Source organism: Cornus florida, unplaced genomic scaffold (genome assembly GCF_030987335.1).
Source record: "Cornus florida cultivar Cherokee Brave unplaced genomic scaffold, ASM3098733v1 CherokeeBrave_3.0.0_Hap2_Chr05, whole genome shotgun sequence".
NCBI lineage: Eukaryota > Viridiplantae > Streptophyta > Magnoliopsida > Cornales > Cornaceae > Cornus > Cornus florida.
In genome coordinates this window covers 79,288,022-79,430,082 of record NW_026775575.1, presented here as the reverse complement: position 1 = coordinate 79,430,082, position 142,061 = coordinate 79,288,022, and the positions used below count along the sequence as shown (strand labels likewise).

Genomic DNA, 142,061 nt, shown 5'->3' with positions numbered 1-142,061 from the left:
GAAACTTTCTACCCGTACAAATATCAATTCCACACCATATGGTTCAGTGCTTAGTGGAAAACAAAATAGAAAACAGAGGACGGGAAAGGTATTGAATATACACAAAGAAAATGAAAAGATAATCTTGTTCAATTTGTTGTCTACCCCTGAAAAATATTTTACTTACCCCAAAAAAATAAAAATAAACAAATAACTGTTGAAAATTATTTTAGATTACTGAACCAAACGTGCCTCTCTGGCCTTAAACAAAGCATACAAAGAAGTCTTCGTTTCAGCTCTAAAACACTAAGGGTGTGTTTGGTAGGGTTGATTTGGAGGGATAGGGAGAGAAAAGAAAAGATAGGATAGTGTAAGTTTGTGTTTGGGTAACTTAAGTGGAGGGATAGGGAGGGATAAGGAGAGATAGGGAGGGATAGCTATCCCTCCTTATCTCTTATTTGCTTTCTCCTCAAAATTGAGAAGATAGGGAGAGATAGTGAGAGAAAGGATAGTGATTTTAGTGGTATTTTGATAATACCAAAATTAGCCTCCACAAATCAATACACAGATTTATTATTCCATCCAAGTCCTATGGTTATGAAAGGGTAAAAAAGTAATTTGTCTATTATCCTTTCTTTTCTTTTCTCTTCTCTATTTTATCCAAACAAAAATAACTATCACTTCTTTTCTTTTCTCCCCTGTCTATCCAAACACAAATAAAAATTATTACTATTCTTTCTTTTCTTTTCTTTTCTTTTCTTACTAATACTATCCTTTCTTTTCTTTTCTTTTCTCTCGTAACTAATACTATCCAAACACACCCTAACTCCTAAACAGAAGTCCGTTCGCAAACCCTAACTCTAAAACACACACACACACACTCTCTCTCACACAGAGATGGGTTTCTTCGACCTGAACATACCCTACCTGGAATCAGATAAACTCATCACCGACAAAGAAAAATCCACCAGAAAAACGACCCGATTGAAGCTCATAGTGAAGGCAATGGAGCTAGGTTACACTGGAGTTGCCTACAACCGTACGATCAAGGGCGTGATGTCAGAATCGGACCGTTGCTCAATCTCTCTCTTCCCTCTCTCCTCTATACTCAAACTCGCTCCTTCCCTCTCTACCTCCGTGAAGTTCCACCGTGACCTCCTCAATGTCCCCATCTCTACCCCCTTCCGTCAGTACACGCGCTTGACTGTCAACGTCGATGGTCCTTCTCAAGCTTCGTCCCTCAATTCCGGCAATCCCATTCTCAAGAGTTATGATATCGTCGCGGTTCGGCCTCTGAATCAGAATGCATTCGAACAGGCGTGTCAGGCTTCTGAGGTCTGTTGTGGGTTTTGAATTTTGATAAAAATGGGTTATTTCTTTAAAGTTATTTGGTGTATTGTGATATTTATATTGCTTCTCAGGTGTGTTGTTTGAGCATTCTTCTGAGAAGTTATTTGGTGTTTATGGATTTTTTTCTTTTTCTTTTTTTTTTTTTTTTTTTTTGAATGTGTAGGTGGATTTGATTTCTATTGATTTTTCTGAGAAGTTGCCGTTTCGGTTGAAGCAACCCATGGTTAAAGCTGCAATTGGGGTTTGTTCCTTTACTGTTTTGTCTGTTTGCTTTTATGAATTTCCACACATTGGGACATTGATTTCGGTTGTTTTGGATTAATTCTGGAAAATTTGAGAAGTGATGTCTTAGCAAAGATGCCTTGATAGTGTATGAAATTTTTGTAGATATTGATGAAAATAGCTGGATATCATGAAACACAGCAGTTGATATGCCTATACTCAACAAAATGGTTCAGTAAAATTGAAATTTGGGTTGATCATTCTAATTGTATATCACCTTAAAAACCATGATTTGTCTGTGTGCTGGTGTTATGGCACTATTTTTTGAGGCTTTATTTAATTTCCAATATGTTTGTTAGTAACTTTTGATAACAATTCAAATGGGGGTTAATTTATAATACTTGATATTTGGTGTTGGTTTTATTTTAAAACCATGTACTCTATTCTAATTTTGCTGAATGTGAACTGATTTATAGTTTTTGATGTGCAGCGCGGTGTTTATTTTGAAATTATGTACTCCAGTCTTATGATGGATGCTCAAGTAAGGAGGCAAATGATATCCAATGCCAAGGTGAGGATTGAGAATTTTTTTTTGACTACTAGATGTAAGTAATGTTTTATTTTGCAATTTTGACCATCCTCAGCGGTTGCATTTTAAAATCCTCTCCAATGGGTTTTTTAAATACTTAATGTATTTGAATCAATTACTTCCAATCTTACTAATAATATGGAAAGTTTATACTAGGTTTTCATGCAAGTTTAACTACAATATCACATGAATTACTCAAGCTGATATCAGGTGTCAAATTTGAGATGTAAACTTGCTACGCTGATTGTCAGTGAATTGGATTTTCAAATATAATACAAGGTTTTGTAGTGTCTGTTGTCACTTGACAATGAAAGCAGATGTGATATATACAAGAGTAGATAAATATAATAAGACTACATAAATTTCTAATATGTAATTAACATAAAGCTTTAAGATATAAACTGAGCTTAATGCTATCATTTCAAGTCCTAAAATAAGGATACATGAAGGGAAATAAAACCCTTGAAATTGTATTCCAGGAAAAAAAAGATAATTCATTATGAATTGGGGGAAATCAGGACGTTTCAGTTAAAGTATGTAATCTTGTATGGAGTTTTGGTAATGGTAATATACTTGAGCTGTAAAGCATGAGGGCATAGGATTGAGTCTTGGAGTGCCCACTTTGTGCGAATATAAGCTTAGGTCTATATTTAGTTTTCCCTTATTAGCATCATGCATTGACAGGATCAACAGGGTAGCCTTTTAGTTGAAGGTGTAAAGAGGATGGAAAGGTAGAACTAGATGTTACAAATTCTCACGTTACTGCTCTTGATAGGCTGAAATGTTGAAGTGAACTTCATTTCTTAGACATCATGTTGAATGATACTGAAATAAATATACGACCTCCGTCTCAAAATACTTGTCCATCTTTCTATTTTGGGACGTCTCAAAATGCATGTCCCATTCCTAAAATGGATGTACTACTTTTTATAACATTCCTAAACTACCCTTTTAACATTTACTTTATTAAATAAGTGCACTGATTTCGGAGTATCTTTTGTCTTTTAGCAAGGATAAATTTGAAAATTCACTCTTATCAATATAATTAAAAAATATTAAAAGTCCACCATCATAAAAAGTTAGATTCCCCAAAACACCCAAGAATTTTGGGATGAGGGAGTAGTGTTTTTCTTCACCAATTTTTATGGGTTGTGACAATTTTAGTTGCCCATGTTTTTTTTTTTCTTCTCCCTTTCCTATTGGTGTTAGTCCTCAGGTGGGTCAATGCCTAAATATTAATTAATCAGTGCTGGATATAGCTTCTTGGAATATATTGACAGCACATTTTTTATGTAGTCCTTAATCGAAGTTTTTGATCACATCTCATTCAAATGAATCAGCAGGCAGATTAATATGATTGATAGACACAGACCGACCCAAAAACAAACCAAAAGACTCGACCAACTGGAACACATGTTCTGATTATAGAAATTGCCAACACAGTGACACTTTATCATAACATTTTCATTTCAGCTTTCCTTGATTTAATGTGAAATTCAGTTTGATGCTAGTCAGGTCTCATTTCTATTGTGTGTGTATGTATAAATATTTACACACACACAAACAGAATACACTCCATTTTAATGAATTAGCACAATCATTGAAATGTTATTGTATATTTATAAATACAGAAATGTATATATACAATTCTGTATGTATAAATATATATCCATTTCAATGCTAAGCAGAAATAATCATCTCTTAAAAGGTGGTATCACTCATGTCTAAAATGCTAATTATTTGATATCTTTTGTGGGGTAGGTATTTTCCTATTTTCTCAAAGTGTGCATTATGTGTCAAATAATCCTCTCACTGACAAAGTGCTAATCTTCAGTTACTGGTTGATTGGACTCGAGGAAAAAATATTATCTTCTCCAGTGCTGCTCCTTCTGTAACTGAACTTAGAGGGCCATATGATGTTGCAAATTTGTCTTTGCTGCTTGGGCTTCCTATGGAACGTGCTAAAGCAGCTATTTCCAAAAATTGTAGGTATGCCAACTTGCAAATATGTGAGGTGATTTAGGAGAATGTGCTGATGTTTAATGTGCTTGAAATGTTTGTTCTGATGTCATGCAGATCTCTTTTAGCTAATTCTCTAAGGAAAAAGCAGTGTTACAAGGAGGCCATTAAAGTTGAAGTAATATCATCAAGCGAAAGGGTTGACTCTGAGGAACATTGGTCTCATGACTGGCTTAAATGGGATCCTATCTCCAGTGGTGAAGGTGATTTGCTATTAGATGATATGGCAAAGTCTTTTTCCACCTCTAATAAAACATCCAAAACTGTGAAACCCATTGATTTTGCTTCTGTTGTGGATAGCTTGCCATCACATGGTTTGCAAGTTAAGGATTTCATATCTATCACGAAGGCTGCGTCACAGCCACTGGACATTCGTAAACACTTGTCTATTGCTGAGGAAATGGGGGTAGCAGCTGCGATTAATGGAATAACGAAACAGCCCGACAGGCCTAATCTTTTTGCGAAGGAAGATCGGACTTCATTGTGTAATTCTCAATTAAAATGTCAGAGCTCAATTACTGAAGATTCCAGAATGACATTTTCACCAACTGACACCCTTAAAAATTTCACTAATACTGAGGAAATTGTAACCGATACCACCACTACTGAGGAAGAACCTAAAAGTTCAAATGGGTTGGAGGCATATCTTGCCCCTACTGGAATCGGAATGCACGATTTGCAGTCACAAAGTTGCAAAGCTAGTTGCCAAACCCATGTTATGTTAGCTGACCATAACATGTTTCAAAGTTTGGTGAAAGACACTGATATCTCAACTGTTAATGCTGTTGCTGGTGCACAAATTTTCAATCCATCGAAGGATATTGAATGTTCTGCTTTTCAGAGTGAAGAGTCTGAGAGGTCAAATGGTGTAGATGCAGTTATGGCTTCACCAAATGTTACGTTGGATGAAGTCTCAATTGAAACAGATGTAAGAAGTGAAGATCCATTTTTGTCCTCACAAGACATGTCTTCTTTGGAAAGAGAACAGTTTAGGGAAACAATAGATGATTCGATTAGCCTTGCTGATGGATTGCCAGTACTGGAGCCTTATGATGGGATGAAAGATGAACATAATTATAAAGATTCGATTAGCCTTGCTGATGGATTGCCAGTACTGGAGCCTTACGATGGGATGAAAGATGAACATAATTATAAAGCTGCAAATAATGAGCAAGTGGGGGAGGTGGTGATGGAAGAGCAAAAGCAAACAGAAGATCATGTTGCAATTAATTATGCAACCTTGGATGAATCTGTGTTAGGTACTGTGCCTATTATTTCTGTGAGCACAATGGACATAATGGAATTCTATAATTATATACAAATTTTCAGATTTCATTTAAGAATTCCTTAATTCTATCATAATTTGATCTTTTGACTTTATTAACTTAAAGCTTGGGGTATTAACTTTTCCTCTTCCTCCATTGAATAAAATGCATTTAGTCATGCAAAATGTTTCTCCTGCCCGTGTTCATAATTTTCTTGCGTAAAAATTATGGGCAATTGTATCCTAGGTTGTGCCTTAGTTCTCTTTTCATTGAAACTTTGCTATTGTTCAAGTTTTTCTTCTTTCCTCTTGTTTTGCAGAATCTGATAAACAAATGCACTTGATTTTGATATTCAAACTTCAGGATGAATTCTCTCAAATTATCAACACTAGTGTTTTTTTTTTGAATCTCTCAAGATACTATTTCTGAGATCCATTCCATCTATCAAAAGTTGTATTTAGCAGTTATAGCTTATTGAAGTTTAGTTCTGTAAGGAACTACTGTAATACACAATCTCTTATTGATCCCTTGTCTTATTGAATGCAGGGAAAGGCAGAGTGAAACAGAAGATGACGCATCAACCTCTTTTATTACCTTTCAATCGTGTGTTGCATCCTAGGCTTTTCAAGAAGAAACCTCGAAATTCAAATAAGAAGTTCTAGATCCTTTAACTTGTAAGCATTCCCTCTTAAATTATTATTGTTGATGGACATCTTTATGATTGCTTAGATGTTCTCACCATTTTCTAATTGTTTTATTTCTTATTATTTAGGTTAAAAAGTTGTAAATTTATATCAATCCTTATTAAAATTTGTGTTCTTTCATTTTGGCTATGACATAAATTTTGTCTTGATCGAAGAGGATAAATTCTTCACCCTTTTGTCAAGAATTGGCAGTTTATTACGAAAATAAGTTAAATTTGCAGTACGGCTCTCACTATTAGATGGTATAAAACTGTTGTACGCAATTAGAGTAGAAGAAACCATGCAAGAAATTGAATTGTTCCTTGCTTAATATTACAATATATATACTAATCAACGCAATAATGACAACATATTAAATGTTTTTTTGGCTTGTATGTTTCGTGCATGGGGAATTCTTGTTACATGCAAATAGATTTACTATGTAGAAATAAATGTTCACATTGAGTCTATTAAAGTTCTACCAATGGGCCATTTGGTATAACCTCCCTACCCTTAAACAGGAGAGAGGTTCGAGCCCCAGCGTGGGAAACGTGTGTGTGAGTACTTGATAAAAAAAAAGTTCTGGTCTTATTAGATCTGACAGGAGAATGAAAAATCTTTCTAATTTAATTATTTGTTTAGCAGGTAGAAAACAGAGCATTTTGTGGGCTGGTATGTTGGGAAATGTTGACAGATCATTTTATTGGTTACTAAGAAAGTAAGAAGCCAGTTGCTGAAAAGGCTTAAAAAAATAGAAGGGAAAAAAGCTACTATGGGATGTTTTCACCCTCAACCCCATTATGTACTTAAAAAGAAAGTAAGAAAAAGGAAAGGAAAAGATTCTGGAGTAGTGGGTAATTACATTTGTAGAACATAGAAGATAACTGAAGGAAAAAAAAAAAAAAAATGGAAAAGAAATGAGACATAAGAACCTTGTATCTAGAGATGGGATAGGAGACCCTTAAATTTATCTGTGACTCGTTTAAAATTGAATAACGCTTTATTCGGTTTCTATTTATATATATATATATATATATATATATATATATATATATATATATATGCATGTGTCTGAGAGAGAGAGAGAGAGAGAGAGTTATAACCACTTGAAATTTTAAATTCTATTTTATTTTCCTCTAGTTTCTTAGTGGGTAGAAGGGGGAAGAGACTCAGGGAGCTTCTAACAAGTTCCTACTATTAGTTGACCAGTACCACTCTAATAATGGTTTTCATGTGCTCAAGTATTTTTATTTTATTTTATCCCTAAATGGAAAGCTTTGTGTTAATAAGTCAAACTAGCATTATGATGGAGACAAGTAATTGCAGTCGGGAGAAATTATTAGCAGTCGGTTATTCTTTAGCATAACTAGCCATGCCTTTTCCGAGCTACTAGGGGTTGCAGATGATCTAGCTTTCTGTCAAGACACAAAATCAACTATCTTATAGCGAAATGGGGTAGGCAACTAAAAACAACCAAAAGAAGAGAAGAAAAAGTCCCATATAGTGTTTTAAATTTGTTTGGCAGCTGAGGAAGAAGACATGGAAAGTAAAACTAAGATGAGGTCTATTGATTTTTTAAAGAATAGAGCATTAGTGTATGCATGTATAAAATATGCATATAAGCCTATGTTTCCCTAACATTTTAGTTTAATTTAGTTTGATTTGATTTTATCGTATAAAACTATTGATAAACTCAGTGGGTCGTCCACCGCCGGCAGACAAGAATCAACAAGGCCGTCGTCCCCACCTCTAGGGGCTGGCCTGAAAGCAGTAGACTTTAGCTAAAAAAATGTTGGGTTCAGATTCTATTTCTGATATTACCCGCAAATCATTTCCCCATTATTTTAAGCTACAACTCATAATTCACTAACATGGGCGACCTAATGATTAGTGTGAACATATATTAAGATATATTTATTACCTTTGGATTAGAAAAACACTGGTATGGCTTGTAAAGCCAAAGATACACTTTATAAAGAGCCTTGAAGGTGAGGGGCTTGATATGCTAGTTTGTGTCTTTGTAGTACATGCCCTGCACTGTAATGCTATTGCTTTCATGTTGGTGGGCTGTGTATGAGCTTAGTATTAAAATTGCAAAAGGCTATATAGATTAGGTGGATTTAATGGCAAGAAAGTTGCAGCAATACATGTAAAAACAAGAGGAACCTATTGAAAAAGATCAGCCTGTTTGATATAATTATCATATATATATATATATATAGTGAAAACCATTTGTGTTTTTGAAAGTGGTAGAAATGAGAACATGGAAAAACATGTTTCTTTGAGATGCTGTTCTAAGATGATCTCCTTAAAAATATAGGTTGTTTTCAGGCATTTTTAAAAAAATTAGAATGAAACAATAAGAAAGCCAGAAGTTTTCAAGATTTTTCTAAGAAATAAAAGATGGAATCAGAAAATGAAAATGGTACGACAGTAATCTTTGCAAATTTTGGCTTGTATTTGGAAGGCGAGGAAGTATTACTAGACTACAATGATTTGTCAAATTGAAATTAGTTTAATTATCTAGTTTATGCTTGAGGAGACATTAGGAGATATTAGTTTTAATTATCCAAGAATTGAATCCAGTTCTCTACAACTAGATAAGTGGTTTTTCTCAGCAAAAGTTGTGAATCAAATTACCCAATTTGGAAACTTACATTTGCTGAAGAACATCAAACTCAACAAAATGCATCACTGATTATATAGATTGCATACGAATCTTTCCTTTGCAAAATGCAGTTGGAACAACCACAAACCCCTTCAACCATTATGAATTAAGCTTAGTTTTTCTGGAGATAAGAGCTACACACACACACACAGTATTCAGTAAAGCCTTGCTTCCACCCCTTAATAACTAAAATAATCAACTGCTGATTTGCTAATTGGTTTTTAAGATGTTTAGTGCTTACACCTTACTCAACATCTGGTAGAAAGCTTATATTATTTATAACAATTTGGGTAAAGCTTGTGGTAGTGAAAAGAAAAAGAGAAAAGAAAAAGGACTTGCTAAAAAAAGGAAAAAGAAAAAAACAGAGCATAAGAAGTGTTACCTAGGAATAATTGCATTGTCACAATGACCTTCTAGCTCTTTCTTTGTCCTTTTTCAAACATTAACAAAATGAAGACATCCATCCTTTTCAGGTCTTTGCATAATTAATTATCAATGAACACTTAGCATATATATATATATATATAGAAATGAAGACAACCAAAATTAAATATGTCAATTCCTTGGTTCATTTAACCCCAAGGGGTGGCTCAAGTGGGTAAGTGTAAGGTGCTGGTGTTTCGTGATCCGATTCAAAAGCTTAATTTATTAGCTGGGTTAACACCCAACTCATATTAATCATTCACTTTGCATAATTAATTATCAATGAACACTTAGCATATATATATATATATATATATAGAAATGAAGACAACCAAAATTAAATATGTCAATTCCTTGGTTCATTTAACCCCAAGGGGTGGCTCAAGTGGGTAAGTGTAAGGTGCTGGTGTTTCGTGATCTGATTCAAAAGCTTAATTTATTAGCTGGGTTAACACCCAACTCATATTAATCATTCACTTATTCTCTATTCGGATCCGATGTGGGCCTTCTTATAACATTCTCTCCTAACTGAACTTGTAACGATCTCGTTGCAAGGTCGGACTATCCTGCCTACCTGGGCTGTTGAGTCGGACCTCTCTAGTGCTTGGCGTGACACTAGATTAAGGAATGTGTTTGACTCTGATACCAACTATAACGGGTCGGGTGCTTTGCTATTAGATGGGACTAACGCCCAACCTACAACCATCATTCTGTGCATATAAATTCAGAAGGTCGGGTCATTGTCAACTGTCCCTTCTAGCTCGGTTGAGCCATAAACCTATGATTAAGCTCAGGATCAATAACAAGCTAAATGTCCCACATGTTAGGGCATGTCCATAACTCATATTCTCTCTCTCTCTCTCTCTATATATATATATATGTACACACATTTATATAAGACTTGAAAGATGGCTATGCCTGAATAATTAAACATTTTTGATGATCAAAAACTGACTAAAGCCATGCTAAAACATTTACACATGACTTGGAAGATAGCCTGAAATAATTAAGCATTTTTGATGATCAGAAACTGCCTAAAGCCAGTTAGTAAACATCTTCTAGCAATTAAGAACTCTCTCTTTAGACTTTTGAGTGAGCTCCAAATGGTCATACAATCAAAACCATATTTACATTACCTAACTTAAAAAAGCTTAATTAATAGCTTTTAAAATGCATCATCATAATAAGAAACCAGCAACTTAGAACTGCCACACTATCTGTTAAACCATTCAACGCAGAACTAATCTGCGATTAAGGAACCAAATTAGCCGTGAAAGCATCGAGTAAATTGATCCAATTCTCATCGTCCTCATCGTCTTCTTCCCCGCCTATATGACTCCATTGATTCTGAGGGCTCTTCTCAATTTCATCATTCCTTGCAAACCGTCCTCTGATTCGTGGTCGGCTATCTGCTAATGTCTTCCTACACGCATACTGTTTCATAAAAAAAAAATGAAAAAAACATGTGAAGTTCAGAATAAATGAGTTTAATTTTCTAAAATCGATAGATTTATAAGCATTTCTTAGTGATATAAGTGTGTAATTAATGGTAAAAAAAAAAAAATTAGAATGAGACCTTGATTTTCTTGTTGAAGTTTCTGAGATTTCTCTTGCTTCTGTATCTCTCAATTCTTTCTTTCTTCTCTTCTGGGCTGTAACGACAAGCTTTGTTCATTCCCTCAATGATACTAATCTCATTGGATAATGTGCTATCTGATCGATGGCAATGTTGCATCATATTAATCCTCTGCTAAATTATACCAAAAGAAAAACCAAAAATTTTTAGTAACAAGCAATAATTGATCAATTACACAGCAAAATTACTATAAAGTACAGGCAAAAGGCAATTACAACCACAATAAGCCTTCACAATAAGCCATATAAGGGCTATAAAATAAATGGCGTTTATGGATTTGGGAAATTTTGGGGAGAATGGAATGAGTCAAACCTGAGCTCCCACGAGTCATGGGAATGCCTCTACGAACTAGACTATTCAGTTCACTCCGTTTATGAATATGGCATTTGCGCATGTCCATAAGGCATCCATGCGCCTACTTTATGAAGTCAATTTTGAAATTCTCTCTCTTCCACAGGGCTAAAAAATTATTTGAGGGGTTGGTGATAAAGAAATTTCAAACTAATCACCAAAATTGTAGCCTAATTATACTTCTTCACATTTTAAAAATTTGAGGGTTTAAATTCTCATAAGTAGAGTCAAAGTCTATTCTTGCCGAGGTGAAAAAATAAAATAAAAAATCATACTATCATAATAAACAAAAGAATTTTAATATTAAGAATTTTATCAAAAAAATTAGTGAGGGTGGTATATATATATATATATATATACACACACCAAAATTTCGTGGAAATATTACTAAAATATTAACACAGTTATAACTATAAGATATAAATACAAAAATTTAGGGTGAGCATCACTATCTCATTACTAAGGACTTGTTCGGTTAACTTTTTAATTTAAAACAGTTTTTTTTACCACTTTAAAATTAAAAATAATTTTGAGACAGTTTTTAGAGAACAATTTATTACAAAAATAATTTTTTTTAAAACTTTTTTTTCTTTTACCAAGAGTAAAACCATGCACTAAAACCGGGTCTATTCCGATCATTTTGGAAGCTCACATGCAAATCGCCGGTGCTGAACACCCTCCGGACGAGACTACTCTCCGACTCAACAAACTCCGTGGGCGACGAGACGAGTTGGCTGCAAACCCCATTCTTCCGAAGCGAGTGACTGCTCACACTCCTCTGTATCAAACTCGTACTCTGAGTCGTGGAGCAACTCATGAGCGAACTCGGCGAGCTGTAGCTGCTGCAACTGCTACTGCTGTGGCAGACCTCCAAATTCAGCGCGGCCGACATTGAGTCGTACTCGTTGCCGGGAATGATCAGAGGCGGAGGAGGAGGAGGAGGAGGAGGTGCTACCAAGGAAGCACAAGGTGGTGGAAAATGGCTGAAGAAGTCGGTGGAGTCGTCGTTGAAGGTGGCGGTGGTGGCAGTGGTGAGGCCGTACATGGTGGTTGTTTTTGGGTGCAGAGAGAGAAGAGAGAGAGAGAGAGTTGAATGAATGAGGAGTGTGGGGAAGCATTGGAGCTACTTATGTGGAAAGGGAATGGGGTAGGGAAGTTGAGCGGAGCTGGAGGTGACGTGGAGGCTGACGTCACTGGTTCGAGGTAAAAGCGTTGACTCGGCTTTCTTCAAATCGGACGACATGTTGGCCTACCCGCACTATGCCCGCAAACACTCAGACTGAGTGAAAAGACTTGGTATTAGTAACAGTTGTGTTTGGTATAATGGAGGAAAGAAAAGAAAAGAAAAGAAAAGAGAAGAGGAGAACGAGAAGGGAAAGTGCAAGAAAGTCCTTCTAGTTTAGTTTGGTACTAATAATCAGACGGGATTCGAAGAGGAAGGTGATTTTGTGCGCGTCTTGTGCACCGAAATGAGTAAAATGCAGATTCGTGTAAAATGAGTAAAATGCAGATTCGTGTTGCGGATAAAATCAAACCTCACTAGGAACCCAACGTCCTTGCTGGGTGGATTCGCTTGAGCTTGTAGACACACTCCCATTTTCGATTAGGACTCAACCACCACATAGATATATTATTTGCTTTACACACTCTTCTCTTCTTGTTTACGATTTTCACTTATATGGGTTGATGTTTCCTAACTGTGTAAATGCGTTTTAAAAACTGTGAACACAAATAGTGTGCAAAGCGGGCAATATTTATACAAATAAGACGACTCGTGACAGATGGTATTAAATTCAATCCCAAACCGAAAATGAAAGAGTGTGCAAAAGCACATGATAGTCACGCTAGCGAGGACTCCGAGTCTCAATAAAGAGTGATTGTAACGTTCCACATCGTCTAGGAGAAGAGGTTGTTGGCATTTATATGTGTGGACGCCTCTTAACTATGTAGACGTGTTTTAAAAACCGTACTTATTTAGAATGTGAAAAACGGATAATATGAGTTGAGCTCTAGATTGTATCTGCTCCTGTGCTTTGCACCAACGTCCCACATCGTCTAGGAGAAGAGGTTGTTGGTATTTATATGTGTGGACACCTCCTAACTGTGTAGACATGTTTTAAAAACTGTAATTACTCGGAATGTGAAAAATGAATAATATAAGATGAGCTCTAGATTGAATCCGCCCCTGTGCTTTGCACCATTTGGTGTGTCAAAATGCTTAATTAATTATGAAAAAACGTCAACTATAGTTTAAAGGGAAAAACTCGGACCTCTTCCTGTTATCTCTTACCTCTACGGTGAGGTCTTCACTGTGTGTAAAATTGGATATTACAAATTTAAGACCCTCACTCTCAATTCTGTACGAATTTCAGTCTCTCTCACGCACTCACTCTAAACCCTAAACGCCCTTATACATTGGTGTAACAATCCTCACCCTAGTTAGACACAATATTGCTTGCATTTGACTCCCCTGGACCAGAAACTGCCCAGGGGGTCACTCATCCTGGTACTACTCCAAGTTAAAGCACGCTTAACTCCATAGTTCTAGTGGGTTCACGACTTTAAAACGCTTTGTGTCATAGAAGGGCGTTGAATCTACATATAACACTTGTCCCATCCACACCCAGGCAATGCTACTCCAAGTTAAGTATGCTTAACGCCATAGTTCTGGTGGGTTCACTGCTTTAAAATACTTTGTGTCATAGAAGGATATTGAATCTACATATAGCACTTCCCCCATCCACACCTAGGCGATGTGGAATTGTACACTTGTAGCTCACCCAGTGTGGTAGCCTACAGGTGCCACCTGCACACGCTCAAACACACGCCATAATCACCTCCCCTTTGGGGCCCAACGTCCTCGTTGGCTACACTTCCGGCTGGGTCAGACTCTGATACCATTTGTAACAACCCTCACCCTAGCCACACACAATATTATCTGTTTTTGGCTCCCCCGAACCAGAAACTTCGTAGGGGGTTGCCCATCTTAGTACTACTTCAGGTTAAGCACGCTTTGGTGGGTTCACGGCCATCACGGCTTTAAAACTTATTGTGTCATAGAAGGGTGTTGAATCTACATATAACACTTGTCCCATCCACATCCAGGCGATGTGGGGTACACATATAACTCGCTCAGTGTGATAATCTACTAGTGTCACCTGCACATGCTTATACACACTCGCTCATAAAGTCACCACAATTAAATTACAGGAGAATAATAATTAGAGTCCACAACTCACTACCCGAATTTTACATTGAGACATGCAAGATTGCATTAATTTCATTTGGGTCGTTGCAGCTTCCTAACCTCAACTAGGTTGTTGCCTTTAGAGGTTAATCCTCCCATTTAAAGGCATAAAAGCAATGTGCTCTGAAAGATACTCTAAAGATGGGGACAAGGCCTCACAAAATATGATTAGTAAAATGTGATTATCATTATGAGCCGGAATTAATTTATGTCACTTGGACATCAGTCAAAACAATGTATCTCTAATCAAGTGCACTTTTTAATGTGGTCCTCTGTATCTTTCTCTGTGAAGCTATGCTCAAATTTCGCCTTGGGCTCAGACATCGATGCGCACCCAACTTGCATTTGGCATCAAATGGATACAACCCCACCACTTAGTTGTGTGTTTGTGTGTGTGTGTGTGTGTGAGAGAGAGAGAGAGAGAGAGAGAGAGAGAGAGAATGCATAATATAATACATCCCATGTGAGGAGCATGTAATTCCAATTTAACCAAAAAAAAGAAAAGAAAAGAAAAGAAAAGAAAAGAAAGCATGTAATTCCAATCATTAGGATTAGGTTAGGCATGTTTATGATTAGTGTAATCAACATTAGCATGACCTAAGATGGGTAAAGCTACAAAATTGGATGTATATAAAACCTCACAAACTTATAGTAGCAAATGACTACTTTAATACCAAAATTTCAAAACCCCTTTATCAAAGTAATTTGTAACTTTTGATAAAATTAAGATTTTTTGTTGAAAAAAAAAAAGGGAGAAAAATAGTAAAGGGTCTTTTTGCAACTCTTTTCAGTACATGCATTTTAATGTAATTTGGCCTTTTATTATTTTCATTTGACAAACATTTTTACGAGAAAAGGATTATCATGAGCTACTATTGGTGATTTTGGAAGTACCATAGTCAGAGAACACAGTCTCGAAGGTAAATCAACAATTATGGTTTCCAAAGACTCCAATTGAAATTAATGGTTTATAGAGAATAATTTTGAATATACTGAAACTCGTTGTACTCTTACAAAACCATCGAATTCTCTGGATGATTCTATAAAATGAAAAGTAGGACTTTCCTGTAATTCTCCCAACAGTACATGAATTCACTCAAAAATCTTATATGACCATGATGATGAGAATTTTGAAAAAATTCCCAAAAACCCAAAAAAACAAACAATGAAAAGAAAGAGAGACCCCCAATGGCATCTTCTTCTATATACATAGGTCCACAAGAATCATCTATATCACTTCACTTCAATAGGGGTATCTATGCGTGTGTGTGTGTGTGAGAAACTGATGATGATGATGATCAATCAATCACAAAAATGATGGTAACGTGGACTTTATACAAGTTGGTGCACAATGTAACCGAAAGTACTCGACGTTTCGTTCCTCTGATGGTCGATTGGTAAGTGGATGAGTGAGAAACCAATGGGAACCAAATGTTTTATGCATGGGCTCTTTGGAGCAACATCAACAAGCAATTTCCCACTCATAAATGCACTTACTCTCACCTATATCATCATCTACTGCGCATCATATGGACGCAGTATATATGTTACAGACGACTTGCACGCACTGCTCTTCCTATCAACTTGTTGCAGCATATGTCCTTGGAAATTCACTGTCTTGTCTTATCTCTTTTGTTACTGTTACTCCAAGATTAATGTATAGTAGCATAGGACGTGGTGGGCATTGGTGTAATGGTAAAAGTTATTCCAATCAGAACGTCTCTCAATGTGAAGATAAGAGTATATATATCTAACCTCCACAAATTTTGCAATAACCAAAATTAGAAGATTAATGAATAGTAGCATAGTACACTGTGGGCGGCATAAAGGTAAAGTTATTCCAATCGGAATGTCTCTCAATGTAAAGATAAGAGTGCGTACATCTAACCTCTACAAATTCTGCGATGACCAAAATTAGGCTAGTCCTTCAATCGTAATTTCATATGCTTTATCTATATATATATATATATATATATATATGTATGTATGTATGTATGTATGTATAAATTTATTTTATAGTTTATCAGGTTATCTCTTGATGAATATTTTCATTAATTACAGAAGGAAATTGAGGTTTTTTATTTTTTTATTTTTTTTATTACTCCCTCTATCATGAGAAAAACTTTATTGTGCCTATTGTGCAAGGGTTGCCGTTCCAAAATTCTTGAGTATTTTGGGGAATTCAACTTTTTATGGTGGTAGGTTTTTAATATTTTTTGAGGCGATATCCGCACTTCACTTTTCAACGTTTGCACTACAATCTTAAATGAAATGACAATTCTAGCCTTAACTTTACAAGTAAATAATTATTACTTTTTAAATGACAAAATTGTCCGTTTAGATTTCTTTTTCTATCTCTAATTTTTATTATTTTAGATCTCTTTTGAAAAGACAAAAAAATAAATTAAATAATTTTTTTTTACAAGAACAAGAAATAAAAATTTATGTTGAATAAATTGACTCTTTTGACCGGACCAAAAAAATAAAAAGTAACTGTTAAAAAAATTATCTCTTTTGACATGAAAAAAAAACCTTGAAAAAAATATTTATTGAAGAAATTATATATTTTTTTTCAACATCCACACACAAAAAAAAAAGAAGTATGAAAAGAAGAGGATTATATATAGATTGTTATCTAAATTGAATAAATTATTTCTTTTGATAATACTCAAAAAAAGAAGAAGTTATTTTTATCTAATAAATTATTTCTTTTGACAGAACTTATAAAAAATTATCAAAATAAAAAAGTAACATCTTTTGACGGAAAAAAAGTTATACTTTGTTGAATAACATTCCTTTCAATTGTACCCAAAAAAAAAAAAAAAAAAAAAAAAAGAAGTCGTCATTATGGAATAAATTATTTCTTTTGACCTTAAAAAATTAAATTATTAATATGGAATAAATTATTTTCTTTGAGAGAACCTTTGAAAAAACAAATAGAAAGGAAAAAAAAATAATAAAGAAAGTAAAGAAAGTAAAAAAATGTTAAAGTTGTAGAAAGAGTAATTATGACATTATAAATTAAAAAATAGTGCATTAATGAATTCAATGACCTTTTTGTCATTATCTTTAAAAGAAAAAAAAAGATAAATATAGTGTAATTGGAGAAAAGTGGAATATGAATATCGCCTCTCTTTTTTTATTATATTAATAAAAGTGAATTTTTAAATTTATACTTACTAAAAGACAAAATAAAAAAAACTCCGAAATTAGTGCACTTATTTAATTAACTAAATGTTAAAAAGGTAGCTCAGAAATATTATAAAAAATCCCAAAAACGAAAGTGGATAAAAATTTTAACACATTAGGAAGTATTATTTTAAAAAAATTGAGAATTCGGTAATCGACTTTGTTTAGGAATACGGTCAACTATGAGCCATATTGGTCTAACGGATTGAAATTAGATGGAATGAACTTAGAGAGGATGAAAGAGGCAATGGTATGTTTTAAAAGTGAAATTTCTTTCTTTTTTTAATTTTATCAATTGTTTGGTTGAGTTATGAGAAAAGAAATGAGTATTGAATGATTTGATTTAGAAAATATTCAAAAGTAACACACACACATATATATTTACTTCACGAAGGTATAAATAACTTCAAGAGGATAGTTCAAGTGGATAAAAATTTGTAGGGACGAACTTAGAAAATAAGGAAAGGAAAGTAATGATGAATTTTTAAATAATTTTAGGAGCAATAATAATAATATTTTATGAGTGTAAATTAAAAAAAACTAAACTACATCTCCACAAATCATATCTCCTCTCTCTCTAAATAATCATATACACACAAGCATATACAATTCTTAAAGTAATAACTGATCCATTACTGAAATTAAATTCACAGAGTGATGATCTCAAATTTTTTCTCTATATTATGTACATAAGGACATGAACCACTACACATCTGCTGAAAATGGTTTTTGAGGCGCTATGGTAAAAAGCTGAAGCTTGAGTCTGGGATCATCAGGAGGAACGAAGGTTAGACTGCTGCCGCCGTCCACCGCTCCTCAGAAATGGCCTCCGGTCAAATCAACGGCAGATGAGGCTCTCGTCGAACATGCAATGGCCACAAAGTCTGTCGTCGTTGCTTGATCTTGAAGAAAACAAGGAGATTTGAGATGAATCCGATGATAATACAGAGAAAATGAGGAGAGGATGATATGTGATTTTGTGATATTGGTTTTTACGCTGAAGAACCAAATCGATGTCTCTGTTGAGAAGCACATCATCAATGGCACAAAGGTAAGATTGATATGATAACGGTAATCAAATCCCCCAAAAGTGGCAAACAACATACACCTAAAATTGAAGATGCCAAGAACAGTGCCTCATTTTTCATCTATGTCGAATCAATGATCATGTGTATATATATATATATATATATATATATATATATAGGTTGATTTTACAAATAGGTATATATGACCGTGTATATGTATAGTATTACACACACAAAGTCATTCTCTGCCAAAAGGTGCTCGTGTTCATCAGAGAACCACTTAGCTGTACTGGTCAATACTCAAATCACCAATTTAGTTCACTGAAGTGCAAATAATATTGATCAATTTTTTGCTATTGTGATTCGACCCAGTACATTGATACCCATATAAGATTAATGCTCAAATCACCACCTATGGGCATAGATTGACCATTGTATTGGTGGTGGTGGTGGTAGTGGTAGGAGGAGGATCAGGAGGTTGAGAGGAGAGAGAGAACGAGAAAAAGGAAAGATTAAAGAATAAATTTTAATGATTTGAAAAAAGTGTCAATTCACACTGCTAATTTATTTATGCCATAATAACAGATCAAAGGATTTCATATGTAATGTTCTTATATATAATATATACACCCACATATGTACAAGGGGATATTTCAGTCATTTGTTATAGTATTTAAAATGTATTTTAATAGATAGGTTCCTTAGTTCCCTATCACTAATAGGAGAAATTTGTGTAAATTAATTTCATATTTAGAAAACATTAGAATAATTTCTTAAATTATAGAAGAGATTTACACTTTAATAATCGTATATAAAGTAAATCATAAATATTGTTTTTTATTTTTATTTTTTATCCCTTTTGATTTTTTGATTATTTTTTAAAATAAAGGAAAAAGTAGCCTAGGTATACCTAGGGCTTCCACATAATGCATGCCTATAAATCCTACTAGGCAATAATGATGCTCTGTTTCTCGTGAGAACGTGAAAAACATAAGGTGGGCTTTCTTCTAGACGGAAAAAATAAAGCTAATTGAAATTTTGGTGTGGTCCCGTATAAAGTATTCACCATCATAGGCTTGTGGTTTGTCAAAATGGGGTCAACACGCAAAAACAGTCTCTCCACTAGAAAATTAAGTGATCAAAATGACCATGTTAATGTGTTATCAACTTCTCTGGCCTGTACATGCGAAGTGACATTCATTCACTCAAAATTTATAAAAATACCAAATAATATATGTATATATAAATCTCCGTCGTATTGTTCGATACGCGATTCTTTTTCAAATTCGATACGTGATTTGCATCGATTAATTTAAAATGACTTTGTCCGAATTCATTACACCGCGACCGTGACCAATATTACGAATCATTATATATACACGTGTGTGTCTATATGTGTTAGTGTGACTTTGCTACAACTAGTATAACATTGAGACTTTGATATGCCATGATATTCCCTTTTTTTGGATAAGTCAATGGAAGATCTACTGATTGTTGTGATGGGTTAGCACAAATCTACTAAGGTGTAGTCAATTGGGGAAGGAACCCTTTCGGTTCAAAGATAAAGACCTACCATTTTTCCTTTTGCATTGATGTTTTCTTTTTGTCTAATGGGACTGAATTCATCTACATACATGTATGCATATATATATACACACACACATATACATACATTTGTAATTTTTTTATCCCGTTAAATAAATACTCACACACACTTAAAAATGTTCATTGTGTATACCAGTTGAACTAGTGGTCAAGTGATTATAATTGTGTAACAAGACTATTAAGTCTGAATAATATTGTCCTCCTTTTAATCTCATTGGGTCGTGTTGCATTGCATTCCGTTATGGAACGTTAGTGCGTCTGCCAAGTGTTTTTCAGTTCTTTCTCCCTACCATATAACAACTTCCCAGTTCTTTCTCCCTACCATATAACAACTTCCTTGAATTGAAACTATCTTCTTTGGCCTTTTGCGCTCTCTCTCTTTGCTTTTGTGTATGTGCTCTTGTGGATGTGCTTTTTGTGTGTGAAAGAGATTGCAAATGGCACACTCAAGTGAAAATAAAAGTCCTTTAGAATTTACAGAACAATCTAGTAAGTGGTGGTTGAAATTGCAAGTAAATGAGGGATGATAGGACCCTCAATGGGTCCAAATGAATATTAGTCCTAGCTACTCAATAAACTGATTTATTTGGGGGTGTCATGAAGAGACTAGCAAGTGGTTCCTATTTTGTTTTTATATATGAACGATAGTTAGTGGTCACCTATCTGCTTTGGGTTTTTGACCTATTAAAATGCCCCAAGACCTCTAAGCAGGACATTACATCTTGACACCTTTAAAGTTTCCCACTTCAATGGTCATTTTCGAGTAAGAGGTCTCAATTTCAGTTTCATCTCATCTCTTAGACTGTAGGATTTGGTGCAAAGTTGAATATAATGACACGGAAAGGAGTGGGAAAGGCCCTTTAAGAAAAGGCATTTCAAGCACTATAGTCCCTTTCGTATGTGTATTTTTCATGTAAAAGATGAAAAAAAGCAACCATTTGTCCCTAAATAATCGGCTTTAATTTCAGGTGAAAATCAAGAACTATGTGCTCAAATTTGGAAGAGTCCAACTGTTGGCACCAAAACTTGGCAGCCATCTCAGCGATGACGTGAACCAATAAGGAGCTAATAGGTATTTTTAACATGACGTCATAAAAATCAGCCATTTGAAAATATCAGGGGCAAAAAAGGAAACGACTCGTGTAATTATATTGAATATATTAATTAGCTGCCAAGCTTACACGGAAGTTGCTAAATTTTAGCAACTAATGGTTGACTATTTCAAATTGGGCTACTGACGTAAAAGAAGAAGGGCTAGAGTTTGGTTGAAAGACAACAACTAAATTCGTATTTTATAGGAATTTTAGTTGTGATATAAAAGGGAAGCTCCAGCATAACATGCGAAAATTCAAATATGCTACAAGTTTTGACTTAGTTTGAATTTGAAGAGAGAAAATCAAGGAAGAAGGGATTTTCTAACAAAAAATTAGGGGAATAAGTTGATTAAGACTTTTATAAATAGAAGTATTGTAATTCATTCTAATTTGTTCAGCGCCACCCACAAAATATAAATTTCTTATTCAATTGACTCTAAGTCATTTATCAATTTCTTTATTTCTTTTGTCCAAATGACAATTTTCATTCAAAGAAACTAAGTTCCAGTAACTTACTCTTCTTTTTGCAATGTTTTAATTATGCTATTTACATTATCAATCATTTCTTTAATGCAAATGGATTCAATGGCTAATCTATGATCAGATTTGCATCATGTTAATTCGGTCAGTTTATTTCATTTCTTAACTTTCCATGCAATTTCCATTCTGCCAGTTTTAATTATGCTATTACAATTCAAAATATTTTCAATTCAATGGCAATTGATTAAATTCTTGTTATTCCTTTTATTGGCAATTGATTAAATTCTGGTCACTGCATTTTGCTTTACTCTATTTCTTTCCATGCAATTTTCATTCTACCAGTTTTAATTATGCACATTTTAATTCAATGGCAATCGATTAAATTCTTGTCATTCCTTTTACTGGCAATTGATTAAATTCTTGTCACTGCATTTCACTTTACTCCATTTCTTTCCATGCAATTTCCATTTTGTTAGTTTTAATTATGCATATTTTAATTCAAAATGTTTGTTTTCTTAAGTTAAATTGAATGGCAATCGATTAACTTCTTGTCATTCATTTCATTGGCAATTGATTAAATTCTTGTCATCCATTTCAATGACAATCGATTAAATTCTTGTCATCCATTTCAATTTAACCGTTTACTTTTCAGTCAATTTTTATTCAGCCGTCTTTCTTTGAAGTCAATTTAAAATCAGCTTGTTCATTCAAATTTCTTTAGTAATTACATTTTTATTTCTTTTAACACTAATATAAAAAGTCCTTGCAAACAAGGTAGAAAAAGAACCTTGTTGGGAGTTCTTCTATTCTCTTTCCCACACATTCGCTTAAAGTCAACCACGGAAAAGGAATAGGCTGGTGTTCAATTCATAATTTTGAGTATTTTATACAAATACTCTGGCACGCCCGCAAGAGTCCATCGACCGGCGTAAAACCAAAAAACCGAGCGAACATAACTCCAATTTTGATATTTATATAGTTAGTTAGGTTTCTAGCCACCGGTAAGTAATGAGGTTATCGAGAAACTCGATTGTCACATCATTAAAGAACCATATGCTAGAACTGGGCACACATATAAATGTCATTTCCTTCCATTTGAGGGGAGACAAAGATATCACTAGACCAAAACCTTTAATACACAGAGGAAATGAGTTTGTAAAATAATAACTTAGGAATAGACATTTACGAGTGATTAAGTGCATTTACATATGCCAACAACTTAGCAAGTGCGCATTAGTATTATTCTTAATCTGTCAAAACAATTGTTAATGTCCTTAACAACTCCATGGTATTTTGAAAGATCATCATAACAAAATTTGTGATTAAAAAAAAATGTCACAGAATTATGCATTCATAAAGATACCGATATGCCTAACCAATTAAAATGCACGACTCAATTTGGTTGAAAACAACTTTTATGAGTACGAGATATTGGTATACCAGGCACACCCTGTACCTACTCATGTGAGAGGGGTTAGTGGGCCCACAAAAATTGTGGAACTCAAAATTTCAGAGTTTTAGATTCCAAACCATTTTCCGTGCACCATGTAAGGGCTCCTAATTGTGCAGTCATGTAAAACAATGGTTAGGTAACACACACTTTGGAACCATAGATCGCCGTATCGGCCAATACGCGACCATTTTCCAAGTCCGATACGCGATTCGTATAAGCCAGTTTATACTGACTTTGTCCAAATCCGTTACACCGCGGCTGATATTGCGACCGTGACTGATAATGCGAACCATGTATGGAACTAAAGAAACTTAGGTTGGGAAAAAAAATGCTAAAATGGTATCAACTCTTTGACAAGGATTGCTACCAACTGAATCACAACACACGAAGGACTCTTGTGATTGATTTTTATTGAAAATTTAAAGGAGGAATCACTGGAGGGAAATCTTTCAGTAATTGATGTTGTTTCCTATTATTGAAGATTTGGTGTTAATAGAGAAATCAGTGGAAAAAAATCATCATTGTTTCCTATTTTCTAATTCTTTCCATTCTCATAATTTCTTCTCCTATATAAAGGAGCCTCCACCATTGTATTATATATGAATTGAGAGAGTATTATAAAAGTGATGTAGCCTTTTGGACTCTTTGTGTCGTGGATGTAGGCATTAGTGGCTGAACTACGTAATATATGTATGTGCTCTACTTGTTTTACTTATCTGTTTGCTTCCTATTTATGCTTTACAATATGGTATCAGAGTCTAATTTTTCTTCTTAGGTTTGGGCCCTTATTTTAGGGTATTCCCTTAGCATCTGAAATGTTGCTAAGGGTTTGTCGATACTATTTGTGACTTGTCTGGGCTGCCAGTTTGTTCGGCAGTAATGTTCTTTACCTTAGCCGTGTCTCCAACAGTTTTTATTGACTTGTTTAGGTCACTGGTGTGTTCGATAGCATTGTCCTCGCCTTTACCGTGTTTCCAACAGTTTTTGTTGACTTGTTTGGGCTGCTGGTGTGTTCAGTAGCATTGTCTTCGTCTTTGTCATGTCTCCAACAATTTTTATCGACTTGTTTGGGCAGCCGGTGTGTTTGGTAGCATTGTCATCGCCTTTGCCGTATCTTCGGCAGTTTTTTGTTGACTTGTTTGGGCTACCGATGAGTTTGGTAGCATTGTCTTCGTCTTTGCCGTATCTCCGGCAGTTTTTATCAACTTGTTTGGGTTGCCAGTGTGTTCAGTAGCATTGTTCTTGCCTTTGCCGTGTCTCCGGCAGTTTTTTGTTGACTTGTTTGGGCTATTGGTGTGTTTAGTAGCATTGTTCTTCGTTTTATCTCTTCTCTCTTCATCATTCACACTTGTTGTTACTCATTATCTCAATGGCAAGTTGGACATTCATACTCTAACTTGAGGGGGAGTATTGAAGATTTAATGGAGGAATCAGTGGAGGAAAATCTTTCAGTAATTGATGTTGTTTCCTATTATTGAAGATTTGGTGTTACTAGAGGAATCAGTGGAGAAAAATCCTCTTTGTTTCCTATTTTCTAATTCTTTTCATTCTCATAATTTTCTCTCCTATATAAATGAGTCTCCATCATTCTATTGTATATAAATTGAGATAATATTATAAAAGTGATATATCCCTTTGCACTCTTTGTGCCGTGGATGTAGGCCCCAGTGACTGAACTACGTAATATATATATATATATATATATATATATATATATGTTTTAATTGTTTTATTTATCTCTTCGCTTTCGTTTTATACTTTACAACAATTTTCAACAAATCATAATAAATGTTGTATTTCACCTATGTGATTGATTTATTTCACATATGTTGTTATGATTGAAAACCAATCACAAGACTCCTCTTTTGACAATATACACAAACACAGATCACAAAACAATCCACAAACTGGGCCTAACAACCAAATTCTACCCATAGAGTAACTGAATTGCATATGCATGATCATGATGCAAAAACATTGTAGCATATGTGGAATAAATTACAGACTCGATCACTTGGCCCATTTCACAGATTGAAAGGGCCGTAGTCTTCGGTTTAAATTCTTTGCGACTTATAACGGGTCTCAATTTGGTTTTCTATATAGTGCGTGAATAAATTGTGGTGACTGAATAGGGACTTTTGCACTAATGAGATAACATTGAGCCACAAGTATATTAAAAATAAGGTAAACCATTGTGAATTACTAAAACATTGATGTAATGAAACACACTTTCTTTTTTTTTATTTTTATTTTTTATTTTTATGGCAAAAAATATACTTGCACACCCCACTTACTTGCACACCCCACTTGTCTCCCGGGACAACCTAAAGTAGGCACCCCGCTAAAATTTTTTTATTTATATTTTTTATCTATGATTTTGATTAAATTATAATTATGTACCCACAATGTATTTGTTAAAATTCATTATATTTAAACTTGCCCCGCCAAGTTTTGGGTGTTCAAACTCATCCCGTTTGATCACTCTCACGACTTTGCACTCTTTTTTGGGTTGTCAAATCCACTATATTTGGCCAACCGACAAACTTTCTCCTGTGGAGATAGTAATTGTTGGCAACATAACTCTAGTACTCTACTCTATACTTTTTTTTAAAAAAATGTTCCTGGAAGTTATTTATATTTTTGTTTTTTCTTAGGGAGTTTTAGTTTGCTTTTGTTATTATGATCGCCCCCTCAAATAATTTTCTGAGTAAAGACTTAAACCGTGGACTTTTTACTTGGGAAGACGAGGAAGCATCATTAGGTTATAATCTTTAATGGTCATAGATAATGGGGTAAAGTGCAAAAAAATCTCTGAACTATGTTTAAATTTGTAAATAACCTCTCTGAACTATATTTTGTGTATGATACCTCCTGAACTATCACATTTTGTTGCAAAATGTCCCAATGCCTAGATTATATTTCATTAAATGACCATAATACCACTTCTTATTGAATTATACTTAATTTACTTTTCTTATTTGAAATAAATTATGAATTTTTTTATACTAATTTAATGAAATATTCTCCATTAAATTTGCCTTTAATTTTTGAAATTAATTGTTTAAATAAAAATCTTAAGTAGATAATTTTAAAATAATTTAATTAATATTTTACTTTTTCATGAATATATTACATGAAAAAGAAGGTATTTTTTTATTTAAGTAGTTTGTTAATTTTCTTCAATATATTGTATGAAAAAAAGGGTAATTTTATACGATAAAAAAGTTTAAACTGGGTATAATAAGTTTTATTATTAATAATAAATCTATAATAGTGAGTTAATCATTTTAGATAAGAGAAAATATAATAAAAATAATCTAATAAGAAATGAAAAATTTAATGAGAGTGGTAAAATAGTCTTTTATTATGAGTTTGTCCTTAATTGCAACAAATTAATAATTTAGGAAATAATTTTTGCAAGAAGGCAATAGATAGGTTATTTGCAAGAAGGCAATAGTTCATCGACGTTTTTTTGCACTTTACACTAGATAATGAAACACATAAGTGATGCAAAAGATTATAATTTGTGAAATTACAAGTCAAGAGGAGTGCACAAAGCAAAAAGTGGGGTTCCAAATTTCCAATAGTGTGATATTCATACAAATCAAATAAATTGAGGCAGTGATGTTTAGAGAGACTACTCTGTATCATATAATCATTGAGAATCGAAAACAACAAATGTTGTGATGAGCACTGAAAAGTGCGCATTTAAACCCGTTAAGCTTAAGCATTCTAGTACCTTTATCTATCTTACTTTGCCGTTTTAGACTTATTACATGTTATTTATATTTTCAGGCACTAATCCCAAAATTGAGCTAACTCAGCCAAATAAGAGCTTAATTGAAGCAATCCTGAGATAAACCAAAGGAGGGAGCAAAGTGGAGAAAGAAAGGAGCAAAAAGGAATTAAAGTTGTGCAGCTGAAAAGTTCGATCGATCCAACTTAGAGTTCGATCGATCGAACATCTATGATCGATCACAGTACTTCTCGATAGATCCAACCTTGGCCTTTGCTGAAATTCCAAGTTCGATCGATCCAACATCACCTTCGATCGATCGAACCCTATTTTGTCCTATTCAAATGATTGATCTTATCCACAGCTGTACGCCTACCAATCACTTTTGTCCTTTTCCCCATAAATATCTTCGAAATATCTCAGCCTTGTCCTTATCCGGAGGAGTCAGACCACTTCGATCGATCCAAGATGCAGTTCGATCGATCGAACCCATCTTCGATCGATCCAAGTTAAGGTTCGATCGATCGAACTTCCTCCAGCGAGAAAAAGTTAAAGTCCAGCTCATTTATTCCGTCCTTCACCCAATCATTGGAGAATATGCCTTGCACGACCACAGCTCATCATAGGGTGTATTTGACCTACCTATATAAGGAATAGGATACACTTTTTGGTGAGGAGTCTAGAGTCTCTTGTCACACATTGAAAATCATCTTGGAGGCTATTCTTGGAGAGGAAGAAGGGAGGAAGCTAGAGCAACCATTGGAGGAGATCTTCATCTACAAGGAGCAGCCATGGAGTTAGCCCTTGAGGGTTGGATCATCACTACCATGAGTGGCTAGACATCTTCTTGGGGCTAGAGTTAGCCCTAAGCATGCTTTCTATACTCTAATCTTGTGTATTATTGAGGGATTAGTGTTGTATGATACATCTTGATATTCATGTATATATAAATCTTGATTATTTCATGGTTTGTATGGTTTAATGCTTCCAATTGACTATTATATTCTACTCATATGTCTATGTATGCTAGAGTAGGATATTCATGTGCTTATCTCTAGATTTAGTGTTTTTGATGCATGTCTATGTGTATTGATGCTATAGATCTAGAGATTATCAAGATGATATGCTTAATGAATGCTATTTTGGTTCATTTGATGGTTTATGCCTATTCTTGATGGTTTGTGCCTCTCCCCCAGTCTAGATAGCTTTATTTTCATGCTAGTAGTGTAGATTTAGTGTAATGGTAGTATAATGTTAGATGGGAGGACAATCTACTCTTGATGTTTGATGTTCCATGCTTCTGAGTCCAAATGGTATATTCCTCTAATATTGTGTTGCATATGGATTGTGAGCTTAATGAAGGATTAATGACTTGTTTTGATCTATTGTGCTATCCCCATGTTGTCTAGATAATATATGCTCTATTGCTTAGATATATTGTGCTCTTCACATGATGTTTAGACAATACTTGCTTGATTTGTCATCCTTGCCAATTGAATCAACCTAATGCACACACACCCTTATCATATTGCAACACATCCATTACCCTCAATTGATCACTTGTTAGTAGTATAGAAAAGTATTGCTTGGTGGTGATCTCTACACCCCAAGACCTCTCTCTCTTGTTTACCTCATATTATTTTATTTAGTTGAATTCAATTTAGCTTAATCAACCAACCAACCAATTGTGTGATCACTTGACCTACTAACCCTAATTACCATAGTTTCACAATTCGATACACCATCAAATCCCTTGGGACGATCCCTACTCGCCCTATCTATATTTTATATAGAGAAAGGTAGTAATGGCTTTTTATAAATATAAAACTTGGCCACCTCCTAAACACACACAACTCTCAAGCTTGACTTGGTATCGCGACCCTTGTAAAGGACCGGTCATGTTATAATTTGTGAAATTACAAGTCTAGAGGAATGCACAAAGCAAAAAGTGGGGTTCTAATAGTGTGATATTCATAGTTTCATACAAATCAAATCAATTGAGGCAGTGATGTCTAGAGAAATCACTCTGTATCATATTATCATTGAGAATTGAAAACAACAAATGTTGTGGAAGACGATAAATTTCAAAGTAATAAGAGATGCATGTAAGGTCTCCAGTGATGGACTTAATTGTTGGAGTGCTCTTTGCAAATACTATATCAATGCCGTCAAGATTATCTATTTTGTTGCAGGAAAACTGTGTCGTTCCGAAATCTAACTTCAACAAATATAAATTGTAACTTCAATCACAATTTTCCTTATAGGCTATTTACACTACTTGTCAAGAGTTCTAGTCTTACATCTTAATCCTAAACACTATGAATCGCTACAATGGCAAATAATTTCAATTAAAAAAACATTCATCTCTCGCATATAATTTTTAAGTTATCTCTAGATTGAAATTTTAAATGAGACAGACTATTCCTTATTTCATATAAAGCAAATAACAAACTTACATATAGAGATTCGATTACAAAACAGCACACATAATGCAAATAAAACAAACACAATGTGATTAAACCCAGATCCGACTACAATTAGGAAGAAAATAGATTATACATGGAGAGTAGGGATTATACAAACACAATATAATAAGTGTAGAAGTAGAGGACAGTCACTCATTTCCAGGAGCGGAGTTAGGATTGCAAAGTGGGGGCTAAAGATAAGAAATTTTTTCATCTTGATGGTGGAAAATTCCTACCTTGTAGTGCTTCAACAAACAAAAATAAAGGGCATGCCTAATTGCCCATCACCTATAGAGCTGATAGCAGGAAAAAGAAAAAGAAAAAGAAATAGTGTTATTCATGCTCTAAGTGTGTATATATACATATATATATATATATTTTAAAATCTATTGGATTAAATGACTTGTTTGGTGTTTTGTGTATTTTCAAGGTCAGATTTTATTTTGTTTCCTCTACTTTGTTTGTTATGTGATTTGTAATTTTATATTTTATTTATGTTCGTATTCACAACACACTTTTATTTCACATCTACAAAACTCAATTTTCTCATATTGGGGAAAAATTAACCTGCAAGGATCAAACCCAGAGTGCTGCAAATTGTAGAAATACATTGTTTATCCAAGAAAATTAAACAAAATATCACTAACCCCAATTACCTACAAAATTAAACAAAATAAAATGAAAATCCTATGTATCACTCCTACAAGAAGAAAAATAAATACTCCATAAATAACAATTCAGAACTCATGATGTCATACTATATCAAAATTGGTGTAGAAAAAATGGACAATGTCATCAATTGGAAGAGAGAAGAGTGAACGGGAGAAATTTTACCTTGAGAAGATCGATGAAACAGGCCTATTGTCTTCTGCTTTATTAGGATAAGTTGAATTGTTGATGGCGACACTACCTCCGATTGAGAGAAAACCTTAGTGCCGGCGATAAAGCCTCCTCTAAGTTCTAACCATGGCGAAGATTGCAAAAGACGATTTATCACTCAAGCTGCAAGATGCAGACGATGATGAGCAGCTTACTACACCCAAATAGTTAGGTGTTCTTCAATCTTCCAGTTCCGTAGACTAATTTGTTTGTAGGCTTGTAGCTTTGGTTTGCTGTGCTGGGCCATTTATCATTTATGTTTTATTATGAATTTGGCAACTTGGGCTGGGTTATGACTAATTTATTTGGACTTGGACTATAGTCTAAGGGCGCGAATCCTCTCTATGGCACCTCTCACTGGAGGGTGTCCATGGCAGATCCAATGGCTCTGATGGAGCCATGTCACCCAGAGTTGCTTTGTCATTGCCCAATAAGCACTAACTCAGCATGTGAATAAAAAAATTTCTAAACTTAATTTTGTTTTACCATGTACAAATACCGTATACAAAAGTTATATACAAAAATATTTTATTCAGTTATAGATGGGACCCAATTCAGTAAAAACCCAATTAACTTTTACTTCTTCTCTTTTGTTCGTCTTCTTCATGCTTCTGTTCTCTTCTTCTTCTTTCATCCTCCTTTGATTTTTCACCAACACCAAATACCTTCATCCTCATGTAGGTAATGGAATTAACTAGGTAAAATAATGGAATTGATTTCAATTGATTTTATGTTTCCTCCTATTCCCATAAATATATATATATATACACACTTTAAAGTGGAATTGATTTGTCAGATAAAGGATGGCGACCACAAAAAACCCATGGTTTCTTCTTCGCACAGTTGGAGAGAGGGAGATAAACGAGTGAACCAGATTTGCGGAAGAAAGATAGGGGAGAGAGAACCGGGTTTGGATCGTTAAGGCAATGTTTGCCTTGGCATTATTTCCCTATTTTTTTCATTTAACTGAAAAATGATTTCCTTTTTTTAATTGGCGTGGCCCAATTTTGACCACTAGATCAATCAGCGATAATGATGTATACTCACCATGAGAGATGATTCTGGTTTGGTAATTAATGGATAATGATCTTGAATTTAAAGATGGTGATCAAAATTTGGGAGGAAATATGAGATAAAAACTTATTTCTTGAAAAATAGGTCTAAATAGTATGTTAATATTTTTTCACTTTTTGCTACTTATTTAAAAGTTGTCATTACCAAAGGAAATTTTGTGTATATGCATTATATATCTCAATCTTTTGACAAATTAAAATTTTGTGTAATTACATTCAAAAAAAAAAAATTGTGCAATATTTCTATTTACAAAACAACAGATTAAGAATCACAACAAATTTATCTATCCATTATGCATCTCAAAACATATTTGAGATGCATAATTGATAAGTAAATTTAGAATTTTAGATTACAATAAATAACAATCACAAGTTCTTACAACATGTATCATATATGAATTGAATATTGTATCAGAATATTTTCATAACACATATCAAAAATATACTTCACAAAGTATAGTCTTCCCTTCGGTTGTTGATTAATAAAATTTAATTTTGAAAAAAAAAAAAACTATTTTGCCAACAATGAAGTAAAATAGCAATTTTAAATCAAGATATGTATTGGTAAGTATTCATTATGTTTTAGACATTAATTTATATAATAAGTGATACGTGTTACAAGTAATTTGTGATACTAGATATAATTTACATTTGAAACATGTTAAACTTAAGTTGTGTAACATGTTTTTACTTTTGACAATGGGACAATCTTGCACTCATAAAAGAAAGTTGATGGATTTATTTTATCCCATTCATTTTTATATTATTGTTGTATTATAAAGTTCATAAATAATATATGTTACAATTAAGTTGAGATGTATCATATAATTAATTTTTGAAACATTAAACTTTAAAGTTGTGATATTTTCAAGATATGTTTGTTTAATATTACGTAGTTTAATGTTTGTTCAAGATATGTTTGTTTAGCATGTTATTATTTTTTTCTTTTTTTCAACTTATTTAAAAGCTATCATTACCAAAGGAAATTTTGTGTATATGCATTATATATCTCAATCTTTGACAAATTAAAATTTTGTGTAATTACATTTCTAAAAAAAACAAATTTTTGCTACTTATTTAAAAGCTGTCATTACCAAAGGAAATTTTTGTGCATATGCATTATATTATATCTCAATCTTTTGACAAATTAAAATTTTGTGTAATTACATTACCAAAAAAAATAATTTTTTTGCATTCATTCTATATACAAAACAACATAGCCTCACAACATTCACTCTCCCAAATCTTGCCTCAATTAGTTGGTATCAACAATTCAACCAAAAAAAAAATAAAATAAAAAATAAGTAAATAATTTTAAATCCACAAGCCACCCTCCCCCATATCTACAATATCAGCATCAAACTACCGACCAAAAAAAAAAAAAAATTCAAATCAAATAATAGCATTCACAATCAACACCGATTTCTGTTCGGTGACCCAGAAACTTGATTCAAGTTTCAGTGATCAAATCACAAGCTCTTTTCTGCAGTTTCAGTCCGTCAACGAGCCTCCCAACATCAGTGAGTAAAACCAACCAAACTAGACCCAGTAACCTCCATTGTTTTAGGTAAGCTTCATTCACATTATTAATGTCCGGTGAAGTTAATGATGGTGCTCCATTGTTTCCGGCCAAGCTCCATTGACTTCGATTTTAGAGGGAGAAACACCTGAACGAAGCTTGGTCATTCGCCGGATAGACAGACAAAGGGAGAAAGACCATTTCAGAAGCTTCGTCTTTGGCCGAATTCTTGATCAGTCGCCGGATTCTTGGTCAGTGACCGGATTCTTCATGACTTCAATTTTAGAGGGGGAGAGAGCTGAATTTCAGAGGCAAATAATGATACAAAAGTTGAGGATAAACATTTTAGATTCGAGAGAAATAAGATCTCACCTTTTAGGAGAAATAAGAAATCAGTTTTAGGAGGAAATTTAAGATCGTATGTATATAAAAGTATATAAAACTTTTGTACAAATACATAAATAGTATTATATACATAAGAAGTAAATTTTATATTTACTAGGGTAAAGTGCAAATAACCCCCCTGATCTTTTAGTCAATTTCACAAAACCCCCCTGAACTAATAATTGCCCCCTAAACTATCAAAAAATTTCACTTTAAGGACAAAATCAAATATCAGGGTCACCGGAGGTCATCCAAAATGTTAGATTACTAGACTACCCTTTAGTGGAACGCTGCCGTTTAATTGTTTTAGCACCTGATGTTGTTGACGTGGCAAATGCAATTTGAACATCCAATACTATTAGGACAACACATCACCTTATCACCAATAACCCTTAACACAACTGCCAAACACGTCCTTAGAGTACTTATTTTAGCCCCAAACACGGTCTCTCTACAGAACTCTCTCTCTCTTTCTCTCTTTCTCTGCGCTCTGTCTCTTTCTCTACACTCTGTGTTACGTTTTCCTTCTCCGTTGCCGACGATATTGCCTACCAATTGCAACCTTCGGCAGCCGACGAGCTGGTTCTTCAATAGATTTCAACGGGGTTATTGTGATTGCGTCGTAGATTCTTAAAGCTTTTCGCCGGTGGTCATGAAGTTTGATGTTGGGCTCTCACCCGTTTTAATGGAAGTCATTATGCTCTTGGTAGCCTAAAATTGTTGGGTATTTATTTTTATTTTTTTTCCAAATTATTGATTTAGCGTTTGTTTGTTTCTTTCCGTGGCTTGGCCCTAAAATTTGTGTGTGTTCGGCAATTTCCACCATCGTCGGCGCCTCCCCACACCACCACTCAACAATCATCTTAATACTTTATCTCCCTCGTCTCTGCATCAATTTAATTTTTTTTTTAATAGATCCCTCTGTCATCAATATTTTCCTCCCTCTTAAAAACCTATTGCACAAGGGAACTTTCTATTGCAACCCTCAATATCACAATATATATATATATAATTGAACAGAGGCCTGTTAGATGTTAGATCAGGGATCTTGTATACCATATTGATTTGTCCGATCCAATAAAACGAGGGTAAGGAATAGCCAATTCAACACGTACTTGGTTTTTTGGAAAACAAAGAGAACCCACAAATGTTAAAAGGGTTCTTACAGTGTTAATGGTGGAGGAAGAATAGTTCATATTGGGGTTTGAACGTGGAACATGCAGTTGGAGTTATTTAGTTTTGAGTGGATTGCAGAGTGTGACCATGGTGAGACTTCCACAGAGAGGTGATGATTTATGAACGAAAATTAGGGTTAACAAATGGATAATTTGTGTTTTTATTCTTTAATTATTGAAACAGTAATAAGGGTAGCACTGTCATTTTGAAAATATAGCCCAGGTCACATGATAATTGGATGACGGAACAGTGTAGCCTGGTTTTTTTTTGCAAAAAATTAGATAGTTTAAGGGGTTTATTTTTAAAATAGAAGTTTAGGGAAGTTTTTTGGGAGAGAGAGTAAAGATAAAGGGGGTTATTTGCACTTTACCCTGTTTACTAAGCTACCATGTCACTAAGTTACTGAAACAGTCACGTCAGCAATGGACACCTTCCAATGAGAGGGTAGCAGGAGACCATTTTTTCCCATTGTCTAGTTAGCCGGCTAGCATTCAATGCACACTTCAGACACTAGAATTTTCTACCATATATATATATATATATATATATTATTTGGACTTGGGCTATAGTCTAGTTAGCCGGCTAGCATTTAATGCACAACGTACAGCACCTATATATATAACAACGTACAGCACCTATATATATATATATATATTTTTTTTTTTTTTTTTTGAATTTTTGATGCACAAGTGGGTGGAAAAAATCCCAACAGTTGGGCATATTTTCAGTACCCCTTCTGCGTGACCCAACTTCAATCCCAGATTCCTGCTCAATTCATATATTACAAGAAAAAAAATATAAGTTTTCCAATTTTTGTTACTAGCTGACGTGACCATCATCGAATTTAAAACCCTAATAAGAGAAACTATATTCTTATTTAGTGTTTGATAGACACTGGTTATTGGAATTGCACAAAAAATATCAATCATATTTGTAGCATTACACATATTGAAAGCACAAGAAGTTCACATTAGCCACAAACAACTAATAAATATATATTAAGGTACATTATTCTTACAAACAGAACACAATCTGAAAGATAAACATTACAGTAATACAGGCGTTTCACAATCTATTCAAGTACAATGGTTTTTTGTCAATACAATTATTAAAAGCTTCAAAGCCATTGCAAATTCTAGTGGGATGCCAACAAAGCTTGTGATTGCTTCTCATAGCGAAATCCATTGGACTTAGAGTCATCTGCAGACCAAATAAAGATTCCATGGAGTTGGTTCTGACTCTTGAGCCTATTGCAGGCAGTAAAGAAGCCATTTTGTGGCGACAAACCACCACTCCCGTCGCTTATAAAGCTCGCCAACACCTTTCCACCATTATAGTTCGAGCTCTGGCTCTTGAAGTAACTCAAAAACTGAGACACACTAGTCCCCTCATCGTACGCATAAAATTGGAAGTCAACATAGTCGATGAGATGGCCATAGCTCTTCCACAGAGCCAAGTAATGGCTCTGGACTTGATCATCATCGAATGGAGCAATGGAAGCAAATTTAATAACACCATTTTTCTTTAGTGTTGTGATAAGCCTTCCAATGCATTCGGAGAAAGTGTTGGGATCAGCATGGAAGTGCTCATAGTCAATGTCAATGCCATCCAAATTGTACTGTTTGATGATGCTTGTGAGCGATGAAACGGCATTGGACACCCACGAGTCGACTGAGGATGGGGCGAAGTAGGCGAAGCCATTGCTCACGCTGTCCCCTCCGAGGCTGAGAGCTACTTTGACATTGGAATGCTTACTCTTGATGGAAGAGACTTGGGAGGGGCTGAGATTATCGGAGTCCCAGAACACGTTGAACTTCCCGTTGGTGGGGGAGGCTGAAGAGGAGGTGGTGTAGTCTATGGCAAAGGAGAGAATGAAGTGGAATTCGACATTTGCGTTAATTGGGACATCTGTGAATTTGACATTGTTGAACTCGGCTCCAATGTATTCGCGGAAGAGGTTTGATGGGGCGGCTTTGATGGACAGAGGGGAGAGAACAAGAGCTTGAAGAACGAAAAGGGCCAGGAAAAGATGAGGGAATGCCATTGCAATTTGATTTGAAGAATGTGTTTGTGATTGTGTGTTGTAGGTTATGAGAGAAATGGGACACTTTGATCAAATTTATATAACTGTGATGGCCACAAACGTGAGCTATGAGGCAAGAGAAACAGACAATTTAAATTGGTTATTTGCCGTTCATGGAGTTTGTTTTTGCTTTCTCAAATTGGGGATAGAGAAATATCAGACAGGATGTTGGACTTTTTGGCACTCCTAGGAAGATTATTGTGGCCACAATTATTCGTTGTAAACATGGTTACAAATATATGTAGTTTGTTTGGCGGTGGGAGGATAGTAACTGGAATGCCGAGGCACTCCTGTAAAAGTCATTAATCAACCCTTCTGTAAAAATTTGGCTCGAATTTTGTTTCGATACAAGTCACTTTGTGATCTAGTTAAAAGTCATTAATCAATCCGTCTGTAAAATAGTGACTTGAATTTTGTTTGGTTCCAAGTCATATTGTGATTTTTATAAAAATATGTTTTTTGAAATTTTTCTCTCTTTCAAAATCACACTAACACAAAATATGACAGAAAAAAAAAAAAAAAAAAAAGAAAAAAGAAGAAGAAGAAGAAGAAGAAGGAAACTTAAATACAAAGGACATTCAAGTATATAAAAGACAATCTCCAAAATAAAATTCTCGTTTGACCTGTCTTAAACCCTCCGACTCACCGAGGAGCTCGACCTCGGACTGTGGTTTGTGAAGTGACAGATTCAAGCCCCATAACCTCAACAAATCCTATCCCTCCGGCTCCACCTTTTTAGTATACTGTTCATTTCAGTTAGTATTTTATTCTTCATCTTCTTTCTTGTATTATCTTATTATTTAGATGTACCCTGTGGTAAAATTATATATGTCTAACTCTCCTCAAATTCCATACATTAGGCCGACCCTTAACCCTAACATAGAAAAAATGGAGTCGTTACAACTAAACAACATGACAAGGAAATCCTTAACCTTCCCTTGTTTAGTTGTGTTTGGTTTCTCTTTGACCAACAAATTCTTTGATTAAAAGTATATATATATGAATAGTGAACCTCTCCAATTCTCAATGGGTTCTAAATTTTTAATTAATCAAATCTTTATTAATTGAAAGGTGATTTGTTTTTTTTTTTTTCTTGGCACAGTAGGACCAGAAGTGTGTCGAAATTCGAAAGAGCCAAATTAATCCAGGATGTAATCTGCAATTATTAAAAACAGTGAAAAGGATGGTAACGTGGATGCAAAGGAAATTTTTGATTATTTATTTATGTATATATTGCGGATAATTGTTTTGTGTTTTTTTGACCCACCTACCCCATTCGATGGTTTCTGTGTCACCTTTGTATCAATCGTGACCGAATTATATGTTGGATGTGTAGACATCATAGGATGCCTCTAATACAATTTACATTATCTGCCCGATGATTCAAGAAGTTTATATAATATATATATATATATATATATATATATATATATATATTTTCCTAACCACTTAAGGTGTGAATATCTGTTTTTTGATTGTTATGTATTTTCTTCTCTAGTTTTGGTACTTTAATTGAGTGCAACGTTTCATGTCAACGTAGAAGAGAAGAGATGTTGTTGACATTATAAAAACAATACCTTCTTACATTTTAAGACGTGTTTTGGAAATTATGAGTGATGCAAGACAAGTAATAAAATTTTAATTTATGCATATATAAAACAAAGGACTTGACAATGTATATCCAAAAGAAAATTGGAATAGACAGGCAATAAGTTACAATATGTCAAAGTAAAAAACAAGGGACTTGACAATGTAGAGCCAAAATGAATGGACTGGCAATAAGTTGTGGGGATAATGCTCAGGGCATTAAGGGTGAAGATAAAAGAATGATAGAGACATGGAGGCATGATTAGGGTGTTGTCCTCAATGCTAAAAGTCTTGATAATCTCGATACTTATAGTGGCCTATACCTAAATTAAAATGTGTTGAACACTTTTCACTAGAACACTTTTATCTGTTTACTAGTTGTGACTGGTGACCACTACCCAAAACTATGATCCCTGCATCATTTGACTCTGGCCCAGGGGCATGATAGAGACCTATATATTTTGAATTAACTATGTGTTTTTATTTATTTTATTTTTTATGTAAATTTAATTTGAGGAGTCCTTTTTCTTTGAAAAAAAAGTGGATTAGATAGGGCCAAACCTTGACCACCTTCCAGAATAAAACTTGCTAAAAAAGAATTCAGAGAAATTAAAATTATTTTTAGAGAATTATAAAAGACAGTTCTATGAAAACATGCTTTTTTATAACTGAGTTTTCATAAAACAGTTCTCAAAAAACTTAACCTAGCAGAGTTTTTTATACAATTTTTCAAAAAATTATTCTCAAAGTTACAAACCAAGCAGACTCTTAGTTTAAACTTTATAATATAATCAATAAGTTTTTTAATTGGTAGATGGAGGGTAGGAGTTTTTATTTTGCATAAGAGGTTTCGGGTTCAAGTCATGCACATATGAACAACATATATATATCGATATACTTGTTTAGAATATAATTTTTGTAAATTATATTTTATTTTGGAGAATGATTGTACGAAAATGAATGCATGGAATTTTCTTAAATTATATTTTATTTACTACGAATGATTGGACGGAGAGGAATACATGGTACATAGTGTCACTACATACAATAATTAAATCTAGCTTAGTTGATCCCGAAGATACTGATACCATTTGATATTTCGATTGCACCTAGAAGAGATTTCAAATATCTTCAAGAAGCGATTACGCGCTTCTAAGGTCACTTTTTAATCTAGCCGAAAAAGATGACGTCTTCTATGACTAGGAGCTTAATTTCAATCAAATAGCAAACAATTCATTTGTATTGCAATTTAGTCAAAGATCAAATGTTATCATTATTGAATTTTGTGATTAATAGCTATAGATGTTCTTACTAATGGGTTCGATCCTTAGCTCCTTTGAAACAGAGGATAGATTATACCAGTTGACCTAATGGCTCAATGGTATTGTGACTTACACAAGATAAGTTTATTACATTCTTATTTTCCAAGAATCGTATAATATACCTGGCCCTAGCCATTTGTTGGAGCATTTATTGCCAAAGGTGAAAAGTTGATTTCAATTTGCATAAGGTTAGTTAGATTGCCAACAACAATTTCTTTAGAGGTTTATAAGATTGAGATAAACAAACTTTTCTCTAATTTCAAGTTTAAGGCGTCAAATTCGTACTTTCAAACCTAACATAAATGAATTTAATATTATTGTGTGTTTTTACTCTTATGAAAATAGTTTTATAAATTTGCTTGGAAATTTTATACTTTCAATTTACTTATAGATGTTACAGTGCCGGAGGGTGAAAAAAAAAAAAAAAAAACAACAACAATGGCCGTTTTTGTAATGTTTCCGATTTTTTCCCATTTTTCATTTTCTGGGATATTTTTTTCAATTTTTCGGAGTTATTTCCATTTTGTCTCGTTTTGCATGCCGAACATAGTGAGGTGTGCCGGATGTATTCAGAGTGTTGGTTGGGGTATTTCCTCGAGTTCAGGACTCTTGGAAATGCATTGGTTGTTATTTCGGTATTTTTTAATTTTTCGGGCCGAGAGATTCCAAGTGGGACCTGCTACCGGGATTGTGGTGTACAAGAATTGTATTTTGGTCCATTGCATTTCATGCATTGTTATTTGGTGTACAATTATGTGGATGCATATTTATTTGTGGTTGTAAAGCGCGTGTCTATATTGTTAAAGGTTGATTTATTAAGTCGTGGGACTCACTAGTAAAATGGATCATTATAATGAACTTAAGGTCATTACAAGACCTCATTCTTCTTCTCCACTTGCACCAGTATCTCTTTTTTTTTTTTTTTTTTTTTTTCAATAAATTTCAAGCTTAGATCCCTCTTTACCCTTTTAGATTTAGACTTTGCCACTGAAGGCAAAGTCGACGAGCGCTTCGTTTTGATCGGAGCAAATTTTAGTTTGAAGCACCTTGCCATTTTCGAATTTTGGGGAAATTGGGCTGAAAATTGGGGCTTTGCTTGGTTGTTCTCCATTTGAGGTAGGAATCTTCTTAACACCTCAAACTTTGTCTTTATTGAGCAATTCTATATATATATTTTTTCTTTTAAAGTTTTGAGATTTGTATATATGAAATGATATTGTTGCCTTGTTGGTGTTAATAACATGTTTAAGTGTTAAAGTATGATTAAATTGAAATTTTGTGAAAAAGATATGCATGACTTTGTTATGTGGAAATTATATTGATGTGTAAGTAGATAAAATGCTATTGTGTTGTTGTGGTTACTTGATGAGCATGCCATGATTATAATTGAAAAATTATATTAAAATACGTTTATGTCTATGGAATTGTAAATGCCATGTTGATATTATTAATATTGCTGTGATGACTTTGCGGTTAAAGTATGAAAAATGTTGCCTCTCATGGCATGGCAAAAAAAAAAAGGGTTTTGAAATGGTTTTGGAAAGGAAAGTTTTGCGAAAAAAAGTTTTTACTTGGAAATGGGAAGTTTTTTTTTTTTTTTTTTTTAAAATGAACCAGATATCACGAGTCCGGGGCTAGCTTGACCTAGAGGGAGCGCAGCCCGGTGTAGGGCGTGAAAAATTGATACTAGGCCCGAAACAGTTGCCGTATTTGGAATCGGGGATAGCTATCAATTTCGCCTTGTTAAAGTTAGTTAGCGATTTTTGAAAATCGGAAGTTAGGTCGATAGAGACCAAGTACGGGAAGGGGTGCATTGCATTTCATATATCATACATGGTATATTGTTGAAATGTATTGTGTTGTTAGAATAAATGCTTGTTCGAAATGCAAATATTATTTTATGGACTCCCAATGCATGTTCCCAATTTCTTTTCTCCCTTTATGTGTTACGTGACTCAAGGGAGTTCAAAGATGACGCCTTAGGCAACTTCTATTGAGCCATTGTGCTCACCCCTTATTTGTATCATTTTCAGGACACATAAAGGAAGTGACAGATGACATTTCACCATAGGTCTAGTTTGGATTAGAAGATCATTTTGCTATTTTTGTATCTAAGTCCCATTATTTTGTAAAACCTTAGCTTGTTGTATTCGGTATTGTGACTGATGGACTCTTGTCATTGTAATTATGCCTCATGAACTGTAATTTGCTATAATTAATGTACAATTCTTGTATATGAGCATGGGACTATGTATAAGATATGCATTTCTATGTTTTGAATGAATCGGATGTTACCTTGGACCATGATGGAGCTTGTACGTGACGTAGTTATGACGTATTGTGTAAATAATGCCTTAACATTAGAAAGGATGATAATGCCCTTAAACAACCTCGGGTTCGGGTAAAGACTTGGTTAGCGATTCGAACTCCTGGGTTCAGGTCGTTACATTTTTACATCTCAAATAGGCTCTCATAGAAGTCCTGTTATTTACTTCTCTTTTGTTGTTTTAAGTTTTCAGAAGATATGTATAAACACATTCTTGTTACTTGTCTCATGCGAAAATGTAGTGATCATTGAGATCAGTCTAAAATGTGATGGGGTTTGAAATAAATATGGGGCTGAAATAAGGATAAATTCAATCATACATGATACAATTGATATAAATTAATATAATCCAGTTTCCTCTTGAATATAGATATAGGCAGAAAAAAGTTCACGCATAACAGAAATTCTCTACTAAGGAACTCGAACCCCTCTCCCGGGAGGAGAGGTTATATCATTAGGCAAATCGTTCATTATTAAGCACAAAGAACTTGGGGTGTGTTCGGTTGCATGAAATTGGGAGTTTTGGAATTAGAATTGTGAAATTTGAGAAAAACGATTTAGAAAATTGAACCAATTTTTTTTCAAATTCCACCAATTCTAATTCAAATGCTCCAATTCCATGCGGCACACACCCTTAATTCATTGAAGTAGCTTAGAAGCAAACATTCATAAAATTGGAATTTGAACTAGTCAATGACATGGCCATATATCTTCCATAAAGCCAAATAATGGCTCAGGATAGAACCCAATGTCATATAAAACCAATAGGGATTATAGGAGATTGAGATTTGAGATCAAGAAAGTGTCTGTCCTTGGGCTGCTCATCAATGAGTCAATGGGCTTGCAAAGTGTGCTTATCTGTCTCTCCAGAGTCCAGTGTCCAGACTTTAAAAAAAAAAAAAAAATTGATTAGGCTAGAGGCCCCTTTAATAAAAATAAATAAATAAAGACAATCAAAAAAATAAGTCCAGACCCTTCATTGCTCCCTAAAATCCATTTGGACGAGGTGTTAGTTAACATTTAGGCATATTATGAGACTGCCTCTACTATTTGCTTAATTTGTTTTGGTTTTTCCATTTGTTGTAAAGTTTCTTGGCAAAACCAACATGGATAATAAATAAACTCGGCTGATATTAGACACAAGTTGGAGGTGTTTTTTCCTTTTTTTGGGTACAGGCACACTCTATTCGACGAGGACTTGAATACTTAACTTTTTATTTTTAACAGTTGAGAGAGATATCATTGGACTACGACTCTTAGTGACAAGCTAGTGGGATAACTAGTTAGGCAAAATAAGTCGGTTGCTTGGAACATGCGCTAGTGCAATAGTCGATTCCAATTAGCCTGGTTGTTTTAGGGTCGTCGTTGTTTTCACAAGTACTCAAGGCAAATGCTTCCACTAGGCCATTAGTTGAGGCGGTATAACCTCTCCTTTCTAAAGAGAAGGTTGGGGATTCAAGCCCTATGATGCAAGTCTTTATCTAACAAAACAAAAAAATAAAGGCAAATGCAATTTAACTGATATTATATATGATCATCTCCCAGTGGGGCAGTTGAGAAATGCCACCACAACCGGGCCTGATCTTTGGGTGCACCATGGGTTTTTTCAGGGCCCAGTAACCTGCCCAGAAAATGGATACATCTGCTAGAGCTTGGGCCTTAAGCATTTGCATGGTCACAGTAGGGTTCATGTAACATAAAGGCCCAGTGAACTTGGAAGTTGGGGCTAGCTTCCATTCACAATAAATAAATCATCATAATTATATTCTATGTTTGGTCTGATGGAAAAGAAATAAAATGACAACATTATTAGTTAGGAGAGAAAAGAAAAGAAAGAAAATAAAAAGAGAGGATAATGGTAACCATATATCGTGTTTGGTTGATTAATGAAGAAAAAAGAAAAGGAATGACAGTAATCAAGTTTGCGAAAAGAAAGAAAATAATACTATTTAATAAATTTATTGTCGTACCATTTTTCTACATGTTTTCTATTTTATAAAAATAGCAAGAATAAGTGGAACAAAATGGTTTTGTTCCCTCTTATTCCCATGATTCAAAACAAAACTGTCACATTCTCGAAAATTCCTCCAATTCTTCTTCTTCTTTTTCTTTTTGTTTTTTTTTTTTTTTTTTCCTGACTAACAGAAAAACACACTAACAAACATCAGGACACTTCACAAACTCTAGCACCTCCTCTGGTAGTCGAAATAGGACAATATCAACATGCAAGCAAGATGAAGAGAGCGACGCGAGGGCATGTGCTGCTCTATTACCTTGCCACCACACACTGGAAATCTCACCCACGAGAAGAGTCCTATATCAGTGTTAATATAAAAAATACAGGAGAAGATGACAGAAGGGCACCGAATATGTCTATCTTCATAACACATTTTTCTAATTTGTATTTATGATGACTTATAGTAATAATGACATTCAACTTCAACTCTCACCATGTTTGCTTCATTTTAACAATGGAACCTACAATTACAAACATGATAGAAGAAAAGAGGTGGTGAATGTGAAGCGATTTGCATAATTATGTTGGATATAATGGTCCTTCAACTTTATATCTTTTCTTCTTTATGTCATTTGACAGAAAATGATGCTCATCGTGAACTTTTTTTTTTTTTTTTTTTTTTTTTTAACAAAACCAATCGAAATTTGGTGCCGGACTCTTTGTTAATCCAAAAATTCCAATTGGTATGATAAGACTATCATGATTTTATTTAGTTATTTATTTATTTTATATTTTATTTTGTGATGTCTAACATTACTCCAATACCGATAAATGTTACTGAAATCTTTTTATTGATACGAAATGATTTCCTTCATTATTGAATGCAACAAAAGTATTATATAAAATAATTATACAAAATATATATATATATATATATATATATATAGGCCTACTAGTTAGGTTTATTTGTGAAAGTGAAATAGTTACTTCTTTCACAAATGTGTCTCTTATCATATTTTATCCAAATTTTGAGAGGTAGAAAGAGAAATTTTTACATGGTCCGATACTATATATTCCCGATCAATCACAAAGACACATGCAAACAAATGTATCAACTTTATTTATTTATATTTGTTTGTCTCTTATAATTGACCGAAACCATGTAATAATTTCTCTAGATGGTGGTGGACCCTACAAAGCTGTCGACTCCACCACCCCCTCCATATTACTTTCCGACTCTTCGGATTCCGAGCGTGTCATGATTCTGCTGTACGTGTTTAGTGAGACCAGGCCATTCCCTTTCACAATTGGTTCACAATGTTTTCTTCTACTTGAAGAATAAATTGGAAGTCAGTATCTTGATGACTAAAGTGAGAGCTAGCTAGGGCACAGGGTAACATGGGATATCATCATAGCATGCATTGCTGTCCAAAAGCTTTTTCATATGGAAACCTATATTTTTGGACATATATATATTTTTGGACATATATATATATATATCTTTTTCCTTCCAAGCAACTACCACCAAGCATGCTTCATACTGAATTTGTTTCCGTAAAAGCAAAAACTAACACTAGTCCACTTTTTTTCTTTCTTGTTACGATTTTAATTCTAAATTAAAATCCAACAAATTAAGTACCATCCCTCAGATTGATTCGAGCCCATGTGACCCTTTCCATTTACTCACATATACACGCATCCAATTTTTTTAAGCCTATAAGCCAAACTCTTCTTAAAAAGGCAATTATTAATTTTTTTTTTTTTTTTTAAATTTAAATTTTGCATAACATTTCTTAGTTTATATATAACAATTCAACAAAATTAATAGAACTGTATAATTACTTTACAACAATGCAAAATAGTTCACCATGGCCGGAAAGCTTAGCTACCATTCATCGAGTCAAGGGAAGCACATGCACATAAATTTCCAATTTTAGTAATAGAATGACACATATTTTTTGTATATTTTTTAAAATTTTAAAAAATTCTCGTCATTTTTGTGTGACTGTGGCATATCAGCGGTGAGGAGACATATAATGTACACAATTCAGTTTGGGTAGCACAACCGAGTATGCATGAGGCTAGGAAAGATACATATATATATATATATATATATATGGCGAATATATACCATACAATTCATAAAGAATTAATTACAGAGATGGACAATACCCAACACTGTAGTCTGTAGTACTTGAATTCCCAACAATATCAAATGTCACACTCATATATAGTGACATGTCTTGGTGACTCAATAATTTAGTGTATGTGAGATGGGGCATTGCCAACAAATGACCTAAAAATGAGATTTGAGAGAGCAGCTTTGTGGGGTGTGATAGGAACAACATTGCCCAGCAAGGGACTTTTGGCAATTAAAGAGGCATGTTGAGAAGTTGGGGAGTTGCAGAAAAAGAATGGTTTTGCAGCAAATAATATATACTAGTATATATATCAATACCTCTTTCGAATTTGTGTCGGTGAAAGGGGCCAATTGTAGCAAAAGAAGTGAAGTAAAGCATACGCAGCATGCATATATATGTATATGTACTTGTAGAGTATGACCCAAGTAACAGTTTCACCTGACTCAGTGACTCACCCAGAGAAGCTCCTAGATTTTTACATGCTCGAGCCACAGGCTTTTTTCTTCTTCCGATAATCGGAATGTTTGGGACTTTGCCCGACAAATCTACGGACTCGTCCAAAGCCGACTCTCACCCCCACATGGGATATTTGGCTACAATGTGACTTGGACTTAAATGCATGTTGAAAAGTGGTTTTTTATTTTTTGTTTTATTTTTAATTTTTTATGGCTTATATTCTTATTTATTTTTCTTTGGTAAATACCCGTACTCCTTCACATACAAATGTTTATTATTGGTGCAGCCTTTTTCAAGAATAAATTATACCAGTTGAACTAATAGACCAATTATTCATCGCTTAAATTGTTAAGGACAAATTCTTAAGCTATTTGCTTACTAAACTAAGGGCAAAGGCCAGCGAAAATTATTATTATTATTTATTATTTTTACTTCATCAATTAGAATAAAATCCCATAAAATCAAAGGGCCTTTGGTCTAATGGTATAACCTCTCCATCTTCAAAGAAAAAGGGAGGGGTTCAAGCCCTGACGTGAGCAAAAAAATACGTGTATATTCGCTTTACCATCAAAAAAAAAAAAAAAAAATCCCATAAAAATGAACATCAATGAGATGATAAAGCCAATGAGGCCACAACTCCCATTATACATTACTTTCCTTCCATGTCAAAGCCAATTGGCTATATAGCTCATTGCATTAATGACATTTTTAATTGTACAAGGCCAGCCTCATTGCATTCATGAAACTGTGTTTGTGTGTGTGTGTGTGAGAGAGAGAGAGAGGGGTAATGGTACTCCTTGTACAATTAAACATGTTCCCTTTGGGGAAGCTTTTCAATGTACGTGCATGGAGGCTGGTTATGAAGTCAAGGTAGAATTACAAATATGCACAAGCAAAAACATATACGTTATTAATTTCATGATCTAGACCTATGTAACACAATCTTTCGTAACGGATGTCACTCTCACGCTTCAAGTACTCACTATTTGTGATTTAATTTTATCATTTTTATACTCCCGTTCTCAAATTCGTTCTTCCTCCTACTCTCAATGTGACTTAGATCAGAAAAACTTAAAAGCCACTTACATAAGAATCAGAAAAGACGATGTAAAATTAAGTTCAAGAGCGAGGCCATCATGGGACACTCTCAAGGTGAGAATGCTCGGCCATCTTAATCAATTTGCATTAATTAATAATACTATTAATGTAGAAGAATTTCATATATAAATGTGATCCGCCAAAAGAGTGCCATCATTCATGCTATTGCTATTTTATTAGTTGCCTGCTAATTGTCTCAAAAAGTCTCAAGTGGGGCACGTAAAACCAATGAATAAATGCATATACATGTACAAAGATTTGAATCTAATATATATTTTTTAAGAATCGAAGCTCTGGTACTTACTTCAAACTCTCAATTGGTTGAGCTACTAAGTACATAGTGCCAATAACGATGTCTAAGACTAATATGGCTTTCCCGGTGGGGTCTTAATTAATCACGAACTGTTAGATTTGTGACTCAAAATTATGTGTAGAAATTAATTTCTTTTTTCGGTTTGGAATGTTAAAATTTGTGAAGGAAATTGTGTCCCATTAAGTTTCTATTTTAGAGTCGAGATTGATATAGTAACTCCTTATATACAAGTTAGGGAATACTTGTCTAATAAGAAATTGGGTTTTAAAGACTACTTAAATAGAGATCGGTGGGTGTTGTTTGGTTGTTTTTTTTTAGGGGCGTGCCAGAGTCTTTCGACCCAAGGGGTTGGATAGCCAAACTATCATTGGTGCTGACTGAATCTGAAATCGGCCCTTAGTAAATCAGGCGATTGCTGGAAGGCAAGGATGGCCCATTCCTTCAGGTTCTTTAATGCCTCAATAAAGAGGACTTTCGGCACTATAAGTAGAATGGTTGAAGAGAGTAAAACAAATTACACGAGTATTCATCTATTCTAAGAGACTTAGAAAATAAAAGTAGAGGGGACTAATGCCAAGGGTCGACTTTTATTTTATAAGTAAAATTCTTATAGAGAGTACAAGAAGTGGAATTCTAACACTAGGCTACTCCTATAAATAAAAGTAAAATACAATTAAAAGATTGTATTGAATTGCAGAGAATGAAAAACATCGATAAAGAAACAGGAAATTTGTGTTGGTCCGGGACCTTTTGCATAAGGCCCTATGGTGCTATTTATAGATTTATGGAGCAGCTATTATTTTCAGTAATCAGCAGTTTCCTTTTCAAATTCAAATAATATATTTGAATTAACAAAAAAACTTCTTTTGTCTCAACCTTATCCACCTTTTGTCTTTTGTCTTAAACTTATCAAAATGAATCGTGTTTGTGGAATAAAACTGACGTAGACAATTTATTGAATTAAGACTCCAATTTTATAAAAGAGTCTTTTAAGGTAATAATATTAAATTATTATTACTAAAATGACACTTCTCTTTTTCCAATCAACTAATGACATGTGGCTGAATTAATATTTTTTCTTCCAATCAACCAACACCATGTGTCTAAATTAAAAATTAAATTTAGGGTGCAAACTGGTGTGATGGGTTTAGAGAGAGAGGAGAAAGAAAAGATGTAAGGGATTTAAGAGTGAGTGTTGTGAGGAGAGAAGTGAGTATATGTAATTCCCAAGTATATACATATAGCTTCATAAAAGATGATGAGTGAGTGAGTGGAGTTTTGACATGTGATTGTATGTATATTTTCTTTCTTGATTTATAATAGTGAAATCTTTCTCTCTCATGGACGTAACCCTAGAGTTGAGTGAATCATGTAAAATATTGTGTTGTGCGTGGATGTTTGTGATTGTTATCTCCATATATGCTTGTGTTGATGTGATGTGATGATGCTTCTATTGTGTGTGATGAAGGAGTTAAAGATTTAACTCTCAACAACAGCCGACCGTTGAGTGGGTTGGAGGGAGTTAATTTTTCTCAACACGAACTTGATAAAATAAAATAAAATAAAAATAAAAATAAGCATGAACAACAATTATTCTCAAAAACAATGAAACAATTTCCTAAAATAAATAAATAAACAAATAATCCTTATAATCAGGTTGTAAATGAATCAAGTTGTTCATGAATAAGTTACACTTGACTCGCGTAGAACTTGGCTTGGGTTTATTCATTAAGTAAACAAGCTGTGTTTGAGCTTGATATTCAGATTTGTTAGTAAACGAGCCGATATTGAACAATATTGAACTCGCCTAGTCTAAAAGCTCGTGAACACGAGTTGGTATAGACTTGTACACATTTAGGAATTATGGCTCATATTCCTATTAATTAGAATTATGTTTTTATTTTAGAGTTAATTTTTTATAAAAATTTCTTGTAAGGCAAATTTTGGCCACTAAGAAATTGTAATCCTTATCCACCAAAGAATTGTGTATGAGACTTTATAAATAGGTACTTAGGTATTGTTGAAAGGTGTGAGTGAAAATACACGTAGTTCGTAAAGGTATAGCCTCTCGAGGTATTGAGTTGATGGTTGATGGGTAGAGAGAGTTTGGTTTGGTAGAGTGAACACACTGAAGATGAGAGGGCGTCTTGCATGGTAGGCAAATTACACAGGTAAAGGTCTAAGAGAGAGTGAGTGTAGGAGTTCATAATTCTCTACAAATTGTAATATCTCCTCATCATAATAATGAGATCTCACCATTTATGGACGTAGCCCATAATACGGGTGAACCATGTAAATCTTGTGTTGTGCAATGTTTCGAGGATACTTTATTGCTTTGGTTGGATTTTAATGGTCTCGTTGTTCATGTACGATTATGCTATTTTGAAAAAGTCCGATCAGTCGTACTTTTTCAAATTCGTTATATTGATTTTGTTCGTGCCACTTTCGCTACGCAACCTATGCTAGCCCTAACAAACATAAGTTTGTATAAGTTCATAAACGTAAACTCATGATCATGTTCATTAACATAAGTTTGTTTAAATCCTTATAAGTTTATAAACGATTCAAAACGATCTTAAACACGAGTTTAAATAAAGTTCGAACAACTTTTATTATTAGAAGAGTCGAGTCCAAACTCAACTTTTTGAATTACAATTTCAAATCAAATTCAAACTAAGTCTACAAAAAAATGAGTCAAACTCAAACAGACTCTAGCTCGGCTCGATTTAGTTGATTAGGCATTCCTAATGTTATACTAAATATTTATAAGAATTTGGTCGAAGAGTTAAAAATAGAGAAAGCAAGGGCAAGATGAGTAATTTAGCTGGGGAAGGAAAGGGCGTCAAGGCACCTAAGGCATGTGCCGGCTTCACATCACTCTCTTTCACGTGTGGGCACCTTTGCCACCCACATGCAATACCCCACTTGTATTCTCTTTTTATCACCAAAATTCTTTCCACTTTTCGTCTCCATCTTTTCACATTTTTACCTACATACCACTCCTAATTATAGCTAACATTCAGACATACATATTCCACCATGTTATTAGTTTCATTATTTCATACATTGGAACAATTTTATTACAGTAATACTATGAATCTTTCTATGATGGGAGTTCTCTCAACAGAAGAGTCTCTCAACAATTTTAATTATTAGATTGAAAAAAGTATTTAATAATTCATTTAACTTTTCGATGTAATTATATAAGTGTTTGGTGATTCATAATTTTTTCTACAAAACAAAAAATAATTATTTGTTGAGAAGTCATTTTCTTCCCTTTAATTTTTTGTTTTCTTTTGAATACAGAGCCTAACGGTAAAAGACATTTTTTTTCTTCTCTTGTTGCACGGAACACCATTAGGTGTGTGTTGTCTATGCCATGGTGTCTTGAAACATAAATTGTCAAATCCCACATAATTAATATTTTGAGATATGATGACAACGGGGCGGGATTAAAATGGAGTTGGGCTAAATTTTACTATCTGTTAAAAAATTATTCATATTAACTTTGCCCCTATTTGAAACGAGTTTTAATCCGTATATCATCTTTGCCTCCGCGTACCGACTTCGTCCTGTTTTCTCCGTTAATTAAATTATGGTAAATAAATGGACGTGAGTGGCTTATTAATAAAATCAGAAGTGAAATTTATAGAAAAAAATAAAAATTAATACCTCATTGAGAGATACAAAAATATAAAATAATGAATATATAAACACATCTCACGTGAAAATGAAAATATATGTATATATTTCATTTTCACGTGAGATGTGTTTATATATTATATATATAATTGGGTTTGGGACGAGTTAAACACTAAATACACCCCCTTTCCAAACTTGTGACGGATTTCAATTGTTGTTACCATATATATCTATCCTACTCTGTTTATAGACCTACCAAATTCGTCCCATTAGGGACTGGACGGGTAGAAACCCGCTGGAGAGGAGGGAATTGCCACCCATACATATGGATCATTCAAAATATTAGTTAGCATACCTTTAACAATTAACAACAAAGATAATTTTCGCATAAAACAGTAAAAATAGACCATAACCACCAATTTTCTTAAGTAAATATCTTAATTATTAAATCCGATTATGCAACTTTTTTTCTCCCCATCTTTTTATGCAAGTAATGTATGATTCAAGTTCTAGCACAGGAACATACTATGGGAGTTACCAAAGGCCTTGTAGCCGGATGACACTTTTTCATATTCTAAAGTAGAAAAGGGTTGATGGTTCAAGTCTTCGTAAGAACGAAAGTGGGTGTAAGTATGTTTCTTACCAATAAAAAAAAAAAAAAAAATGCTATAGAAGTTTCATGCACAAGGGAAGGTTTGAACTTTGGATGTATACATACACACATATATATATATATAGCCACATTGGCCCCATTGAATTATTATTTTTTAATTTACTTTTATACCTATAATTTTATTAAATTTTAGTAATGATCTCACAAAATAGGATAAAGTGTAAAAAAATTAACCTCTTTAAACTATTGTCCTTTTGTAAATAACCCTTTGAACTAATGATTTGTCGCAATTAAGAACAATCTCACCACAAAAGACTATTTTACCTTTTCTCATTTCTTCTTAAATTATTGTTATTATACATCTTCTCTTATCTAAATATCAGTTATACATTTTACTTTAATTTTGTTATTAGTATCAATTTATCATAAAAATAAAAAATAAAGTTGTAACTACTATTTTCTAAAATGATTAACTTATTATTAAACTTTATTATTTATAATAAAACTTATTATACTTTGTTTAATTTTTTTATTATAATTTTTTTTAAAATTTTTTTTTAGTATCAATTATGAATTTTTTCATAATTTATTTTAATAAGAAAAATGAATTAAGTGTAATTCAATAAGAAGTGACATTATGGCCATTTAATGAAATATAGCCTAGGCATGAGAGCATTTTATAACAAAATAGTTCACGAGGGTATTATGCATAATATATATTTCAAGAGGGTTGTTTGTAAATTTAGACATTGAATATAAAAAATTTAAGGTATAAAATGAAAAATATAAAAAATTTCATCGATGAGTAAGAAGATCATATTTACCATCAATGTAGCGCAAAAACAGAATAACAAATGTCCCATTATTTTTATTATTTTGTATTGTTGGACACTTGTCATTTTAAGTTTATGACATATTAGTAGTGAATATGAACTTCTTAGTTCTTACTTATTGGTGAATAGACAAATATTATCCTAATACACAATGCCATTTAAGTAGAACGAAAAATTTTTAGCCTATATTTGGAACAAATCAATAATACCAAAAATTTCACTTTTTATTTTATTTTATATATTTTATTATTATTATTTATATTATATTATTATTAGTATTATTATTATTATTTATATTATATTATTATTAGTATTATTATTATTATTATTATTTAAGGTGGGTGGGTGGGTGTTTGGGGTATGGTAGAGGGCAATCCAAAGATGAGAATTTGTCTTTATCTTATTAATAAATCATGGTAAAACATATGGTAAGTAATATCTTGAATTAAAATGTATCCCAGCACCATATTAATAAATCTTTAAGACTTGAATTCAACTAGATCCCAAAACCATATATATATCTATATATTTATAGAATATTATTAATATTTAATCTGGCACTACAACAACTGGCATAGCTATGGACCCCACTCTTCCTCATTAACAGGAAATCTGCACCTGATTACTTTAAATTTCAAATAGATGATGAGAATATCAAATACACTTCAAATATCAACATCAGTGTCAATTCTGTAATAATTTGAAAATTACAGCCCGTTTATACGAACTAATGTCTTTTTTCAATTTTTTGAATTTTTTTGTAAAACATTCACATATAACGGTCTATAACGCCGTCAGAGCCTATCGTCAACGCCGTCCTTCCAAATTTCAAACGCTCCGTAACGGCATAAAATTTTAAGTTTCTTTATCTAAATTCATGTACTCCCTCTCTTCTCAGCTACTCATCCCCCTCTCTCTCTCTCTATCTCACAGAGCTCTCTCTTTATTTTAGCCGAAAAATCACCAATTCATCAAAGCTCTATTTCTCTCTCTAAAAATCGCACACATTCTCTCTCTATATCTGATACCGTGGCCATTGTTTGAAGAATCTTTCTCACTTATTTGAATCTCTCAAACGGCCGGCCATTCATAAACTGTGACTTTGTTTTTTTTACTTCGATTTAACTGTCTCAATTTCTTTGATTTCTTCGCACATTCTTAGTTTCGATCGGTCGTTTTCCGATCCGAGTCTGATTTGTCAGTGCGTTTGTTTTTTTCGATTGAATTCGAACATCTACACTGTAAGTCTGTAATTTTATTTACCGCATTTCCCTTTTGTCTTCTGATAGAATCTGATTGTTGATTGATTGTGCTGAATTAGGGTTTGTGGGTAACGTTATCATATTAGATTTGAGTTTGGCCAGTGAATTGATGCTCAATTGTGCTGCTGTTTCAGGTAAAGTTTGAGATTTATAGAATAGTAAAGGTATGGAGTATTCACAGTCCGTGCAACAGAGGAAAGGAGGTTTGGTTTCTCTATCGCCGTCTCAGACGCCGCGGTCGAGTGATAAGGTGGCGAGAGATCTGCGATCTGCGGATGGGAATTCAAACAGTAAGCACGATAGAGAAAAAGGAGTAAATGTTCAGGTTCTTGTTCGATGCAGGTGAGTTGAGTGTGTGTTCTTCGTGCAATTGACAGTTAATTGATTTTATTTTTGTGAATGATGGATTGGTAATGCTTTGCGATTGTAGGCCACTGAGTGATGATGAGATAAGATTGCATACGCCGGTGGTAATTTCTTGTAATGAGAATAGAAGAGAAGTTGCTGCAGTTCAGAACATAGCTAATAAGCAGATTGACAGAACTTTTGCATTCGACAAGGTTTGGTTTTTTTTACCTTGTTCCCTAAAAATGATATGGTTGATCAATGAGAAAGTTAAGCAAAAAAATACAAAAATGTGGAATCTTTAACATAATTCAAATTCAACCTGTCTTATACTATAATTTGAATTTTTGTTTCTTTTCTTAGTGTTATCAGCAATGTAATGGCAGAAGATTGACTCCCGATGCAATCTTGATTGCATTAGAGGATGGAATTTATTTATTTATTTTTTGTTCCTAGTTTATATTCACACACCTCGAAGGAATTGTTTGCACCCGAGAGGAGTCGAACCTTAGACCTGATTCGTGAGGCACCAGGACTAAGTGATTTTCTCACTTGAGCCAATAATTTGGAGCTAGGATGAACTGTTCTTATTTTCTTCATTAATAATATTTTGTTGTAGTAGTAGCTATTATTGCTATAGTTAGTTTCCTGTGGAGAAGACCATAACATGGGGTAATTCTTTCTAGGTCTTTGGTCCAACATCCCAACAAAAGGACTTGTATGATCAAGCTGTCTCTCCCATTGTGTTTGAAGTTCTCGAGGGCTATAATTGCACTATTTTTGCTTATGGCCAGACAGGGACGGGGAAAACATACACAATGGAGGGAGGAGGAAGGAAAAAGGTTTTATTTTCATTACACAAATCACTTTAATATGCAGAAACACACGCGCACAAGATATGTATACGTATGCATTCATAAATGATATGCTTTCTGTTTTATCCATTTCTTTTAACAATCCTATTTATGTTTTGTTTTTTTTTGTTTTTTTGTTATTTTGTTATTTTGTTTTTTTTTTTTTTTGCATTTTGTAGAATGGGGATTTCCCTAACGATGCAGGGGTTATTCCCAGGGCTGTTCGACAAATTTTTGATATATTAGAATCTCAAAGTGCTGAGTATAGCATGAAAGTTACATTTCTAGAGTTGTACAATGAGGAAATAACAGATCTTTTGGCTCCAGAGGAATTCTCAAAATTTATAGATGACAAATCCAAGAAACCTATAGCCCTCATGGAGGATGGAAAGGGAGGTGTTTTTGTTAGAGGCTTGGAAGAGGAGATAGTATGCACTGCGAATGAAATTTATAAAATCTTAGAGAAAGGTTCTGCTAAAAGGCGTACAGCTGAGACTCTTCTTAACAAACAAAGCAGTCGCTCTCACTCAATATTTTCCATCACAATTCACATTAAGGAGTGTACTCCAGAAGGGGAGGAGATGATTAAGTGTGGGAAACTTAATCTTGTTGACCTTGCTGGTTCCGAGAACATTTCGCGTTCTGGTGCAAGAGATGTAAGAAACACCACTATTTCTTTCGGTTTGGTATATGCACTGTTGCATGGAGTGCTGGCAAGACTGCATGCATTGTGTTATATGGTGGCTAGCATATGCTGTACTGCATGCATTGTGTTATAAAGACATTTCAGATTTTATTACAATGATATCTATTATTTCAGGGCAGAGCAAGAGAAGCCGGTGAAATCAATAAAAGCTTGCTTACACTTGGTCGTGTTATCAACGCATTGGTTGAGCACTCTGGTCACGTACCATATAGGTATTATTTGTAATTAGTTTTATAAATTTAAATTGGCAGCTGGGACATGTTTCAAAAGAATTAGACGAAGTGCTTAAAAAATATCACTTGGAATATCAGGGATAGTAAATTAACAAGGTTGTTGAGGGATTCCTTGGGAGGGAAAACAAAGACTTGCATAATTGCCACAATATCGCCCTCCATCCACTGTTTAGAAGAGACGCTTAGCACTCTAGATTATGCACACCGTGCCAAAAATATCAAGAACAAGCCAGAGGTCAGTATCTTGTCACCTGCATTCTTATGCTATTCTTTTTCCTTTTATCTTTCTAATTGTCTTCCTTCAAATTTTTATGATAGTTTTATTTGGTTATTATTTCAGATTAATCAGAAGATGATGAAATCTGCGCTGATCAAAGATTTGTACTCTGAAATTGACCGGCTTAAGCAAGGTTTAACAATTGCTCACTCCCTCTTCTTGAAATGTGTGTCAATTGTCAAATAAGTGCTTCACAGATTATAATATGTTTAGCATGTGCATTATTTATGATGTTATATTCTATTTCATGTCTAACCAGAGGTATATGCTGCGAGAGAGAAGAATGGAATCTATATACCAAGAGACCGCTATCTTCAGGAAGAAGCAGAGAAAAAGGTTTGATTCTATCCGTTTAGTTTGACGATGAATTCTCCCAAGAGCTTCTGAGTGACATGGAAAGAATGTTAATTTTTCGCATTTCTCCTTTCTAGGCAATGGCTGAAAAAATAGAGCACATGGAACTTGATGTAGAATCCAGGGACAAGGTTTATTTTAGAATCAAAATTATTCAAATGCAGATTTTTCCTGATTTCTGTTGAGAGCTCTGCTTTAATGTTTGATTAAATTTTGTGCCTTGTAAGCAGCAATTCCTGGAGCTTCAGGAACTGTACAATTCTCAGAAGCTCTTGACAGCAGAATTAAGTGATAAACTGGAAAAAACTGAGGTATTGTATTGTATTATGTCACATCACATATTCTCTTACCTTTAATTGAACTGTTTACTTTTGTGTTCCTTCCTTGCATTAATTTTACTTTTTATTTTTTATTATTATACTTCAGAACAAGCTCCATGAAACTGAACATGCATTGTTTGATCTTGAAGAAAGACACAGACAGGCAAATGCTACGATTAAAGAGAAGGAATATCTGATATCCAACCTTCTCAAGTCTGGTGAGCGAAGTGTCATTCTTTGTACTCCAAAACGTAATATCTTTTAGTCTGTTCAGTACTTTGTGTCCTCATAAAGTCTGCATAAGAAGCAGTTTCCTATAATTTTTATAGATCTTTACCGATTTAATCTGTGCCTGTTTTCAAGCGCTCATCAATTATTCATTTAGTGGATCAACTGCCTTGTTTAAGGATTTTCATAGTGCAGCCCTTCAAGAATATTATATTTAATTTAGTGGATCAACTGTCTTGTTTAAGGATTTTCATTCTTTTGTAAGGAGATCTTAAGATTTAATTCAGATTACAATGTGGGTATGCATACTAGTTTTCTGATAGTATACCATTTTGACTGCCAGAGAAAGCACTTGTTGAGCGGGCATTTGAGCTTCGAGCTGAGCTTGAGAATGCTGCATCAGATGTGTCTAGCTTATTCACCAAGATTGGTTTGTGTGCTGATTTTGAGAAATATGTTGTGATTCGAGGGATTTTCTCCTAAAAAATAAATAACAATTTGTAATTGCTTTCTCAGAGCGCAAGGAAAAAATAGAAGATGGAAACAGAATTCTTATCCAGAAATTCCAGTCCCAAATAACTCAACAGCTTGAAATCCTGCACAAGACTGTTGCAGCTTCTGTCACACAACAAGAGCAGCAACTGAAAGACATGGAGGAAGATATGCAATCTTTTGTATCCACGAAAGCAGAGGTATGGTTTAGTTGTAAAAAATAAAAAATAAAAGCAAGAAGAAGAAGAAAAGTTAGTTTTTGCTTAAACTGCATGTTGATACTGTAATGTCCTTTGGTGCGCTTATAGGCCACTGAAGAACTTCGAGGCCGCCTGGAAAAGCTGAAAACCATGTATGGTTCTGGTATTAAAGCGTTGGATAATTTAGCAGGGGAGCTTGATGGAAATTCTCAGTCAACTTTAGGACATCTTAATACTGAAGTTTCTAAACATTCCTCTGCTCTCGAGGATGTATGTATTTTATACTACTACCACGAGAACATGTTTTTCTTTTTTTTTTTGGTCGCTTTTAACCTTCATCTGTGTAATGCAGTTCTTTAAAGGAGTTCATTCGGAGGCTGATGCATTACTTAATGATCTTCAAAATAGTTTTTATAATCAAGAGGACAGATTAACTGCATATGCACAACAACAGCGGGAGGTCAGTTTGTTCTGAGGTTTTCAGTGACTATCACTTTTAAATAAATGCTTCTTAATTTTTTTTGACAATATATGCAGGCACATTCAAGAGCTGTGGCTACCTCAAGGTCAATTTCTCAAATTACTGTGAACTTCCTTAAAACTCTGGACATGCATGCATTACAATTGGGCCAAATTGTGGAAGAAGCGCAAACAGTCAATGATCAGAAATTATCTGAGCTTGAAAAGAAGTTTGAGGTGATTAAATTCCTCCGTCTCTGACTTTTCTTTTGCTTGAATCACTATAAATTCCTTACTTTCAATGTGTAATTTATCACATGTAGGAATGTGCTGCCAATGAAGAAAGGCAACTTTTAGAAAAAGTAGCAGAGCTGCTTGCAAGTTCAAATGCTAGGAAGAAAAAACTGGTATGGGCCTGTAAATCAATCCGAGATGTGTTTTCTCAAACATAATGCAGTATATTATATTAGTTGATCTTGCACCTGTTACTTTTTAGTTCTGTGTCAGTTCTGGTAACTTGCACCAAGATCTAGTTAGATCCAGTATAAAAATTTGAGTGAACTGTAGATGCTGAATTCTCGTCCCAAGTGGGATATTTCTAGTTGCGTCTCTAGGGCAGAAAAATGAAATTTCTTGTAACATTGTCTGCTATGTTTTTTTTTCTGTTTTTGTTATGTTGTTCTTGGTGATGCATAAAAAAGATACTGCCAGTGCGGTACAAACCATTAAGTGTCAGTTTCATGTTTTTGTCTCATCATAACAAAATGTTTCACTATTATTGGGTTACAGTAGGAGCCTCAACACTGGCCCATACTTTTTCTCGTGCAATTAACTTAAGAAATGATCTCTCTCTCTTTTTCTGTGTGTGTGTGTGTGAGAGAGGTTACATTTAGTTATTGCGTTATTTTTAGTATGAGCCTTGATAGTGACCCGCAGATTTACATGTATAATTAACTACTATTAACTTTTGTTATTGCGTTATTTTTAGGATGAGCCTTGATACTCTTAGAGATATATTCTTCTTGCTTTAAAATTTTTGTTGCATAAGGCCTACTGCTGGTTTCTAATAAGGTATTTATTTAAGAAAAGCAATCTGCTGCTCCACTAGCATATCAGCAAGATGGTATGGCAGAAAAGGGATTTTGTTGGTGCCCTAATGGTTGAAATGAACAATATATTATTATGAAACTTTATGTTGTTTCATGAAGCAATTGGAAGAATTGAAAACAAGGGGAAACAATAGAAACTAAATTGAAAATTAATATTCAAAGAGAACTGAGCACGTCTAGCATATTTTTTCAGAGTAGAAGGATCACTATATCTGACTCCAAGGAGGTTAGCTACCATAGAACTTAACAGTTACACCTACTTGTTTGTGCCAATTACATAAGTTACCACTTGCCAACTTTAATATGTCTTAGTTTTCTCAAATGTTCCTCTTTTCTTTTTGGCAGACTAACAAAATTTTATATCACTTGTCATTAACTTTTGATTTTATAAAAGACGGCCTTCAAATACAGAATAATTACACTTGTGCGTTGTTTCTTGTCAAATTCTTCTTAGTTGTGTATTCAGTTCCTTTGATCTTTTCCTCGTTCAACAATGTTCATTCAATACTTTGTGGTGGAAAATTTAATTATTCATCATGGATACTAAATTCGTTTAAGGATGTTGACTTTTTATACTTTTCTTTCTATACTTAAGGTTCAAACGGCAGTTCATGGCCTCCGGGAAAGTGCAGCCAGTAGAACCAGCAGATTACAGCAAGAAATGTCAATTATGCACGACTCCACTTCTTCTGTTAAAGCTGAATGGATGGTATACATGGAAAAAGCTGAAACCCACTATCTTGAGGATACGGCTGCAGTGGAAAGTGGAAAGAAGGACCTGGAGGATGTTCTTCAGAACTGGTATGGGCCACTTGGGGTGGTGATCTACATTTTTCACACCTTCCATACCTATTATTTCTTCTTATTGAACCTTGATATAGTCGTGTGGTTTGAATTCTTTTGTGCTCAATTTTCTCCACTTGCTCCATATAAAATTATGCAGTAAGCAAAAGGCAAAAGTGGGCGCACAGCAGTGGAGTGATGCTCAAGAATCATTGCTCAATCTGGAGAAGAGCAATGTTGCTTCTGTGGATGAAATAGTGAGGTTAGTGATTCTGAAAAAGTTTAATGTAATTTCAGTTTGAGAGACTAATGTAATTTCAGTTTGAGAGACTTGGTTACTCATTGTTACTTATGCATTTCTTTTTTTCATAGGGGAGGAATGGAAGCAAATCAAAACCTGCGTGCTCGGTTTTCTTCTGCTGTGTCATCTGCACTTGGAGATGCAGATGTTGGAAACAAAGATCTCCTCTCGTCAATTGATCGTAAAGCATCTGTCTTTGCACACACATTAATTCATATTTATCTAGTATTGATGGGAAATTTTGTTCCACGTAAGCAAACCTCATTCAACTGACGCTTGCAGATTCTTTACAACTTGATCGTGATGCATGTGAGAATCTTGATTCCATGATTGATCCTTGTTGCGGAGAATTGAGGGAATTGAAGAGCGGACACTACCACAAAATTGTGGAGATTACAGAAAATGCTGGAAAATGTCTTCTAGATGAATACACGGTAAAGCAGTCCTTTTATGATGTGGTAAAATCCACCATCAATGTTGTCACTTGTCAGTTCCTTTTTCTCCCCTTCACATGCTTAAAGAAGTTGTAATGTTTGTAAGTTTGTGACAAACAAACTGGCTTATTTCAAGTTATAGGATCCAGTAGTAATTGGCACAAAGCAATCCATTGCTAAATATAACAGGATATGTAACATCTATTCTAGTTATAAAGCGCAAGTCCTAATCCGGAAGATATTCATTTCTTGTTTTATATATAACAGGATAACATGTGTTCTAGTTCTCATTTGCTGCAAAGTGCACACTGGATTTCTAGGATTGTCCAATTTGTTTGGAAAAACATAACCTCTATTGATCTCGTGTTCTTTTTCAAGTTTCTCTTATATATTTGGCTGGGAAAATTCTTCATCAAGTTCATAACCTTTTGTCGTGAACAGGTGGATCAACCGTCATGCTCAACACCCAAAAAGAGGTCATTCAATCTACCAAGCATTGCATCAATTGAAGAACTGAGGACCCCTGATTTCGAAGAATTGTTGAAGTCATTCTGGGATGCAAAATCTTCAAAGCAAGCAAATGGAGACGTGAAACATATTTTAGGGGCATACGAGGATGGCCACTCCTTGAGAGATTCCAGGGTTCCTCTCACTGCTATTAATTAAAGGGAGCGGAACAGACCTGATAGATGATTACAGCAGTAAGTAGAATTTTGTACAGAATATATGGCTCAAGTATGTACCACCTATCTTATTTGTTAATTGTTTGTTGGAAGAATTTCATCGTGGAGGCGGGAAATATAATAGATTTTTCTATCATTTTTTTCTTCTTTGGTTTTTTTTGGGGGTGAAGGAGGGAGATTTCAGTTCATTGAAATTCTCTGGTTTATGACAGCTGCAATGAGATTTTACCAACAGGGGTTTCTGAGAGTGCTAGTATTATACATTTCTATTCTTTTATTGTTTATTGGGTTGCTTCGTATGTCCGGTAGCCCGTGTTCGAATCTTGCATTCTCCCCCTCCCCCTCCCCTCTAATCACCAACTCTTAACATTCTTTCCATAAAAAAAAAAAAAAAAAAAAAAAAAAAAAAAAAAAAATTCTATACAGTTCTGTGAACTAGTAATATAAGATGTATGCTGAAGAAGACTTTGAGTACTAGACCTGTTTAGATTATAAAATGCTTATGCTGCTTTTATGGTCCACTGTCGAAAACTGCCAAGGAAGATCCTAGGCTCACTGTTAGGATTTTCAAGTACTATTCTGCAAATCTTAGCTTTGGTAATAGATACATCACCATCTATGTCAAATTTTCAAATAAAAAGACAGGTGGAGGCTACTAAATTTTGTTATTTATTATATAGGTAACAAGTGTGTAATATTGACATTTCATTCATTTTGAAGTAATAATATTATAATATTAAATTATTGGACATGATTTATAAGTGTATATCTAATCAAAAGTGTTGGATATATATAACATATATACATGTTCGAGTAAATGTTTGTAGGGCTTGGGTATTTTGCCTACTATTTAAGAGCCATGTAACATAGATCACCGTTAATAGCTATCCCCACTGGTATTTTAGATTGGAAAATTCAAAATTATCAGTTCTGTCCTAGATGGATAGATGTTTCATTTATAGGTTGATGGAACAATGTGAAAATACTATTCTTAAGCATTTAAATATGGTCATGGATTTGAAATTCCATCCTTCTGAGATCTAATAATAAAAAATGAATCAAAATTATCCGTACAAGTAATTATCAATCTTATGGCCATTATTGTTCTCGCTACTTTAATTTACTCACGAGCAATGTTGACATAAAATCTGTAATGGTACTAATAGTTGGCAAAGAATCTCAAGTACTGTCTAAATCTGGACAACCTGTCGGAACTTATTCACCCATCTATCAGATTTGAAGACTTAATCCAAGTAATCTGGTCCACCATTCGTTGCAAATGATGTAAAAGAAAAGGGAAGCCAAAAAAAAAAAAAAAAAAAAATACCATTCAAAAAGTCTACATATATCATTATATCACACAAGTAGCTCACAGTAATGTTCTAATATTGCAGAATGTAAAAATATTAACAGGAGGAGAAAAGAGTGCGGGGATGAGAAGAAATATAGTGATGTTCTGATATTGCTGGTGCAAATAAAACCAGTTTATTACTCTTCCCCATGATAAGCGACAGTCAGTGCTCCCTGGTCAAATGGCTCAGCAGCTCCTTTCGTTTGCCTCTTCTTCGATTTCTTCGTAGATGAAGTCCCATCATCCTCGAAATCTTCTTCTTCTCTTTCTCTATGTAGATAAACCCACAATTTTCTTTCCCCATCATATTGTACACAAGGATCGCGTTCATAATGCAAACGGTCCAAGGCTCCACTAATGACTTGATTAAGTTTTGCGTCGGATACATCTTCCACGATATATTGCGAGTCTCTAAACAAAGTACAAACATCAGCTCTGGTACCGATGCTTCCAGGCAATCTTGCAGCTGCATCTCTCACGAGACCAAGAATTGTAACATGAGGTGGCCGATCATGTTTCAGTATAAAATGGTCTCTGGCTTTCGATGTCAGTTTACCACCACACCTTCTCAAGGGAGCAACGATGGATTTCCTACCATCAACAGCTGTGTAGGAGAAGGCCCTGTCAGGAATTGAATACCTAAGAACTTCCTCTTTACGGAAATAAGCTCTTACTTCTTCAGAGCTCCGGTTGATGGTTGTGAGACTCCTCTGAGCTCTTAGGTCCCTGAACCTCTCTTTCTCATCCAAATTAAATTGCATCAGTGTCAAAGGCGGGGAAGGAAGACTTCCTATTTGTTGAAGCGTCTTTTGATCACTTTTCAGCCAATTAGCAAATGAGTCGACTAACTTCACAAGCATCTTGTGAGGAAGACCCCATGCTTCAGGAGATGTCACCTCCTCAAAGGCCTCATGATCTGATAAACTGTTAGAAACTGGACCAATCCAAGACCAACTCTTTGTGGATTTTTCATAGAATACAAGTGCCTTCCACGATTTTGCTCCTAATGGTGCCAATTTGGATGAAAATATTTTCAGAACTCCTCTGACCAAATCCTGAAGTGGTTCTTGAGTTTCAAGGATACAAGGATCCCCAGGGTTTGATCTCACACGATTGACAATTTCCAGAACAGTAAGAAAAGGAACATCCCGTTGCCCAGAATGGTCCGAGTTATTTATATCTAAGTTCTCATGCAAATGGACCCCATTGTTGCTTTCCAGCTTTCTATCTTGCTCCTCCTTGAGTCTCACTCTTCCATCATTCTTATCAAGATGCTTGCCAACCTCTGAAGAATCTTCTGGAAGCAAAGAAATCATTGCCATGCGAACTGCTGAAAGAAGATGTATAATGGAGAATGAGAAGCCATTATGAACTGTAGGTGTAATCAAAGTAAAAGGCCTTTTCCGTGGTTTGAATTCTAATTCCACATCTGACACTCCTGTTTCAGTAACAGGCAACACAGAAGTTCCCATTTCAAAGGAAACAGTATCATCCTCCAATTTCCTTTTCTCCCATTTCTTTATGGAAGTGGTTTCATCAAGTTGTTGGTAATCACTATCGTCTCCTTCACTCATGTATGTCACATCCTCCTCCTTCACTTTCCGCTTCTTTGCCACTGAATTGCATCCTAATATTGGGACATCAAATCTTTCACGATGATCATTCATAAACGCTTCAGTAACTTGTCCTTTCTTCCCCAGTCTGCTAGTAACTCCACCTTCCTCCGCCAACTGATCTATTTCAAGTGAATCATCCTCATCAACAATGTGATCACGCGAGCAATTTGATTGAGAGACAAAATCGCCACGCTCAACTTCCCCTCTCTGCCTTCTCTTTGTAGTGTATGCCTTTAGTGAGGGTATGTGGAACTTTTCACGGTGTTGCCCTTGCCACTGGCCATTCTTTCCCAACTTGTAAAGTTGTCTCCCATCATCATCACCACTCAACCTAACTGAATCATTGAAATAGCTGTCTTCACACAACTTAGCGGCAGAATTATGCAAGTGACCACTATAATGCATCTTATGCTTCTGCTTTGCCTTTGAAGAATAGTTTTCTACTTTGGGTAATTGTAAATGTTCATCAAGATCAGCTATCTTTCTGGAGGAGTGAAATAATCCATCAAGAGCCTGAGCTCTATCCTTCTTATCTTTAGACTGAGCTCTATCCTTCTTATCTTTCTTAAAAAATTTAGCCTTTCTAGGATCTGTGGATTGATGACTTTCCAAGACACTGTTGGGGTACGCCAACTTGCTCCTCATTGAAGGATTGACATCCTCATCTTCATCAAGTTGTTCGGATGAGTCTGACTCTGTTTCCTCACTTTTGGAAAATGTTCTGACACCTTTCAGGGCTGCCATGTTTTGCCCTCCATTCTGCCCAGACATGGTTTTGACATTCTCATGTGATGGCCTTGCTCTATAGTCAGAAGAGAACAACCTACTATTAACTTTGATACCAGGAGACTCTTTCTCTCTCTTCCACTTCTTACTTCTATTATTCCAATCACTACACTGAAATGATGGATAAACGGGGAAAGCTTCTCCTTGTGCTTTGTCATGCCAAAAACGTTCTGCTCCATCTGACATCTCAATTTGATTTCTTTTCAGTGACATATCAGGAGCCCAGCCTTTCACATACTTCATCTGCTCTTCGACTGCAAATTGCTGAGCATTCTCAGGATACTTTACCTTTTTGCCACAGCCATGGGAAATTCTTGTAGGCTTCGCAGTTGAGACCTCAATATCTGACAATTGATTCACAGCCTTGTTCCTACCGTAGGCATTTAAATCATTCGTCAAATACATAGGCAAACCCATGAAACTGTCACTGCATTCATCACCTTTCAAAGTTTCATACTTTTTTCCCAATTTAGAAACACCAGTTTTATCCACTGCACTAATTCGTGAAAAATTCTGATAATTCTGCTTAGCTACTTCGTACATTGCTTCTTCAGCATCATCTCTCATCTGATCCATCACACGGACTGCTGACCCTGAATCATACCATCCTACCTTATTCTTTTGAGGATGAGCCAAAGCTGAACTATAGCGCCCTGACTTCATTTCCAAATTATGATGAACAGAAGGCAAGCGACCTACTAATTCTTTCTTTGAAGATGTCTTTGATCTGGTCAACTTTAGTGTTCCTTTTGGATTCTGCATTCCAAATTTTGCCTGTTCCAAGGCCGTGACCCTCCCCTGGGAAGGAAACTCTAGAGATGGACTCGCCCCATATGCAGAACGATGACCCATTTTCTGCTTAAATTGCCAATCCTTCAGCTTTTCACTCCACACGCCTTCCCCTGATTCCTCTCTTTCATAGACTTGAGTCTCCAACTCCTCCATATTTTCATTCATTAAATTCTTTTGACTCTTCAATATATTGAGTACACGAAGCTTCTCATCAATACTGTATCCTCTGCAATTAATCCAAGCATCCCTCATCTCATAAAAGTTAGTGACCATACTGTCCTGATGCTTACGCAGAAGGTGATAGTGTTGGCGATTTTGAAAGACATTCAAACCCTGCCGATATAGAGCAACTCTTGGTTCGCACAGCCCTCCCTTCAACATTTCAAATAGCTTATTAATGGGACTCCCAAAATGAAAATTATAACCTTCAAAAAGTTCTTTTAATGTCATCATAAACATCTCTTGGTCCATATCTGGAAGGTACTCTGTGAGCTGAAATTGCTCTTCCTCAGTCAAACAATCATTCCACACATCCACAGACAACACATTGCTCAAACCTGAAAGATCATACAACTCGAAAGGAATGCTACAAGTATGATCCCCGACTTGACAAAACTCTTCCCCAGTTTCTCCCAATTCCAACAAGTAATATCCATCTGATCCTGCCCCATAACTACAATCATCGAATTCATCATCATCAGCAGCTGAGTTTCCCCTCTGCAGCTCATTCTCATCATTCCACATTTTCTTACTACGCGGGAAAAAATCCGAATTGAATATGGGATCCTTAGAGCTATAATGATAACAAACAGACCTTACTCTACGGAATTTAATTCTCAACCCGTATAATACAAACCCCAATCAAAACCCTAGAAAGGAGCAGCAACAACAAAATACAAACTCAATTATGTATCTGCCAATGCAATATGTGTATGTGTGTATTAAATATATACATACAGATATCTATATATTTACTTAGGTACATACATAAAGACTGAGATTAATTCAAAGAATACCTGAATGTATACATATTACAGAAGATGGAGAAATCATTGGCGTTGTGCATGTACAGAGAGAGAACACTAGTGTTGTTTGGTTTCTGTTTTGCGTCTCTGGAAACCCTAGAAAGAGAAAGAGCATGAAACAGTTATATATATATATATATATACGGGAGATTGCAAACTAACGAAGAAGACGACCGGGAAGTGGAGACATATGGACGGTCTGATTTGGGTATGTTGGAAAAAAGACGAGAGAGGCCGTCTGATTTGAGTATGCTAGAGAGAGAGAGAGGGGGTGTAGAGAGATAGGAAGGAATTTGCCGCTGGGGTTGATGTTGTCGTCGAGTCGGCGACTCAGTAACTGAGTCCAGACCGTCACAGGGATAAACAAATTGTGGGTCATATATCGGCACCGTGATTTTAGAATTTTCCGGCCGTTTGATCTGACCCACCATAGCATCTTCCCGTATACACTTGACATCGTCCTCTAAACTTTTGCTATTAGAGACGTCCCTCCTACTAATTTATAGTGCTTTGACGAAACTACCCCTGTAAAGTGAGTAAGGAGCAAGAATCGTCGATTTCTTTTGGAAATATGTTTTCGTGCTTTGAGAATGAAAGGTGATTACACATTTCACTTTTGGTTACTTCAATTTTAATTTTTTTAATAATTGAAATAGTAAAATTACATTTCAAACCAGTCAATTCACTCACATAATTCTCATATGACAACTTCAAATTTATAAAAGGTGCGGTGACGCAGTGGTACAGGTAAATGGTGAGAGTTTAAATATTCAAAGAAATAAAATGTACGTGTGAAAATAGTATGTGAGATTTTTGCCAATAAAAATAAAAATAATAATAATAATGAATACAAAGTGAGTATACTTAGGCTGTTAGGCCCGTGTTGAAAGTCTTAAATTGCATAGTGAATTGAGGTGGAACTAACCTCTCAATCACTAAGTCCTAATTGCACTCAACCTAAATATATTTATCTTTTTAATTTAAGTAAAATTACAAAATTAGAGATGGAAGAAATAAAAGCCATACCTCTATTAAGCATCTAGAGCACGATCAAGTGCCTACAAAGAAATTTATTTGGTAAACAAATCTTGTGTTATTAGGGGAGATTTGTCTCACATCGGATTTAAATGGAAGAGGAATTGAATATAAATGGGTAAGTATGTAATATTACATAACAGTTTAAACTTTTGAGTAAATGAATAAATGCTCACCCGTTACCATTAGTTCCTTAATCTGGGTCATGTCAAGCATTCAGTCCGACCAAAACTTAAACTTAATGGGTACAAGTACGTGGCTTGTTATTTGGCTAGTTTAGTGTCAATTTAAGTTGCAGCTTATTATCAAGTTTGACTAAGTTCGACCATTTAAGATGCTAAATTCAAACAAATCCCAATAAATAAGTCACATTTACAAGTCTTAATGAATTTGTTCACATATTTGTTTTTTTTTAACATATTACTAAAATCAATGAGCCCACTGATAAATTGTTCAGGCATGTTTTATTTATCAGACGAATTAACAAATTATATTATTTGAAATTTGACTCATTTACTTCACAAACAACTTCCGGACGAAGTATAGTTAAAGCAAAATTGTTGGTGAATAATTCGTTAAATTTGTAGCCTTAATAAATTTAATTATATTATAAGATGAAAGTAAAAGATGACATATAAGGATAGGTCAATTTTAACCTTATAATATATGTTATCTGTTTCAAAAATTTGAGTCATTGTTTTTTTTTTTTTTTCAAACGAACAACAAATATATTAAACATCCAAAGGAGAACATTCGGAGTGAGAGCATTTAACAAGCACTTGGGTTATATGCTCCATTCCAAGTTATCACAATTGGCTTCCAAAGCCTTTCTACTCAACAAATGAGCAACCACATTACATAAACAGGAGTCCACACAAGGGAAGCCCCCGAGCAAGACGCTAGAAGAATAGAAACATCTTCAAAAATAACCACAAGAGTCTCTTCCGTGGGAATAAGAGACATGACAGGTTTACAATCACCTTCAAACACTACTTTACTGTAACCCCAACTCTTAATAAGCTGAAAGGACTCTCGGAGCAACAGACCTTCCACCACAGAAGAGCTGTATACATTGCGGAAAAAAACTGTAGCTATCCGGATAGGAGGCCCAGATGATTCCGAAGAAGTAAACCTCCCCCACAAAACTTAAAGATCGGATTGAAAAAGGCATTAAAGTTAAACTTAAAACTGCCAAGCGGCGGGGCATTCCAAAAGGGAGGACGGAGAAGGGATGAGGGCAAAGGCAATGAGAGAAGAGCATGTTTAGAGCATATATCCTGAAAATCAGTAAATTCCGTGAGAGCCCGATGAACGGCATCAAACGGATCCCATAACTTGTTGCTAAACATGAGATCATTGCGGCACTTCCATAAAGACCAACAAATAAAAGCAGCGAGACTAATACATTCTGACGAGCCATCACATGTGTTCCACTGAGCGATAAGGCAGACCCATCTTTTTTGCCAACTAGAAGGGGATATACAACTAAAATCCAAATGAAAAGGACTAAGTTTCCAAACCTTGCATGCATAAGGGCAGGTACACAAAATGTGATCAATAGTCTCATTGGCCCCACAACATTTGCAAACAGCCTCCTCTGACCCGCCCCGCCTCTAAAAGAAAATTGTTGGAGCACCGGCAATCTATCATGTAAACTTTGGCACAGAAAAAGTTGGATCTTCCGGTGAGCTTTAATCTTCCAAACTTCTCGCCACATACTCTTCTTTTCGGAGTCAAAACTTCAGCTAGCCATTTCAGAAGAAGAGTTCAGATTAGGCTTCTGGGGTGTAAGTAAAGAAAGAGCAACATAGTATGCACTTTTGACTGAAAATCGACCATCCGAGGTGAGCCCCCATATTTTTTTTATCCGTCCCACCCAACTGACGTAGAGGAATGTGAAGGATCAAATCAGTATCTCTATGATTGAACGAGCGAGAGATCAAAGCAGCCTTCCAAGAGTGAGTAGACTCATTGATCAAATCAGCTACTGAGTTGATTGAAGCACAAGTCTGTTTTGAAGTTACAGCAAAGTTGGACCTATCCGGAAGCCAATTATCCTTCCAACAGTCTACACCTGAACCATCCCCAATTCGCCACTTTCGGCCCCTCCGAATTACACCTTTAGCAGCCTGCATACTCTTCCAAACCCACGAAGACTTGGGTGAATTGGAAGAATCAAGAAAACAACAATTCATATTGTTTCATTATTTACATTAGTTAGATTTGTAATATTATTACAAAAATACTTGCCTAACCTGACCCTGCCCGCCTTACCGCATACACTGCTAAAGTCGCCATCCCTACTTGCAAAGAGCCCTGCTACATGGAACAAGGAGCAACCACTTACCAGTATTCTAGTAATCAGATAATGGCTACGAAGGTGGCTGGCATACCTTATTTTTCTGTTTGGCTGCCAAGAAACTGTATTTCATTTTTGTTTTCTGTTCCTTTCCTTTTCTCTTCTAGCTGTAGTAATCAGTTAATGTCCTGAAGATGGCTGCCGCACCTTATTTTTCTGTTTGGTTGCCAAGGAACTAGATTTCAATTTTTTTTTTTTTTTTTTTCCATTTCTTTCCTTTTTCTTTTCTAGTTCTAGTAATCAGTTAATGCTCTAAAGGTGGCTAACACACTTTATTTTTCTGTTTGGTTGCCAAGAAACTGAAATCTAATTATTATTATTATTATTATTTTTTGTTCCTTTTCTTTTCTAGTTGTAGTAATCAGTTAATGCTCTGAAGGTGGCTGGAATGCTTTTGTCTTTCTGTTTGGGGGCCAAGAAACTGTATTCCGGCCCCCTTCTCTATTCCTTTCTTTTTCTAGAGCTGAGCAATTCATGGAAATGGAAGATGAAAATAGACAATGTTGTTGTACAATAGTCTCCGGCCCTTGGTAATTGTCATATAAATGAATGGCTGATGGCCTAATGATAGAATGGCATAGATGTATAGTTGTTCTATGCCATTTTTCTTTGAATTATAAGATTTTATATAAAGTATATGTTAGTTTTCTATTTTAGGACAACTAAATAAAACCAATTACTACCCTTCAATAACCTCTCTCCCTCCTTCCCAACACCTTGACCATTTCAACTTTCCCTCTCATTCTTTCTTTCTTGCTCCCCATGCTGCAATTTCCCCCCTGAACTCCTTTCTCTTTCTCTCTCGTCGCCATTAAGGAAAAGAAAAAAAAAAAAAAGAAAAAAAAAAGAAAAAAAAAAGAGAAGAAAACTAGAAGGAAAAGAATTGAGACATGGGAGGGATGGGGAAAGATAAGGAATCATCGAAATGGATGCTGGAGGGGGTCCAGGTCGATCGTATGGTGGATGTGCCTATTCATAATGAAAAGCCAAAGCCAAGCTCTGTATCATCACAATGCTCAATTAACAAGGCCATCAAGAGGACTATAAGCACCGCGGGAAAGAAAGGAATGCAGGGTGTGAGGAGAATCACAAAATCAGGCACCGAAAAGGGGTTTGTCAGCATCCGGTTTCTTGACAGGGCGATGACCGGGAAGGAAGGGGATGCGTGGAAGCCTATTGAGAAACGTTTCGATCAAATGGCAGTTGATGGGAGGCTCTCTAAAGAGAAATTTGGAATCTGCATTGGTGGGTGATATTAATTCTAATTAAAATATCTCCTAATGTGATTCATATATATAGAGCAAGTTAGGCCTTGATGCATTGTTGTACTTGTGTTGAAGGTATGGGAGACAGCAAAGAATTTGCAGGGGAGTTATTTGATGCCTTGGCGAGGCGTAGGAGGATCAACACGGAAAATGGGATAACAAAGAGCGAATGTAAAGACTTTTGGGAAGACATGTCCAGTAAAGACCTTGATGCAAGGCTTCAGATTTTCTTTGACATGTAAGGAATTCTCACTCTCTCTCTCTCTCTCTCTCCCCCTTTGTCTCTATATTTTCTCTCTATCAAACCAGCAAACAAATGCTAGTGCAAATGAGCAAATATGATCTTCAGGTGTGACAAGAATGGAGATGGGAAGCTATCAGAGGATGAGGTTAAGGAGGTAAGAAAAGGGACCTTTTCGAAGCTTTTTTTGCTTCTCTTTTTTTCACTTTTTTAAAGAACTTTAACAAATTTTATGATGAAGGTTATAATTTTGAGCGCCTGCGCAAATAAGCTATCAAATCTTAAGAAACACGCCGCGACTTATGCATCTTTGATCATGGAAGAGCTTGATCCTGACCATTTAGGATATATAGAGGTAACTAAAGATATGTCTTCTTCTTCTTCTTCTTCTTATTATTATTAGTAATCGTTCGTATTTTTATTCTTATTTTGTATTCTAAACAGATGTGGCAACTTGAAACTCTACTTAGAGGGATGGTGAGCTCTGAAGGAGGCAGCAAGTCTGACTCCAGGATGGCGAAGAGAACACACACACTCGCGAGAACCATGATCCCGAAACAATACAGAACCCCTGTTAACAAATTTGTGTCTAAAACCAAAGAGAAAATTTTTGAGAACTGGAAGAGAATATGGGTAATTGCATTGTGGTTAATCTTTAACGTGATCCTCTTCATTTATAAGTATAAAATGTACAAAACACAAAAAGGATACAAAATTATGGGTAATTGTCTCTGCATTGCAAAGGGTTCAGCTGAGACTCTCAAGTTAAATATGGCACTCATTCTAGTCCCTGTATGCAGAAGAACTCTTACTAAGCTAAGAGAGACTTTTCTTGGTGCTTTATTCCCTTTCGATGACAATATAAATTTCCACAAGTTCATTGCAGTTGCTATAGCAATTGCGAGCGCTGTCCACACAGTAATGCATCTAGCTTGTAATTTTCCAAGAATATCATCAGCCCCCCTAATGAAATTTAAGGCAATTCTTGGACCTCTCTTCCACGACAAGAGGCCAAGCTACGCAGGCCTGCTAGCGAGTGTTCCCGGTTCAACTGGCCTTATAATGGTATTTCTGATGGCTTTCTCTTTCACACTGGCGACACATTCCTTCAGGAGGAATGTGGTCAAATTGCGCTGGCCATTTCACTATTTGGCGGGGTTCAACTCCTTCTGGTATGCACATCATCTGCTGGTCTTTGTCTATATCCTCTTGTGTATCCATGGTTCCTGGTTGCTGTTCAGCCATACTTGGTACAAGCAGACGGTAAGTCTGGTTATGGATTTCTATATTGTTGACATTATAAATCCTAATACTTACTTACAAATTATGCATGAATCACTATAAATGTTTTGATGTATTCAAATATTTAATCAAGATCAACAGCAAATGCATCTTTTCTGACTAACACTGATTAGTGTAGGAAAAATCGTATGCTTTCATTATCTCTCATGCAAGGATAAACATGATAACCTCAACTAATTCATTCTTGAAGTTTCAAATAATGTTCATTGCAATTGACCTTGCTGAACTTTTTTTAAAAAAATTTATCCATGAATTTCCAAATGCTTATATTTCTCTATAATTGAAACTTTTCCCAACCATAAATTTCACATTTACATAGTGAAACAAAAGGACTATTGTGCATACGCGGCTGGTTGTGCATCATTCATTACTTGTTCCCTCAACGGTATTCATTCTCGATTTCCACTGAGATGTCAATTAATTAACTCCATGTCTGATTCACCATGTCAATGCAGTCATGACACAGACTAGTTAGTTCCTTAATTCTGAAGTTCTTACTGGTTTATATATCAACTAAAAAGCAATGCTGAAAGGATATATACTTTTGGCCCTGCAGACTTGGATGTATCTCAGTTTCCCATTAGTCTTCTATGTCATCGAGAGGCTTCATATATCTATGCGGGATCACCATCATCGAGTCAGCATCATTAAGGTTCCCATCAGCAAACGCGAACGTATTTGATTTCAGATCCATGAAAATGACTCCAATTAACCTGGTGTATGCTTTGGTTGTTGCAGGCTATAATATACACAGGAAATGTTCTGGCATTATATATGAGCAAACCACCAGGTTTTAAGTACAAGAGTGGAATGTATCTCTTTGTCAAGTGTCCAGACTTATCAAATTATGAATGGTAATTTAAAAAGTACTCTGTGATGGTGACTGCCCCTATGGAAATATCTATATGCTCAAATTTTGATTAATCAACTGTTGCAGGCATCCCTTTTCCATCACTTCTGCACCAGGAGACGACTACTTAAGCGTCCACATACGTGCTTTGGGAGACTGGACTACAGAGCTTAGAGAAAGATTTGCAAAGGTGACAAGTACTAGCTGAAGGAACAAATTAAGACACTCTAAACAATTTGACCTGAGCATATACTGAATGATTTACAGTCCATTTTTAATTTCTAAACCACATGCCAAATCTTTTGTTTTTTTGTTTTTCCGTTTTTTTCTTCTCTGCAATCTAAAGAACAAAAAATGCAGGCATGTGAACCTCCACCTGCACAACCAAGAAGTGGAAATCTTGTTAGAATGCAAACGAAAGTGAACACGAACCCAAACCCCGACACAGACTTTGAACACTCACAAGAAGGGTGAGCAGGATTTGGTTGCAGCATCTATATAGCTTTTCACTTGACACCATTGACTAATAGCTATTCTCAATCAATTAATTCAGATTTCCAAGGATTCTCATTAGAGGACCTTATGGGGCACCAGCTCAGAGCTACAATAAGTATGACATCCTTTTTCTCATTGGCTTGGGAATTGGAGCAACTCCATTCATCAGCATCATAAAAGATCTCCTAAACAACATCAAGCCGGGTGAAAAAGATCCGGTGAGTTCAAAGCAAGCCAGCCTTGGCTTTATTAATTAAGAGCAAACAAGCAATATCAAATAACCATATAACATTTACCCCCAAAAATAAAATAAAAAATAAAAAAATAAAATCGATTAACCATACAAAAGGGATTTAACTAATGCAGGACCTGTTAGAAAGCGGCTTTGAGGGAGCCAAAAAATATCCAGAAAGAGCATATTTCTATTGGGTGACGAGGGAACAAGGCTCCTTTGAATGGTTCAAAGGTGTCATGGATGACATAGCAGAGTATGACCAGAATGTAAGTCGTAGAAAATCAACTTAACTACACTTGTTCTTTCCTCCATTGTTACAAAATTCAAACTGATTCACGTTTTCTCAATTTTGCAGCACATAATAGAAATGCACAACTATTTGACTAGTGTGTATGAAGAAGGAGATGCACGTTCCGCGCTCATTGCCATGGTTCAATCTCTGCAACATGCTAAGAATGGACTTGACATTGTCTCAGAAAGCAGGGTATTGACTAACAACAAAAAATCCAATGAATCATTTTTGTCCCCCTATTTTCTTAGCTGCTTTTCTAACATGCAATCACAACAACAGATCAGAACACATTTCGCGAGACCAAACTGGAAAAAGGTATTCAATCAACTGTCAACTGACCATCCAGCTGCGCGTATAGGTAATCCTAGACCTAACTATGACACTATCAATATTAAAATGTTCTTCTAACTTAGTTTAGTCCCTTAATTCTGCTCTATGATGATTGATCGTATGGTGCATTGCAGGTGTCTTCTACTGTGGAAGCCCTACACTCACCAAACCACTTAAGAGACTGTGTCAAGAATTTAGCTTAAATACATCAACGCGCTTCCATTTTCACAAAGAAAACTTTTAGAGCAATCCCTCGCATCAACAAAAAATAAAAATTCTTTTTTGGTCACAAATCAACACACAAACCATCCATTGCCTTTGTGTTAGAGAATAGCTAGTATGATATACATTGTATAATTATTCCATGAAAAAAAGAAAAAGAAAATTGTACACAAACAGGTTTAAATTTGGAATATTAGAATTTCTTTATGGTTGTAAATTTTTAGTTAGATTAAAATTTTACAACTGCACTTATTGGTTTTTGAGGTTCCATCCGGCATTACTTCTGCTGATTATGTTAATTTTGTGGATTAAGGTGTCATCTTTTAAAGCTCACATAATTATGATCTTCTCTTTATTTTGGACTACATGTACGCTTAAATCTTATGAGAACCTCTTGAATTTAGATCTCAACTCATTTTGGACTACATGAATGTTTGATTTCATGTAGTACAAAGTAAATCTATACAATCACTTCATGTGAATCACATTAATGTGACAGTGACAGAGTGACTCTGGTCAATATACAACAATGTAAGGCATGCATACAAATCACAGAATATGAGAGAGTGGCTTATATTGTAAATGTCATTTTTTTTTCCTTAATTGGTACTCACACAAATATACTTCCACCGAGGCTCGAACCTTGACCTCCCTTTATAAGTTGGAGTCTGGTACCGCTAGGCCACTGGCATATTGGTAATGTTATGTTATCTCAATAGTGACATTGTGTAAGAGCATGTTTCAACTTTCTTGACATTTGAATGGCATCAATGACTTTTACATGGTACTGGAAGAGATAGTAATCAGTTCAGGATCTTGAATGAGACTCTTAATTACTAATAATAATCAGAAATAATGGTCATGTTATCAGAAAAATATTTAATAAGAAAAATTAAAACTGCAAGACTCTTAATTACTAATAATTATCAGAAATAATGGTCATGTTATCAGAAAAATATTTAATAAGAAAAATTAAAACTGATCAGGAAGCTCGGAGATATAACAAAAACATCATTGATCTAGATTATATATGCTCGTTGGATGAACATGGATACCATGCATGAGACAAACACCGGTTTGGATTGATCAGGATAAATGTTAGACAGAGCAATCTGGTTCATAGTTGGAATGATCTATCCAACTACAGTTTCTGGCAAGCTTCCTGATCTGCAGAATTTCAGCTATATTCATTTAGGAATTAATTAAGCCTCATTTAAACTAAACTTAACTATCTAATTTCGGAGGCATCTAAATCGCTTACCAACCTAATTTGTGTGGAAGGATCTTGTGTTATATGAAGTTATGTGTACGGCTTTAACTTCAAATAACATTGCAATTCTGCATCAACAAACCATGGATATAAGTCAACTTTATTTTTATTTTTATTTATTGTGTGACACAAATAAATGTTACATGACTCATGATAGAGGAATGCTTTTAAGAATCATGATTTGATAATTGTTTAACCCCCGTCTATCTTCATTTTTGAATGAGGTGAGCTAGAGTTTTACGTGCCTTGCATGTGATCCATCTCATTAAATGAATGAGTTCAATTCAAAGAGCCATGACTCTAGGTTGGTCTCATGCTCATGTATAGCTAGGCATGACTACTTCATTTGGGCCTTGGATTGGAATATTCCTTGAAGATTTGAATTTATTTACATCTTTAATAAACAAATACTTATCATGCAAATTAATCTTAAGAAATTATCCAATCCAATGACCATATATGAAACAAAAACACAGCATAATAGGACTTTAACCATTCATTAATGGGTAATATCACTTAACTCTCTTAAGGTTTGTCAATATCTTACATAAATCCCTCTACGTTTTATAATCCCACTAACCTTTTTATCAGTGATTTTTTTACTGTTTTACCTATGAAATATTTGCTATCATTTCAAGCATTAAAAAAGGCAAAATGGTCAAGAGGGGGGAATTTATTACATAAACCAGATAATCAGGAAAGGTAAGTGACATTTGACAAACCTAATGGGAGGTCTTGCCTTTTCATAGCCATCACCAAACACCACCGAGCATCAATTTAGTTATCAATGAATGGTTGGGGTACACTGTATATTGTTTCTATCAAGAATTTCCAAATTTCACTTGGAGTTTGGATGTCCTTGGCTTCCTGTTCATGCTCTATTAGTGTCCACCCACTGATTCCCTATTGACTTGTCTGACAATGTAAGACCAAAGAAAAGGCTGATTTGGACATGTCTATGAAGTAGTACTGATGTTGCACTTGACAGCTTTAATTTACAACATGTAGAGACAAGCTTAATAACAATACAAAAAAAGAACCTTGTGAAGCCCAAAGCAGATTCTGATTTGGAAACAAACAGTACCAACTTAAAGAGTAATAGTAGTACTATAGTAATTACCCATTAGAAGATACAGATATTTCTCACTGGAGCTAGAGTCCCAAGTCTAGAGACAAATGCATAACAGAAACCAAAGACATTAAACAACTTATAGGTAGATTGAAACCTAGCTGACCCATCTACCTAGAGAGAGATCTAGATTCATGCTGTTAGAGTTGGTTGGAATAGGAAATATTGTGCTTAGATGTGCATTCATCTTTGAGACTGGTGGCTGTGATGGGGAAGAGTTCTAGGGTTTTGAGGGGTCTATTGCAACAAGGGGTACTGCTTGGACCCACATTCATCATCATCATCCAATCAAGAGCCGTTGATTTTTCCGTCTCCATCCTTTCCCTATGATCTACCTTCCATTTCTGATTCATCGTCTGTGTTGATGCCTCCTCAACTCCATCCTAATACATACGTAATTAACATGAATATTAGCACTGCAAGAACAAAATTAATTAATACTATCTCCTTCCAAATTCTTATATACTACTACTCATAGCTATGAAATCTTAGGTTTTGCAAGTTATAGAATCTTTAATTTTACCATACTTTCCATAGATCAAATTTCCTTGCAAGATTAAGAGCACTTTGGGATGATTAAAAACAAATAATGGACATACTTTGCTTATAATTTTAGTCATATTTACTTTGTTCTTATTGAAAGTAAAGTACTATGAGCAAGGGCGGAATTTGAAATTTTAATTTTGGGGCCGAATTGGTACTATGTAACTAAAATTTGTAAAAATTTATAAAAGAATTATAATATTTTGCTCCACCCAGAAATTCTCTCCATCTTTATATTTCTAGTAGGGCAACATCATATTGGCTCGCAAAACCAATTTTATGTAAAATTTCACATTATGAATGTAAAAATAATAATATATGCCATACTTGATGAGTGACACAGGAGAAAAGCAAAAGAATAATGATTCTTAGACCTGATAATCTAATCGAGAAGGATTATATCCCTTGAATGTATTGGGGCTTACCCCCTCCAGAGGGAGTACCTGCAATGCACGGGGTAACTTGCAAAAACTATTTTTTTTTTATTAATAACCTATATTATATATATATATATGTGTGTGTGTGTGTGTGTGTGTGTGTGTGTGTGTGGTTAAGATTACCTGAGGAAGAAGCTCATTTGAGTTATAGTGAGAAAGTTGATGGAGAGGAGAGGAATAAGCAGGAGGCTTCTCAAGGTATTGAATAAGATGGTTATGGTAGTTTAGTACTTGCTTGTGTTGTTGTTGATGATATTGATGATGGTAAAGTTGATGTTGGTGCTCTTGGTGCAATTGCTTGGAGAGTCTCTTCCTGAGCTTCTGTCTGTCTCTGGCCTTGTGGTTCTGAAACCAGTAAAATACATTCTTGCCCTCAATCTTGCCATAAAAAGAGAGGTGGGTTGTGATACGCTGTATCTGAGAAGCATTTGGAGTTCTTATCCCACTTCTATACATCTCTTCTAAGATCATCAATTGTTCTGGTGTTGGACACCACCTTGATGAAGCTGCTGGAGACATTCTTCTCTATATCTCTTTTGTATAATATATGGATTTGAGATGGTGAGGACTGCCTTCAAAGGGTGTGTATAAATAGATGGACAGGGAGAAAGTTACAGTGTGTGTGACTGTGCGTGTGTGTGAGAGAGAGAGAGAAGAAGAAGAAGTTAAAAAGAGAAAAATGGTGGTATTAGTACTGTATTTTGTCATGCTGATGTTTTCCTTCAGAGAGGCATTCACTGAAGGTTTCAGTCCATGCATATATAGATATGTGTGTATATGTGTGTGTATATGTGTGTGTTTTTAGAGAGAGAGAAAGGGGGGTCCCTCTCATCTCATTAGTAGTCAGTGGATGTGAGTGAGAAGGGTTTGGTGGTTGCTTGAATGATTCCATCATCATTACCTTATTATTAATTACACAATGGCTATGAAATAGACAGAAGGGTAAGTTTGATTGAACAAGTGTTTGAATTCCTTACAGACAAAAGGAACAGATTCAATAAACGAGCTTTTAAAGTTGGTTGATATACATAATACATGTACGTGTATGGCCTCTCTTACCCCTTTTATTTATTTATTTATTATTATTTTTTTTTTACCACACAAGAAGGATGAGAAATTAGAACTATCTATTTTAAGTTACATCTGTATCTTGTACCATAGAAGGTGTAATAAATACTCAGATCCTTACCATATTATTATTAAAGATTTTTTTTTATTAATTGGTACTCGTTATTAATGATTCGATGCACACCAAAATTAATTCATCTTATAAAAATTAGGTGTATATATGACTTAAATGGGTATAATTCAAATGGGCTGAACCAATTAAAAGAATCGAATTAAATTTGATAAGAGAAAACGAATCTCCTTACTTAATTTAAATCAATTTTAACTCGCACTATTTTTGTCAATATAATTTTTTTTAGTTAGGGATATAATTGTCTTTTTGTATAACATTAGACAAAAGCGATTTCTTATCTTTGCTTTTTGGGTGGAAAATTAAATTTGTAATCTAAAGCAAATGGAGATACCACTCTTTACATTCTATTTTAATTGTAAATTGGGATAATTACCCTTATTTAGTGACCTTCCCTTTAATTTTAAATATAACATTGAAATACTCGCCTCTCCTATTCTAAAATATGATACTCTTGACTCTTTGTCCAATGAGGTTATGCTTAATATTTATGTAAAACCCGAAAATACCATTAACTTGAAAAGATTATTTTGCGTATAAAGAAACAAATATTTTACATTAAAATTAATAAGAGTGCAATGAGTAGAATAATTATTTAATAATTTCAAGTCAAAACCAATACTAACAGGGGTGGTTAGCGTTATATTTGAAATCATAGGAGAGATCTATATTCTTTAGATAATCTATAAAAGAGATAAGTATAATTATTCGTCATAAATTTTTACAATTTACTATATGTGTTAAGTAAAAGTTGTAATCTAGGAAGCACATATGCGAATACGAGGTGCAGATACGATACGAATATTACGATACGAAAAATTTCAAAAAAATAAGATACGAGTACAGCGAGATACGACAAAAAATAAATACATTTTTATATACAAAAAATACAATTTTGTTATATCAATTCCCTGTAATATTATGAATCTATAGAACCCAACACGGGCATGCACTCCATTTAATGTAAGAGTTTGTTTCACAACACATAATATTATTATTAGAAAAGTTACATTTTAAAATATTCAAAACTTGTTAAAAAAACGTGTTATCAAATACATAAGAAGAGTATTGAATACGTAGTTAAAGTATCAAATACATGTTAAAAATTAAAAAATATATTTTAAATTTATTGGACGCATATTCACGACTATTCGGAAAAACATCTACATCTGATATTTGACACGAACGCATCGTAAAAGTATTATATAGATAAAAATGTACTTGCACACACATTATATTTGGAGAATCTATTCTGCCAAATTATCATCCAATGCCTCATTCATAAGCACAAAAGTCAACTCTCACTTCTCTCTCTATCTCCATCCCTTAATTAGTCCACAGAAAAAAGTAAGGTTAGAGAAGCACAAATGCATGCAGATTCTATCTTTTTTGTCTCTGGAGCTCTGATGATCTTATCCTTCTTCTGTCATCACACTAATTTCTGAACACTCCATTTAAACATTACAAAAGGTAACACGTACCACTAAATGCTTTGTATCATAATCAAATTCAAGCTACTTTCTACCTTTAAATTCAAAACTACTTTCTTTCTACGGAGTAGTTTATAGAGGGTTGTCGGTTCTTACTCGTTGGATGAAAGGGAGTCCGTCCTCTCACTTTATTCAATAGTTCGGACCAACACCCCTCCTGTCCCTGTCCCTCATTCTCATTCTGTCCACTATTAAATTAACACAGTTCCATCGTAGTGCAATACGCTACATTACAGACATTGATATAACACTCATCTAACAACCCCCGACTCATCATTTATGCAAAAAAAAAAAACAACTCATCATTTACGCAAAAAAAAAAAACAACAACAACCCTTTAATTACGAAAGAAAAGAAAAAATAATAATAACATGTATTTATGTTTGGGTGAAATAGAAATAATAATAATAATAATTATTATTATTATTATTATAGCATTCTTGAAATTGGATAAGAGATAAGAGAAGAGTAGAGAAAAGAAACCATGTAAGCCAATTTAATATTATATTTTATAAAATAGAAAAATATTATAGTCTTTCTCTCCTCCTTTGCCGATCACCTCTCCTATTATGAAATAAAGATCGAATAAGAGTTTATGAGAATAAGAGAAAAATAAATAATAAGAAAATAAAAATAGGCACACACAAATGAGACAAGGATTTATACGTGATTCACTCTTACAAATAGGGTTACGTTCACGGGCGATGATGATTCGTATCACTATAAAGAAGAAGATTACAAACTAAAGAACGTTTTGGTTCTTCCTCACAATAATCTCTCTTCTCACACCACTCACTCATCAACAAAGAAGAAATATTCCAAATAGTATATGGTTTATACAAATAGAAAAACCCACTCAAATACAAACTTCAACTCTCTCGTAAAGATTGTACACACAAAATGATTTTCTTGCACACACAAAACCAATATACTCTCTTGATCCGAATATTATCTTACTCTTGGATGCCTTCATCAAATGTGTGCAAGGCTATATATAGCCCAAAAATACTTGGTGTCCAAGTATATTTCAAAGCTTCCTTTGGAAGCCAAATGACACTTGCTGCCCAAGAATTATTCTTGTTGCCCAAGAATTTCAAAGCTTCCTTCGGAAGCTAAGAAGGAAGCTTACCCATCACACTTCTTTAGCCAAAATATTTTTTTTTTGCCATGTCATAAATGAATTTTAGACAAATTGGTAACAAATCTCCACCTTGACTAAAATTCTCCACCTTGGCAAAAATTTTGAATGAGCCACAAAACTTCATCCTTGGCAAAAGTTATCTGCCTTAGTAGAAATGATAAGACAACATCATAAAGAGTCTTTCTTCAACACAATATGAGTAATAAAAATAATGTCATCATCATCTCCAACAAAAAAAAATTTATACGTGGTTTAACCTCACAAATAGAGTTACGTCCACGAGCGATGATTATTCGTATCACTATAAAGAAGAATATTACAAATTGAAGAATGTTTTGGTTCCTTCTCACAATAATCTCTCTTCTCACACCACTCACTCACCAACAAAGAAGAAATATCCCAAATAGTATATGGTTTACACAAATAGAAAAATCCACCCAAATACAAACTTTAATTCTCTCTTGAACATTATACACACAATGATTTTCTTATACACACAAGACCAATATACTCTCTTGATCCGAATATTGTCTTACTCTTGGATGCCTCTCGGATGTTTTTCGTCAAATGAATGCAAGGCTATTTATAGCCAAAAATATACTTGGTATCCAAGTATATTACAAAGCTTCCTTTGAAAGCCAAATAACACTTATTGCCCAAGAATAATTCTTGCTGTCTAAGAATTTCAAACCTTCATTCGGAAGCTAATTTGGAAGTTTAACCATCACACTTCTTTAGCCAAAACATTTTTACCACGTCATAAATAAATTTTAGACAAATTTATAACATCTCCCCCTCCTCTCTCTCTACAATTCATCTATTTTTTTTCTAATGCAGTATTCAGTAAACCAATGGCAATGGAACCGTGAATGAATAAACATTATACGCCCTAATAATTATTATGGACCCAAATGTCTTTTTAATTTTGTTATTTATGATATTAGGGTTATTTTTGGTATTATGAAAGTTTTATCAACACTTTATCATTTCTATTCAAATCTTTTCACTTTTGGAAAGATAATTCTCTCTCTATCATTTCTTTTCTTTTCATTAAAGCTCCCAAACACAATCCTCCCTATCTTTTCTTTTCTTTTTCTTGATCTCCAAATCATTCAAATCCAAACAAAGCCTAAATATGTAAAAGATGATAAAGGCCTAAATAATTTTTTTCACTAACCGCGTAGAGGTATAGGCCCTCCTATTCCAAAGGGAAGGTCAAGGTTCGACCCTCCTTAGAGATATGGGTATATGCGTGATTACCATTTGCCTTAAAAAAAAAAAATAAAAAAAAAAATTGTGTATATAAGATGAAATACTTTTGCAACATATTATATCTTGTTATAGCACTCCAACACTATTAAATGGATTGAAATTGGTAGGGGTTAAATTGTACAAAGTATGTGTAGAAGTCATTATAAAAAAATAAAAAAAATATACAATATTCGAAGGTACTTACCATATGGTACTTCCACCCAGCCAATGAACCATCATGATTCTCAATTGAGAATCGGAGGTATCACAATACAAACAGAATATTCTATACTTTCTCGTAAGAAAAAATATTGGGTTGAACAAAACTCATAACTTTGCCACAAAGAAAAGTTACTTTTTAGCTAATTCAATTTCTTTTGCGTCGGTCCATGTTCACATTTTTTTTTCTTTTCATATATATATATATATATATATATATATATATATATATATTTTTTTTTGGTAATTTTCTTAATTTTTTGGGGAATTTTGTTTTCGGATTGTTGTGATTTCTTATGGACTCTTTAATCTTGTGGGGCCTAATTGCTCCTAAATTTTGCATGTTTTTAAGAGATTGTTGCTTGGTAGTTCAATTTTTAGGACTTGTACTTTCAGTATAAATATTTGTAATGCTCAAGTTTATGGGGTAGATAAGGGTTTAATGGTTCATTGTTTGATTAGAAGATGTGGAGGATTGAAAAGATTCAATTCACAGGTAAAACTGATTATCAGCTGGTCATTGTTTTGTAGACTTGAAGCTTTTCTTTTCAGTGAATATATATATATATATATATATATAGACTCTATGCTTTAAATGGATTCTTTTTTTTTTTCTTCTTTTTTGGGCCAACAGACAGTAAGAATTTATTGAAAATTCTTAAAACTGTGTTTGATTCGACATTTTCAACGGTTAATTGTTTGCTAGTTCTCGTCCTTACAAAATGCTTTCAATTAGTACATTATTGTTTTTAATTAAAATTTTCTTTATTTGGAGGGAAAAAAATTATGAATTATTTTGATATATGTCAAATGAATCATTCTAAAAAAATGAGTCAAATTCTAAAAATCAGGTTATGCGAGGAAGTCAGGTTGGGTTTTTTTTTTTTTTTTTTTTTTTTTTTTTTTTTTTTTCAAATAATAAAAATATGAATCAACTCATTCAATTACCCTAATCACTTTGAATTATCGAATAATTTGTAAACTCCGAATATATGCAATCATCCAAACATATCTTAATAACATCCATCCGAAAATTTTCGTGCCGCTAAGAATCCAGAAGTTACTAAGGAAAATATCATGCAAAACAAATTTGGGTTCATTGATATTACAACCCCACCTCTTGTATATTTTTTAAAATCTCGTTATTAATTGGTTCTGAACGATTTAGGTAGAAATTTCTAAAAAACCCAATTCCTTTTAAGTAAGTGTTATTAATGTACTTGGGGAAATAATAATAATAATAATAATAATAAAAAGTGGTATTAGTGTGTATTAAATTACCTTCACCTTTTCAGCTGGAGGAATAAACAAGAAGCAGGCTTGATTCAGTCCTTCAATTGGGATATGATGTACCACCATGAAACATTGATATGATGTATCACGTGAAATGTTCATTTTTGCTTCAGAAAATAAGAAATGTTCACGTATGACAAGACGGCTCTGGAACATCTTCATTTATGACCATTGGTAAGATTTTTTTATTTTTACTTTTTTTATATAAAAATAATTTAAAAAAAATCGATATAATGCAGTAAATTTTATTCCTAAATACCCAAATTTGTTAATCAGATGCATTTCCTCTTCAGTTTCACCGGATTTCAGTTTAAAATTTGACCACAAATAAACAATTGGTCTAATGTTAAGGATATAGGATGAGTCTTAAAAAACAAAAATAAAAACCTAAATCGGAAGAGGGTAAGGGTTCAAACTTCAAAACCAATTAATAATGCCATTTGATTAAAATTAAAATTAAAAATAATAATAATAATTAAGATTCATTTCTGTACCAATAGTTTGTTCTGGTGTCTTTGATTTTCCCCTTTTATATATATATATATATATATATATATATATATATCTCTTCAAGTTAGGCTAATATCATCATCAATGGTATAACTAACACCATCTCCAAATAGAATGCTACATGATAAATACAACGTGAGAGAGCAAAAGGGAACAGAAACCTAATACAAGCAGCATAAGATGGTATTCCTATGGCAACAATGGTTTAACATGCTTCTTTCCAAAGACCTTCCTGTTGAACTTGATCCCAAAAGGAGTGACCTCACTGTCACACACATCGGAGCCATGCCACACATGCCGGGGCAAATACCGCCGGAAGTAGAAATAATTTGAGCTGAGATGAGACCCCTCTAACACCTGGACTTGGGCAAAACCCGGTCTCCAATCGTCATTTCCGGTCAATTTAAGGTACAGGTAGCAAACGGGTGACTCCACACATTGACCAGTAACTTGGAACTGGTCTACCATGCACGCTTGAAATGGTTTTCTGGGCACATCGTCCAGAACTTGTGGCTCCAATGGATCAACCCACCTTGTGTGCTTGGAATTGAGGTGTCGCACCAAAATGTCATTCGATTTTGTATCGCCAAACCTCAAGCTGACATGGTTTGATGTTTCCGCTCCCTTGGTACACGTCGTTTCAATTGTTACCGCGTATGTACAATTTTCCTGCAGCATTGGGAGAAAAATATGCATATCACATACAAAATATTTAAAAAATGATGCGCATATAAAGCATGCACAACTGTCTCCTGATTTTATAAACATTTTTAGACTCATAATTAAGTAAGATCAAAGTAAACGCTGAAATCAAAATCACGATTATAACACATTACCATTGTATCAGACTTTTTTGCAAAACTAGCAAGCTTTGGGTAGCACAATTTGGAATGATGTTTCAGGAATGTTAGTGACACCAGCTGTAGTGGTGCTTGGTGCCCATTACTAACCAGCCAGAGCATTAAAAAAAAGTTAGGGTTGGGCTCTAATTACCGGTTTCATTTCAGTACCTTCTTTTCTGGTGGGAGACTTTCTGCATCTGAGGGTACATAAATCTCTGAACCAAAGCCAAAAGCAAAAAAGAGAGCAATGAATAACAGAGAGATCCATCCTCTGCAATACTTCATTCTTCTTGATCTTTTCAAGCACAAATCTCGAGAAATAAGTGCTTAGAAATATCAATCAGACCCTCAATGCCATTTATAGCCCATCCTCTTTTTTTTGGTCGCTCATTCCTTTCTTCACTGACTCGAAAGTAAAGTAGCAATCTCTCTCTCTCTCTCTCTCAAAATTCACAAGCAAAGATTCTATTTATTAAAGATTTTCTTTTGTGCCTAAGATGTAATTCTTCTGTATAAAGGGTTGCTTACCTTTTACTTATACTCTTTTGCTTTATTAGAGATGATTTCTTTTAATTAGGGCAAAGCACCTTGTTACTTTTGTAATAATCTCTTTGATCCTTTTTGTTTTCATTGCTATGGCTAGATTTTATCAGTTGAGTTATATGATCTCATAATTGATCTACGTATTTTATAATATACGAGATTTAAGCTGTTACGTTTACGTTTAAAGGTTCAATAGAATGATTATTACAGAAGAAAAGAACAAAAGACTAAAAGCATTCAAGAGAATACAAAAGAGAACTAAAATTTTTATTACCAAATTAAAGTGAAACACGTTGACGATGTCACCAAATTGGCCATTAAAATTTTTAGGAAGTTCTCTTCCTTTATCATCTTTCCCCCTCCAAAAAAAATAATAAAAAGGAGGATGGATGTTAAAGTTTAGAATCCATGGTGTTTATCCAGAGAGAGAGAAAAAGAGTTAATGGTATTGTTTCATCAACAAAAAGAAATCTTTAACCTCTAACATGTCATTTGCCAATTCTAAACAAATTGCTTTAGGTGAAGTGAGCTCACTCCTAATTCATTCATGATCTTCTTACATTTAAGTAACATGGCACATGCTCAATGATCGTATTCTTGTTAAGGAAATCATCTCTTTTAAGACTGTTATACAGTCTTTTGATCACTACAATTACATTCTGGTCTCAATCTGGCATAAGGCTTAAAATTAAGGCCTGTTGGTGGCATAGGAGGGCGAAGACAAGGTTTCTTTGAACCAAATATAGGCTTAACGAATAGGGGGCAAGCAAGGGCAGCAAAGGCAAGGGTATGCTTTTACATATCACTACTCAAATAAACCTAACTGTAAAAGGATCAGCGGTTAGACCAGCCACTTCAACTGCCTACAGCAAGTTGGCAAAAACAGATTCTCAACTCAACAAGCCCTTTTCCAATTACTTGGGTTTTGTTACATGTATCTAATTTTTCCATTCTTCTCCATATAACGCTATAACCTTATCATACCTTTCCTTACTAACAACGGGTAATTTTGGTCATCCTCTTTCCTTATCATCACTTCCTCTATCAAATTATTCAATTGAACCATGTCACTATTCCTAATTGTTGCTGTTTTCTTTGCACTAGTCAAAAACAGACTAAAAATAGAGAGGAAAAAAAAAGAGAGATTTTTATTAATAGAAAAAAATAACAATTTAAGCAAATAAAATACAGTCTAGTGTTGTTCTAATATTGAAGGTTGAACTAGCCAAAATATGGGAGATTATCCAGTTTTTCACAGGTCCATTAGAAAGACCAATCAATTTTCCACAACATTTATGTTGTATATATCATATATGTGTGTCCGAAACAGAGTTAGAGAGACATTGTCAAAGCCGAGTTTCAAAATAATATAAAAGAAAAATTATTTTTGTAAAATTTAAAACAAATCAACTGACCTCCTTCCTGTTCAAAGCAACGTAGCCTTGAAATGAAACCTTAAAGCTCTGCCTTCCTTTACCCCGAAGCACGCATCACCTGGTAGTAGTATCCTTGGTCAAACTTTAAGCCTGAACCAGTAACATGGATAATTTCTTTTTACATCAGGGATATAATTACAGAGCTTTGTGACAATATCTGTTGTTGTGAAAGAGAAATCTCAGAACAAAGTATGCTACAGGCAACAAGATAAAATTTGGTTCCCCCCAGTAATTTTAGCTTTCATTGATAAAATCTTCACCGGTAAAGGGCGCTTTAGGCATATTAGACATCTTAGTAAAGAAATATTCTTAAGTTAAACTGATTACAACAGATGCATAAATACAATAACGTGTTTGTTTGTTTGTGTGTGTGTGTGTGTGTGTGTGTGTGTGAAAGAGGGTAAAAGGGATTGTCCCAGAGTAGTCTCTACGACTATAGGGAGGACTAGTTCAAAGATTTTCTATTTCGATGATATCACCATCAAGGAGAAGTGCATGTAGCTGATTGCGTGAGATATGAAAAATTACCAAAGCAGAAGACATGAGGATGAATTGAAATTCAATAAAATTTAGTTAAATGCACAAGCTGGTCTCACTATGAAATCACAGAGTAATATGTACAGGCAGCATGAAAAGTTTTCACAGAGATTTTATTAGCACAATAAATTTTACGAACAAGGTAGGCATGAAAGAAAAAGAAAGAAGAAAAAAATCAATCCCAGTACCCTAATTCCCACCAAAATAAAAAGAAAAAGGAAAAGAAAAGAAAGAAAGGAAAACTGTGAAAACAATTACGGAACTAGGCCAAAAGGTTGGGGCAACACAAAAGAACATATATATCTGATAAACTCGTATGTCTGGACCAAGAACTGATCAATTTACTGTTCTCCATGGTGTCAACCACTGAAATGGTGCCACTACACACAAATTGGTGGATGATGTTCCAGGCATCATGTAAAGTTTCACAGATAGTTTTTATTAGCACAATAAAGTTCATGAACAAGGTATGGGGAAGAAGAAGAAGAAGAAAGAAAGAAAAACCATAGCTTGTAACCTTTTTTTTCCCCCAAGTAACCATAGTCTGTACTTGCTTCAGGAAGAATAGAGAGAAGAAAACAATTACAGAGCTGCAATCAGTACATACAAAAATGAACACATGCCTCTAAGAAATTCATACACGATTCTTTGAATATCAACATTTGAAGTATCATTTTATGAAAACAGTGCAAAGCTGGACAATTCAACATCTACCAAAAAGCTCCAGATTGAATCTCTGAAGATTACCCTGATAATCGATTTCAAACAAAACTATGTGAATGCCCCAAAAGTTCAGTGCAGTATTGCAATTCATTACAAAGCAACATTCTTTAACAAGCTAACTAGCAATACAAAATTCTTCACTTCATAAAATCCTCACACAGGAATCAGAAACCTGAGTGTCTCAGACACTATCCTTACGTTGTGACAATGCTCTACCAAACCAAACTACTCAGAAATTGGCTCCTGGTGAATATAAAATAGAAAAAAGGAGAAAGTAATTATTTGAAATTCTTGAATTAAAAAATGCACAAGCTACAACCTGCATTGTTAAGGATTTAATCCACCAATCAACATGTCCCATGTTTCAGTTCCCGGAGAATTGTGGGTCAAGACAATTGGGTTGTCGCTCGAAAAACTCATGGGTTAAGACAACAATTATTTTGCCCTCCCAACTAGTTTCTTCATCAGAAACTAATGCAAATAAGTATATTTCAAAGCAAGATATTTAAAAAATTTAGCCAACAACAAAATGTTCATAACAGAACATAAGGGAGTTACAAGTGAAAACTCTTGATGTAAAGGCAAATACTTGAAAAAGATTAAGAGAAGCACCATCTATAATAATAGATTATTCAGCAAACGCATGTAGCCTGCAAAGCTTGTAGATTCACACTTTAAAAGGCTGGAAGAAATGCACAAGCATCGCTTGCAATTAATGATCTCCTTTAATTTCACACCTTCAAACTATTTCAAATTTTCAGCTCCCTTGTTGCTCAGCTAGGGATGTCCTTTCTAACAATTACATCCATTAGCATCTAACAATCAAAGATGCTTCCATTGTGAAACAGAACAAACATCTGAAGCAGATGTCCAAGTGTAATTGCAACTATAGGTTGATTAATCATTGTGAGTAAAGCAAACTTTCCAACACTGGGCACAGTTTAGATTTGATATGCTATACCGTGATTGTTAATTTGCAACAATAATGCAATATGATCTCGCCATTGTTTCATGAGGTAGTACATGGTTTCTATATGTACAATTATCGTCGCCTTTTCTTATGACAATGGCATTGAGCTAGATATTGTTATTCGAAATTCAAATAATAGTTTGCATTAATACAAATTTGAAGAAAGCACAACATAAACCATCACCTAAATTTCATTTCAGTGTATAGGTCAGAAAACAAATTAAAAAGAAAATTTTCATTACACGAAAAACATTACCACCAGAGTGTTTATCAAAAGATTGCAAGCCATTGATTGCCCCAGAAATGTTACCCCTTCCAATCACCCCCTATAACCAACAACATCACCAATACAAATTGCAAAATTGTACACCAACGCTAATTATTACCTTCAATTTTCCTTCTCTTCTTCCTCTTCTTTGAACCACTCTGCTCCGGCGAATCAACAACCTCTTCCTCGTCAATCTGCCCACTCTTCCTCTTCTTCCTTTCTTTCCTCTCACCCTCCCCGATTCTTAAATCACCCTCACCAGCTCTTTCTACATTTCCAGTATTTTTCTTTTTCTTCTTCTCTCTCTTTCTCACACCATCCTCAACATTCGGCCCTGCTTCAGCTTCTTTGGGGGATACCTCAGAAATTTTCTTCTTATCCCTCTTTCTCACACCATCTTCAACCTTTGGACCCACTTCAGCTTCTGCAGGGAATACCTCGGAAATCTTTTGCTTATCCCTCTTTCTCACACCATCTTCAACATTTTGCCCTGCTTCAACTTCTTCAGGGGATACCTCAGAAATCTTCTTCTTATCCCTCTTTCTCACACCATCTTCAACCTTTGGACCCACTTCTGCAGGGGATAACTCAGAAATCTTTTTCTTATCCCTCTTTCTCACACCATATTCAACATTCGGCCCTGCTTCAACTTCTTCAGGGGATACCTCAGAAACCTTCTTCTTATCCCTCTTTCTCACACCATCTTCAACATTCCGCCCTGCTTCAACTTCTTCAGGGGATACCTCAGAAATCTTCTTCTTATCCTTCTTTCTCACACCGTCTTCAACCTTTGGACAATCTTCAACATTCAGCCCTGCTTCAGCTTCTACAGGGGATACCTCAGAAATCTTCTTCTTATCCCTCTTTCTCAAACTATCTTCAACCTTTGGTACCACTTCAGCTTCTTTAGAATTTGGGTCAGCCATCTTCTTTTTATCCCTCTTTTTCTCACTATGTTCTACGTTTTGCCCCAATTCGGCGTCGGCTTTGGCTTTGACTTCATCAGGGTTTAGCTCAAAAGTATTCTTTTCCTCTCTCTTTCTCAAACCATCTTCACTGTTTGTCCCTGGTTCCGCTTCTGGGTGTAGCGTAGTAATCTTCTTCTTATAACTTTTTTCTTTATAAGTAAAATGCATCCTCTTCTTCAAGCTCTTTCTCACACTACCTTCAATGCGAGTAGCCACTTTAGCTTCTTCAGAGTTTAGCTCAGAAACCTTCTCCTCCTGAATTTTTCTCACAGCATGTTCAATAATAGTCCCCGCTTCGACTTCGGCTTCGGCTTCTTCAGAATTTAGCTTAGAAATCTTCTTCTTCTTATCTGTCTTTCGCACAGCATCTTCAACATTTGGCCTTAATTCAGTTTCTTCAGGGTTTGGATAAGAAATTTTGGGGGTTTCATTGCTTACACTCTGTGGTTGATGTTTCTTGTGCTTGCGAGAAGCTTTGAGCTCCTTGTGAAAGAGAACCAACTCGTTGAATGAGTCGGAAGAACGTTTGAGGTATGTGGACACAGCGTGTGAAGCTCCGGTGTCGGCTGTAACGAAGGCGGATAGGACTTTAGCTGCTTTGGAGAGAGAGATTGGCTTTGTCGATACGATTTTCCCTGATATGGTCTTCATTTGATAACGAGAGAGGACAATTTTGAGGGGTTTGGGGAGAGGTTGTTAAACAGTGTTGTTTCTAGGGTTTGTGTTGGCCGTCCCTCTCTATGCTGATGATAGGTTTTAGGGTTTCTGGTTTACACATAGGCTTAGGGTTTTTGGCTTAGACATACTATTCGAAGCGGCCAAGGTTAATAATACGCGGCTTTTCACTGGAAGGTCAAGAGTTTAATCCTGAAAGAGTTTTTTTTTTTTAAAAAATAAGAAAAGATTGAAAAATATGTGGTTTAGCTTCAACGTTTGAGGTATGTGGTTTTTTTTTTTTTTTTTTTTTAAATAAGAAAAGATTGAAAAATATATTTTCAAAATAAATTAGTATTTTTTACTCTCACAAATGATATATCCTTAAGAAAGTAAATAGGAATGAACATTACTTTTTCAACAATTTTTTTTCTTTTCTATCAGGATGACTTGAACTGTTAAACTTTTTCTAAAAAACATGTTAAATAATTTTACAACTCCCGTATTCAATGATTGGTTAGTTTTCTTGTGTGTCTGAAATAAAAGCAGTTCAAATTCTATTTTTAGATGTGATAACTCACATAAAATAAAGTTCTAGTGGTATTATTATTATATATTTATTTTTTTCCCATCGTGGAGGGTTTGAGTACCCATGAAGAAAAATGGGTACGTGGTGAATTTTTTATCAATGAAAAAAAATAAAAATAAAAAACCTTCCTTATTTTAATTTTCCAACTCTTCATTGTTTATTAGTCTTCATGTTTATTAGTGTTGTTATTGGACAAAAGTCGCAAAATCGCAATTATCCCCTTTACCTCACAGGTAAAATGTATATTGCAGACCCACCTTTGTTTTTTTCCTCATAATATCATTCAATTGTGCAATTTCGACGGTCAAGTAGGATTAGGGTTTTTTTTTTTGTTTTTTTGGTTCTAAAATATTGAAGGTTGAGTTCCAATGGAATTTGAAGACTTGTGTTTAGTCACATCATATACTAATTAGTGTTTTCAGTTTATAAAAAATTCAGTAGTTGTAACAAACTAACAATAAAACTGACTTCATTAACAATTTCAAAATTGTTACCAAACCAGTCAGAATACACAGTTTTAGATCAAATCTAGGACCCTACCATAGACTATTAACCAAATAATGTGACACAGTTAATCCCATGTACCAGCTGCTGCATTATATCATTGACAACACTCCTCAGCAGCCACCAAACACAAGACAATAACATTGCTTGGCCAAACACGGTGCGCTCACATTTGTCCCAATGCAATTTGAACCTTCGATCTTCTATTTTGAAGATGTAAAGAATAATGAAATGCACCGAAAGCAACTCTGCAAGTGTGGTGTTGTCTGAGTGGATGGATTACTCCCCGTGTCCGGAAGCCCGTGTTCAAGTTTTGCACCTTTCCCCCTCCCCACTAAACCTCTAACTCCTAACATTCTTGCCATTTAAAAAAAATAAAAATAAAAAGCCCTAAATGGTAAAAGAGAGCAAGTTTAGAAACCAGGAGGAGAGTCCAGAACACCACAATCAAGATCACCAAAATGCAGCCCTAACCCAATTCTTAGCATATAGGCTAAATACCTAATTAAACAAACACTGCCCAAGCAAAACTTCTACTACCAAAAGAACATGTACTAGCCCAACAACATAAACAAAAACATGAATAAAAAACACCGCATCGATATTAACATTAAAATGCATTCTAGGTAACTTTCAGACCATAATCACTACCATGACAATCTGAACCTTCTCACCTAGGAAATAAACTATACCTAAATCAACAAGAAGCATCACTCTTTCTTAACAATGTTGGGAAGAAGATTACGGCACAAAAAATTAGCATGATTACAATTATTCAGCGCCTCCATAGAGTTCTATGTTAAGCATCCGGGTAAGAAATACGCACACACTAAAAGATCAACATGAAAAACTCTAGATATAACCATACCGGATCCTTCGTTCATGTTTCAACTCAGACGGTCACAAACTCACAGATGACATAACATGACCAACACAGAACCTGATAACCACTCCACCTTTACAAAGACAATACAACCTATCAACCACAGTAAAGTAAGAAGTTAAAAACCGATTTAAAGCTCTAATTTAAGATATATCCAACAAAATTGGAACTAAATACCATAAAACAAGCACCCATTCCAAATCACACTGACCACAAAGAACATACCTATGACTTATTCATGTCGCTCCTATACAAGGATAAAGTGAATAGTTTGAACTGATTTTAATCCTCACTACCTCGCACAAGCACCCGTGACAAACCACATCAACCAGAAAGAACATACCTCAAGTTCATACAAGGTGGTCCTAAACAGAGTTAAAATGATGGCAACAATAATAATGAAAACAGTACCAACAACAATCCATTCAAACAAAACTTAAGGATGATTAATCAGCAGTGTTCCAGAAAACGTCCACTAATGGGGAAACTGCAAGTTAAAGATACTAGTAATAACCACAAAAGAAAACCTGTTGGCTGCTATCACGCACCACCAATTACAATAGCACTATAGACCAGCTCTCCAAACACCATCATAGACACAAGATCTAGCAACAACTATCATAGACACACAGGATATAACCACCACCACCACACACACACACACACACACACACACACACACACACACATCCTAAATCTTGCTGCTAACGTGTATAGCCATGATCAAAGCATGACTTGTAACTATCTGACAAGGAATTCTTCACAATAAATCATAGATAAGAGCTTACTTATAATAAGCAAGAATGTGTGACATGTTCAGATGCAGCTGAAGTAATCCTAGTGACCTAGAAGCAGAACCAGAAATCCCTCCTTTTCCATTTGTTTCATAACTTTGATAAGCAGATCCTGTAGAAAGAGTGAAAGCAAGAAGAACCAAAAATCCCTCCCGATAGACCATCACTTTATAAAGGCCAACACGCTCGAAAATATTTTGATAATAGAACATCGTAAAAATGGTAAATGCAAAGTCGAAACAAGTCGAGAATAGAATGGTTAAATGCAGGAAGAACTGCAACATGCTTGCAAAAACAAAATCTCACATTCATCAATCTTGAAAAGGGTGAATGCCAGTGTTCCATACTGAGAAAACAAGAGCTAAAATTTAAGCTACACACAGTAGGGAGAGAGTACAGATTCAAGAACATTTATTTCATAAAATGCACTTAGGGTATAGACTGCTGCCATGCCACCAACACAAACAGAAGCCCGTTGGCCAATTAAATTTTAGAGAAACAGTTTTAAAACACCATTTAACACATAATCACGTAGAGAACAAGATGCAAGGCCAAGAACATCATTACCGTCATCAAACTCGGAAACCACCACAGAGACGGAGGACCAAGGGCAGGGTTGACGACTCCTGTATGTCGTAGTTACCTGCTTCCCAGAAAAAATCAACCTCTGCTGGTCCAGTGGAATCCCCTCCTCAATTTTTCGCTGTAATGTTATCAATGGTATCCGACCTCTCCACCTCAACAAGGATAGAGTTTTTTCAGTCAAGGTCTTCACAAAATTTGCATCCCACCACGCAGACGAAGCAGCAAACGAAGGGTCGATTCCTTCTGAATGTTATAGTTCGCCAAGGTTCGACCATCTTCCTATTGTTTCCCAGCAAAGATCAGCCCTTGCCAGTTGAATCTTTGATTTCACATTATTGATTGAGTCAGAGCTCTCGACTTCCAGAGTAATCATTTTCCCGATTAGGGTATACTTGGATTCATATTCATTCAAATCTTTTGTCAACAGTGCTGCTATACTTGGATTCATATTCATTATTCTTTTAATCTCTACTAAACTAAACAAAATGAACACCAAAAGTCATGACACCCCATCCTACCTTCCTTCCCCTTGACCCAAAAAAGCCATATTATTAGATATTTGGTGGCTGCATAAGGTCACATAGAGAGCATAAATCATAAAAGGACAAATCATATGTTAGGATGATAAATACTGAAAGATCACAGTCCAATGCTGGCAAATGGTAACAGAAGATATACCATTAAAACCAAACTGCATAAAAATACCAAACCTCGCACTGACAGTCGCAGTAGTGTTTTTCGGCAGTAGTAATAACACCCAAGCAAGGATAACACTGGAAACAATCTCAACGATGTTACAAAAACAATCAAAGTATATACACAACAGTTTTTAGATCAAAATTAGAAGCTTACTACATACCCTGTAATGGTGAAGACTAAGTGACAAAATTAGTCCCATGTACCAGCTCTTGCATTCTATTTCAATGACAACAGTCACCAAACACGGAGAGAGAAAGATATAACTTGTTTACAAACGGAAAGGAGAGTCTGGAACACCAAATCAAAACACAACCAAAATGGAACCCTAACCCCTATTTTAGCAAGTAACCACCACCATGACGATACTCTACCTCATCACCCACCTGAGAAATAGGCCATACCTAATTAAACAAGCAGTAACATTTCCCCTGGTCCAAATGCATAAATGAAAAAAGTGCCAAAAACAACATATCAATATACCACTGAAGTGCATTCCTAAGCCACTTTCAGAACATAGTCACCACGGAATCAATACCTAGAATATAGACCTAATAAACAAGAAGCGTAACTCTTCCTTAACAATGTTGGGAATATGATTGCGGCACTAAAACAGGCCAACTGCGATTGTTCAGCGGCTCTATGGAGTTTCATAGTATACATTGGAGTAAGAAAAGTACATACAGTGAGATAACCATACTCGATCCTTAGAGAAAATACTGTCACGAGATGATTTGACACGACCAACACAGCATCATACAGTCATTCCACCCATAGAAACACAATACAAGTACAACCTATCAACAGCAGTAAAGTAAGAAGTTAACCCGATTTTAAATTCCAAATTAACATATATCCAACAAAATTGTAATGGAACAGAAGACTAAATACCATAAAACAAGCACCCATGCCAAATCACACTGACTACGAAGAACACACCTATACTTCTTGTTCCAGTGCAGGGATAAAATGAGAAGTTAAACCTTAGTTTAAGAGCTGTCCAAAAACTTGGGATTAAACAGAAGACCAAAAACCATAAAACAAACCCCCATAACATACCACACTGACCAGAAAGAACATACCTAAGTCTCAGTCATGTTTGTCCTGTACAGGGATAAATGTGGAATAGAACAAATTTTAAACCTTACTTTAAGGGACATCCAACAAATTGGAATGGGGCAGAAATAGAAAAAGCCCAATTGGAATGGGGCAGAAATACTAATAGAAAAAGCACCGATGGCATATCACACTGACAAGGAAAATACAGACTTGAACCTCCCCCATGTTGGCCTTATACAGAGGGATAACTTCTGTGATTATCGGTGTTTCTAGCTTTCATCCAGTTACATGCCCTTCATTACCCATCAACCCTTTGCATCAAGATAACAAATGAAAGTAAGAAGCAAAGGTCATAGATACAAGAAGACAATGATGAAAACAGTATGAACTCTAACCACCCTAAAAGATGATTAATAAATGAAATCAACAACAGTAAATCTACTATCATATGCGCCACAGATTACATTGGCACTACAGACCAGTTCTCTAGACACCATCATGGACAAACCTATATATCAACCATTGTATATTGTTAATAAAGGTACCACGACGCTTACTCGCGTGGCACCATTTCTGGAAAAAAGACACACCTGGCCAGTATTTATCTGGTGTGTCCCTGAAAGAACCAAGTGATCTCGAGCTACTTGTCCTATAACTGAATTTACTGAACGAGGAAGGGGTCGCCACCCTTCACTCCTCTGTGGAGGTGCCCCTCTCCAGTCGGATGGGTCCCTCCTCTTTTATCATTTTTTGAGGTTCCCTTCTGCAGACGGAACCTCGGACATTTTATGCCCCACCTCGAGCCCCCTAAATTGAAAAGGCCTCGAGGATTAGGGCCAGAATGGAGCCTCACGGGACCAAGAAGGCGGCACCCCGAGGAGACTCATTTCCCCATCTCCAGGCTCGGGAGTTTGAGGAAATGTGGATAGGTGGCTGGGATTCAAGGAATTGTCACAGTTCGAGGCTAATGCAAAGGGGAGAGGATGTTCATACCCGAAGTTGATCCTCAAGTAAAACAGAAGAGTGCATTAAATATGAGAAAGACATTTGATAGGACCTGCATTAAAGAGAGATTGCCATTACTCCTTCGGACAGGTGGGCAAAACGCCTCGGCCCACTTGCCGTTGTCCCATCTATAAGGGGGAAGAGGTCCTCAAACCTACAAGCAAGAGAGCGCTCGCCCCTGTGACTAGTGGACATTGACCAAAGTAATGAGCATTATAAATAGGGGCATTAATCAGCCTTTAAGGCAGAGGATGAAGACTCTTAACAACTAACTACCGAGCTCGAGTTACTTGGGTATCAATCACTGCCTTCCCTTTCTCAATCTCTGATTTCATAGAGTCCCTTGAATTGCTTGGATCCCCACTTGGATACTAATCTCAGCACTCTCGACTTAAGTGGAATAATCTCCTCATCCTTCAAAGAACTACCATCAACATTTTGGCGACTTCACTGGGGGGAGTGTTTCATGGATGTCAAGCGTGCAGGAGGTTAGCTCGACTCCCCAAGAGGGACTCTCCATCGGAGAAGAATACGATGGAACCGCGAGCAGCGTCCCCGGATCATACTTCCCGCGAAGAAGAATCCTCTTCCTTAACGCCCTGGCCAAGGCTCATAATTCACTCTCGTATCGAATGGAGAGGCTAGAGGACACTAAGAACGAAGTGATGGCCTTACTTCGAGACATCGCCAACAATGGAATACCCCGGCATAACTCAAAGTAGCATAGCGAGTTTGTTTCCGAACTTAATGGAGGCCAGGTGACCCCGAATAACCCGATACAACACGCTCCTCCACCATCTTCTAAGGGGAGGCGCTCTGTCAGTTCTCACAGGCAGCCGAGGGATGCACCCATCGGGGCCCGATGAGCCCTCTTCACTACTCCTCTTACTGCACCTGCCAGATTGGATGCGCCCGACTTAGGCCAAAGGAAGGCTCCTCGCAGAGAAAGGGTCCTCGACGAATTCCAGCGCCCATAGGAGCCGGCCCAACAATCACCTTACGTGACCTTGGCAGACCTACAATCCCTGTTATGGAGCGAAAGGTACATGCTCTCTCAAGACACTGCCCCCGAGCCATCTTACGCCCAGGCTATCGCTCTCCTCTAATACCCACAAGGGTATGTCGCTTCGAAGTTCAGTAAGTTCGACAGGAGGAAAGGGAACCCACGGGAGTACGTAGTCCGATTCATAGAGTCACTCGGGCCATACGGAAGTGATCACTTCCTACTGCTTAGAGAGTTCTCCAATACCCGCACCATAGTTATTAAAAGCCCAAGGCGCACCGAGGCGCTAGAGGTCCTTGGAGCCTAGGCGCGAGGCGCACGGCAAGGCGCGAGCCTGAGTGATGTGAGGCGCACAAGTAAAATTTTTAAACAATAATTCTTAGCAAAAATAACACAATTAAACAATGAACATCCAATAATAAAAACACTAAATTAGTCTTAAAATATCACAATTAAACTAATAAAGCAACCAGTAAAATAGAACAATTAAACTAATAAAGCTATTTATTCATAAGAAAGATTCAAAAAAAGCAAAACATTAGCCAATTAACCATATATTGTAAATTTATACTTGATGTCTTAAGCAAAAGCTATCATTTGACTCCAAAACAGATTCATCAAAAGATACTTAGTAGCATACCAAATCTACAAAGTATCATAGTCAATACTTAACTTAGTAGCCTACTAAATCTATAAACTAAGCAACAAAATATTAGTTTTAGTTTTGAGTTTTGACAAGGACTCCTAAAACCAAAGTTACCAAACAATGTTAAGGCACCTAAATATCATCCTCTTCACCAAACAACATAGTCTCATCATCGTCCCCATCAAAAGATTTGTAACCCTCAGCATCTTCTTCCACTTCTGTCTCCTCAGAGTTTGCCTCGTCATCATCTATGATTCATAGTGAAGACGAGCATGAAGGTGTTGTCCTCTTTGTTGCCCTTGGAGTTGATCTTGATCTTAAATTTATGGCTGGACTCTCTAATCCCGGTAGCTCTAGCAACTGCACCCAATGTCAAAGAGTCATCTTCAAACACCAACTCATTTTCAGCATCTACATCTTCATCCATTACTCCAACCAACCACTCATTGCTATCATCTATATCATTTAAAATGATGGGATCGATCCTATCACGCATGTCATATCGTCGTTTTAGTGCTCTATTATACTTGATGAAAACCAAATCATTCAATCGACATTGAGTTAGCCAGTTCCTCTTCTTGCTATAAAGCTGCATTAATTCAAATAATTAATAAGTATAAGTGTATAACTGTTTATAATCTAATTTTTTATCATTGAATTACTAATACTATAAACTTACATGTTCAAATACACTCCAATTTCGTTCACACCCAGATGTGCTACATGCGAGGCTAAACACTTTAATGGCAAACTTTTGCGAATTAGGAGTTGTAGAACCATATGCGAACCACTAATCGACTGTTATTTACATATTATTAGTAAAAAATTAACAAAATTCAAATTCAAATATACTAAAAAATGATTAATTGACTTGTTTACCTGGTGCCCTTGACTTTCTTTGTCTAATAGCAATTGATGAGCCAAATAGACCATCAGCTTTCATATATCTACTCAACTCTAAAGAAATTTTATCTTGCACTTCAGTGGTTAGAACCAATCTTTCTATGCATTGATATAAACCACCCATCACCTCTTCATCTTGCTCAATATTTGGAATAATATATATTATTCTGGATTCAAGAAATGCCCAGCTGCATGCAAAGGGCGATGGAGTTGGATATTCCACCTAGTATCAATGATCTTAAAGATGTCCTTATACTTCTCCTCATTCTCACCAAAAGCTTTAGCTATCGCTTATTTAGCCCTTTCCATAGCCTCATAAATATATCCCATTGGAGGCCTTCTCTCACCATCAACCAACTTAAGTACACGAACAAGAGGGCTTGCTACTTTGAGAGAGTACACAATGCTTGTCCAAAATGTACGCATCAACATAATCTGTGCTACATTTTTCCCTTCTATCTCTTTCGCCCATTTACTGGAGATCCATTCTTGTGAAGTGAACATCTTTCTCAAGCAATCGTGTCAAAAACCGGCAATTCCAATAAAATCCTCCATTTATTCATATACAAATACATCAAAATACACCCATGATCATAAAAATTGCCCCCTCTTTTATACAAAGTTAATTTCCTCAAATACACAAAAAAATCTCCAAATAAAAAAAATAAATTCCTGCAACACCAACTCTTCAACCTAAGCCCGAAGCAATTTCCGTTCATCTTCGGTATCTGAAACTGGGAGGGGGTGAGACAAGAGTCCCAGTAGGAAAAACCATAACAAGAATCTCATGGAGGTTTAAATAAAACTGCTTCACAATACGTACATAATCATGTGAGTATATAGACAAAATAAATATGCATTTAATCAAAACATTTAATCAAAACCTCCCCATGCCATTCAAGGTATAGAGAACCCTACACTGAAAAAGAATTCCTGCACTAGATCATCAAGCCACCAAGTTTCTGGCCTCCCTTTGCAACTCTCGGCCCTCTCTGTTTTTTCCTCAAACTCACTCTCTGTCTCTCTCTTTGCCCACTCTAATTACTTTTCCCTCTTCTTTCTTTCTTACTTAGCAGTGTAGACAACACCCACAATAAATAGGCCATTCCACCGACCCAAACCAAACAGCTCACCACACAATCAAAAACCCACGTGTAGAAAATCAAGCCTAAGTCAAAAAGTTGGTCCGCCAAACTACTCATTTCTATCTTTATCATTATCACATATCATCATCACCAACTTCAACCCACGTGGATGAACCAAGATCAAAGAAATTTTGGCACAAAAGCCCAAGTGGGTCCGCCAATATCACACCAACTTTCCTTTTCACTTTGCCCTTTTTTCTCATTTCCCATGGCTGGCTCCTTTATGCATCAACAGATATATATATATATATATATATATATATATATATATATATATATATATATATAAAATAAATCAACACCAATATCTCTTAATGGGGCCCACATTATCATTTATACAAAACTACTTCGATTTTGCTTTCTCTCTTTCCATTTCGCGGGTACTTGCTGCCACCAAAAAGATGTTACATTATATATATATATGTAATATATAACACAAATGCGAAATAAATTAAAATGAAACATTACTATTCAATTTGGCAAGTGTCTAATTAAAACTAAAAAAATATAAATTTAAAAATCATAAAAAAAATCCAAGTTATTACAATCTCCACCACTTAAAAAGAATTTCGTCCTCGAAATTCAGATTCAACAATCCGTAAACCCAAAAATACCAACAACCACAAAACCAAAATCCAAATCCTTACCCCAGGCGATGTGAGATATAATGATATGTAGGACGTTGTGGTAGCTGACAGTGCTAGTCACCCGCCCACACACTCCGTAACCGTTGTGGTAGCTAGTCGATGCGTCACTCGCCCACCCACTAAAAAAAACAACAAATCTGGGCTACCTGCCCAACCACACCAACTAAACATCACAGTAGCTGCCGGTGAACGCCATCCGCCCACACACACCCGGCTACAAGTGGTAGCTCACCAGTGCTACACACTCGCCCACTCACACCCGTCTACATCATCACTATACCCACACTTCTGGCTGGGTACAGCTCTGATACAAGTCTGATATAATGGGTACAGCTCTGATATAACCATTTATCATTATAGCTCTCTTTATGGTCGTCATTATCTTTGGGATCTTAGCAATGTCCTCCAACATCAGGTCCACACAATGTGCAACACAAGGTGACCAATACAAATGTCGGTGCCTTCCCTCCAACATTCTCCCTATTGTAAAGAAATAAAATATGGATTAATAGAAGGCTAGAAGTAATAAACCTAAAATTTCCACATCAAGTACATATTGAAATTTATATCTGCCACAACATTAGAAGAGGCACTATCAGTGACTACTTGAATCACATTTGATGCTCCAATTTGCTGCACAAACTTGTTAAGCAAGTCAAACATTTTTTCACTGGTCTTTGATTAAGAGGAAGCATCAACAGATTGAATGAACATTGTCCCTTTAGGACAATTCACCAGAAAATTAATCGAACACCTATGTCTTTTATCCTCCCATCCATCTGCTATAATTGTGCATCCGTATCTTGCCCATTCCTCTCTATGATCTCGCATTAAATTGTCTGTATGCTCCAGTTCCTTCTTAAGGAGGGGAACTCTCACCTCATGATAAGGAGGAGGTTTCATTCCTGGACCATGTTGGCCAATAGCTTCAACAACTGGTGCAAAACTATCATAATTAAGGGCATTGAATGATATCCCAACATCATACATCCATCTTGCAAATCGTTGACATGCTCGGTTTCTAAGTTCTTTCTTGCAAGCATTATCAATTATTGTTTGCTTACCCTTGTCATTTTTTCTATTTGTACAACTACTTCCGGGGGAGGGGTGAAGTACAAATCAATAGGACCTTTCTGCTTTTGTTTTTTTGATTGAATATTATTACTTCCAGTTCCACTTGCCACTCTTTTGCCCTTAACATCAATAATTGTTACATCATCCTCATCTTGATCATCCATGTCATCAAAATCAGGCAACAAATTTGTGTGTTCCTTTTCTTCTTTCTTCTTGCTCATGTATTCTCTAATCTCTTCTTTCACATGTTTAGGGCACTTTTTACATGCTTGTACGTTTCTATATCCCCCTACAATGTGTTGCTTAGACCTATAAATACCTCATTTCATAACTTTTTCACAAAAATTACATGTTGCATTCCTATCTTGTGGGTTTTGCAGGTGACAGTAATTCCAACCTGGATCCTTTGACATTTTTTCCTATCTATTTATAATGAGAAATAGAATGGAGTCAATGGACCAAGTTAAATTTAGCAAACAAGCATTCAAGCAATTCAGCAATCAGCGTTCAGGCACAAACATTCAAAATTTAAATAATGTAGCAAATTCTAGCAAACAGAGCCCATAAAGAAGAAAAAAAAAAAATAGCACATATTTAGTCCATCATAGCACAACAGCATTTTTTTTATAAAAAAAAAAATTGGCATGATCAGCGGCTAGATGAAGGGCATGTATTTAGTCCACAATAGCAGAGCAGCATTTTAGGCTAGAGAGAAGACTCAGAAAGGAGGGGAAAAAAAAATACAGAGGCCTTACATGAAGAAAAACAGAGACTCAGAAAAAAATTTAAAAAATAAAAAAAAGCCAAATGAGAGAGAGAAGAGGAGAGGAAAAGAGAAGAGAAGAGAAGAGGAGGAAAAAAAAAAAAAAAAAAAAAAACCGAGCCCATAAAGAAGAAAAAATGACACCCTAAACAGAGCTTGAAGAAAAAGAAAGAAAAACATAGACCCATAAAGAAGAAATAAAATAAAAAAATCGAGAAAGAAGAAAAGGAGGGAGCCAGGAAAAAAAAAAAAAAAAAAAAAAAAAAAACAAAACAAAAACAAAAACCAGATGAGAGAGAAAAGAAGAGGAGGAAAAAAAAAATAGAGCCCCGAAGAAAAAGAAAGAAAAACAGAGACCCACAAAGAAGGAAATAAAATAAAATAAAATAAACCTAGAAAGAAGAAAAAATGGAGAACCAGAAAAGAAAAATAAAATAAAATAAAATAAATAAAAATAAAAATGAGAGAGAAAAGAGAAGGAGGGAAAAAAAAAAAAAAAAAAAAAAAATAGAGCCGGAAGACAAAAAAAAAAAAAAAAAAAAAAAAAAAAAAACCAACCGAGAAAGAAGAAAAAATGGAGAACCAGGAAAAAAAAAACAAAAACAAAAACAAAAACCAGATGAGAGAGAGAAGAGGAGGAGGGAAAAATATATATATACAGAGCCGGAAGAAAAAAAAAAAGAAAAAAAAAAAAGAAAAGAAAAACCGAGACTCATAAAGAAAAAAAAAAAAAAAAAAAAAAACAGATGAGAGAGAAAAGGGGGAAAAAAACTTAAATGAAATAACTACTAACCTGGATAGTGGTTTTGTCGGAAGGAAGGAGGCAAGACCAGATTCTTCAACTTTTCTTCTCTTCTTTTCTCTCTTTTTTTTTTTTTTTTTTTTTTTCTCTCTCTTCTCTTTCCCACTTTTGAGTTTTGACTTTCCCACTTTTGACTAGGTTAGTGGGCATTCCACGTTTCTTCTGCAGCTTGATTTGAGATGACAAAATTCTTATTTTTTACTTTTTAAGTTTCCAAAGCAATAAATATATATACTAAATATAATAATATAAATAACAAACAATCAAACAAAGAAAATATATGCTGCATAATACATGCGCGCCTCATACAAGCTTCAAGGCGCAGCCCAAGCGCGCGCCTAGTGGAGGTCGCTGCGCCTGGGCTATTGTGAAGCGCAACTATTGCGCCTGTAGGCGCCTTGCGCCTAAGCGCGTGCCCAGGTGCGCTTTTGACAACCATGACCCTCACAGATAGAGCCTACAAATGGTACGTAAACTTAAAGCCCAGATCTCTGACCACGTGGAACCAACTGGCCATGTTGTTCCACACCAAATTTTTCCAAGCTAAAGAAAGGGTGACCATAGTTTTGTTGACAAAGGAAATTCAGGGCCACGAAGAAGACTTGTTGACATATATTCACAGATTTCATCATCGAGCGATAGAGTGTTATAAGACACACGTGGAGGCGGCGTTGGCCAAGATATGCATACAAGGAATGCAGGGGGCCTACTGGATCCTTCTCATCAATCAAAAACTCCCTACCTTTGCAGACCTGATAGAGGCGTCTCGCAACATGGCGAGTAATCTCGCCATCAACACTCAAGTCCTTGTTCAGGAGGATCACCAGGGCAAGCGCGGGCCTCTGGTCTCGGCTGCCGATATGTCGCCTAACAAGAAAAATACAGGTCCATCCCGCACACCTCGAGGAAAGAACCCAGACGAGATTCCTCCCCCTTTTTCGGTGCACTGTGGAAGAAGTAAAGGCCATTCTCAGGAAATGGATCCAACACAGAGACATTAGACTACCCGAGGTGACACGAGAACCGACCCAGGAAGAATTGGTTCACCCTCAGTTTTGCATGTATCATCGGCACACTCGTCATCCCACTTTTAATTGTTGGGCTTTGTGGAACACTTTCCACAGACGGATTACTAGCAGCGAGTTCATCCTTCCCCCGAGGGATATGAAGGAAGAGCCTTTCCCTTTACATGACAGAAGAGCCGCAATGATGGTAATAGGCGGAATAAACAGTGAAAAAGGAACCGAGGGCGACGTTTCCCAGGTCGCGCTGGTCAAAGAAGGCGATTTGGGCGTATTTCGGTTACTGGAAGCAGCACCTGTCAAGACTATTCTCCAAAAAAATGGATTTCTTGCCCTTTGCTCAGAAAGAAATTGCTAAATTTCTTTGGCTAGCTGCGAAAGAGGGTTTCAGGGAGGTGGCGTTGATCACTTCACCTTCGATGTCACAAAGGCCGTCTAAAGCAGCCATAGTTTTTATCGAGGAGGACAAATGTATCCCTACCCCTCACAACCGGCCATTGTATGTCACAACCTCACTCAACGGGGTAGAATTCAAACGAGCATTTTTGGCTAATGGCTCATCTCTTAACATAATGCCTCTAGAAGTTTACAGACGAAGCGGAATGTCAAACGAAAAGCTAATCCGAAAACCAACCGAGATCGTTGGATTTGGCAACAATATTCGAAGGACAGAGGGACATGTGGTTGCCGAGCTAGTTATTGGTAAGTTCAAGGGCCCAACCAAGTTCCATGTTATTGACTCGGACACCTCTTATCACCTCTTCATGGCCCGTAGCTGGATGCACAAGTTCGAGATAATGCACTCTTCGTATTAGCAATGCATAAAGGGGTTCTGGAATGGAAAGCAAGTCACAGTTCGTTGCTCAGAGCGCCATTTTACCATAAAGGAGTCCCATATGGTAGAAGCTAGATTTTTTAAAGAATTTGATGACTTGGACAAGACGCAGCCATTGATAGCCACCCCTTTGCCAAAATGGGACGAGCTCGATAAGCAGCCACATGAAAAGCCTATGGGTGGTGAAATTGAGTCAGGGGCAACTGCCGGCCAAAAAAAGTCAGTTATATGTAAAAGGGTGCGATTATTAGATGGAAGAGTCGTTTACCACTTATGATGGTGTTGGGGGGCACGGCCACGGGGCAAAACCACGCCCCCGAGTGAAATTATGTCAAGCATAATCTCCGGACCTCGAAGAAAAGATCGAGTTGAGACCAACTGAACCTAGTCGACCCAACCAAGAAAAATTGGAAGCGGTAGACCTGACCGCCTATGACCGACTTCGAATAACTTACGTATTCAAAATGCTGAAGGAACATGAAAAGGCAGCACTAAAAGAGTTACTCAAAGAGTTCAACGATGTGTTCGCCTGGACGTATGACGAGATGCCCGAACTAGATCTTCAAATTGTAGCTCATCATCTTAATGTGCGACCAAAGGCAACTCGAGCTATAGATTAAAGAATAAATCCAAAGGCTTCTACAGAACGGTTTCACCAAACCTATTCAGCATCTCACATGGTTAGCAAACATTGTCCTAGGGAAGAAGAAGAATGGAAAAATAAGAGTCTGCGTTGATTTTAGAGATCTAAATAAGACATGCCCCAAGGACGATTTTCTGCTGCTTATAATCGATAACCTGATTGACTCGACATTGGAGCACAAGATGTTTTCATTCATAGATGGATACATGGGTATAATCAGATTAGAATGGTGCAATGTGATGCAAAGAAGATAGCCTTCCATACCCCAATGGGAAATTTCCACTTTACCGTCATGCCATTCGGATTGAAGAATGCCGGGGCCACTTACCAACGAGCCATGACGGCCATCTTCCACAATATGCTGCACAAGAATATGGAGGACTACGTGTAGGGGTGCACACGGTCCGGTTTAGACCGGATTGTGAGTTTTTTTGGGACCAAACCATTTATAACGGTTCCACTATTTTTGAAACCAGACCAAACCATAATGCCCATGGAACCAAACCAAACCAAACTGCAAAAAACCGGTTTGGTTCAGTTCGATTCGATTTGTCAGTTTCAATTAATTTCCTTTTTATTTTATTTTAATTAAGATGGGGCATAGTTTGGAAAAAAAATAATAATTCAACTAACATTAATATAACACGCAAAAAGAAGAATTTTAAAAAGAAAAAAGGAAATAAAATTGAGATATATTTGAAAAGGGAAATTTGAATTTTTTAAAAAACAATTTAAGGAATTTAAAGAACAAAAGAAAGAAAACGCGGAGCACGTAAGACGTGAGAACTTTACTTGATTTAGGTTTACGGTATGATATACATACATATATATATATATATATATATATATATATATATATATATTATATAATATAGTAACGGTTCGGTCCGGGCCTGTCCGGTTCAGCAGGACCCTAAATCGGAACCGGACCGAAAAATTACGGTTCCATAATTTTGGGCCCATGACCGGTCCAAATTGCTATACAACTAGTCCAAACAGCCCAATGCAGTCCGGTCCGGTTCGATTTTTCGGTTTACCGGATTTTTTAAACAGCCCTAACTACGTGGATAACTTAGTGGTAAAGTCACGGGCCAAAGGAGAACATTTGACGGACTTGAGAAAAGTCTTCGAACGCTGCCAAAGAACAAGTTGCGAATGAATCCACTGAAATGCGCCTTTGGAGTCGAAGCTGGCCGATTCTTGAGTTTTGTAATGCATCAGTAAGATATTGACATCGAGCGAAGCAAAGCTCAAGCTATTATGGAGATGCCGTGTCCATGCTCCCTTAAGAAATTGAAAATTTTGGTGGGGTGGATCTCATACCTCCGACGCTTTATCCCAGTTTTGGCAGTTACACATGCCTTCAGCTCTCTCATTAAAGGAAAGTCCAAATTTAGATGGAATGAAGAACATCAACAGGCCTTCAACAGGGTCAAAAACTTGTTATCTTCACCTGTCATTATGATAGCCCCTCAACAAGGCATTCCTCTCAGGTTGTACATTACTTCGACTGAGTGCTCCATCAGGGCGTTGCTCGCCCAGGAGAAGGAGGGTCGCGAGTGTTCTGTGTACTATATCGGCAGAATTGTTCATGGTGCGGAGGCACGGTATTCACCGATCGAGTGCCACTGTTTGTCGTTGGCATTTACGGCAAAAAAGTTTCGTCACTACTTTCTTGCTTATACCATTCATCTCATTACAAAGTGCGATCCGTTGAAGTATCTGCTCTCGCAACCCATCATTTCAGGGCGGGTCACACGATGCTCTTAATGCTAGCCAAGTTTGACATACAGTGCCTAACGCCGCGCGCCATTTTGAGCTAAGCTTTTGCAGATTTGGTGGCCCAATTCCCATCAGTAGAATTCAAGCCAGTACAGGATGATCTCCCTCATGAAGAGCTCGAATCAGCGTGTTGCACGGCCAAAAATGCGATCTGGACCCTATTTTTTGATGGATCACTGACCTCCAAAAGAAGTGGCGCTGGAGTAGTATCGACACCCGGGGATGGAGAAACCCGGAACTTCTCATACAAGTTAACTTTCAGATGCTCCAATAACACAGCAGAGTATAAGGCCTTGGTCCTGGGGCTGTTAGCAGCTCGAGAAATAAAAGTCAAACGCTTACACGTTCAAGGGGAATTAAACTTAGTGGTGAAACAATTAGACGGTTTATACGCCATCAAAGAGCCGACTTTGGCAGCTTATAGAACCATCACCCATAAGCTCAGCAGTCATTTCGACGAGCTCCGTATAACTCATGCGCCTCGGACGGCCAATCGTCACCTAGATGCCCTAGCCACTTTAGCTTACAAAGTCTAGATCACATGCGAGTCGATGGATATTCGGATTCATAAGAAAGACGAGTCTTGCCTACATAACAAGGACATTGTCAATTAAAGGGACGAAGAGGATTGGCGAAAGGCATACGAGTTGCAGTTGAAGGGCGGCATAGGAGAAATTCCCCTAACTATCCTGAAAGGCTTCACTCTTTATCTGGGAACACTGTATTTCAGAGCACCAGGCGGCACCTTGGCAAGATGTATTGGACTACAAGAAGCTGGCCATATACTACATGAGATCTATGAACAAACATGTGGTAATGACCCATTAAGTATATACAGAAGGGTGCAGAGGCATGGATATTACTGGCCACTCATGACAAAGGATACGAGCGCCATGCAGAAAGTGTGCTCGAAGTGCCAAAAGCTCCTCGAGGGAGCCCAGTGCGCCGTCAGCACTGAAAATGACTGAAGACAGAAATACATAGATTACCTCAAGAGGCGTCTGCTCCCACAGGACCGCGAGGAGGCCATTTTGTTAAAAAGGAATGCAAGCCATTTCTTCATAAGTAATGGTGAATTGATGAGGCAAAGCTTTTATAAAAGAGCCAAACGTTGCATAAGCTCTATAGAGACGCAGGAGGAATTTAAGCAAACCCACGAGGATGAGCATCAAGGCTGGAAGAAGTTGCATAACCGCCTCATACAGCTAGGTTATTGTTGGCCCACAATGCAAGCAGATAGTAAGGAGCATGCCCAGAGATGCCGAGAATGCCAAATTCATAACCATGCCATTCACGCACCAGCAGTGGAGTTGCATTCATTAAGCACTCCCTGGCCATTTCACACTTAGGCCATGGATCTAATAGGTCTAATCTCTCCGAAATCAAGAAAAAAGAAATGGATTTTGGTAGCAACAGAGGTATACACCAAGTGGGTCGAGGGGGTGGCTCTGTCAACAGTAACGGGGCAATTGGTGACCAACTTCATCAAAGAACACATCATATGTCGTTTTGGTGTACCCCGAGTCATTATGTTGGATAATAGGACCTCTTTTGTCAACAGCAGAGTTTGTTTGCTCCTCCAAAGATACCGAGTGACCCACCACAAATTAACACCTTACTATCCCAAGGGCAACGGACAAGCAGAGGCAACCAACAAGACTCTACTCAGGATCCTGAGCAGAACCCTGAAGGAACAACATGATAAATGGGTAGAGCAATTGCCTCTCGTGCTTTGGGTTTACCGAACTATTGTGAGGGGAGCCACAAGCGCCACGCCCTTCTCTTTCGTATATGGCACAGAGGCAGTACTTCCAGTTGAAACTCATTTTGACCTTAAGATTGGGGAGCTCAAGGGGCTGCAGAACGAAGGGAGCATACAAAAAGTAAATTGGTGGTTTACCAAATGAGGGTTGCTCGAGCCTTCAACGCCACCATTAGACCTCAAGCATTTCAAGAAGGTGATCTAGTACTAAAAGCGGCGGCACATGCTGCGAGCAACAGCGGCTATTATGAGATCGGGAAACTAGGCAGCAACAAAACCTTAGGTTTGTTTTGTTCAATGCCAAATGGTTGAAAAAGTACAACACCTAATCTGGCGGATCGGAAGACCTCCTCTCGAGGCTATGCATTTGTAAGAGGTCCCTAAACCTCGACTCTTTTGTAAGAAATAAGAGCATCAATGAAAAGGGGCCTGAGGGACTCCATATTTCCCCACATATATCTCTAACGCTTAAAAGCAACAACTCTACTTATCCTGGTTTATTATTTACTTTATTATCTCTCCCTGAATGAGATCGTTTACTGTATTATTCACACCAAGCTATACACATAGCACATTCTGGAAAACGATATATATATATATATATAATTAAAAAAAAAAAAAAAAAAAACAAGGAGGAAAACAAGTACCATACATTACTAATCAGTTAAAAGGGGTCGTACATACATAAACACTGACCTCCCTCAGGTAATATAAAAAAATAAATAAAAATAAAAAAGAAGAAGAAGAAGAAGGAGACATATCTCCTTCAATTATAAGACAATCACAAAAGATCACTTAAATTTAAGATCGTGGGACCCAGTGATGCTAGTTTGTGCTTGAGGTCGCCCTCTAGTATTGCAATATGTTGACATATCGCGTTCACTTGTTCTTACAACTCTACTAAACGATTTTTCTCAGATATCAACACTTTTTTTTCATCCTCCATGCGGTCACGTAAGTCCTTAATCTCAATCACCATCTGCTCCCTGGCTCTGTGCAACCTCACCCGCTTGATCACACCTTCAACCCAGCTTACCTCGACTTAAGCCCTCCTTTAGGTTTGCAAGAAGGTGCTCGAGGGACTCAAGTTCCTTCTCGCCCATATGTCTCTCCCTAGCTTTACGAAATGTCACTACCAACTTGAACAAAGCCTTATAAATAAAATCCAGAAAAAGAGGCTCAGCCCCCGTCAAGGTTCTCGATGGTGTCAGGGTGCTTATTTTTCACATCACTTAACACTGTCACCCCTTTTGGAGAAAGGAGTGTTCCCCCCCCCTACGAGACTATCAAGGGACCAGTCGAGGGAGCGGCATTTTCTGCTATTACTGAAGAATTGGGGGCCGGCAAACGAGCATCACCTTCCTCAAGCACATTTTGACCCCCCATCTGCCAAACCCTTGTCTCCACCATCATTCCCACTTGACGAGCCACTCTGACTCGAGGCACTGTCCCTCGGAGCTAGCAGCACTCGAACCCTCTATTCCCCCCGAGTTACTCTCCTCAGGTAAAAGAAGAGACTCGATGGTTTTTTTAAGTAGTTGTTCTATATCGCGAAGAGGCACCTGAGCAAGCTCTTGAACCACCTCGACCGAAAAACCCAAACCACTGTCATCCCCTCTGCGATCTGAATGCCTACCCTCCGAATTAGTCGCAGCACCCCCTTCGACTGTTAGCTCGCCCACCCCCTCGACACCTACAAAGCGAAAATAGTTAGAATAAATAAGATAAAATAAGGACTCAACACCAAAAAAGGCCCATACATCTATTAGAGGGCAACTGGCTAAGGCTACCCTCAGAATAAAAAATGCCAATGAAAGCAGGATCTACAGCAGTATTCATAACGTTGGTACTTTAATAAAACCTGCCCAAGCCTCGTGCTAAAGGTATGAGTTCTTTCCCTATCCAATGCTGCGAGCAATGAAGGGGCAGACGAGAGGGGTTTAGGTTCGATGATAGCACCTCCCTTGCGGCCTGTTCAGGGTCACTAAGGACACTTAAAAGAGTATGAAGAGCATCCGAGGGAACATCTAGACCTCCGAGGAAGGAAGTGCATTAACAAAAGTAAAGTAACCACAAACATAAAAAGAACTCAAAATCAGAACCACTTACCCTAACTCGCTTTGAGGAGGTGGTTATAGAGGCAAGCACAAATGTGCTAATGTCTCGATCAGCCTTATGTTTATTACGACGAGGCTTGGTATCCTAAAGAGCTATCACTGGCACAACAGCATCAGATAGCGTCAAAGGACGCAAGTTTGGCGTACCACAAGGTTTTCCTCAAACGGATGCGCTGCCATTCTTAAAAGAACGAAACGAGGCATCACCCTTAAGCAAAGGACAAACATGGACAGAGGCGGGATCGCTGCATATATATTGCTTAAAAGCAGTAACAATTTCCTTCCAATACACCCTTGTCCCCACAACCAGCGCCCCACCCTCGATTGAAAAGGAACATAAAGGATACAACGATCCCCTACAAGTTATGCACCTTTTGAATCAAGGAAGCGAGAGAACCCCAACGCATAGGTACTCTGGTCCTGACGAGCTCCGTAGCCATAATCCTTGGAAAGTCCCTGGTCCCACCCAAATTGCCGAGCTACCTTATGAGGATTATAGACCTTCCCCACTCTAGAATGTGAAGGAAGAATAATAAGAAGATAGCCCACGGAGGACATAGCAAAAATGGTCGAAGCAGGATGGTGATTAAAGGCATGCCATCCCTCGATGTGTTATAGTCAATTCAAGGGCCTTGGATATAGGGACAAGCCATAAAGCACCTCTCTCTATCAATGAACTCGGCAAGCTTTTTCTTCGGGGCATGTTTGTGCCACTGAAAGGATCGCTTTAGTCCACTATCGTGCAGTAAGGCAGTGGGGCGAGAGGCGTAACCAAGAAACTATTCATAGAGGAACATCGGCGAAAAGATGGTGTTGATAGGAAACACCACACTCATACGGCCCACAGATCACTCCATGCGAGCATAGGCTAAATCAAGCTCATGATAAAGAGTACCTAAGAACAATGCAGCCAAGGGAAGACTCGTGCCGCGAGATAGCCTTATGGCTAAAGGAACGAGGTCAAGGCAATGACCATCATTAGGAGGATCCAAGAAGATAAACCGAGAAAACCAGGATAAAAAAAAGCTAACAAGACAGAGATGGTCCCTGCTCATAGGCCATTAAAGGATTGTTGCCCTTCCAGCTCGCAAGGATGAATATCTTGAAAATAGTAACAGAGGATTGATACAAAGGTGCATTTATTCCCTGTCTCGGAAAACTCCTCACAAAGGCCATCAGCTTGGAACCGAGTAGCAATTTTCCTGGCCGAGGTAATGGCACGTCGCAAGTCTGCAGCCTTCTCAACCTCGACCTCATGAAGAGACCAAGAGATAGGGTCATATTTGCCGAACATGTTTAAACACATGAGTTGTACCACGTCCTCGAGGGTGGGTGTGAACTCCCCCCAAAAGGTAACAAATGTATGAGTCTCTCTACTCCATCGAGATATGAGAAAGGAGAGACCAGGGCCATCTCGATTGATAATCAGCTGACGAGTATTACGAACGTCCACAAGTCCCACCCTAGGTTATGACCAGTCTGGCTTATAAAGACGAGGTTAGAATGAGGAAAGTCACTTTGCTCTACTCTAAGCCTCAACACCGAGTTAGGAGAGATTAGTACTCCCTTGCGCGCATAGGGTTCCCCTTAGAAAAGAAAAGAACCCTCCTGAGCCTCATCAACATCAACCCATCGTTATTAGCCCAGAGGGTGCTCGACCAAAGGGGAACACTAGGATTGTCAGTGCGCGTTGCTTGAGACATATTTTAGGAGCTCGAATTAAGTAAGAATGGTTAAGCAAAGAGTTGAACCAAGAGAATGAAAGTTTTTCTGAGAAAATGAGACAAGTGTGGCTTAAATAGTAGGTGCCCTTCATCCCAAGCGTCGCACCTTTGACAAGTGAAAAGACGCGACGCAGAACTCGAAGCGTCACGCTTTTTGATGCACCAATAGGAAGTTGACACGTTGACCTAGAGAACTGAAGCAACTTGACCTTTCAGTACCAAAAGTTAAATGACACCTTCGAGGAAGAGTAATGACTTACTCAAGCTCCTTCCTCGCGACCTCGAGCAGGGAGGCAAAATGTTGTAAAGGTACCACGACGCTTACTCGCATGGCATCATTTCTGAAAAAAGACACACATGGCCAATATCCGTCTAGCGTGTCCTTGAAAGGACAAAGTGATCTCGAGCTACTTGTCCTATGACTGAATTTACTGAACGAGGAAAGGGTCACCACCCTTCACTCCTCTGTGGAGGTGCCCCTCTCCAGTCAGATAGGTCCTCCACTTTTATCACTTTTGAGGTTCCCTCCTGCAGACGAAATCTTGGACATTTTATGCCCCACCTCGAGCCCCCTAAACTGAAAAGGCCTCAAGGATTAGGGCCAGAATGAAGCCTTGAGGGACCAAGAAGGCGGCACCCCAAGGAGACTCATTTCCCCATCTCGAGACTCAAGAGTCTGAGGAAATGTGGACTGGTGGCTAGGATCCAAGGAATCGTCTTAGTTCGAGGCCAATGCAACGGGGAGAGGATGTTGATACCCGAAGTCGACTCTCAAGTAAAACAGAAGAGTGCATTAAATGTGAGCAAGACATTTGATAGGACCTGCATTAAAGAGAGAACACCATTACTCCTTCGGACCAGAGGGCAAAGCGCCTCGACCCACTTGCCGTTGTCCCATCTGTCAGGGGAAGAGGTCCTCAAACCTACAGGCAAGAGAGCGCTCTCCCCTGTGACTAGCGGACATTGACCAAAGTAATGAGCATTATAAATAGGGGCATTAATCAGCCTTTAAGGCAGAGGGTGAAGACTCTTAACAACCAACTACTACCGAGCTCGAGTTACTTGGGTATCAATCACTGCCTCCCTTTTCTCAATCTCTGACTTTAGAGAGTCCCTTGTATTTGCTTGGATCCCCACTTGGATGTGGAATAATCTCCTCATCCTACAAAGAAGTACCATCAACATATATATTCTAAAACCTGCTACTAACGTATATTGCCATGATCAAAGCATTGTTCTTGTTTGTATCTCTTATTCTATATTCTATCTAATTCCCATTTTGTAGCCGCTGCGCACCGTTGGGGATGGAGTTACTTGGATGGTTTGTACGAGTACAAAGATGGAGTTCTTGTTTGATCAAAGAACCCTCGGGGATGGAATAATCTCCTCATCCTACAAAGAAGTACCATCAACATATATATTATATTGCCATGATCAAAGCATTGTTCTTGTTTGTATCTCTTATTCTATATTCTATCTAATTCCCATTTTTAGCAGCTGCGCACCGTTGGGGATGGAGTTACTTGGATGGTTTGTACGAGTACTTTTGTTTCACTAATTACTACTATTCTAGATACATTGATTATTTGGATTTGGACTACAAGATCAAACCAGATAATAGAACAAGATTTAACCAAATCTTACATAAAGTGTCTTAGATTCTGTTCCACCGCTTCTGATACACATGAAGTAAACCTAGTTGCAAGCAGAACCAAACTTGCTCAACAGAATGGCTAAGCTAATGCAAGGTCAAAACAAGTAATTCATAAAATGGTTAATGCATGAACTATGAAACATGCTTCCAAGAATAACACCTAATCCAGCAAATCACATTCTAAGATATCACCTTGCCAGTATTTGTTTGTTTTATACTTGAGATTGAGCCAAATTCATGAAAAATGCAATCAACCCATATGAGCTACATAGTAGAGACACAGACACACTTAAGCATTCGAGAACATTTATTTCATTAGCATTTATTTCATTAAGAGAATAGACTGCAGACACACCAACACAGACAGAAGGCCATTGGCCACTTAAACTAAAGAAACAGTTTTAAAACACCATTTAGCAATGGCATAAAACAAGACAACAAAGAACCACACAAAGAACACGACCCAAGACGAAGAACATCATCACCATCATCAGACCCTAGAAACCACCACGGAGACGGAGGACCAAGTGCAGGGTGGACTCCTTCTGTATGTTGTAGTCAGCCAGAGTCCTTCCATCCTCGAGCTGCTTCCCAGCAAAAATCAACCTTTGCTGGTCTGGTGGAATCCCCTCCTTGTCCTGAATTTTGGCCTTAACATTATCAATGGTATCCGAACTCTCCACCTCCAAGGTGATGGTTTTTCCAGTCAAGGTCTTCACAAAAATCTGCATCCCACCACGCAGACGAAGCACCAAGTGAAGGGTCGATTCCTTCTGAATGTTATAGTCCGCCAACGTTCGACCATCTTCCAATTGCTTCCCAGCAAAGATCAGCCTCTGCTGATCTGGTGGAATGCCCTCCTTATCTTGAATTTTCGCTTTCACATTATCTATGGTGTCAGAGCTCTCGACTTCCAAAGTAATTGTTTTCCCAGTTAGGGTCTTCACAAATATCTGCATACCACCTCTCAGACGGAGCACCAAGTGCAAAGTTGACTCCTTCTGGATATTGTAGTCCGCCAGAGTGCGGCCATCCTCGAGCTGCTTGCCAGCAAAGATGAGCCTCTGCTGGTCAGGTGGGATACCCTCCTTGTCTTGGATCTTGGCCTTGACATTATCAATGGTATCGGAGCTCTCAACTTCAAGAGTGATTGTTTTGCCAGTCAAAGTCTTGACGAAGATCTGCATACCACCTCGGAGACGGAGCACAAGGTGGAGTGTAGACTCCTTCTGGATATTGTAGTCCGCCAAAGTGCGGCCATCCTCGAGCTGCTTGCCGGCAAAGATGAGCCTCTGCTGGTCAGGTGGGATACCCTCCTTGTCTTGGATCTTGGCTTTGACATTATCGATGGTATCGGAGCTTTCAACCTCAAGAGTGATTGTCTTGCCAGTCAAGGTCTTGACAAAGATCTGCATACCGCCTCTGAGACGGAGCACCAAGTGGAGGGTGGACTCTTTCTGAATGTTATAGTCTGCAAGGGTTCGCCCGTCTTCAAGCTGTTTGCCGGCGAAGATCAGCCTCTGCTGATCCGGTGGGATGCCCTCCTTGTCTTGGATCTTGGCTTTGACATTGTCGATGGTGTCAGAGCTTTCGACCTCGAGGGTGATGGTCTTGCCAGTGAGGGTTTTCACGAAGATCTGCATCTGTTGCACCAGAACAACAATTAAATCACAAAAAATCTAAAAAACAGGGTACTATCATAGCACATAACAGGGTATAAATTAAACTCAGAAAGTTCCTATAAATTAAATACAAAGGACAGATCTAACTTATAAATTGTAAAGATTAATTATAAAGATTTGTTAAAAATCAGCCGATCAAAAGATAACTTTCAAAAATCAAGATCTAAAAAAAAATAATAATAATAAAATAAAAATTTAAAACTATCAGATCTAAGAAAAGAGAAATTAAATAGAATCAAAATAAATATGATAGACAACTAATTAGAAATCCAATTACTTTTATCCTTCGATAAAAGGATTCATTCTCTTCATAATAACAAAATAATCAAACAGATCTAACTAAGAACAACAAAACAGTAGAAAAAATTTAAGAAGAGGAAATAAGAAACCCTAACATACCTTGAGAGATTGAGAGAGATTTGAGAAAGTCTTCAAAAGGAAATACAAAGGAACAAGAATGAAAAATTAGGGTCAGAAACGCCTCTATTTAAAGCTGCGAGAACCGACTTTGGATGAAATAATTGGTAAAGGTCATCGATGACGTGTAACGCGCCAACCCGCACGGCAAGCAAAGATAAGTAGTGGCAGTACCAAGCGCTTTTAAACAGTGTTTAACACGCGCTGAATTTATAGGTTGAAAAGTGGGCCGTACCTTCTTATAGCCGTCAATTGTGTATGGTTTTTAGTGTGGAATGTGATGTGATATTCCACGCGTTGTGTCTTGGGTGTAGGTCAGATTATTTATTTATTTATTTAATGATTATCTATCTGTTGGTAAACAAAGTGGTTGAACAAACGGAGGTGTCCCGGAAGATAAGTTCCGTCACCACATCTTTATGGCATATTTAGCCGTTAATTGACGGGAGTAGTTTCTTCTACTCCAACGTTGATTCTGCCTTGTGAGCATCAAAATTGACAAATCGAAGCAATTTGAATTTTTATTTATTTATTATTACTTTATTATTTTTCTTTAAAAAATCAACAGACTAATTTCATTTTCGGTATTATTGAAAATTAGGACTTCATATTTCTTAAAAAAAATGTAATAATGCAGTTGTTAAGGAGTAGTTTAGTTTCGGATCATGATTGAAAGTGAATTAAGATTAGACTATTAATTTTATTTAATAATTTATTTTTTTAATTAAATTACGAAACACTCTCAAAATATCAAGTTAGACCAATCTTAATTTAATATTTTAATATTGTGACGCGCGTCCAAATTGGTTGTTAACCAACATCTTAAATTAAATTTTGCGTGTTACCCTCACACCCATTCCACTTTCAAAAGAGAAATGATACAAGTTTGACCACTTTATCGGATCCTAAACACCTTTCAAAACAAAAGAAACAATGGACATCAAAGGTATCATCAATACAAAAGCAATATTCCCTCCACCTACTAACAATTTCTTTTATACCTAAAAATTTCTCTTCGACTTATAAAAAATAAAAAACTCTTTCAAAAAGAAACAACGGACAATTGATGCTTCAGAACATGGTTCTTATGGGGGGTTTTACAAAACATGTACCAATTACAAAACTAAAATTTTTAAATTAGGCACACTTTCTCTTTGTGGTATTCCATCCCTGGATTATTTTTGGTCTGAAGATGAAATTCTTATTGATGGTTGTATTCACCAGTTTTTGGACCACAGGATTAATTCCTTTTGGGACAACCATCACCATCATGCTTGCTTTAAAATGGGTCGGCCACATGAAATCTGTCTCTCAAATCTTTTCTATTACGAATCATTTCAAAGGATAAAATACCAACTACAATGGAGAAGATGCTACTTGAACAAAAACAAACAAAGCAACAAGGGAATGAGAAGCATCATTCTGAGAGACATGAATTTCTTTAGGAAGAACACATGAAGGAGATTAGCTTGACTAACTTCACAGAAAGGAAACTGCTACTAGAGCCACAGTTGCAGAAAATTATTATGAACTGATGTCTCGATCCCGAACCTCCACAGAGTGCTCAACATCCTGAGTAAAAAGATACAATTTGTAATATGAACTGCAGAAAAACAAGGACACCAAAGGAAATCTGATCATTTGAGCCAATTAAATAGATAGAGCAAAGAGTCCTGGAAGAACTTTGTTGTTAGGATGTCAGCAGAGAACATACAGAGACATGCAAAAAACAATAAAAGTTCACAAGTGAACATAAATCTTTTGACCAGGTTAACAATTTTACACAGCATGATAGGTCAGCCTAAAATCTGATTAGGGGTTAGATTGCTTTCCTTTAGAAGATGATAGCTGCTCGGCATTGGCTTCCGAAGAATAAGAACTTCTTTTTTGAATGTACATTATAATTGTTCTTCATACTATGGAGAAGTAGAAGTATCAACATAACATGATGGAGAAATATAAGAGACTATTGACATCCTCAAGAGCAATCACAAATGTATGAGTTTAACTGTCACATCTGTTCATCAAGAACAATAGATCATAGTGGTATAAACTAGCGCAGCAGAGAATGTCAGCATAGATAGGATTTCTTAGTATGGCAATGCAACATTCACCTCATCCATGAATATGCGAGGTATATACTTTTGGAAGTAGGAGCCGAGAGGAGGAAGCTTACCATGTTCAGACCATAAACGAGTAACCAAAACAGTAGACAAGTTTCCTTCTTGGCATAAATGAGGGCAACTAGAGTCAGCAGTTTTTCAGGATAGAATTTAGACGCCTTATGAATTGGTCCTTTGTAAAAGGAGAATGATTCCAACTGAGGGATTGTCTTTTTCTCCCTTGCAAGATAATGAGGGACAATTTTTTAGAAGGCTCGTAAAGAACTTCCAGCCATTGGCACAGATAAACAGAGCAGCGAAAGGATGAAAGAAGAAAAAATATATAAGTATTCAAAAGAGACCATGAAAAATTAGGCCTTAAAAGAAGTATGACACAATAAGAAAGTTTCAGTTCAGAGGAACATAAAATTTCAGAGGGAAAGAACAAAGTTGCACCAAGGATTGCCCTAGCACATAGAACTGTGGCAATGATGTCCTCAGCCAGGGAGCTAAATGCTGATAAAGGAGTTTTTTCAGTAGTAAGAGAAAGCATCTTATAACATGCTGCCCTAAGAAGATGCCATATTAAGTTAATGTCCATAGATCAGAATCAGGAAGATTAAAGGAGATTTACAGATTAATGGCTATGGTAATGGAGGCAATGGGCAAAAAATAGGAAACATCATCTTCCCACCAAATAGTCAGAGAAAGAGCAAAGCACATGAAAGCATACAAAAAATGTGTCACGAGAACCATAACTAATTGTACAATACAGCAATTAATGTAGATTCGCTTAACAAAATCCAAGATATTCAAAGGGTGTCATACCCATGTGGATCCCAAGCTTCTATAAGCGCTAACAATCTACCATTCCATAACGACTTTCTAAGAAATTCTGTCACTTCCCAGTCTCTCTTTCTCAGCTGACTTTCATTCATTATCACTCCACCTGAGAAGTTTTAAGAAATTTTGGAGTAAGAGCAGCAATGAAATTCAGGCAAATCTCCAATTAAGAACAGTACCATTCTGATTCCTAGTTAGGATTACTTTATTTGATATATATAAAGATACATATATACAAGGAGAAACTCTTCCAAGAGGTTGAGGAGGATGGAAGTGTATGGACAAATGATTCTCACCTAAGAGAGCGGAAACACAATCTCCAACTTAAAAGTGGAAGCAAATGGAGTTTATTTTCTTAAAAATGTAAAGTTTAACCTACACCGTGTCGCGAAAAAAAAGTTGAAAAGAAGATAATGTAATAATAACTAAAATCATTCTAAAATTGACATTCCAAATGCACCCACACACACACACACACAAAAATAAAAAATAAATAAAAATAGATACAAGGTATGATCTGATTTCCTTACCAATTGCATTTCTCCCCTATGCTCTTGCCAACACATTGTTTTATATTGCAGAACTGCATTTACAATATGAACAACCTTCACAGCTATCTAAAATCCAAATGAATCTTATCGAAATAAAATAGCATATAGCTTGACCGCGAGAGTGTCACTCCATATGTACATTAGCTGAATTGGATTATTTGATATGCACATCCAGTAACATAGATTTCAATTTGGAAAATCACATATGGTTATCTGCAATTGGGACTCAGGCACATATTGTCTAATGAAAGCTCTTCTCCACCAAACTTCAAATGCTCTCTGAATATTGGGACAGTCATCTCCTTTATTAAGAAACCGATCAAACCAATTAAGTAAGATAGCCTGTTGTTGTGGCAATGGCAGCGTAAGAATTGTTTGGCATAGTCCGTCCTCAACTAGTTTCTTGTCGACCGATCTACTAGCCCTCCTCATCCACCCAAAGTCATCATAAAGAGCTTCCAACCATGTGGACAGCAGAGAATAACGCGCGTCTTTTGGCACCAAAATATGCCCTCTCCCAATTGCAATACACAGTTGTGCTGTGATTCTGCTGATTTCATGCCGGTACATGGTGGGAATTTTCGAATGGAGATTAGCAAGCTCCTTCTGATCCGCCCATAATCTAACAAATTCATCCCCCATTTTTTTGTTGATTAGAATATCAACAATCCACTGCATATTGTCAGCTTCTCGAGCTATCTCACCCATCAAAACCCACCGATCCCGTCTGCTGTCATCCATGCCTGAAGCTTCTGATAAGCAGAGTATAAGAGAACTAACACATCTATGGCAAAGGTTATAAAGTGTATCTTTAGAGATATCAAGCCTATTCCCATATTTGTTGTGATAGGATGTGTCTTCTCTAAGCAAGTGAGAAATCAGAGTTTTCATTTCTCGACGAGCTTTATCGTCCTTGGCCTGTAGAACACCTGTCAACAGTCTCAAGAAGATGTCATCAGCACTTGAAGATGTCGATGGTTCAGTTGATACTCTCTGCAGAACATGAGTCACTGAGTCAGGAAGTTGGAGTTGACTGAGATGAGATATCACCTTTTCCTCTTCTTCCTCAGACCAAGGAACTGCTTCCAAATAATCTAAGCATGACTTTATTCCAGCATCGAACATGATAGCAGCAGACACCTGCAACAGTTAACCAATAACCACTTTACACAGTATAACAAAGTGAGAAAATCAACAAATGAACATTTTTAATCCCCTAAGCTTAATAATAATAATAGGACATGAACATAAAAATTTATCCAAATCTAAAATCTGTTCATCTCTTAATTCTCAAGCCAATAATCAGTTTATGTTAACACAGTTTTGCTTTCCTTAGTTTGTTACCAAGAAGACTGAGGAAAAGAATTAGAAGAAAAGAAAATTTTAAAAGCTTTTTACTTTTATCTAGTTCTGGTTTCTACATAGTACAAATATCACATTAACTAAGCCAGGTACTTGAAGGAGCTTCTTAAAGCAGGAACATAAATTTTCTCAGCGACCAAACGAATCATTTCACATCAATTTTGAACTCAGAAAAGAAGAATCAGAATTCCTCAAATCCATTTCACATTAAATTATAAACCTCTCCCCCGAATAACCATATCCAAACCCAATTAAATTCTCTCCAGAAAATTAAATTAAACCACCTAAACAACAAAGAAACCGTACTCAAACACCATAAATACAGAGAAAGTAAAGACACGTACCTTCAACAATCCCAAGACCTTAATGACTTCCTCTCCCATTAATTTCCTCTTCAAATCCTCACAATACATCAACACCACAGTCTCAACATAAACCTCCACATCGTCACAATCACAAATCTCCACCGAATGCGACACCTCCACAGATTCCCGCCGTAACTTATCCGCAAAAAATCGGCTCCGATCGGCAAGAACTCGCCGATGCACGTCCATCGAAACCCTATACCCGTCACGCGCAGTGATCGTGAGCTTCACGTCCCCAAAACCGCCCCAATTGCTAGGGTTCCGGAAGGGCGCGTCGGCCAAAACCCTAGAAACGCGTTCTTGGACCTTCTGGCGATTCTCGATCGACTGCTTCGACTCCCGAGTCTGTTCCTCGGACATCATGTCGAACAGAGTTGGGCTCGGGCGGCTCGGGCTGGGACGATTCGGGATGGGCGAGTCGGAGAAGGAAGGCGGAGGGGATAGAGAGTGGGAAGGGGAGAGAGAAACCCTAGAGAGAGAGAGCTGGGATCGTGCAGAGGGAGGAGAGAGAAAGGTCTCGGAGATGAAGCCTTGCTTTAACATTGTGGAGACTTCTTTGGACTTGCTGTAGGAGTGATTGTTCTCGGCGGCCATTGCAAAAGCTTAGAGAGAGAGAGTAGAGTGAAGCGGGAATGCAAGAAAAGCAAGAAGTTGAAGACCAGATATTGAGCTTTGGATCTGAAAATTAGTGGAAAAGATAGTGATAGTGATGATAACTGTAATTTAGTAATAACTTAATAATAAACTATAAAAACGGTTCATTAAAAAATAAAAAAAATTTGGCGGGAGAGATTATTGGGTGGAACGTGGTCAACTTTAGTCCTAAGGTGTGCCAATCAGATTTTTATTTTGTTATGCAATCCGCTCTTACTTTATTTTACAAATTTAGGTGATTTACTTATCATTTATCAAATTGAGATTATCATAATTTCATGGGTCTAATTAAAAATTTAAAATACATAAGAATTATTTTTCTTATTTAATTAATTACCAGATAGTCTATGGGGAATGTGAAGTAGACTAGTGTAACAAGAGTCATTTGTCTCCCATTATATTCGGATGGAAAATTATTTAGTATAAATGGGTAAGCGTCCGCCTGTTATAGTTGGTATAAGAGTCCGACCTAATTTTTGATCCGGTGTTACGTTAAATGCACGGCCTAGAGCGCATCTGGGTTTATAGTTCGGGTTAGCTGGGTGGCCCAAGTCGCAACGAGGCGTTACAAGTTTAGATAGGAGAGAATGTAACAAGGATCGTTTATCCCACATCAAATTCAAATAAAAAAATAATTGAATATAAATGAATGATTATGCCGCACAAACTAACCATGTGAACTCAAAAAGTGTGTGCTAATGCCCCCAGGACACGGTAGAGTTGTTAAGATAATAACCAGGACGTCATCATGTCTCAGTGTGAACTCGTCTATGTACAAAGGGCACTACAATTTGGCCTAATTGTAAATAAACCTGAAAGTTTATTTATTATTTTTTTTTTTCTGTCATCAGTGTATAACCCATACCGGTCTCAGCCTCGGCTTGCACATGATCTTCAATGGAGTTTTAGTTCGATTCAAATAGCTTCGGTTTGGAGCTGGTCGGCTTCAATGGCCGTAGCTTGCCTATTTCAATGTAAACCAACAATCTGAGCTTCGCCGGAATCAATGGAGGAATCAGCTTGGGTCTGTTCTCTATAAGCAATTAATTAGTTAAATTAAAATTTTAATCCTATATAATTACCTCAATTTTCTTTCTTTGTTCAAAATATGTAATGTATTTATTAGATGATGAGCGTTGTATCCAACGAGCTGGGAAGGTTTCCGTTTATACCTAATCATTTCTCAATAAAATCATCCAACCCATCAAGAAAACCCCATCAAGATAGGAAGGTTTCATTGGAGTGTTCTCAATATAATCATCCAACCCATTCAGAAAATTTTATATATATATATATATGGAGATGGACAGGGTAAGCACATGACAATATTCTTGGCCGGGTACATGGAAATGGTGGGCAGTGATGGTAGGGTAGAGAGAAAGGGAGGGAGAGAAGGGTATTTTCGTACAGTAAAACATGATTTTTTTATTTTTTTAACACTTAGTTGACGGTTATTTTGGTCTCTTCAACCAAATTTGCTGACGAGAAATACTGATTTTGGTACTAATATTGAATCAAACTTTAGGAGAAATAAAATATATATATATATAAAAAAAAAAAAAAAAAAATCATCATCAGCTTTATACGTAATTAGACCAAACTTTAAGAAATATCACTGTAATTTACTTTTAAAATAAAGTGTTCGCGGATGTTGGGTCGTGCTGTTCTGCTGGTGCTCTAGCTAGTAGCAAACAATCAGGACATTTATTGTGTCATTTTTATATGGGTCCACGAGTATATATCATCTACTTTAAGCTCTTTCAATGATCGGGGTAGAGTTAAGACCACGAAAAAATATCATCCTTAGGCTCTCGTTATTATAGAATCAGAAAAATTAATATCAGTTGTACACAATATTATTTTTCACATACGAAAATATTGCCTCCGTTCTAAAAAAAGTGTCAATGACAGTTCAATTTGTGAGAATCACGATTATTCAAAAGTGACACTTTTTATAGAACGAATGGAGTATTATTTCTTTAAATCCAATTCGTGACCTTCTGATAATAATTGAGCAATCTTATCCGAACTTTGATTTTATGCACAAATGCTATTTTGCTCAAGGTGTTATTGTTTTATATAATTAAGATAGCATATTGAAAGTGGTGGTATGAATCTAGATTCTTTCTTTGTAGTTTCAACCTTCTATCGTATCGTGTAGTTTTACATAACTTATGCAATTTTATGATGTTGTATTTCATCAATTGTTATTGTACTTGCACTAGCCCGGGACCAAGAAATAGAATCCCTATATGATGTTATCTTCATGGATTAAAATGCAAAATGGTTGAAGTAAATAATGAAGGTATTTTTTACTCACAAAGAAGGTTTCATTTCTAGCTTTTTATTTGGCCTGCAATTCAACCTACATTATCATGATACTGATAAGGCTTAATGATCAAAGCTACATTATCATGATGCTGATAAAGCTTAATCATCAAATCTCCTTTCACCTTTATCTACTATTTAACATGTCACGAACAAACGTCGTATGAGAGTGAGAATATATATATATATATATATATATATATATATTATTAGTGTGTTTGCAGATAAAATCAACTTTTATATGATGGGTTTGTGAGAGTACGTAGTTGAACATTCCCACATACAATAATTATTCAACGACAATGTGTGACACTCTTTAGCAGTTTCCAGCTGTCCCATTCAAACCAAATTTATGATTTGTTAATATTGTTTCCTTGTTCTTACTGAGTTTCGGTTTTGTTTGTCTTCTTTCCCATTTTCAATCATAATAACTAGATCTAACAATACCTTCCCCTGTCTTTCAATTGAAGTGCTTTGGAAAATGCTTTCGAATTCTTTCATGATTTTTAATTTTTTCTTTTTTTTTTTTTTTACTTTCTCCAACTAATTATTTTCGTATTGTAAATACCTAAATTAGAATCGCTTGTTTGGTAAATATTTTATTTTTAATGCGAAACAAAACAAATATTTTGTTATAAAGTATTTTGAATAGTAATCGAAAGTATATTTGCTGACATCTATTTAGTGCAAGATTTTTGAAAGTAAAAATATTTTTGATAATATAAATGTTGCCATTTGAAAAATATAATATTTAATTTAAAATGTAATTTAAGAATTTTTCAAAAAACAAATTTATTGTTTATATAGTGTAAAAACATCTAAAAACATCAAATTAGCGTTTTGACTTTTGACCATTCACTTTATTCACGAAACATTTTAAAACTTTACAAAATAAAATATTTTTTTATCAAACACGTTTTATCCAAAAACATCGTGGCAATATCCGATAGTATATATGTAACAAATTGGGATTATCTCAAATACTTTTTCTCTCTGTCTTCCATCTAATGATAAAAAGTAGGTTAGACCGACTAGTTTGACCCCACACGCGTTTCTTGGATTCCAAGAATTGTAGCAAATTGTTTTGGGTAGTATAACAAGTTTTATGGTCGATATATAATTTCTAATAATATGGACTATAAAATTGTTTTGACCCCACATGCGTTTCTTGGATTCGCAGAATTGTATAACAAGTTGTATAGTCTATATATATAATTTCTAATAATACAATCTGACAGCAAGGCGCCCGTGGCCTAATGGATAAGGCGTCTGACTTCTAATCAGGCGATTGTGGGTTCGAGTCCCACCGGGCGTGATTTTCGGCAAATATTTTTTGTTTGACCAATTCCTTCTCCTGGTTAAGGGCGTATATAATCACTTTAAGACTCACTATTTATAATTGTTGTATGTGAAGTATTATTATTTACCCATCTGGAGATCCAAGATATACATAAATGAGCTGGTTACTGGAATAGACAAACAAGAGCAGCAAAACTGCTCTTCCATCCTTTTTAACTATGAGTACTTGTTTGTAAATTGTCTTTCAATAATTAATGAAGAACAAAGAATATCAAAGAAGCAGCCAAAATATCAAACATGATTGGTACATTAAGAACTAATAAATCCATGAAATATCTACTCATATGAAACAATAGTTGGCCAAGCTAGAACTTATAAAGCCATCATCTTGGACTTGAGTAGTAAATCTTTTCCTTTTTCCTTTTCACCGTGCTACGCCATACATATATGTATTTGCACTGTAGACAAAAACTAATTAACCTTTTTTGAACCGACGAACGACCTCGGACCATTGGCGAATTTCATCAGTTATAGTCGAAAAGAATTGTTTAACTTTCCCTTCTTGTGTATATCATGGTTTCTGGATCAAAACCTGGATGTGTTGTGTGTTTTTGTGAAAGTGAGAGCCCCAAAATGGTGAGGAACATATTCCCTTGGTCTAGGACAGCCTATGAAGAATGAATGTTTCGCAATAAGACTGAGAAAGGAGAAGCATTTGCAGTTCCCTTCCCGGAATGTTGTTTTGGATAAAGATGAGAAAATAAAAAAAACAAATAGCACAAGGTACCGGTCACCTTCATCCCCAATGGAAATGAACTGACACTACACAATTTTAACAATCAATTTGAAAGGAACATTGTTCTCGAGCCACTCTCTCCCATCCTTCTCCGGGGGAGTATGATGCAAATTTTTAACACATTTAGCACTTATTGTGTTAAATGGATATAGACACGAACACGAAGCATCACTAGCTGTTAAATGGATTATTCCAGAGTGTTGCTATCAAGTAAAAATGTCAAGAGGATGAGATTAACAAATCATAGCAGAAAAAGGGAGCATAAATTATAAAATTCTTCTTGTCTTTCCCCGCTACTTCTTGGTGCATAGAAGAACAAAATCGTGCCAAGAATGTTAATGGGGAGTCATGAACACAGAAGATTCAACTAATTTTAGCTTCACAAGAAGCAACACCGCCGATTCATGAAATGATTTGACTATTAACCATTTCTCATTTCTCTGTGTGGTTTTAACTCAACCACATCTACCATTGCACATTTTATCAAACATTCTCTTTGTAAAGAGTCTCATTGATTTTCTGATTGCATAGTGCTAAATGGTAACAATTCTCCCATATTTTCTTATGAGACAAACAGATTCCAAATGTCAGCTTATATCTTATCTATCAGCCTTGAATTGCCTAGTGCAAACAAATTTCTATGTCTACTATAATATTGGCAGTCCTAGAAGTTGTTTTTCATACAAAACAAATGATTCTTCAATTATATTGACTTACTGGCTGCAGTTCAGTTTCATTGCTCACTGTCAGTACCTGAGGAACTGAGGCATTTGGTGAAGTTGCCGATGCCAGGATGGTGAAATCAACACGAGTTTCGTTGAGAGGCTGTGGCGTCTTGCTTGGAAGGATTGGCGCGAGTCTACCCTCCTTGATCTCCAAGTTGACTGTTTTCCAGAGTAGAATATATTTTAGAAAAATAATTAGATTACGAAAAGTAATACACACTTGATCATTTCTATTTCTAACAGAACCCTCTGTTTGTTGACGAGAAAACTGATCTCTGATTTCTAAAAATACAAAATCACCTCAATTAATTGGTGCATAGTTGAATTAAGGACAGTTCAGTAAAACTTCTGTACTCTGGATCCCAAAATCACCTTATTTCTATTTCGTACAAAACCCTCTATATATATATCTTTTTTTATTCTTCAAAACAGAATAGTTACTTGTACTTGAAATGTGTCTCATGCTTTCTATATAAGCTGTATCAAACATATAGAGAAAAGAAAATGACACTCAAGAGATGTTTGAGAGTACCGAATCAACGTCTTGATTTGGAATTGGAGGAAATTTAGTTAAAACTATGAACTAAATTTGTTCCAATTTCAAATTCAAGGTGCCAGTTGGTGCTCCCAAACACAACATCAGATTTTTTTTTTTTTTTTCTCTGTAAAATTTTCATTTGCAATCAGCTACACAGTTTAGAAGCAAAGAAAATATGCAGCAACTAATTAAGAGAGTAAATAAATTAAAATTAACAAAAAGTAAGAGAAGACACTCACAACTATATCCATGTATTAGTCTCCATTTTCAAATACAGAGAACAATAGAACTATGTTATATGCATACAGAATATAGTTTCTCAAGAACCTACATTAAGAACACACATATACACCCCTATATGTGTGCGCGTGTGCGCATACAGAATACATATCCATACTAATAAATCAAGCTTAATTTATCCTGGTGCATGTATATATAAATATACATACACATATGTACTTATAAAATATGTCCCAAGGACCATGGTTAATATAAAAGCTGTGTTTGGTAACAGAGAAAATAAAATAACACTCAGAATCTGACCATCACCTAGTTGAAAGACTCCAAACAGAATACAAAATCTTCAATTCAACAAGCTCAAGTGACTACACAGTTTAGCAACAAATAAAATCTGCAGTAAATAATTAATGGAGCAAATTTATTTTAATAGATCAGGATTAACCAAAAATTAAATTATTAGAATTGTTAATCTTCAGGCAAGAAGCTCGCAACTATATGTCTCAGCCTCCAATTTCAACAACAGAGAAGAATACATTTACTAATTTACTACCATTATTTGCTCTGAAAAACCTAAATTCAGAACACAAACACAAGTGCGTACACACTCCTACACATACATATATATACACACAAAGAAATGCACACACACATATATATATATGTGCCATAGAAAGAAAAACTATAAAGAAGTGCGAGAAAATCAAATTGAGTCATTGAAATTAATGAAATTTTTATATACCTGGATGAGAGAACCACCAGAGAGTGAAGAGACAGAGCAACACAAGGACAGGAATAGTGTGGATCAAATTCGACTTCGAATTTTCCCTCTTTCCGAAGCCAGAACGAGAGTCGTTGATCGGAAGATCGGTGAATCTGTCCATCCTCCTCCTCGGAGCCAGCTGCATTATGTCGACAATGTGCTGGTCATCGGAATCTCGAGATGAGCTCGTAGCTCTCTGCATCATCGATCGACTGTATGGATCTGTGTGTGTGTGTGTGTGTGTGAGAGAGAGAGAGAGAGAGAGAGAGAATTAGGGTTTATTGATTGAGAGATTTGAGAGGGGACGGAACTGTGAGTGTGTGACTTGGAGGAGGAGTGTTGTTAGTTAAGGCGGTTTCTGAATTGTAATTTCATTTGGATTAGTTGAGCTTCCTAACGATTTTAGGGCGGGAAATTTCTCGCCCACGTCTAAGTTTTGACAGCTGCGTTTAAAATTACATATTATCTAGCAATATTGAAGAGTTTGGAAGTTCAAGAAAAGCAAGATCCAATGATTTTAATTTTTTTTTTGTCCTCCCTGAAACCAATTTTAAAAAATATCAAAAATACCAAAAAAAAAAAAAAAAAAAAAAAGGTTGGGGCTTGCTCGGTGCACTTTTTTTTTTAGTACTGTTTTCTTTTTTTCGAGAACTGAAATTACAGTATAATTGATGTAAAGGTAAGAACTGAAATATATTTCCTAATATATTTATGTAAATTCTCCTAAATTAATTTGGTAATTAATTAGGATAATGGACAGATATATTGTAATTTATGTTTTAGGATTATTCTTTGGTTTAGGAAATTTTACCATATCCTGTAAATTACTTTAGAATATATGGTAGAATATATTATTACTATATTGTATAATATATTCTAACCATGTATAGGTTTACCATATACTATTTAGGTTTCTTATTCTCCGTATCTTGTATCTTATACATCAATATAATATAATTCTTCTCTTCTTGGTATTCCGAATACCATATTTCGAATTTTATGTAACTTCTTATTCTCCGTATCTTGTATCTTATACATCAATATAATATAATTCTTCTCTTCTTGGTATTCCGAATACCATATTTCGAATTTTATGTAACGACCCTCACCCTGGCCAGACACAATATTGTTCGCTTTTAACTCACCAAAACCAGAGACTTCCCAGGGGGTCACCCATCCTGGTACTACTCCAAGTTAAGCACGCTTAACTACAGAGTTCTGATGGGCTCACGGCCATCACGGCTTTAAAACGCGTTGTGTCATAGAAGGGTGTTGAATCTACATATAGCACTTGCCCCATCCACACCCAGACGATGTGGGATTGTGCACCTGTAGCTCGCCCAGTGTGGTAGCCTACTAGTGCCCCCTGCACACGCTCACACACACCCGCCCACAAGGTCGCCACAATCACCCCCACTTTGGGGCCCAACGTCCTCGTTGGCCACATCCGGCTGGGTAAGGCTCTGATACCAAATTTTGTAACGACCCTCACCCTAGCCAGACACAATATTGTCCGCTTTTGGCTCACCCAAACCAGAGACTTCCCAGGGGGTCACCCATCCTGGTACTACTCCAAGTTAAGCAGGCTTAACTACAGAGTTCTGATGGGTTCACGGCCATCACGGCTTTAAAACGCGTTGTGTCATAGAAGGGTGTTGAATCTACATATAGCACTTGCCCCATCCACACCCAGACGATGTGGGATTGTGCACCTGTAGCTCGCCCAGTGTGGTAGCATACTGGTGCCCCCTGCACACGCTCACACACACCCGCCCACAAGGTCGCCACATTTTATTCCTATTGTTAGTCTAAATGGCGATTACTTCAGGCACAACTACCGTACCAACTCCGACCTCGGCACCGCAGATCATAGTCCACTAAGACAATTCTGCATTTCCAACTGGAATTACACTGGATGAGACTAATTACTCATTATGGTCTCAACTCATGGAGATGCGAATTGGTGCTTGTAACAGGGCTGGGTATCTCACCGGAGAAACAAAAAAAGCACCAGGAGATCCGAAATTGGAAGCATGGATAACCGAAAATCATCAAGTCAAGAGTTAGCTCATTGACTCGATGATCCCATCATTGATGCAGCGATTTATTCGTCTTCCCACGGCTAAGGAAAGATGTGAGTCGATGTCTAAAACCTTCTATGACGGATCGGATGAAACGCGTATTTTTGAATTGAATCAGATGTCTTTTTCTACCAAGCAGAATGGCCGCCATCTGCCAACATACTATAATGAACTTATTGCTATTTTTCAGGAGATTGATCACAGGACTATGTCACGAGCAGGAACAGTTGAGGAGTGGTGCAACTGCACTCGGCTATGGCAAGGTTTCGAGTTCATATTTTTCTAAGCGGACTTGACTCTGAGTATGACGGCCTTGGATTTCCAAACCCAGTGCGTCCTGTACTGACCCGTTAACGGATCCGAAATGCGGAAGCAAAAGATAAATAAGTCTTTTGACATGTTTTTCATCCCTAAGACACAAAAATGATCTACCGAGAAGTCCCGTGACTCAACGGAAGAAAGACTTAAACTAGAATTTCAAAACCCGTCAAGAATTGAGCTAAGGGTAAAATGGTCATTTCATAGAGAAATGGATACTACCAAGCATACCATTGGAAAAACAATAAAAAATTAATGAAGTTAGACTCAAGAATCATCTGATTCGAAGTCCGGACGGAAAAGATATGAAGATAGGATAAAACGACATTCTCCGATTAAGAGATACCATGATCCTATCTCACTAAAACTGTAATAACTCTCACTATGATTGGAGTTTTGGGGTATGGTTGGTATCATTTGAAATCTGACTTCAAGCTTTTGAATTTAGACTCAAGAACGTCCTGATTTAGATTTAAAACAAGTGAGATATGACCCTCTGAAGTTGGTGTAAGAAAGTTATCCAAGAAAAACTGAAAAGGGAAGGCTGCAAGGACGATCAGCCGACTGACGGCAAGAACCAGCCGGCTGAAACTCAATCATCAGCCAGCCGAAGCTCAACCATCAGCCGGCCAAAACGTCCTTTTTCATTAGCAAACCTACTGGAATTGGTCTCAAGGGACCATCAGCCAACAGATATTAGTTATCAGCCGACCCATGCACCTGATAGCAGCAAAAGCTACTGCTGCTGCAAGGTGTGGGAAAGGTGCTCGGTCTAAGTCTAATGCTATACATGCATCCCATATGCCCCGAAACAAGTTTAAAAACATTCAATAGCCTCATTCAAGCATCCAAAACATGCTAAATCAAAAGGAAACTTTAAATCATACTCCAACGCATGAATTTTGCATAAAATTCCATAAACCATCCAAAAATAGTTCCAAAGTAGAAACCTAAGAGTTTTGTGAGATGTGAACATGCACGCATACGTAAAATAATAAAGTAGATGCGCTACAATGGCCTACGGCCTCATGGCATGTCATATGCAAAACGTGACCCTTCAACCTTAGGATTCTCATAAATTCCTCAAAGAAACTATAAGGATTAATTAGCATACATGTCATATAAATGTCTTTGACCCATGGCCTCATTACATACACATCCAAGGAGTATCAAAAGGTGTACTTAAGTGCACATTACATAATTTGAACAAAGTTTATAACTTTTGACATAATAAACCAAAAATGAAGCATGGTTTGCTAACAAGTGCATATTCTAGTATAACAAAAATACTCCAAGTAGTCAAGCAAGCCTAGGGGTGTTGTGCATCCCACAATAACGTTTCTTTACCTGAAAAATAACTCGATAACTTTGGGGTGAGTAAAAAAGTTACTCGTAAGGAATGAGCATGCATATGCCTATCTTTTTAAAAAATTATCACATTAACATGGAACAATTCAAAATAGGTCATGTCACCTAAAGTCTATGTCAAAATGTTTCTATAGGATCATTCCTAAGTCATATTAGCATAAGACACATGAATTAAAATATCTATGAGATTGAACAAAATTGGAGTAATCCATACAACACGACAAGGTTAAAATCTTCAAGGAATGCAACTTGGAATTTAAATAGTGAAATCAACCAATGTGGATACTTGGATATCGCCCGGATTAAAACCGTCATCTTAGGATCACTTTAGGGCTACTAACCCATAGGTACCTTCCCCTAGTGTGCACTATAGTGTAGGGAGCTCTCTATCTCCCGTACTACAACCAAGTGGGAACCAGGTCAAGTTCTTGATGATATCCCAAGTCTCCAAAATCAACAAGTTATGCAACTAAGAGTGTATCAAGACAAAAGTAATGCATTAACCACATTCCATGCACAACCAAGATTTTAAAACACACAAGTCATGCCTTAAGTCCTTACTATAATGGCATGTGAAATGTCAAGAAAACATAGTATGCATCTACATAAACTACAACTAGTACTTATAGCATAAAAAAATCATTAATGTAAATATACCACTAGTATAAGATTGATGATTTAAGTATTTGTTTAACAACACTTGAATAATTCAATCATTCCATTGTAAGGGTGCAAGTTCATTAACTACATTAATGAAGCTAAGTTGCAACAAGTCGTGATACATGATAAAAATACAAAAACTCCATGAAATACATGACTAAGTCATTAGAACGATTAAATAGAAATTAATTAAACTAGTTAATTAATTTCTCTAGATTTTAAAAGTTATTCAAATAATCCCAAATTAATATATAACAAGGATTAAGTCATGGCCATGACATATATCAAGTCTAAAATGGAATACAAGCAAAGTACAATTAAGTGGAATTTAAATCAAATTCAATTAATTAAATCTATAGATTCTAAAACAACTCCAAATGACTTTATACTAATACAAGTTATAGATCAAGTCATGGCTTTTAAGAAAAACATGTCCTAGCTTAATTTCATGCAAGGTGTGACAACCTACAAATTTAAAAATTATGATAACCCCCGGATTCCCGAATGCGAGTTAGCTAGGCCTACGCCCAAATACCCAAGCATATCAAAAACAAAATCGGCAATAAACGAACACAGAGTACAAAAAAATAAAGAAGAATAAATAAAACGCTAATAAGAAACTAAAATGATAATCTAATAATAAACTTCAGAATATATTTCCATTAATTAATAAACTCTTCTGATACAACTAATCCTCCAAAATACAACTCGGGAGTCCATACTGTGTGGACCTCTAGAAAATCCAACTAAACAAATGACAGCAATAACTGTCTAAATCAGGAAACTGAATCATAAAGGAACTCCTATGTAGCATCGGAAGAATGAAGTAGACTGATCCCCGCTCAGCACGAATAACCTCTACTCCTGATGAACACCTGAAAAATAATGGTGGGTCAGGCCCACAAACAAGTTCTACTCTACTACAGTCCAAGCAGAGATCCGATACACGTATACATCCTAGTCAATCCAACAGTAATTAGTAGTCCATATATATATATATATATACACACTAAGGAACCTCACTAGACTATAGGGTTGTCTCAACCTGAATAATAGGCAACATGCAAAACGTACATATAGTGGGCATGAGTACCTAGACCTACTAGGGTACACAACTACACTATATCTAGCTACACATCCCTGGCGATATACGCGCCCTAACCACTGATTCTAAAACTCAAGCTCATATCATGGCACCATACTTATATATATATATAATCTAGTAACCATCCGATCTAGTATAAATTAATCTTCCATAAGTCATTCAACTTGTTCAGCTGACCTGACTTGAATATAAGTAGGACTTAACATTTTAGTTAATCAATTCCCTTATATAATAAATTAATCATCCATAAGTCATTCAACTTGTTTAGCTGACCTGACTTGAATAAAAGTAGGACTTAATATTTTAGTTAATATATTCCCTTATATAAAATAGGTAGGACTTAACTGATAAGTTAATCCATCCCTAGAATGCCACCATCCCATACCAGTGCATTAAACCACACAATCCTACAATTGATGTAACGATTAAGAAAATACATCAAACAATCCAGAAATAGCTATAATAATATGATATCAAGTTATCACAAAATAGGAATGACTTATTATTTATTTAAGCTTCCTATATCATATGTCCTACACAGACTGAATCTTATAAATGATAATATTTTATTATACGGTCAAATAAGTATTCTTCATATCCAATTCATCATACACATTTAATCTCAATTGCTAAAACATTTTAAAAAATTAAATTCATTCATTTGTTTAAAACATTCAAATAGCAAGCATCATTATGATTGAGTCTATTTAAATTTATTTAAACCCAAACTTAATTCCTATTTAATGTTCAGGAATCCTAGGCATGTTTCTACGTTCTATTATTCCACAGATATGAAAAATACATAATTTAAACATGTAAAAATTCACACCGGAAATCAAATCAAAATCATGCATTTATCAATTCATAACCTAAGAACAGATATGAACCAAATTCATAAAACCTATGTTCTAATCCAATTAAACATGCATAATTATTTAATTTTATGTGTTTAAAAAATCCTGAAATTTCCTAGGCATGTACAAAAACACGAATCAAAGGGAAAGAGATAGAAGAAGAACTTGCCTTAAACTTCCGATCGAAAGTTAAACTTCTTCTTCCTTGATCTTCTCTTTACAGGGTTTTTCTCCTCCTTCCTTCCTTGTCCTCCTTCCTTCTTCAACTCTCTCTCTCTAAAATATATCACGTGAATATTTCTAACCCCCTTTTATAACCTATAGCTATATATTTATAGGCTAAATAAAATAACCCTAACCCTTTTCCCAATCCAAGTCAACTTAAAAAAAAATTAAAATTAAAATATTAAAAATGTAAATAAAATATGTTACGTATATAATTTATGTATATCTTTATTAAATAAATAAATTATACAAATCACATTATTTATTAATGGATTATCCAATAATACTTAAGTTACCATAATATTATAAAGTAACTTAAAACGTAACACGTATCAAATTTATATATATTTTTATTATTTAAATATAAAACATATACATCAGATTAAATATTACTACCCAAATTACCATAAAAATAATTAATAAATTATCTATTATTTATTAATGCATTATCCAATAATATTTAAGTTACCATAATATTATAGAGTAATTTAAAACGTAACACGTATCAAATTTATGTATATTTTTATTATTTAAATATAAAACATATACATCAAATTAAATATTACTACCCAAGTTACCATAAAAGTAATTAATAAATTATCCATTATTTATTAATGCATTATCCAATAATACTTAAGTTGCCATAATATTATAAAGTTACTTAAAATATAATACGTATCAAATCTATATATATTTTTATTATTTAAATATAAAACATATATATCAGATTAAATATTACTACCCAAGTTACCATAAAAGTAATTAATAAATTACTTTTCCTTTTTTATATGTATATAATATATATTTATATATATATACACACAACTATCCATGGGTAACAATCCGTACCCATCCAACCTCCTATCCAAGTAGTCCATGGGACCCAATTGGTTGGCCAATTACTACTAACCATAACCGTAAAAGAAAAATAAAAGAAAATAATAAAATAAAAGAAAATATTTAATTTACAATTAATCAAAACACTATTTAAGTACATAATCTAATTAAACAATTAACACATAATTAACACATAGACAAATACAAATAACACAGACACATAATCAAATTCTCAAATAACACTTAATTTAATTAAACCCATAAGCAATTAGTCAAATAATCAATTAAATAATTAAAAATATAATTAAAACAAATAAATAAATACTGAGACTATCCTTTTAAAATTAGGGGTATTACAAAAATTAAGTAAAAGACATGAAAACAATTTATAGTAACTATAAAAACAATCAAAACACTTAGATTATAAACCTAAATCACCCCTTACCTCACTAGAGAAAAGTATCTCTAGAATCCAAGGCAAGTAAGCTCCAAATGATCTACCCTTCAAGGGTTATGTAGAGGAGGATGAGGGGATTCAAAAGTGTTCCCCAAAGTAAGGCTAGATGTGAGTGGAAGGCCCTTAAAAAATCAAAGTCAAGGCCTAAGCTTCAAGCTTCTCTAATGGTGGCTAGGGTTTGTGGTGCGGAAGATAATAATATAATGTGATTAAGTGTGAGTGGAGGAAATAGAAATCCTCCACTCACTATGTGATCCTACACCATGGTCAACACACACATTTATGGTCAATTACATAAATAAATAAAAAACCCCTCTTTAATGCCAAAATTCCAAAGTGGCCCGTAATATTTGCATAAAGGTCCATCTTTTAAATATCTCGCAAACTTAATTGCAAAATAGTCCTCAAGACAAAAATAATTACTTTAAGTAATTACACAAATAACCTCAAAAGTCAAGAATGTTTCTAAAAACCATACATTCATGCCCTTTTTTGAAAAAGTAGGCAACTAGCTTGCTTTTATACAAAAATAAAAATATACATAGCATGGAATTTAAATATCCTGGATGCATGCAAAACTGGAATCAAATGCGAATACAAAAAGTGAGGTTGTGCCAACAAAGTGACAAACGGGAAAAGACGAAAAGTGAATAGTGTCCAAAAAATGAAAATGTGAAAATGACTCGGTCCTTAAGGGAAGTTGTCAATCCAAAGGAAAAAGTCTCGAAAACCATTTCTGAACACTCGAGACGACACTAAATGACGAGAAACCAAACACAGAAAAGAAAAAGCAACGGAAAAAAATTTATCCATAAAATTTGAGGAAAAAGGAAAGGAAGAAAAATGACCGGGTCATTACACTGAGTTTGAACAGGTTTGTGGAGAAATCTTGCGAAAAGATCTAAAGTTTGACCTCGAGAGTGTATATACATATGTCCAAAAAAAGTATCACCAGAAGCAGACGATGAGAGGATCTCATCCAATCTATGAGAGCTCGGTGATGATAGCCAACCAAACTCGACAAGGACCACCATCGGGCCCTTCGAAAAATTGGAGTAATGAGGTTATTGGAAAATCTGAAAGGCGAGTATATACTCATTATGGTGAATCGGGCCATTTGAAACAACGATGCCATGAGATTATTGGCTATCCTGGTGGGATTTTACAAAGAAGCCTCGTAAGAATATTGGAAGAAAAGCCATGGTGACTTCTACGGAAGAGGAACAGGTGCAACCAACGGCAAATGTTGTTCACCCAAGTATACTTGGTAAAGTTTCTGTACTTTCTGTGACTTCTAAGAATAGCACTTGGATTA

The 142,061-nt window shown here is 35.8% G+C and overlaps 11 protein-coding genes and 1 non-coding gene across 16 annotated transcripts; 4 read left to right on the top strand and 8 right to left on the bottom strand.

The window, feature by feature from the left end:
- The first annotated feature begins 791 nt into the window (after nt 1-791).
- Nucleotides 792-7,026, top strand: LOC132307037 (protein GAMETOPHYTE DEFECTIVE 1). The gene is made up of 6 exons (XM_059804690.1): nt 792-1,314; nt 1,493-1,570; nt 2,042-2,122; nt 3,975-4,129; nt 4,217-5,418; nt 5,971-7,026. Exons 1-6 carry the CDS (start codon nt 877-879, stop codon nt 6,084-6,086), a joined length of 2,070 nt encoding a protein of 689 aa, XP_059660673.1. The 5' UTR covers nt 792-876; the 3' UTR covers nt 6,087-7,026.
- Nucleotides 7,027-10,191: 3,165 nt separating this feature from the next.
- Nucleotides 10,192-12,260, bottom strand: LOC132307036 (putative zinc finger protein CONSTANS-LIKE 11). 2 transcript variants are annotated; one of them, XM_059804688.1, is made up of 3 exons: nt 11,838-12,260; nt 10,775-10,948; nt 10,192-10,632 (listed from the first exon to the last, which is right to left on the bottom strand). In XM_059804688.1, the coding sequence occupies exons 1-3, from the start codon at nt 12,228-12,230 to the stop codon at nt 10,450-10,452; spliced, it is 750 nt and encodes a 249-aa protein (XP_059660671.1). In that variant the 5' UTR covers nt 12,231-12,260; the 3' UTR covers nt 10,192-10,449. The 2 variants fall into 2 exon arrangements, with proteins under 2 accessions (XP_059660671.1, XP_059660672.1); XM_059804689.1 differs by having other exon boundaries at nt 10,775-10,945.
- Nucleotides 12,261-35,483: 23,223 nt separating this feature from the next.
- On the bottom strand, nt 35,484-36,707 carry LOC132310252 (chitinase 2-like). The gene has a single exon (XM_059808445.1). It carries the CDS (start codon nt 36,555-36,557, stop codon nt 35,649-35,651), a length of 909 nt encoding a protein of 302 aa, XP_059664428.1. The 5' UTR covers nt 36,558-36,707; the 3' UTR covers nt 35,484-35,648.
- Nucleotides 36,708-53,772: 17,065 nt separating this feature from the next.
- Nucleotides 53,773-62,223, top strand: LOC132307035 (kinesin-like protein KIN-5D). Its single transcript, XM_059804687.1, has 23 exons — nt 53,773-54,125; nt 54,281-54,488; nt 54,577-54,706; nt 55,178-55,333; nt 55,525-56,001; nt 56,166-56,263; nt 56,363-56,519; nt 56,625-56,694; nt 56,821-56,897; nt 56,993-57,046; nt 57,146-57,226; nt 57,342-57,453; nt 57,807-57,893; nt 57,980-58,155; nt 58,264-58,425; nt 58,508-58,615; nt 58,693-58,851; nt 58,938-59,021; nt 60,319-60,524; nt 60,667-60,768; nt 60,879-60,988; nt 61,090-61,241; nt 61,683-62,223. The coding sequence occupies exons 2-23, from the start codon at nt 54,313-54,315 to the stop codon at nt 61,905-61,907; spliced, it is 3,159 nt and encodes a 1,052-aa protein (XP_059660670.1). The 5' UTR covers nt 53,773-54,125; nt 54,281-54,312; the 3' UTR covers nt 61,908-62,223.
- Nucleotides 62,224-63,233: 1,010 nt separating this feature from the next.
- Nucleotides 63,234-67,947, bottom strand: LOC132307033 (uncharacterized). The gene is made up of 2 exons (XM_059804686.1): nt 67,486-67,947; nt 63,234-67,338 (listed from the first exon to the last, which is right to left on the bottom strand). Exon 2 carries the CDS (start codon nt 67,211-67,213, stop codon nt 63,413-63,415), a length of 3,801 nt encoding a protein of 1,266 aa, XP_059660669.1. The 5' UTR covers nt 67,214-67,338; nt 67,486-67,947; the 3' UTR covers nt 63,234-63,412.
- Nucleotides 67,948-70,917: 2,970 nt separating this feature from the next.
- Nucleotides 70,918-76,388, top strand: LOC132310251 (putative respiratory burst oxidase homolog protein H). Its single transcript, XM_059808444.1, is given in 14 exon segments — nt 70,918-72,133; nt 72,229-72,391; nt 72,503-72,551; nt 72,636-72,749; nt 72,839-73,657; nt 74,253-74,348; nt 74,435-74,550; nt 74,634-74,736; nt 74,907-74,978; nt 75,101-75,308; nt 75,418-75,542; nt 75,632-75,760; nt 75,848-75,926; nt 76,033-76,388. Coding segments are annotated over 14 exon segments (2,538 nt in total). The 5' UTR covers nt 70,918-71,778; the 3' UTR covers nt 76,143-76,388.
- A 1,996-nt stretch (nt 76,389-78,384) lies between these two features.
- On the bottom strand, nt 78,385-80,214 carry LOC132310250 (WUSCHEL-related homeobox 3). The gene is made up of 2 exons (XM_059808442.1): nt 79,623-80,214; nt 78,385-78,902 (listed from the first exon to the last, which is right to left on the bottom strand). The coding sequence occupies exons 1-2, from the start codon at nt 80,016-80,018 to the stop codon at nt 78,660-78,662; spliced, it is 639 nt and encodes a 212-aa protein (XP_059664425.1). The 5' UTR covers nt 80,019-80,214; the 3' UTR covers nt 78,385-78,659.
- Nucleotides 80,215-86,665: 6,451 nt separating this feature from the next.
- LOC132307032 (embryo-specific protein ATS3A-like) lies at nt 86,666-88,823 on the bottom strand. The gene is made up of 2 exons (XM_059804685.1): nt 87,612-88,823; nt 86,666-87,270 (listed from the first exon to the last, which is right to left on the bottom strand). The coding sequence occupies exons 1-2, from the start codon at nt 87,726-87,728 to the stop codon at nt 86,791-86,793; spliced, it is 597 nt and encodes a 198-aa protein (XP_059660668.1). The 5' UTR covers nt 87,729-88,823; the 3' UTR covers nt 86,666-86,790.
- A 3,002-nt stretch (nt 88,824-91,825) lies between these two features.
- LOC132307031 (uncharacterized) lies at nt 91,826-93,736 on the bottom strand. The gene has a single exon (XM_059804684.1). The coding sequence runs from the start codon at nt 93,537-93,539 to the stop codon at nt 92,028-92,030; it is 1,512 nt and encodes a 503-aa protein (XP_059660667.1). The 5' UTR covers nt 93,540-93,736; the 3' UTR covers nt 91,826-92,027.
- Nucleotides 93,737-118,475: 24,739 nt separating this feature from the next.
- LOC132307029 (polyubiquitin) lies at nt 118,476-120,361 on the bottom strand. The gene is made up of 2 exons (XM_059804683.1): nt 120,261-120,361; nt 118,476-119,822 (listed from the first exon to the last, which is right to left on the bottom strand). Exon 2 carries the CDS (start codon nt 119,820-119,822, stop codon nt 118,677-118,679), a length of 1,146 nt encoding a protein of 381 aa, XP_059660666.1. The 5' UTR covers nt 120,261-120,361; the 3' UTR covers nt 118,476-118,676.
- A 751-nt stretch (nt 120,362-121,112) lies between these two features.
- Nucleotides 121,113-126,223, bottom strand: LOC132307028 (BTB/POZ domain-containing protein At5g60050). Of its 4 annotated transcripts, none has more exons than XR_009482167.1 (4): nt 125,481-126,223; nt 123,754-124,914; nt 122,455-122,620; nt 121,113-121,850 (listed from the first exon to the last, which is right to left on the bottom strand). XR_009482167.1 is itself a non-coding variant. In XM_059804682.1 (2 exons), exons 1-2 carry the CDS (start codon nt 126,093-126,095, stop codon nt 123,961-123,963), a joined length of 1,569 nt encoding a protein of 522 aa, XP_059660665.1. In that variant the 5' UTR covers nt 126,096-126,223; the 3' UTR covers nt 123,707-123,960. The 4 variants fall into 4 exon arrangements, 1 of the variants encoding a protein (XP_059660665.1); XR_009482165.1 differs by lacking the exon at nt 122,455-122,620 and adding an exon at nt 123,209-123,329 and having other exon boundaries at nt 121,117-121,850; XR_009482166.1 differs by lacking the exon at nt 122,455-122,620 and having other exon boundaries at nt 121,119-121,850.
- Nucleotides 126,224-129,725: 3,502 nt separating this feature from the next.
- On the top strand, nt 129,726-129,798 carry TRNAR-UCU (transfer RNA arginine (anticodon UCU)). Its single transcript has one exon. It is a non-coding gene; the product is annotated as a tRNA-Arg (tRNA).
- The last annotated feature ends 12,263 nt before the right edge of the window (nt 129,799-142,061 follow it).

Coding starts and splice junctions, on each gene's coding strand:
- LOC132307037 (XM_059804690.1), top strand. CDS start 877: ATGGGTTTCTTCGACCTGAACATACCCTACCTGGAATCAGATAAACTC. Junction 1,315..1,492: donor AGGCGTGTCAGGCTTCTGAG/GTCTGTTGTGGG, acceptor TTGAATGTGTAG/GTGGATTTGATTTCTATTGA. Junction 5,419..5,970: donor CTTGGATGAATCTGTGTTAG/GTACTGTGCCTA, acceptor TATTGAATGCAG/GGAAAGGCAGAGTGAAACAG.
- LOC132307036 (XM_059804688.1), bottom strand. CDS start 12,230: ATGTACGGCCTCACCACTGCCACCACCGCCACCTTCAACGACGACTCC. Junction 10,949..11,837: donor TCAGCACCGGCGATTTGCAT/GTGAGCTTCCAA, acceptor GGTATAATTTAG/CAGAGGATTAATATGATGCA. Junction 10,633..10,774: donor ACTTCAACAAGAAAATCAAG/GTCTCATTCTAA, acceptor TTTATGAAACAG/TATGCGTGTAGGAAGACATT.
- LOC132310252 (XM_059808445.1), bottom strand. CDS start 36,557: ATGGCATTCCCTCATCTTTTCCTGGCCCTTTTCGTTCTTCAAGCTCTT.
- LOC132307035 (XM_059804687.1), top strand. CDS start 54,313: ATGGAGTATTCACAGTCCGTGCAACAGAGGAAAGGAGGTTTGGTTTCT. Junction 55,334..55,524: donor AGGGAGGAGGAAGGAAAAAG/GTTTTATTTTCA, acceptor TGCATTTTGTAG/AATGGGGATTTCCCTAACGA. Junction 58,616..58,692: donor ATGCACAACAACAGCGGGAG/GTCAGTTTGTTC, acceptor CAATATATGCAG/GCACATTCAAGAGCTGTGGC.
- LOC132307033 (XM_059804686.1), bottom strand. CDS start 67,213: ATGTGGAATGATGAGAATGAGCTGCAGAGGGGAAACTCAGCTGCTGAT.
- LOC132310250 (XM_059808442.1), bottom strand. CDS start 80,018: ATGTCTCCAGCAGCTTCATCAAGGTGGTGTCCAACACCAGAACAATTG. Junction 78,903..79,622: donor CAAATGAGCTTCTTCCTCAG/GTAATCTTAACC, acceptor CGTATGTATTAG/GATGGAGTTGAGGAGGCATC.
- LOC132307032 (XM_059804685.1), bottom strand. CDS start 87,728: ATGAAGTATTGCAGAGGATGGATCTCTCTGTTATTCATTGCTCTCTTT. Junction 87,271..87,611: donor GTCTCCCACCAGAAAAGAAG/GTACTGAAATGA, acceptor CCAATGCTGCAG/GAAAATTGTACATACGCGGT.
- LOC132307031 (XM_059804684.1), bottom strand. CDS start 93,539: ATGAAGACCATATCAGGGAAAATCGTATCGACAAAGCCAATCTCTCTC.
- LOC132307029 (XM_059804683.1), bottom strand. CDS start 119,822: ATGCAGATCTTCGTGAAAACCCTCACTGGCAAGACCATCACCCTCGAG.
- LOC132307028 (XM_059804682.1), bottom strand. CDS start 126,095: ATGGCCGCCGAGAACAATCACTCCTACAGCAAGTCCAAAGAAGTCTCC. Junction 124,915..125,480: donor AGGTCTTGGGATTGTTGAAG/GTACGTGTCTTT, acceptor TAACTGTTGCAG/GTGTCTGCTGCTATCATGTT.